Source organism: Quercus lobata, chromosome 10 (assembly GCF_001633185.2).
Source record: "Quercus lobata isolate SW786 chromosome 10, ValleyOak3.0 Primary Assembly, whole genome shotgun sequence".
In the NCBI taxonomy this organism is placed as follows: Eukaryota; Viridiplantae; Streptophyta; class Magnoliopsida; order Fagales; family Fagaceae; genus Quercus; species Quercus lobata.
Window position 1 is genome coordinate 44254850 of NC_044913.1, and position 144179 is coordinate 44399028.

Here is a 144179-nt window from a genome sequence, read left to right on the forward strand (position 1 = left end):
AGTTAAGGTACGGTCTTAAGAAGGTGCTAGGCTCCCAAAATCGCCCAACCTTAAGGTTGGCTTCCCATCATTGTGTCTTATGTCTTAACCCTATTAAAGGCATACTCAACATTGTCATCTAACTCACACACACACTAATCATACATCTAACAACCAACATGGCATCAAACATCCTTAACCAAGCATCTATCATGCTTACAGACAAAACCTACCATACATCTAATCGTGCTTATCACTTCATCACAGACCCTAGCATTAATTTAATCATGGCATCAAAGTATTAACATAAACCCTAGTTCCATACATCTAAACATGCTTCATCACATTACATCATAGCATACCCTTACATACATCTCATCACATCATCCTAGCATTCATCTAGCATGGCATCATATCATATTCAAGGCAGCAACACATATATCAAACCAAGGTAGAAACATGTAAGCATTAAAGATCAAAAGAAGAAACAAAGCAAAACATAGCATATCATCATTCAAGGCATCACTATCACCAACATAAGCATGAAACCTAAGTAAGAACATATCATAATGCATGAACATTCCCAATGCATGACTTACCTTTACTTACCTTGCAGCGACTGAGCACCTATGACATTATACATGAGCATGTGAATGCATGATCACAACATCAAAGCAATAAAACACAAGATAACCCCTAATTCTAACATATGATAGCAAACCAAGCAATTAAACATGTGAAACATAAACATTAAGAGCATAAAAACATGACAAAGGAAGCTAAACACACAAACATGTGAACGTAGAAATGAAAACAAATTAGAAAAAAAAAATTAGGGTTTCTGGGTAGCGGCTTGTGCATGCAAGAACAAGCCTGCGTATGCAGGCAAGATTATGCGTACACAGGTTCTTGCCCAAAAACTCTAAAAACACAAAAACAGGGCAGAACCTCAAAACATAAATTCTAACAATCTAACATGCATTTAAAACACACAAACATATAAACCTAAGCTAGATAAACATGTTAAAGTATATTATAACAAGAAAATAAAGCAAACAGAAGATTAAAGTGCAAAAAAAGAAAGAAAAGAAAAGGAAAGGTTTAAAACTAATACGTCAAATAAAAGCTCTTTAAGCTTGATTTTTGACCGTTCCCCTCAGTGAAATCTATTCACAATTCAATAAAAAGTGATTAGTAAATATTAAACCCAAAGATCAAGTCCAGAAAAGACCTTAATCAAAAGAAAATTTACTTAAGGGTGTTTTGTGAAAAACTCTCTTTTGATTCACTATTTCTAGTGAATCTCAGTGTTTTCCTGTGAGATTTCTATATGTTTTGAAAATATACCATATAAGACTTCTTATAGAGTGAAAAAAGGGTTTGGAATGATTCCTAAATAATATGAGATTCATTCCAAACCTCAACATAAATGCAAAAAAACTTGCTTTGTATAACTTTTTGGAAATCACTATGCGTGAGCAAGATCAAGCCTATGTACGAATGCAGAAAGCCGCATACGTAGGCTGATTCATGCGTACGCATAGCGAGGGTTTCCTTCGCCTTATTTTTCAAAAGTTGATTTATTTACTCATTAAAGTTATATTTCTAATTTTAATACTTCTTAAGTCAATTTAACTTCTGATTGGGCCCTAAACCAACCTTGAGTCTTAGAATTCAGCATCATTGGGGAATGAGGGCTCGAGTCGTAAGGGGTACAAAATGCAGTGTCTATAGGGAATCCCAAAATAGACCTTCCCTTTTTCCTATTGCCAAACCACACACCTTCTGAATACCTTGACCCATGACCCACTTCCCATGCATTGGCTGGGTACAAGTAGGTGGTACCTGGTCCTTTGTACAAGTTCCACTCCATCTGTATTTGTCTCCTTCTGCTCTTCATGCCATTTCTGTTGCACTTGCATTGTCTGGTTTTGCTGCGTGTACTGGTTTGTGCTTATCCTTTGTAGCGTGAAAGATGCGTGGGCTTTTGAGCTTGTATTTTCTTCCTTTTATCCCTTCTTGGGCTGGGCATTATCCAAGCAGGGGCCTTTGCCTCTATAGCCCACTGGACCAGCGTTATTTGTCTTTCTTCTTCATGGTCGTCGATCTTTTAGCCATTAATCCTGCCACATTACTTCATTGTGTTTGCTAGCTCTCTGTTTGGGCCTCCATGACTGCCCTGCCTTGCTTTTTCTTCTTATTACCTCCGTAGGCTTGTTGGTTGGTGTTCTTGCCATGTCAGCCCATTGGCCTATTACCTCTCTCATTTGTGCTTCATTAGCTCATTTACTTCTTATTTACCTCTTATTGCTCACATGAGTTTTGCCTTATTTCTTGGGTTTCCTCGGCCCATTTAGTACATCTTTACCTCTTTTTATCACTCTTATGGGCTCGTTGGCCATCATTCCTACCATGTTAGCCCACTGGGCCTGCTACCTCATTTTCTCTCATTTCCTTTATTGTTGAGCTTCTTCTGCCACTGGGCCTTCTGTGAAAAGTGGGCATCAATAACCATTAAATGACATTGCTGTTGAATTTTCATAGTTTGCACAAAATTCCATTTGTTCTTCTTAATTAATTGTTTGCTATGTCCATGTCTAATAAATGAGTCAACTCCAGAAGCGGCAACATATCTTTTTTTGTTGTTGTTGATAATCTAAAATTCATTGAAAGCTAAGAAAAGGAAAGGGGGATAATCAACCTTACAGATGGCTGAAAGGACCAGGGGAAGATTATCCTCATAAAAAAAAAAAACAAACTTGAATCTAAAGCAAATTTGGCAACATCATGTGCTACAAAGTTGCAAGCTCTCCTAATCCAATGTCTCATCTCTGCTTGCTACTCAAGCGCCAGAGGCGATTGCTTGTGTGAGTGAGCTAACCTAAGCCTGCTGACATACCTTTCATACCATAGAACTCATCATCTGGTATATGTATGGGTAACGTACATATTATTAAATAAATAACACCATATGCATTAAAACAAATATCCCAAAAGAGCACAATAAATGGTAACGAAAAACAACATAACATTAAATTTTACGTAGCCCTAAACTCCTAACGTGAGCTTGAAAGACATCCCTTCCTATAGGCTTTGTTAGAGGATCAACAATCATGCGACTTATAGAAATGTGTTTTAGAACCACTTCATTGTGAGCAACTGTGTCTCAAATGTAGTGATATCATATATCAATGTGTTTGGTTTTACCATGATATTTAGAATCTTTAGCATAGGCAAGTATTGTCATGCTATCACAATGTACCATAACAGGATCTGAGGCATCCTTGACAACCTCAAGATTTTGAAAGAACCTCCTCAACCAAACTACTTCCTGAGCAGCTACTGAACATGCTACAAACTTAACTTCCATAGTTGATAATGCTATACAGGGTTGTTTCTTACTACTCCAAGTGATGGCGCCATTATTTAGCAAAAAAACATATCTAGATGTAGATTTGCGTTCATCTAGGTCACTACCCCAAACAGCATCACTATAGCCAATCATACGCAAATTTGAACCCTGATAATAAAGGACATAATCCATTGTCCATTTAAGATATTTTAATATCCTCTTGACAGCTTTCCAATGAGCAAGTCTTAGATTAGATTGAAATCTGTTGACTAATCGAACAACATAACATATATCAGACCAAGTACACATCTTTGCATACATCAAGCTTCCAACTGCATTAGTATAAGGAACATGAGCCATTTTTTCTTTTTCATCTCAAGTCTTAGGACATATATCCAGGCTTAAGCTCTCATTTTTGGCAACTGGAGTATTTATGGGTTTGCAATTATGCATTTGGAAACACTCAATAACTTTCTTAATGTAGGTTTGTTGTGATAAACCTAAACGTTTCTTTGAGTGATCCTTGAGGATTTTAATTCTCAGAATATAATCTACCTCACCCATGTCCTTCATTTCAAAGTTAGAGGACAACCACCCTTTTGTGGCGATAATCATCTTTATGACATTACCGGCCAATAATATGTCATCGACATACAGTGACAAAATAATGAAACTTCCCTTGGAGCGTTTTACATAGACACAGTGATCTTCTTCGATCATCGTAAACCCATTCGATAGAACAGCTTGATGAAATCTCAGATACCACTATCTAGATGATTGCTTTAAACCATATATGGATCGCTTGAGTCTGCAAACTTTGTGCTCTTGACCTTTGGTCACAAAACCAATAGGTTGATCCACATAGATTTCCTTATCTAGTTCTCCATTGAGAAATGCTGTCTTAACATCCATTTGGTATAATTCTGAAAGTTCGGATTTGTGATAAAACACAAGAGCTATTTAGACCTCCAAATTAAAGATTATGGCTCAATTGATTTTACTCTAACTTATACTAAGTGTAGAATAGAGTAAATGCGAGCAGATAAACAATATAACTACTCCAAGCCATATTCAATAAAACACAGCAGTAAAATGAAAGCTAAAAGAGTAGGGAAGAAGAATGCAAACACAAGATAACACGCTGATGTGTTATTGAAGAGGAAATCGAAGTACTCGGCGTAAAACCTCTCCGCTGCCCTCTAAGTGGTAAATCGATTCACTAGACAATCATTTGGGATATACGAGTAGCAAGAGACCTTCCAAGCCTAATCTACCCAACGCACCTAAGCCCTTCAAGCTCCTACTCCAACGAGGCTTCTCAGAACCATGTCTTGTCTAGCTCTCCGGATCCTGTAATACGCCCGATTGCATCCACCAAAACTTGGCTTCTTCCAATGCTTCCCAACAGTACCAAAACCTCACTTGACACTCTGAAAGGGTGTGGTAAGTGTTTGGGCTATCAACCTCTCAAGGATATGAAAAAGGAGAGGTAGGAGTTGAGGAAAAACCACAATGGATTGTGTAGAGAAATGTGGGTATAACAATCTCTAACTCTTAAGGATAGTGGCTGGGGTTTTCTCTTAGAAGCAATCCTCAACATCTGTGGGTAATGTGGGTATATATAATGTGGGTAAAGAAAGTGTGTATCAAATATAACAATTCAGCAAAACAAAATGTTTCGCGGGTATCTTGCAGGAAGGCCTTATCCAGACACTCGCGAAAACCAACTGTCTACATCCTATCCTGACTCTTTGCATTCCAGACATGTGCTGGACACATGCTTCACTTCGCAGGAAGCCTACTCGCGAGCTACCCGCGAAAATTGCTTCAGTTTTCAATTGCCTTGAGTCTTCACACACTCTTTCTCTCTCACAACCTTTACAAGAAATCCCACATAAAATACAAGGTACAAAAGATTGAACAAAATTACAATCAAATTTGACACGAAATTAAAGCCAACATAAACTAGTTGTAAATTACAACTTTATAAATTCCAAATTCAAGTTTGTAACAATGGCCAGAATGAGCTGAATAAAGGCAAACCTCACAACTGGAGAAAATATTTCCTCATAGTCAACACCTTCCTTTTGAGTGTATCATTTTGCCACTAATCAAGCTTTATACCTCTCTATTGACTCATTTGCCTTACATTTATTTTCAAGAACCCATTTGTTCCTAATTACTTTTCTCCCTGACAGTGGTCTACCAGATCCCAGACGTGATTAGTCCTCATAGACTTCATTTCATCATTCATTACTTTCATCCACTCATCACTAACAGAAGGTGAGAAAGCCTCTTGCACAGTTCTTAGATAATCATCATCTTGTGAAGCAATCATAAAAGCTTCCCCCTCAATCTCAAAATGACGACGACAATTGCTTGTACGTGGTTGAAGTTGTTGTGGATCATCTTCTTGTGCTCCCACTAAGTTGTGAGTTACTCCTATTATCTCGAGGAGTTTTAGGAATTTCTTTCTTATCCTCTACTAGTTTACTTGGGGCGCCTCCCTCTTGATCCATCATTTCATAAAGAGTCAAATTCTTTTCAACCTTACCTTTGTTAAGGAATTCACTTTCAATGAAATCAACATCACGTGACTCCAATTCAGTCACACTTCCATCATATTATTCACCTATCAACACATAGCCTTTGGAATGCTCAGAATATCTTATAAAGATACACTTCTTTCCTTTATGCCTTAACTTCACATATTTATGAGAAGTATTGTGAACATAACCTATTGAACCCCCGCAAGTTATTCAAGTCAAGTTTCTTGCCAGTCCATAATTCATAAGATGTGGAAGATACTGATTTAAAGGACACTTAGTTAAGTATATAGGCTGCAGTCAAAAGTACATCTCCCCAATACGAAATTAGTAGGTTTGCTTGTGCCATCATTAACCTAACCATCTCTAGCAATGTTCGATTTCTCCTTTCTGCCACACCATTTTGTTGCGGTGTATAAGGCATCATTAACTGCCTTGCAATTCCCCTTTCATCACAGAGCTCCTTAAATTGCTCAGATAGATACTTACACCCACGATCAGTTCTAAGAGCCTTAATGCTCTTGTCTAATTGATTCTCAACCAATCTCTTGTATCGTCTAAAGCAATCTAAAGCATCAGACTTGTGAGAAATCAAGTAGACATGACCGTAACATGTATAGTCATCTATAAATGTGATGAAGTAGAAACCTTCATGCCTTGCCCTCACATTCATTAGGCCACATATATCAGAGTGGATTAGTTGCATTGGAAAAGATGCCCTTGTGGCTTTTCCAAATGGTTTTCTTTTTTATTTTCCCACTGGATAATGTTTACATGTGGACAAAGTGACCTTAACGAGACTGCACATAAGGCCTTCTCCAGCTAACCTAGTCATCCTCTCTTACCCTATATGGCCAAGCCTAGCATGCCATACAATTGAATTATAAGAAGCATTATCAGATAAAGTCAAAAAAACTGAACTATCATTATTACAATATTCAATACCCAAAATTAAAAAACCATTTGAAATAAAATCACAGCCATAATAAATTGTTCCTAAATGCAATAAAGCATAATTTTTTCTAAAAAATAAACCAAAAACCTAGTCTTAACAAAGTAACTACGGAAAGTAAGTTTTTCCGAATCTCTAGAGCATATAACATGTCGTGGAGTAACAAAGTGCGACCACCTCACAACTCTAGCTTGTAGGTACCAATTCCAAGTACCTCCACGCTAGCTCCGTTTCCTATCTTGATGTCTCTACTCCCAACAAGAATTCGGCAATACTCCACAAATCCTACTTTATCTCTCACTACATATCCTGTTGTTGCTAAGTCTACAGTCCACAATCCACATAGGAGCAAAATTAGCAATAAGGACATGACTAGTTACAAAAACATGGTGAAATGGAGGAATAGGTATTACCTTTTTTGGCTCAATGCAATTACAAGCAAAATGTCATTTCTTTCCGCAATTATAACAAGTAAACTTAGACTCGTCATTCTTTGCGTGCTTTCATCTAGTATTGCACTTGACAAACTTTGTCTTCTTAGGCAGTGGTCCAGTAGGTCTCTCTTGTCTAGGAGCACAATCAAGTTGCTTGCGTTTAGGTGTTGACACCCTATTTTGCAACACGTATTTAACCTCACATGGAGGGTAAAAAGGTATTTTCACATTGGAAATATACATCTTGATTCTGGTCATTAGATCCTTAATCTTATTTTACCAAAATGATCTTGATGTTGTAACGATCAAATCGACTGGTCATGAGCCCTAATCGGACCATTAGATTGAAAGTTATCATCAAATCAAGTTTTAATGGCTGAGATGCACTATCACAAATTGAGTCCGACTATATGTGATTATGAACAATTGATTTCAATTGGTTATAAGTATAATCAGTTTGAAATCGATGATGTGTCATGATTAGATTGATTAGGACTACATTTTATGGTAAAGTTGCACACACCTAATTAACTAGATAGTTAAATATTAATTATTTAATGAGTAATTTGTGCAATTATCTTTTAATTAGAGTAAATTTGGAATCAATTAAGTCTAAAATGGGAGTGATTGGAGCCATTTAATGTTAATTGGGAGCTAATTTGGGACCTATTAATGTTAATTGTGCTGAAACCATTTTCTAACAAATGACCTCTGCTCACCATTTCATCGATATCTCTCAGCATATTTTGAATCTGTGAATGAGGTTAATTTTCTCAGAAACTAGACATCCGGGGCTTCAATTTGAGTATAAGAATGAGACAATTCCGATCAGAATTAAGACAGATATGATTTTTCAAAGTTGGCTCTATAAGCTATTACAGCAGTTACGGGAAAACCGAACTTTGCTTGCTCTTCACTCTCATCAATCTCCACATTTAATGCACCAGATTTCCCCAAATGCTAAAATGAGGTCTAGGTTCATGATCATTTGTCAACCCTCATTAAATGGCCTTTCATTCATATTTCCTCCACCACTACTATATAAACCCCCACTCTCATTCATTCCAAAGGACACAAAAAACCCCCTCTCTCTTCTCTTCTCTTGAGTTCTAGTGAAGTTGAGTAGTCTTGTCATATCTTGGTCTTCCTGAGACTCAAGGTATTGAGTGAGACTTACTCTTCTTCTTCTAACTCTTCTTTTCCTTCACCCTTAGGACCTCCATCAAGAGTCTCCTACTCCACCATATGAATCTTGCATGAAAGTATAATCCCCTTCCCTAACTGTTTGTTTATGTTGCCATGATGAGAATTTAAGATTAAAGCATGATAATTCCCTTGAATATATTTGAATGTTTTTAATTGTTCTTATGTGTTCTTCACATGTTCTTAGTTATTCATCACATGTTCATGCATATCACTAGATTTAATCTTAAATCCACATCAAAAATATGAAAAACATGTTTGTTTAATAATTCTTTCAAATCCTTGAATCTAAGTTATCACCATCCACACACATTCACTAGAATTTATTTTTTTTAATCCAAATGCAATGTTTAATAAATTGAATTAGGGTTTATCACATGCACACACATCAAATTCAACATGCAAATTGATTGATAACATATTGGATGATGTGATATGAATGTTGGCCACCATAGTCTAGAAGACCGATTTCACTGGACAAGGTGGGTGCCTAATACCTTCCCACCTTGTAATATAGCCTCCGAACTTAGATCAAGGGTTGATAGACCAATACTTATCCATATAATTTTCGATTTTTAGATTGTAACTAGGAAACAAAATCATGTACTTTATCTTAGATTGTATCTAAAACCAAAACCATATAATTTTCCTATGATCAATGTAAATTCAATTATAAATTAATAAAATGAGGAATTTTTCAATTTTGGTTTTCTTATTTATTCTAATAATTAAATAAGTGGCGACTCCATTGTAAAACCCTTAATATAAAGGGAAAAATATAACTAATCGAACCTCCATTTTGAGAGGCAATAACACGACTCCATCCATTCACATGGGTTTGGCCTAACATTCCATAAAAACGGGCTGGGGGCGCGGTCTCTCACATTAGGCCTAGATGCTTTACGCATGCTAGTCTCAACCACGTGCATAGACCTAATCGGCTTGGCCGCTTCAAGGTGCTCAGCTTCAAGTTCCAAGTGACGAACAACATCATCAAATGTTTTGATGTTCTCATTATGTGTCAAGTTTTGACACATCGTTTCCCATGAACTTGGTAGTGAACAAATCACTGCTTGGATTTGTTGTTCATCAGTAAGATTGTTTCCAGCTAATTTAAGCTCTCGAATCATGGAGGATATCACCCTAAGATATCGCTTCATTTTATGTTTAGAGCGCATCTTATATGAATCAAATTTTATTGTTGAGCCACGCAGTCTAATGGCTGATGTCCCTCCATATCTTAGCTTAAGAGCTTTCCACATGACTTGCGCAGTTGTATACTACTCAAATTCACCAATCAGATCATTGTGCATGCTACTCAACATTGTAAAGCACGCACACAAATATTTCTTGCGCCAACTTTCATAGGTAGCCGTATCACTTTGAAACGCGTGGAAAAAAAAAAGTGGAAGAAGGACACGTTTACTGTAGCATGGGTCCCATGCCCAAAACGCAAACTCTGAACGCAGGAAAACGTCCAACCTAAACGGGCACTTTTTGTGTTTAACTGTAATACTATCAGTCTGTGTAAACTGTACTAGGTGAGTGGGACTCTATGTAGTGCTTTATGTAGAGGACAAACCTACGATGTGCTAGAGAGAGTGGGTTTTGCTGGAATTGGTTGTCTTCGACCTCCAACCTTCAAAATTCTCTAGCAAAAAATGAGTTTAAAAAAGAAACTTCAAGTGCTTATATCTTTTTCATTTCAAATATGTTTTTGACATACCAAATACCGATTTAAAACTTATAACATGTAGATTCATAATATGAAATCATAATTTGCAAATAGAAATCATATAAGAGCAGTTTTGTCCTTAAAGTTTTGGTGTTCTAAGTTTTATCAAATTATATCTCACGGCACACTTAGAGATTTGCTACGAAACTTATGGTAGATATTAATACATGTAGTAGAAACAACATATATTAATTTTAAGGCACGAAATGTTCAAAATCAAAATTTGCCATTAAAGGCCATATGAGGTGCATAAAATTTCATAGCATATTACAGAAGCATAAAACACATTTATAACTAATCATATATGCATATGACATCGAGAACAATGTAAGAAACACTCTGATATAAACACTCTGATACCAATATAAGAAACAAAGACTTTGTAGCGGAATATAAACAATCAGTTTTTTGGCATATTTCTCTTGGCCTAAACCAATGATCACACAGGAGTTTTGAGATTGTTCTACGTTGGCCAGAGCCAGCCTCAATGTAGACCAGCTATTCAAACACGTTCTGAATTCCAGTTTGTATAAACTACAAATCAAAAACGTTTCTCTGACGGTGTTGCACACTACTAGAGTGATGCAAACATAATCCACAACCTAAGAGCCTCACAACACTCTATAAACACTATGAGAGAAATACAGGATTCATTCTCCATACAATGGGTACCACTCTTAGTGTTTATATACACACTACTCCATTAATATTGAGTGTGATAGTGGGCATAGTGGGGTAGAGTAACAGTTCAAGCCATTACTCCATAATTCCTGAATGTTACTCATTGTGAGGTATGCAGAGGGACATACCCACTTTGGATGTCCTTCTATATTCCTCTTAGTTTCTAACACTTGGAAAGAGAAAGAATATTGGAGATAGTAGCACTTATGGGCCAGTTAGGGGCAATCCTTTTGTCCGTGAAGGGGTCAATGTAGCACTTTGCATCACCGTCGAAGATACATGACACTAGAGCTCTCTTTTTGCGATCTTCACAACCCAAAGCAGAGACTCAACCTTAGCTTGGAGGGGGGGGTGAGTCTCTTAGTTATTCCAACCCAAATTTTGATGACGACACCATTGTGGTCTCCCACAATGATAGCTAGAGAGGCTTTTGAGGATGACAGGGCTACATCTACATTCACTTTAATCCAGTTTGGAGGAGTCCAAAGAAGTTGGGTTGCACAAGAGACAAGAGGTGAGGGTTCAACAAGGACATGGGAGGCTTCATTGAGCTTGTGGTGAATGCGTAGGATGGAAAGGTGGAGATCAGAAGTGCTTTTGTTAAAAAGGGTCTCATTTCTAGTATGCCAAATTTCTTCTTAGGTGAAAGCCATGTTTAAGGAGATGAGTTGATAATAGCTTACTTTGCATATTTATATCATTATTAGAAAGCATTATTATACTTATTTTGAGTTAATTCATACATCTTATATTTGGTTTTGGAATAATGTTGAATAATTAATTTTGTGCTTAATTGAATTTTAATGCGTGAATTTGCCTTTTGTAGGAGAATGGAATTAAATGAGGGGATTTGTGCAAAGAAGAAGGCCAATGGACTTTATATTTACAAGAGCTATAATGAAGTCAAATTAGGCCAACCCAATGAAATTTAAGTCCAATTGGAGCAAATAATCAAAAGAAATTTGCACCAAATCCAAGTCCAATTCGGATTAGGATTCCATCTTGCGCACTAATTAGTATTTTGGGCATAACTTTCGGCTCAGATGTCCAATCAAGATGATTCAAGTTGGGCTTGAAAGGTAACTTGAAGGGCTACAATTTGAAATTTACCAAAAGTCCGAATTCCAAAATTAAATGGGCCAAAAAAGTCGGTTAATTGAAGCCTTGAAAACTTGGAATTTTCTCCAAATGGGAATTCAACTTGTAATAGGATTCCTTGACTTATTTAAAGGTTCTTTAGGGCAAAATTCAGAGAAGAGTTGCCGTAGAATGTAATTTAGGTTTTCTTAAAGTTTCTTTATAGTTTTTAGAGTTTTATTTGTATTATGGCTTCCTAGAAGCCTTACTAAGGTAAGGGGTGAAACCCAACTGTTGATTTAATCATCTTGAAAAGTGTTTAGTTCTATATAATTCTTTGATTTATCGTAGACTCCGGGCATGTTAAATGCTTAGTATTTCCTGCGAACAATTCACTAGTTTTGTTTTGCCTAAAATCAATCAATTTTATGAAACTGCCTTAGACAATTAATTCTTGAGTTGTTATTGTTAAATCATCTGACTAAGATCATCCTTTGTATGAATTTTAATTGAGTTATAAAATAAATTTTTTAAGACTACCAATAGATGTGTTGTGTATGGATCCCTAAACCTTAGCACCTTAGTACATTATTATTTTCTCTCAATTTAAATTACCTTTACTAAACCATCAAAATCTCTTCAATTAAACTTTATTATTTTAGTTTTATTCTCTTGTGTTTTACTAATCATTTCCCTTTTTCCTGTGAATTCGACCTTGGACTTATCGAGTTATTACTTCGCAACAATACTGCACTTAGGAGCATTATTTAAGTTGCAGCGTGAGCCAAAAATCTTTTGTGGGGCATAGGGATTTTGGAGTATTTAGAATCAAATTGATAATGCTCTCCAACGAAGAAATGGTAAATTCATTTGCTCTAAGACCCAGCAAGCTGCAAACCATATTGCTTTGGCAAAAAGGGCATAAGAAGAAGAGGTGTTGAAATGATTCTATGTCCTTGTTGCAAAGCACACAACAACGATCAATGATATTTAGGTAGCAGGAAAGATTTTCTCTGGTTGGCAGTGTTGTTGCCTAGATGCCACAAAAACATCTTGAATCTTTATGGAACTTTAAGCTTCCAGATCTTCTTCCAATTCACTTAGGAGTGAGGTGTGGTATTTTCTTGGGGGAGAGAAAGACGAAATGCCGACTTGACTATGAAGACTCCCTTTGAGTTTGGAACCCAAATAAGCCTGTTTGCTTTGTTTTCCACAGGAATGGGGATAGATAGAATGGGTTGAGCAAATTGGGGGCTGAAAAGATCATTTATAAACCCTGGTTTCCAGCTATGAACATTAGGGTCAATGAGATCAGCCACCTTGATTGGGAGTGTGGATCATGGGAAATATTGACATCTCCTCTTCAGTGGGAATCACCAACACAGATAGAGAGAATAAAATGTGACATAACAATGAATGAGGAGTCCCAGTATTTGTAGACTCCTTCATGCCTATTGGGAAGTGATATATCTGTTTACCAAAGAGTTGTATCTTATATAAGAAATGTGATTTTTTCAGTAAATAATTAGATTTAATGCTTAATTAATTCTCTACGGTAGATTGTTGAAGCAACACCATCCACCAAGTGGCAGGTCTTTGTATGAGTGATGGTATGATCATCTATCACTATATATATACTAATATCTCCCACTTGATCGCACCATAACTAATTATGTTAACTACAATCAATATATATTGTGGTGTCACCCTAGTATTGCCTAATGTTGATTCTCATCTATGCTCTTCATAGATTAGCATTAGTGTCTAACTATGGCAAAGCTGTGTACACATCTTGTCATACACCACTGATCGCACCCTTCGTTATATACCACTCTTGTAGTATACTTTGGATGTCTTATCACTCACTATTATTTCAAATGAATGGCATTGAACATGTGGGACATTTGTCACCATGCGCAAGAGGGGATTTTAGTCCACACCCGCATTGTCGGTCGATGTCCTTCAGCCACACACACCAAACATGTGTTGACCAACACTTAATTGCTTGATACTTCCTCTAAGCCAATACCCTAAAGGTTTTCTTGTATGACTTCAGTGATTTTTCATTGTACAAGTTGTGTTATGTATGATGCACATTAGTGGACTTTACATTTATCCGCTAACTTTTCATACAATACTATTTTGCTTAATACTAACCATTTGTGTCCCCAAAGCATAAGCTGCATAGCCATGTTCTCCGGGTGTCCCTAGTCCTTCCATTTGTGCAACTGCATGTAGTATCCCACCTAGGTTTTTGGATCTACGGGTCTCATTTTTCCTACATGCACTCTAGATCTATCTAGAGTCAATCCTTTGGTCATAAGATCTGCCACCATCTCACTCAAGGGGATATCCTGGACTTGTGCCTCAACTTTTCTCCACTATATCTTGAATATAGTTATACATTGATGTGTTTGCCTTTGAAGCCATTTACTCAACTTTTTATAAACGAGATAGCAAACCTTTTGTCACAATACACATCGATCAATCTGTTAGGTATACCTAATTTTAAATTGTCGATATAATTTTAAATCTAGACCGTATTACTTATTGTTATGCTGCATCATATGTATTTCGCCTCCATTGTATGCTTCACAGCATAAGAAACAATCGTTCCATTGAATAGGAATATATGTTAAAATATCCTATTATCTCTGGATTACTCATGCCAAAACATAGTTTCATTCCTTTAGTACCTTGGAGATCACGGAAAATTCGTTTAACTAACCGCCAATGTGCCCTATCAGGATTATATTGACATATACTCCCACTGGGATTATATTGACATACTTTCCCATCGCATAACAAATATTTGGTCTTGCACTTATCATAGCATGATGAGGTTGCCCTTAACTTGGGCATAGGAGATATTTAATTTCCTCCTCATCCTTAAGACACATTTCTTTCTTCGGATAATTCCTTTGCTCACCATACATAATCATAATGATCTAACAATGGAATCATTTCAAAATCAATCTACAAGATTGCTTGGTGGAACTACAAATACTATTACCTAAAGTATTAAATGAGTCCATACATGGATCTTTTTAACTTGTAGACTTTTACTCATGTCCTTTAACTTGGAAACCATCTTGATGTGACATATAGATGTCTTTCTTCAATTCACCATTGAGGAAAGTATACTTAGACATCTAATTGGTGCAATTCCAACTCTATCCGTGCCATAATTGACATGATTATTCTAACCGAAGCAAATTTTGCTACCAACAAATATGTAACAATAAAGTCTACACCAGGTTTTGAGTAAACCCCTTCGCAACCAAACTTTCATTATGCATGCCCAAGATATTGTCAATCTTGTACTCTTACTCCCATTTTTTTTTCAGGATCAGAGGCTTGTTGTTCTTGTACTAGTATACTAACTTTTCTAATGCTCCCGCTATTTTGAGCATCCACATATTGATCCTGATCTTGTGATTTGTCATTTTTTAGGTGAGTTTAATAAACTTCTTCACTGTCATAACAAAGTTGAAAATTTTAATTTTTGTCGTATTTTTCTCTCACACATATTTATATAGTTATATAATCCAAAAAAGAGAAAATGAAAGGTGGTTTATAATATCCAAATCATTACATTTTTAAACCATATTTCAAAGTTCAAACACTGATTTTTTTTATTTTTTATTGGAGGTTAGTTTAGGATCTAAAAAACTTGATTTTAAAACATTGAATACAAAAAAATAAGATCTCTCAATACACGCAGAACACATATGAAGCCACTAGTTAAGATTTATACCTTTCAAATGAAGACCAAAACTTATGTACAGTTCCTTATGATGAAAAGAAAGGGTGATGCTACGTTCATAGCATTTTTATAACAAATTTTAGGTATTAAGCTATTATTGGTTGGTAAATAAGTGATATCGGTGGTTGACATTGTCTTAAAAACCGGACTAGACAGTTGAACCAGTTCAACTAGACATGGAACCGGTATGGCAAAAACTAGGAAAAATAATCGGTTTAACTAGAAACCTGACCCATTTTTGGTTCTTTGATTGTTCCGATTTTTTAAAACCATGATAGTGAATTCAAATTAGAATCAATAACAACGATCTCTTAGGATTTGTTGTGAAACTATTATGAAAATATTGTGGATGTTGCATTAATTTAAAGAAACCCTCTATAAATATATGTATATGTGTGTGTGTGTTTTCTTAAGAACAAAACCTCTAAATATATAAACAAAATGTATGTGAAAATGGTAGATTATGTAAGGTATTGTCAAGTTGGTGTTACCTAGGTGGTCATTTAAGATATAACTAGTTTTAAGCGTTACAACATACATATAAAAGAAGAGAAAGTTAACGTATGCCCCAAGGGAATTGGTTTAGGAAATATTTTTAGAAACTTTTCATGAAAAAAAAAAAAAGAAGCGACTTATTTTTTTTACACCATTTTATATTTCCCATGAATTTGGCACATTTCGTGTGATCTTAAAGTGGAACAGATAAATTTGGCGAAAACCCTCCCTCCATAAAAACCCAATCCCAATCCACTTTAAAACCCAAATCCAGACTCCTTTCCCAAAATTTCGAAATATTCATTTACTTAGAGTTCGTTTGGTTGGAGGAATGGAAAAGTGGAAAGATAGAAAATGGTGAGAATATGGAAAAGTGAGAAGATAGAAAAGATTTTAATTTCCCTCATTTTTGTTTGGTTGGGAGTAGAAAAATGAAGGGACGAAAAAAGTGAGTTTGTATAAATTTATGCATATACCCTTATTAAAAAATGATGCCCAATTAAAACCAAAAAAGTGATAAACAAAAAAAAAAAAAAAAATCAATCACCTATATTTATTAGGAAAATAAAAATCATGTTGATAGAAGAAAAAAAAAATTCTAAACAAAACAAAAAAAAAAAAAAAGGAGGCAGGCAACGTTTAAAGAGGAAAATAAAGAAAAAAAAAGTGTGAAGAAAAGCAATGTGGATGAAGTAAGGGTGTTAACGTTCAACCCAACCCGCGAACACGACACGAACCCAACACGGGTTTTTTCGGGTTAGGGTTGGGCCTTAATGGGTTTGGGTCATAAACGGATCGACGTGATAGTGACACGATAAGAAACGTGTCATAAACGGGTCAACCTGCGTAACCCACAATAGACACGTTTGACACGCCAATTTATTTGTGTAAACCCGAAATGATCCACTTAACACAACCTGTTTAACTCGTATAACAAATAAATATTTATTTTATTTTAGATTTGTCAAATACCTTTTATATCCAACATATATTTTAAATTTAAAAAGAAAAGTAAGTAATTACAAAAATTTATAAGGGATATAATTGGAAATTGAAACTTTATAGACTCTAGAACTACTAATACTTTTTTTTTTTTTTTTTTGGGCATAGAACTTACACAAATGAAATTGGATGAGCTTGTGGAAGTTGTTATGAATTTGAACATCAATAAAGAATCTATGGATGATAATCATGGTCATAGTTAGAATTAGTCTACTGTTTGCTCAAATTCTTTCAATATTGATACTTAGCATTTGGCGAGTTTCAAGAATATTATATTTTTGTTGAACTATGTTATTTTTATTTTTGTTAAACTTTATTATTTTGTATTTGGGTTGAAGTGTATGCATTTCTTTTAGAGTGTAAATAACTTATTTTTAGATGAATGTTATATTTTTATTGAACTATATTATTTTGAATGTGGGTTGAAGACTTGAAGTGTATGCACTACTTTTTGGGATGTAAAAAAAATTATATCTAGATGGATGTTATATTTAATATTATGCAGGTTGAAATGAGTTGTGTTACATTTGTGTCAACCTAACACGATTCGTTTATTAAGCATGTCAAATGGGTTGGGTCAGGTCAACCCGCCTTATTAACAGGTCAGATTAGGGTTGAAGAATCCTGACACGATTATTAAATGGGTCGGGTTAGGGTTGAGCCATTTAGTTGAATACCCCTACTTCGACCCAACTCGAACCCGACACGCTAACCTGAATTAACCCCTAGGATGAAGCCCATATGCAATTGCACATGGGCATTTTTGTCCAAAAATGATGCCTAATTTCTCTCTTCAGTTTTTTCTCCATTTTAAGGAGAAAATTTTTTGGTGGGTAAGGAAAAAACACCTGGACTGTACTATTTATTTTCCTTTCTCTTCACTCAACCAAACACACTCAAAAAAATTTTCTTTTCTAACTGCTCTCCAAAGTTTTACCTCGACCCTATTTCACCTCTTAACAAATACACCCATCCTTACTTTCTTTCTTTTTTGAGATCAAATACACCCTTACTTTCACTTTCTCTCATTCCACACATTTCATGTGATCTTATTTTCCTTTCATCGTCTTCTTTTCACAACAAACCTCCTTTCCTCTTTGTATACACTTGCCACTATAAGCACCTTCGCCATTCCTTACAAAACCCCTCTTTTTTTTTCGCGCCTTAATCTCTTTTGGCGACGAAGAGTTTGACACGAAGGATTCTAAGGTGGACACGTTATTGTTAAATGTGAATAAGGAGAAGTAGAAGAAGAAAAGGAAAAGATTAGGGAGCAGTGAGCTTTTCAAATTGGGAGTCAATTCCACCGTCTTGCGAACCTTGATCGGTTGTAGTTGAGGGGTTGTAGAAGAATATGTCGGATTTGCCTACCACTAAGCGATGGATCAGGTCAATGAGTGTTTTGGTTTTACTTGTATTGTTTTTAAGATTCTTGAAGTGATTGTGAATTTAGATTTGAAGGTTTAGAGTAATTTGAACCAGTTGACTTCTGACAATGTTGAGCCAATAACATTTATTGGATTACAATGCAAGGCAAACTCTTAACAAGCTTTTCAAAGGTTTTTTTTTTTTTTTTGAAGACTTTGTATTATTGAATCAATACATTTACCTTGAATCGAAGTCTTAAATTTTTAAATGATTAAGTTAATTAATTATTTATTGTCTTAAAATTAAATATTTCATCATAATTGTAAAGAGCTTTTATTTTTTAAAAGTTTTTTCTTCATAAACACAAGTTTTCAAGTAATACCAAGGGTGTCAATACTGTACCGGAGGTACTGTACCAGAGGTTGTACCGGTTTGACCAGCGATACGATATATTTCGAATATCGGTCAATACCGGCAAACCGTTTCGGATTTACCGCAATTTTATATATATATATATATATATATACATATACATACATATATATATATATATTATAATAAATATAAAAGTTTATCATAAAATATTTTCTTAATTCATAACTAATTATTCATGGTTTTAGATTTTAGTATCAATTAAAAAAAAATAAAAAAAAACACAATATAAAAAATAGAAAACTTAAAAGTTATCATTGCAGACTAAGAAAACAAATAATACTAATAAATTAATGCAAATAAGTTACCATTCTGCCTAAACAAAAATTCAAAAATTACAAAACTTAAAAAAAAAAAAATATATATATATATATATATATATATCTCTATGTGCATGAGTAATAAATCTATGTGCAACCAATGCCTAGGTTCAAGTCAGTTATCTTTAGCTCATCCAAAACATGGGCCTAGACTTTGGATTTTCTCCATTTCTTAACTGAGCGAGCAATGACTTTAACAAACGTTAGTTTCAACTTTCATAGTCTAAGGTTTTATCTCAACTTGGTTTCTGTCTCCCTCCCATCAAAGGCTAGCCATGGTCGAGCTTCTCCTTGCACCAACAACACTGCTGCACTTGCATCACCCTGGCAATGATGCTCCGAAAACATCTCCACCCTGGCCATGCACCAACGGTATTTCAGCTGCCCACCTCTGTTTCTAAAGGCCAACCTAAAAAAAAAAAATAATAATAATAATAAATTATTAGATTTGGTGAGGAAATTTTGATATCAAATTTATGGTAAATTTTTTTTTTTTTTTCTATTCATGTTTTCTTTGAGAAGATCATCATTTTCTTTTATTTACAGCACTAAAGATTTTGCTTTTCTTTAATTGAATTTTTTTTCCTTCCTTGTTATAGACTTGTGGTAACTGTAGTTAGTGTATGGGTCTTATCTCTCATCTTTGTTGTCTTTTTTCTTTAATTTTTCTTTCTGTTTACTGAAACCCCTTAGGTCATTTTGTTTTAGTTTTGATTAGTTTGATGACTGGGTTTTATTGTTATGTATAAAGCTTGATGACTTTGCTTGGGTTTGAAATTTGGGGTTATTGGGTATGGCTTGTTATTGAACGGAAAGTGGCTTGTTATTGAACTGAAAGTGGCTTGTTTGTAGTTGGAGTGTATAGGTCTCTTGGCTTTGGTAATGATCAAGAGTAAGTTTCAAATTTTAGAACTTTGACAAAAAAAATTTATTGAAATTATATGCTAATCAAATTTTATATAAAAGTAGGTCAAACTTTTGAAGTTTTAAAATATTAAATCTATGTGAACTATCTTGGGGAAGCCATGACTGATTTGAATGCCTAATGCAAGTTAATTTGGTAGTCATCATGATCATAGTTGCAACTTGAAATGAGCTTTCATACTTAATTGCTTCTTACTAGGATATCCACTCCCCTTTGCTTATATAGACAATATGGATAGAGATAATTAACTACACGTTTAATGGTTTTGAGTTATCAATTCTTGAGCTAAAATCTTTATTTTTGTTGTCATTGTATGAGTAGTCTATTGGTTTTGGTAGTGTTCATATCCCTTCCTTTGTAGACTTTGTTAATAATTTTAATTTTACCTTGTAATTATTTTGAGGGAGTCTATGGGTCTTTTGGATACCCCTTATATTGCTGAAAACTAAAAATACCGTAGCAAAATAATTTTAAAACACGTGTTCCAATACAAACATGACATGACAAGACAAATCGTACCAAAAATAATTTTGAAGTATTACTTGATGACATAGAGCTATCACTGATAGTGAAGGTTGGGTGTTGAGCCAAAAATTTACTAGAATGAATGGTTGAAACTAACTGATTGTATGGCACCAACTATCTTGTTGGTAGTAGTTGTATGGCACCAACTAACTAATTTTTTTTTCAAAGAAATTTAATAAAATTTTATTCAGTTTAATGAAGGCACTTAGTGTAACCACAACTTTTAAGTCCAACTTTTATTATACAGTATAGTACATATGATATGATGTATATTGTATCGCTTGAAGTCAATTACATGTGGCAAAATAATTTTAAAACATAGGTCTTAGTACGGATATAACATGACAAGACAAATTATACCAAAAATAATTTTGAAGTATTACTTTATGACAAGGAGCTATCACTGATAGTGAATTGTTGGGTGTTGAGCCAAAAAGTTACTAGAATGAATGGCTGAAATTTACTTTGATTGAAAAATTATATTTGAATGAATGGTTGGTGTTTAGTGTATTTGTGTTGTGGACATATCTTCAAATCTAGCCAAATACCTGTGAAATTATTCTTAAGTGGATTTCTTGTGACTTCTTTACCGTATGTATAATTGTATATTTGTATAAGCATTCTTTTAACGTTTTCCCCATAATTTGTCATTTCTCCTTTTACAGGGTTTCTTAACTGGTTTACCATAGATGAATTAGTTTACCAGATAGACTACAGTTACTTGTATAGTGTTGCCCATGCATTAACTCGTGAGGCTCGATATTTTGAGGAGTTTTGGGCTTTGTTTCAAAGAAATGCCTGAGAATGGCCTTTAGTGATTCGTGATATGATCAATGTAATCTCATTTGTTGTCATTCAATGAAATTTCAGTCTTAATTCTTCCAAAAAAAAAACCTTTCATGATATAATGGGATGAATAGAACTCTTATTATTATAAAATTGTGATCAAAATGGACATTTTAGTAAAATTTTCTTCATTACTGCCCAGATTGATTTTCAAGGAAGCTTTTGTTAAGCCTTGGATTGATTTTAAATCAATCTCAGCCATTAACTAGACACTCTCCATTTCATACTGAAATGGAGAGGATCCAAATCCCTAGAATTTGTCACTTGGTTTTATGTACTAAGAACTTAATTTAGCCCCTTAAAATTATGAAATGGAGAGGATCCAAATCCCTAGAATTTTTCACTTGGTTTTATGTACTAAGAACTTAATTTAGCCCCTTAAAATTATATCTGCAATCATCAAAGTAGTGATCTGTGACAACAGGAAGTTGGTAGGTAAGGAAAAAAAAGAAAAAACCAAAAGTATAAAAGGGTAATAAAAAACGAGATTTATAATATCCATATCATTACATTTTTAAACCATATTTTGAAATTCAAACAAAAAATTTTTAGGGGGTAAGTTTAGGTTCTAAAAAACTTCATTTCAAAATACTTTAAAAAAAATGTACAACTCCTTGGGATTACTCTTAAGTGTCCGATTAGGAACTGTTTATTTTTGGTAATTTATTTACAAAGTATTAAAAATATAGTTTTTATAACTTTTATATTAAATGTGTTAAAAAAGTTAAAAGCTACTTATTTTTTAAATGAGACAGAAAAGGAAAAGCTAAACCCCTTTCAACAATTTCCAAATCTCTATATATATGTGTGTGTGAAAAAACACCTCTAAATATACAAACAGAATGCATGTGTGAAAATGGTAGCATATTTAGGTGTTGTCATGTTGGTGGAACTAGGCTAGGTGTTCATCTAAGATGTAATTGACTTCAAGCAATGCAATATACATCATATCATATGTATTATGCTGTATAATAAAAGTTAGGCTTAAAAGTTGTGGTTATGCTAAGTGTTTGCATCAAACTGCATAAAATTTTATTAAATTTCTCTGTAAAAAAAATAGTTAGTTGGTGCCATACAACTACTACTAACAAGAAACCTAATGAGTTTAAATCTAAGCACCTTATGTCCTAATGCCCTATAACTATTAACTTAAGGCTATGGTTTGTTGTTGTTGTTTTTTTTTTCCCCTTAGATAAACATGCATCCTATGCCATCTTATTGATATTTACAACATTTCATTTTCACCTGAACTTCTCATTTTTGCCTTTTTATTACATAGTATATGATATGATCTTTCTCTAAAATTTTGTCTCTATGAATCTCAGTCATCACATTTTGATTTTTTATTTTGTTGTTGTAGACCTTTAATTGATGGCTTATAAAGTTGTTGACAATCATGGTTTTCGTTTGGTGTTTTGTTATGTGCAGTCTAGCTTCTTTAAAAGCAAATTTTGTTGTCAACATGAAATTGGATACAAGAGAAAAAGAAGCGTCTAAAAAAGTTCTTACATAGGGACTAGCTTATACTATTGAGATAAATTAGATTTATTGGTCCAAATTCCTATGTAAGTCCCTCTTTGCTTAAATCCATTTTCATATGTTTTAAATGTTCATAAATTTGGATTGTTCTTAATTAATGAATTGAGATTTTTGGTTAATTTCGTTTTAAAAATGTTTTTTAATTATTAAATTAATTATTTTTTCATGTGTGTATATATTAATATACATGTTGTGATTTTTGCTTTTAGTTTTAATTATTTTTTAATACTTATAAATTTGGATAGTTTATAGATGTGGATCACGCGGTGATTGCTTGAGGCTTAAAGCATAATACAATTAGAGACATTAGTCAAGTTGTATAAATTAGGGTGTTATATATTGTGGGTTCCTTCTTTGGACAGAGCCCAAGCCCAATGGTCTAGGGGGATCCTGAGCCTCCAAAGGATGGTGTAGATGGTTGGTGGATTAGGCTTGACTCATCGTGGCTTTGTTGGGTCGTTTACGAGCCAATCTGTGCACAATAAATGGGCTCCACAACACAAATATGCACACACACACACACACACACACATATTTATTGGTTAAATGAATAACTAAGGAATAGCAAGCGAACTAAAAGAGTGCAAATAAAAAGAACGTCAGGGATCCTCAAAATATAGTGATATTATGTTTCATTATATTAAGTGTTTGAATACATTAGGTCCTACTCTACTAGGATATATCACAAGGTTCAATAAAGTTCAAAAATCACAGACTAATATAGCTTTCTTTAGGATTCCAAGACTTGTAAAGATTGAATCCCTTTGAATCAAAGTGTATCCTTAAGTATTTTTTTGAAAGATCCTTTACAGTACCTCACTCTTTACTCCATTTCAAGCTCATAGCTCTCTTTCTAATGTCTTTTATAGTATATTAAGTGCTTCTTGCTGAATGCCCTTCTTGGCTGGTACTTTACCCCTTTTATAGTGCTACTTGGATGCTCCTCACCATCAATCATCATTCTCTTTTGTGTGCTGGGTACTAGAACCCAAGTTATATCTGAAAGCTTTAGTGGTTGGCCCCTTATCCTTTTCATTCTTATTTCACTTTTATGGATTTTAACGATCTAAAGCTCCCTTGCTGACTTCCTCTTATAGGAGATCCCTTCTAAGTAAGTCCAAATGCTTCTCCAAGGTCAAGGTTTCTTATTCTTTCCCCCAAGGCCTTTAAAAATGTCATTTCAAAGCTCTGAGGCTCTAATGTTGACCTCTCATGCCTTGTTTCTTTTCTCAAAATGGGGTGGATCCCTTCTTGATGATAGTGTGGTCGGAAAGGCTCTTGACCACCTTCCTTCTTGGTTCTCCTTCTCTTCTTTACCCAATGTCCTAGGTTTCTTCATTAGGAGTTGGTCCCGAAGTTACCAATTGTCCCCGTCATCCTTTCCTTGGTTGTGGACACCTAATTTTGACAGGACACCCTTCAACTTTCATGCCTTCCTTTTATCACGAGCATACCATTTTGAGTTGTCCACGTCCGGGATCCCGTATACCAGTCTTTCCTCGAGGATCCCTCCTTAGGGCTACCAAATCCTATGTCATTCTAGCCTAGCTCCTACCTGCCTCCCTTTTGGGCTTCCTTAGATGCCACCTCTTGCTTAAGTCTCTAACCCATGCTTCCCTTAACACCTCCTTTCTTCTTAGGGCCTAGAACTTATTCTTTTCTCTCCATGGGCCTGGCTCCTCCCTTCTTTATTTCTAAGGACCAAGCCTTTCTTCTATTTTCCCTTACCTTCATGGGCTAGGCCTTTCCCATTTTTTAAGGGCCTGACTCCTTATTACATTTTGAACCTCAACATGTATATATATATATATATATATATATGCTTTTGATGAGAAAGTTAGAATGTTATTGATACTACTTTTACCACTAAAAAAAAGTTAATATCGATACTACATATGTCAGTTTTGTGACAAACTAAGTTGGTGATATAAGTATTTGAATAAAATGAACACTACAAGAGATGATTTAAATATCAAAGTAAAACTTACAAAATGAAATTTATTTTAGGTGTACAAATACAATTGATATTTTTTTTAAGTATTAAATTTATAGCTGGAGTCCAAAATCTCTCATTCTTGTAACCACTTTGGTACTTTGCTTATATAGCTTTTTAAGGTTCTTGTGGGAGGGGTAAGATCCGAGTATGGAGTAGAGCCCATGGCCCAAGTTCGAGGAAGGGGAAGGGCCCACCCATGCATTAGTCCTTACCCAACACGTGGATGAGAATCCGAGGAGGAACCACAAATAGGCCGATCTTTTGAGGAGCCCGAAGAGTGAGCGCTTCCTTGGGAATTGTTGGGCAGGCCACTTGTACTAGATAACAGAATACCGAAGAAGACGGTAGAGGCATGCAAGCAAAGAATAAGGGAAGTATCCAAACAAAGTAACCATTACCTTCGCATTCAATGCACTAAACCTTGATGGAACAAGCATACTCTACCACTTCTAGCAAAACCTCGATGGAACAAACATCTAAAGGAAGGTTAGTGACTATACAAGTGGAGGGCTTAGATGTAATTTAGCTAACTATATAAAGAAAGGAAGGTCCAACAGATAGGGGATGAAAAACTGAAAGGAAATAAAAACATTTTGTAGCAATATCCTGTGATTAAAACTTGAACAATCTATGAACAACTGCTCTTCGGCCAGGCTCGAGGAAGTGTTAATTCTAAAAATCTATTCTTCTTCCTTGAATTGTCTAACTTTTACCCATTCATCTAAGCTCAAATCATACTAGTACATTAAAGATGACCTCGGAAGCCTATTCTCTAACAAATTAATTGTATTGAGATGTTTAGCCTAAATTTACTATTTTAAGTGGGCTTAGCCTGTTAGATCCACTCACAGTTCCAATATACAAAAATTCGCATTTTATAGGCAAATAAAAAAAATCATTTAATTATTGTTTCTAAAAAAAAAAATATAGAGAAAATTTATGACCAAAACCTGCAACCCACTGAACTATCACTGTTATGCATATAAAAGAAACAAGTACCCATATATAGATTCCGTTCATCTATGATCTATCTTCTTTTTTTTAATTGTACCTTTACACACGGCGGGAAACCGATAAATTTGGCGAAATTCCTCCCTCCAAAAACACCCGATCCTTCCCAATCCCCACTTTAAAACCCTAACGCACACTCCTTTCCCAAAATTTCGAAAAACTTTCATTCACATTCACGTTTTCGCATTCTCTCTCTTTCCCACACTATTCGTGTGAGAGAAAACATAGAGAGAGAGAGAGAGCAAAATCCCAAACCCAAACCCTTATTTCCATTTTCGTCACTTTTGCTCTGTCTCTAACAATGGCACTTGCTCTGAAGAAGCCCCAACATCTCCACGACGACGACACCACCGTAGACGGCACTCCCGTTCGGTACCTCCCGCTCGACCACGTCTACTCCGCCACCTCGCCCTGCCGCGTCACCGCCAGCGGCTCCTCCGCCTTAATGTCCAAGAAAATCAAAGCTCGGAAGCTTCTCTCCACCAATTTAGACGACAATACTAACCTTTCCTCGTCTTCTCTTCCTAACAAGCCTCCTCTCCTCTACGTCTACACTCGCCGCCGTAAGCGCCTCCGTCATTCCCTTCCGAACCCTTCCTTTCTCCGCTCCTTAATCTCTCGCGACGACGAGGAGTTCGAAGCGCAGGAATCGAAGGTGGATGCACTGTCGTTAAATGCGAATCAGAAGAAGAAGAAAAAGCATAGGTTAGGGACTAGTGAGCTTGTCAAATTGGGCGTGGATTCCAGCGTCTTGCGTAGCCTTGATCGGCCGCGATTGAGGGATTGTAGAATTCATAATAGTAGTAATGCTAATGTTGATGCTAACAGTAGTAATTTGAAGAAAAGGAAGCGGAATTTGGAAAATTGCGAGAAAGTTTTGTCGGATTCACCTACCACTAAGCGATGGATCAGGTCAGTGCGTGTTTTTGGTTTTACTTCATACTGTTTTTCCAATTCTCGAAGCAATTTTGAATTTGAATTTGAATTTGAAGATTTGGAGTAATTGGATCAGGTTGAGTTTCGACAATGTTGAGCCAAAAACGTTTATTGGATTACAATGCAAGGCAAGCTCTTTGTAAGCTTTTTAAAGTTTTTTGTTTTCCTAATCCAAGAATTGGTGTTATTGAATTTGATAATGTTAGAAATGTTATGGAATAAAATTAGGTTTTTTTTTTTTTGAGTACAGGTTTATTGGCCATTGGATGCTGATTGGTATTCTGGTCGAGTTGTGGGTTACACCCCAGAGTCTAATCGACATCATGTATGGGTTCTCTTGCGTATTATTTTAATTGTTTGAATGTTTGAGTTGTTGAGAGTTTCTGATTATCTTGTGAATGAAATAAAAATGCAGGTAGAATATGAAGATAGTGATAAAGAAGAATTAATTCTCTCAAATGAGAAAGTTAAATTCTACATTTCCCACGAAGAGATGCAGCGTTTGAACTTGACTTGCAGTGTTACGAGTACAGATGGTGATGTGTATGATTACAATGAGATGCTCGTGTTGGCTGCGAGTTTGTATGACTGCCAAGAGCTCGACCCTGGGGATATCATATGGGCCAAGCTTACTGGTCTGTGCTTAATATTTGTTTGTTTGTTTGTTTGTTGTGTGTGTGTGTGTGTGTGTGTGTATTTGGCAAGCTTAGGGAAAATATGTAGACCAAAACGAGAAAGAAAAAAGAGAAGCCTAGAGAATTTTTTTGAGATAGACATTGGAAGATACCTCATATAGGATATTGGACTTAAGATTGATTCTTACACATCAATGCTACTTGCTCGTGGAAGTCAATTGCAGTGTTTTTGTGGATTTGGTCATGTTATTGCTATATTTATGTAAAAGTGCAGTGCTGAGCTGTTATATAAAGTCACCAATGAGATAGAACAAAAGCTTTTACAATGTGCTATATCACACACAAATGACATGCTTTTCAAAATGTGCTGCTTTTTTTAAAATTGAAATAATTAGTTGTATACATTTCTGGGACACTGGTCATTTCACATCACTATGTTTCTAATAATCCTTATGATGTGGTTCTTATTGTATCTTTGTCATTTCTTCGAGTGTTGCTTGACTCGGTGTTTTAATTTTTCTAGAAATTATTTTTCAGGTCATGATATGCTATGTAAATTTCACTACTATCGTCATGCATGCCTTTTCTAATTGACTAATTTCACACCAACTTATTTCAATCGTTTTAGTGCAGGTCATGCAATGTGGCCAGCAATTGTTGTGAAGGAATCCCTCATCCGTGATCGTAAGGGTTTAAGCAAACTTTCAGGTGGAGGGTCAGTTCCGGTGCAGTTTTTTGGCACACATGATTTTGCAAGGTTTGTGATCCTTTTCAAGTTTGAAGGAAATTTTTTGTTTATCATGTGCATTGTGCACTAACAAATTTATTAAGGCATATGTCAGACCTATTTCTTTTAAGCTGACATCATGGTTATTTTCTTGTTATTATCCAGGATCAAAGTGAAGCAGGTTATCTCATTTCTTAAGGGACTCCTTTCTTCTTTCCACCTGAAGTGCAAGAAACCTCGTTTCATTCGAGGCTTGGAAGAAGCAAAAACGTAAGTTTACTTATGTGAGTTCTTTTTTGGCTTAAGTGATGTGAGAAAATTTTTTGACTGAATTTCATGCAAGCCCCATCTTTCTTCTGTTACATAAGCTTAACATGCCTACTCTAGGATTTTCATGGGGTTAGACTTGTTTTTATATGTGATTTTTGTTGGTATAAATCATGCTTATTTCATCGCAGATTTTCTTTATCTCAAAAATTCCTTTTGAGATTATTGTATTGGTCAGTGCTTGTCCTCGTAAAATATGTTTTATGTAATTGCAGTTTGAATAAAGTGTGAAATATTGTTCATTGAACTAGGAATCATGTTTCCAGGAGCTATTTTTCCCTCCCAGTAATGGCTAAACTTACTGACTTGCCTTGTATCTTGTGGAAAATTATAAAAAAAAGGCTTTTCAGCTTCAAGATCTGAATAAACTACATATATTACTTATCAAAAAAAAAAAAAAAAAACTACATATATTGGATATATTTAGTTGTATAGTAACTTCATATGGCTCTTAAAGTATTCTGGTTGCATTGTATTTCTCTGAATGTTCCTTCATCCAGACCATTTGATCTTCGCCCTATCATTTTAAAAGTATGGGTTTAACCACAAGTACTTTGTTGGGTATTTTTAGTTTCTATTCTGTATTTCGTTCCAATCAATTCATTCACATCAGTTATTGCAATCCTGTGGCTTTAATAGGTATTTGAGCGAACAAAAGCTTCCAAGAAGAATGCTACAGCTGCAAAATGGTATTACCACTGATAATGTTAGCACAAGTGAAGATGATGGAGCAAGTACAGATACAGGTGAAGATTGCATTGAAGATGCAGGGATTCAGGGAGCAACGCAGGGCCTTGGAACTCCTCCCTATGTAATTGGGGATGTGCAAATTTTAAGCCTTGGTAATTCTCTATATTTTAAACTGCTGCTTACTGTGAGCTAAGCATTGTATAGCATGCTTGTCTCACGTGTTCTCTAAATTTTCACATCATGTTTGTGACTAAAGCATTATTTGTAAGACATGGCCCTATCATTTTTTTTAACTTTTAACTTTGACATGTTCAGTCAAGAAAGAAAATGCTTGTTTGGATCCTTTTTGTATATTATCCTTTTGGGATCCAATAGTTTTGCTATTAATCGTCAAACTGCATTTAGAGAAGAGTATTTGAATTATTTTATTAATGGTTTTTGGACACCACTATTCTGCTCATTGGCGTATGAAATGATCTTGCAGGAAAGATTGTCAAGGACTCTGAACATTTCCAGGATGAGAGATTCGTTTGGCCTGAAGGATATACTGCCATGAGGAAGTTTACTTCAATAGCTGGTGGAGCATATTTGAAAGCGTTTATATATTTTTTTCCCTATCACAGTCATATTGATGTGATTTATATTTTTAGTTTATTTGATCTCATCATCATTACGATTTCAGTTTCATAACATTTTTGCTTTTGTTTTGGGTGTTTCAGATCCCAGTACATGCGCCTTATATAAGATGGAAGTGTTAAGAGATGCTGAATCAAAGATTCGACCTCTATTTAGAGTGACATCGGATACTGGAGAGCAGGTGAGTGTGTAATTCAATGAAATGAACTGTATGTATGAATTAATGGTCACTCTGATTCTTTTGTTGCATTAGACATTGTTTATGCTTATTTCTTTGCACTTTTTCACGAGTTTATCTATCTTGTAGATCAGTGATGACAGTAGGTATGCTATTGCATCACTGAATCAGGTATCGTATTTTTTTTTGGTTTTCTTTATAACCTAGAACTAAACATTTCACTATGTGCATCTTTGAACACATTCTCACATGTTTCATAAGACAATAAATTTGCCATATGTTCTTGATTTGGGTTATATTATAGGGGAAAGTAAGTTATTAAAATGGGTGAAAATAACTGGGAAGTTCTATGAAATGTTTAATGAATCCACATTAGTTTGTTTTCACTTCAGATTTTGTTTTATCATCTATTTCAACAGAAAATTTCCACCATGCCCTTTCTTTCCTTGTATAAGGCCAAAGCATAAACTTTGTTTCTTTTTTGTTTTTTCAATATCATTGCACAAATATGGTTGCCCTTGCGTTACTGCGTAGTTTGATTTGTATAGATAGATTTGCTTGTTTTTTTTCGTAAGTGTATGTATGTAAGTTTTTCTCTTTCTATTTTCCTTTACAGTTTGAGGGATCCACTCCATCTGATTGCTGGAATAAAATATACAAAAGGATAAAGAAAATACAAACAAGTAGCTCTGATAGTTCTGGTGCTGACGGTGGAGGAGAAAAGATTGATAAAACTGGTTCTGATATGTTTGGTTTCTCCAATCCTGAAGTTGTGAAGCTTATACAGGTCAATTTTTTTTTGTCAAAAATGATTTTGCTGTTGAATTTTCATAGTTTGCAATTAACTCCATCCGTTCTTCTCAATTGGATGTTTGCTATGTCTGTGTCTAGTAAATTAGTCGACTTCAGAAGTGGCACTGTATCTTAGTTCACATATAGCTAATTATTTTGTTACCTTTGCTTTGCAATTATATGGAAATGAATAAATCTTTAAATTCATTTGATGTTTGGCATTATAGTTGCTTATTTATATTTTTAATATAAATGTGTTCTGAAAATGGAGAATATTTTGTTGCATTTTTTGTCAGAATGGGAACAACATCTGAAATCACATAAATAGCTGTAGTTTGGTATGTTTGGGTTTGTAGTATGGGTATGCGAACATGGTATTGTATAGAGCTTGTTGTGTGGTATGATATGGTATGCTGGCTTTCCGGTTTGGGCTTGTACATATTGTGATGCTAATTTTTGTTGGTAACTACAAGTGGTTACTTTGTTGATGACCACTAATATAATTGTAGTTATTCCATAAGCAAGCCATGTTCATCAGAGTTCATTGGTTGGGTTTATTGACATAGAGTAACATGAACATGTTCAAGATGGTTATGTGAAAATAATGTCATGCATATTTAGTTCATTTCTTTGGCTCCATCCCCACCTCTCCTCCAACACACATTCTTTCTTTTTCCCTGCTCCCCAACTTATGCCCTATAGTTGTATTAGCTCTATGGCTTTCAAACTTTGAGCAGACTATTTTTGTATGTTTAGGTAGCTTAGTAATTTTTCCCATTCATTATGGAGATCATGAGACAAATCGTTTTGGAAAAGAAGCACATAATGAATGGAAATCAGTACTCATGATTGAGTTTTATATATGAGTTTAGTGAAGCATTCAGTACTATGATTGATTGCGCGCTAGTTTTTAAATGCCTATGCTGCGTTAAGGACTTATGCAATTGGTAGCTACTTTCAGTATTATGATTAATAGTTCATCTTGTAAGCAGTTTAGGCATAATAAATAATAAGGGTCTGCAACCAATATCAAAATGTGATCTTAGGATTGTTGTTTCATGATTGTAAGTATTAATTGATTATTGTTACTCATCAGTATATGGATTTCTACTTGGTGGGTGACATTCTGAGATCCAAATAACCTGATACCAAGTATCAAGAAGCTATTTTGACATTTTCTCTATCATTGACATCCTTTATAAGTAACAGAAATTTGTTGCCAAAATGAGAGAATCTAGTACAGTGTGCAAGAGGCACACAAAAAATTACACTCTGTGATTCATATAATCAATAAAATCAAAAAAGAATTACGAGAGAAAGCACTATTAGAAGCACATTGTTTGATTGGTCTCATGCTTGGGGTTTTACTTTTTCGAAATCCATTCTGCTGTTTTTAGATTCACTTTTTTCTTGTACATAAGTTGTTTTGTTTTCCTTTGTTTCTTGTACATATTTTCTTCTTTTACTTCATCTCTTTGATTGAGTAGCTTCTTTTTAATACAAAATTTTCTTACCTATCCAAAATATATATATATATATATATATATATATATATATAACCCTCAAAAAATGATATTTAATGGACAAGACCATATTCTCCACCTCCTTATAAGCCTGACCATTGCGTCCATTCCAAATTGTTCACCTAAGGCACAATGGAACAACTATGCAAATATTAACATTATTATGTTGTTTGAACTTCCCTTTACAACATTCTAAGAACTCAAACTGTCTTAGGCATTATTTACTGCACTCTGAATGAAGACAGCATTGACAATGTTGAAGTAGATGACTAACTGTATCCTCAGAGCTCTTACACATACAACACCAGTCTACAACAACTATATGGCCCCTGATAAGATAATCTACTATCAATAGTTTGCCCCAAGCATTGGTCCACCCAAAGAATGCAACTTTTTTAGGAGCCTTAGCTCTCCAAATGTTTCTTCATGGAGAATAATTGTTATCAGAACCCTCAAAACATCATAGAAAGATCGGATCTCAAACTTGCTACTCTGTTACAGCTTCCAACACTTTCTATCTTCCCGTCTATCTGTTGGTAAGTATGAGTATGATAAATAAAAGATTAGGGGCTGCTTCCCGTCTACCCTTTTGGATTTTCTTTCATCTATTAGAATAGATTAGGGGCTGCTTGTCTTTTTGTTTCTTCTTTTCCTTGTTCACTACCGTGAACTCTTTGTGTTTCTCTTTCTTTTCTTTTATCAATAATATTCTCTTCTTACTTATAAAAAAAAAAAGAGTATGATATATAAAAGAAGTAACAGTTATCATTCTTGAAATGCTTTAACATGAGTAGGATTCTAAAAGCAAGCCCACTCTTCAATGCTTCTATCCAAATAGGAGGCTACTGAAGCATCCTTATCACATGCTAGCATATATAAATCAGGAAAGATGTTTTACAGCCAAAACTTCATACCACATGTCATGCTAGAAATGAAATCTTCTATGCCTACAGCAAGTTTCCCACCCTAAAAAGCATTGCCAACCACTCCTAATATTTTTCCACATATTTATGAACATAAATTCATCACTCACCATAATCACATTTTTTAATTTAATTTCAAATTGCTTAGGGAGCTCCACGTGAAGTTTGCAAATCTCTGCCAAACCTTTGCATGTATCCTAAGTCAAGTTGTCCAATTGTATTGATTCATGTTAAAAGGTGCCTGCCTTTGCATTCTGAGGATCATTTGACTCACTACTGTTGATTGAACATGACCTATAGTTTGAACACCTCCATGATTTCTACCTTTAGCTCCTAGAGTAATTTAGTGTTTTGCATGTGTGGTTTATTAGAAGGTGTGCACCAATTGATTTTGATGGAATAGTTCTATTATTTCTTATAGTTCTACCTATGTTTTGCATGAATTATCATGGCAGGCAACTTGTCAAAAAAAAAAAAAAAAGAATTATCATGGCAAGGAATAATTATATATAACAGTCATTTTTGATATGAAAAAACCTTTCCTGATGCTTAGTCAGTAGTTCTCTGTTAATAATTAGCTGGCAAATATGACTGTTCATTTTTATACTATCTTGATACTGTTTGAGATCCATTGAGAATATGTCATTGTTATCACTTAAACTTATGATCTTCATTGTTTTTTTATGCTCTAATATTTAGCCTAAAATCAGTGCCCATGGTGTTGACAGGGTTTGTCTAAATCTAGATTCTCTTCTAAATTATCCATGTCCAAGTTAGCCTCTAGACGACATCAAGACCTGCCTGTTGGTTACAGACCTGTTCGTGTTGAGTGGAAAGACCTTGACAAGTGCAGTGTTTGCCACATGGATGAGGTAAAAGCCAATTTTCTTTTGCATTATTCATCAGTGACACTTTTTTTTATAAAATTTGCCTGTCGACTTTTTTGCTTGCTGTCCTTGTTAATCTCTATTTTGTTAACTATAAAATTTAGAATTCTTTTCATCTCTTAGGAAGCCTGTTCATGTCTTTGGGAGCTGATATATTTGCCTTTTTCTGGGTGGGGATTTGGAATTCCTTTGCCCCCCCCCCCCCCCCCCCAGCTTCATTTTTTCCAAGTCTACTTGGATTTTTTTAAATGATTTTGATGCGTATATCGTTCGGCTAATTGAGGGTGTTTTGTTTACAGGAGTACGAAAACAATCTCTTCCTGCAATGTGATAAATGCAGAATGATGGTAAGGGCTTCTTTATTTGTTTATCTGATGCCATTTTCATTGCATATTAGGATCATATAAGTACAGTGTTTGGTCTAAGTACTAGATGTTTGCATCATATCTACTATGCTAAGATGGGTAAGTAGAAATATAAGAAAAGATAGGATACAAAATGAAGAAATTAGTTTAAAGGAAGGGGTGACTTCTATTGATGAAAAGATGGGGTAGAGTTGATTGAGATGGTTTGTTCATGTGCAAAAGAGAACAATTAATGCCCAATAAGGAAGGATGATTTGGTTCAAGTTGAGTGAATGAAAAAAGGTAGAGGAAGACCCAAAATAACACTAGTAGAAGTGGTAAAAAAGGACATGTTAATTAAAGAGAGAACAAAAATATGATTTTGGATAGGATAGAATGGCGGAGAAGAATGTGGCCAATTGCGATTAGTCTGTTGAGGATCTTTTGCTGCCCCAAAATTTTGGGACTAAGGTTTTGTTGTTTACATCATATCTACTGTTAGTGTCTATGGTCTTTAGACCAAATGGTATATCTGCCCTCCATAAATTTGGGGTGGAGGATGAAGCCGCGGTTTCAATCCCATACAAGAGTGTGGGCTCTTTTTACCTATCTAAAGATCATATCTATGGTTAGTAAAAACAAATTGCTCATTCTGTGCTGTAGTCTTTGATGATTCTTCCCCTGCTTGATTATTTAATTCATATCTTGAGAATCCCTTCTTCTGGTTGTTTTGATATTTAGCAAAAGCACTAGCGTACATGTTACTTATATTTTCATTTTCTGTTTGCTTAGGTCCATGCTAGATGTTATGGAGAATTAGAACCTGTTGATGGAGTGCTATGGTTGTGCAACTTATGTCGACCAGGGGCTCCCAACCCTCCGCCACCTTGCTGCCTTTGTCCAGTAATAGGTACTTAGATATCATTAGAACTTCTTTTACTTAAAGCCATGGACAAAGCAACATTGAATCAGTGAAATAATTTTCCTTTAGGGGGTGCAATGAAGCCTACAACTGATGGGCGCTGGGCTCATCTGGCGTGTGCAATATGGATACCTGGTTCGTCTGTGTATAGTTCACATTTTTGGTTATCTAGATCTTTTATTTTTTAGTTTTAACTCACCAAATATGCTGCAGAAACTTGCTTATCTGATGTCAAAAGAATGGAGCCCATTGATGGGCTAAGTAGAATCAATAAGGTATATATTATAGTCATATTCCTATGACCTTCCTTTGCTTATTTATTTACTATTATTTTTAAATTAATAAACTGACTTTTGTGATCTTTTCTTTGTGAAGATTAAGTAAATTTCTGTTGTGACATTTAAATTTTTCACTAAGGAACTTAAAAATTTTAACAATGGAATCTTCAACATTCAGCAAAGTTTGTTTCCTTTTCCACTAGTCCTTTATCTGTTCATTTATTTATTGCTTGTTTAAACAGGACCGCTGGAAGCTTTTATGTAGCATCTGTGGTGTGTCTTATGGAGCTTGCATTCAAGTAAGTTCATTGTGGGGCTTAATTTCAATTTTATATTTTTCACATTTAATGGTTTGCGTTATGGTAGCTCCACTTAAGTATGTCTACTTCTTTGCTTATCCTCTTACCTCTGTATGGAGTCTGTCAAATTGTTCTTTTTAACTTCCCACCTTTCGTCAAATTGTTCTTTGCTTATCCTCGTCATTTTTTCCATTAGTACCAACTTCAAACTTTTAGCATTCCCATACAAAATTTATCTATTTAGTTTGAAGAATGCACCAATTATGTAAACATTTAACTGAAGTTGTAAAAGAAAGTTATTGTGTGCAAGATTTTACTCCGCGCATGGGAGGTTTCTAGAGTTTAATATAGGAGAGAGTGAGACCAAGCCCCAACTCAAGGGATGAAGGTAATTAAAAAACCATGCCTGAACAGTATTTTCTAGGATCCAACTCTTCACATCTTTTTCAGCCTAGATCTTCTGTTTCAACAACTCTTGAGACAAAATCTGAACCCATTTATATTATTTGGCAGAGATGTTGCTCTTTAGATTATTGAAAATTTTTTTGGTAACAAAATCTGGTAGATTTCTTAGCAGCATGCTGGGGGAGAACAACTTAATGTACTGTTTTGTTCTCTATTTAGAAAGTTACTTAGTGTAATTGTGTGTATTCAACACATCTTTATTTTTTTAATTGCCAATCTGTCCTTATTAGAATAACAAATTTGTACAGACAAGAAAAATGTAATTCACTTTTGAAAGTATCCTATCAAATGTAATTCTTTAGGCTACTTGTGTTTAGTTTCATGACGTAGTCTCCTTTCAATAATATTATTTTTACCTATCAAAAAAAAAAAAAAAGGTATCCTTTCGTAGCTTAAAACGACTAGTGATCTTTACGTATAAAAAAGTTTCCTTTTGCAATTATTTAATTACGTGAATAGCAGAATATATTTCCTAAAAAATAGAATTCATTTTATTTCACCCTTGACTGATTGCAACCCTCAGAATGAAAAATACAGGAAAGCAAATAGAGTAGGCCGAACCAATGGTTATTTTCTATTGTACATAAAGCTTGGAACATGATTAGATAGTAAAATATAAATCTGGACTGCACTGACCTACTTCTAAGAGAAAAAATTCTGTATCTTTTTAAAAATTCGTTTTACATCTCTGGTGTTTCTTACTTATTTCTGATTATGAATTCTTTCTCAATGGAAATTGGTTACAGTGTTCAAACAATACTTGTTATGCAGCATATCATCCACTTTGTGCACGTGCTGCTGGTTTGTGCGTTGAGGTATATTTTCCTCTCCTTATTACATGGCTTCAGTGATGTTTCTCATATGGTTTATTCGCATATTGCTTATATATTTATCAATTTATTTTCTACGTAGCTTGAAGATGAGGATAGATTATATCTACTAGCTGTAGATGATGATGAAGAAGATCAATGCATTCGTCTGCTTTCCTTCTGCAAGAAGCATAGGCAGCCCTCCAATGAGCGTTCTGCTGCTGATGAACGTCTTGGTCGAGTTTCTCGTCAGTGTTCAGATTACATACCACCCTCTAATCCGTCTGGTTGTGCTCGCAGTGGTATGTTAGTAGACATTCAATATTTGTGTATAGGAATTTATAGAACTAGAGGTTGGGCTAGGTGTGATGGCAAGTGCCTTCCACCAAAAGTGACATTTTGCGTGTTCGAGTCCAGTAATTAGCTTCTCCCAAAAAAGGAGTTAAGGTTACCTACTAATCACCTTTCCTAGACTCCTCAAAAAGTGAAGTTTTGTGCACTGGTTACAACCTTTATATGTATTTATAGTACTGTTGCTAAGTACACCACACAAATTGTTAATCTCTTTTCTCTTGCGAGGTTCTCTCTCTCAAAATACAATTGTGATTATAATGCTGTTGTAATCAGTTTCTTCTCCTTATTGTTAATAGTGTCTGTCTATTATCTCTCTCAATTTTATTTTGGTGCCAGCTTCCAGGTAGCTTTGCCTGAAATAGTAATAGCTTTGGCTTTTACATAGTAATTGCTATACTTTCTACTTTAAGGGAAGTTTGCACTTTGAATCCTTAAACTATTAGCCTGATTGTTTTACTGACACTTGCCAAGTGATTAAACGGATGTTAGATTAATACTCTCCAATGGTCATAAGTTGAAAATAGATGGAATTGGGTCATGTTTCCTTATCAGCACTTCCATTCTCCCTCCAACTCTGGCTCCCACTGTTCATGTCTTTATTCCTTACCGACTTACAGCCAATTCAATTTTGAATTTTGCATTTTCCCATAAATTTCTTCTGTTAAATAGTTCCTTATACATTTAGCTGATGGATTGTGATTAGATGTTATGATTGTTGGTTTTGTTAGTTAAATTCTGTTTCTCTTGTTTTTTTTTGTTGTTGTTGTTGTGTCTTAATATTCTTTCCCATCCTTGGGCAGAGCCTTACAATTACTTTGGTAGAAGGGGACGAAAAGAACCCGAAGCCCTTGCTGCTGCCTCCTTGAAGCGCTTGTTTGTACAGAACCAGCCTTACTTAGTTGGTGGCTACAGCCAACATGCATTTTCAGGCAATTCACTGCCTTCCAGTGGCGTAATTGGCTCTAAGTTCTCGTCTACCCTTCAGAGACTGAAAACCTCTGAGCTTGATACTCCTAAAGACATACGTTCTATGGCTGAGAAATATACATACATGAAGGAGACATTCCGAAAGAGACTAGCTTTTGGTAAGAATTGATTTTCTTTTACTGAACTTCCAATAGAATTAATGTTATCTATCTTGTTTTCTTGCCATTTTAGTTTTGCATGTATCTAGCTGATCGTGTTAATATATTTCATAAATTTATTATGTCATTTCTATTTTCCTAATTTTTTATATTCACTGGTAAGTTATCTTCCATCCAGTGACACATTGAGGCAAGTGGTAGATGTTATGTTGATATTGATAACTTGTTAAAATTAATTCAACTTTTGGGGCTTTTGGCGATGGTGTTTTTTGTTTCCTTCTTCTGCATGGGCAGTCCTTCTGCCCCTTTACACAAATAAGAATTTTTATTCCAAATAATAAAAGATTCCTCATTGTTCTATGAGCACATTAAATTACTAAGTTAATTCTCTATTACTAGCGTTCCAAAATGTTTAAATTACTATTTTGATATTTCTAAAAGTTCAAAAAATATAAAATAAATATCATTATTTATTTTAAATTATTTAATCATCTATCCTAAATTTTATTTTTGACAAAAAATTTGGCCTTGCACGATAATATAAGGCTGCTATTTTATTCTTCAATTTTGATGGTATTTGTTATGCATATGATTTAATTAACTTCTGCATTGTATAGTAAATGGTACTTTTGCCACTGTTGTTTGGCTCTGGCATTGATATTGCAAATGTTTTTATTATTGATAATACTGCCATGGAATCAATATTCTTTTCTTTTAAAAAATATGATGCTCCATATTTGTTCAGTTCTACAGAATTTAGCAAGTGGTGCTTTGTCATAGTTGTGAGATGGCCTAATTCTCATAACCAATTATGCTCCAAAACAATTTCAAAAAAAATGGAAGACCAGTGTTTCAATTTTTTCTATTAGTTATACATCAATTATTTTTTTCATTGAGTTTCCTGCTTTTGTTAGTCTAATTCTTTGGCGCTCATTGTTTTACGAATCAAATGAAAATTGTACTAGTTTGTCGCGATCTGAGGAACAATAATTACATATGCTCAATGCTGTACTCCAAAAGGATTAGTCAAGTCATGAATAAGGCTTCTTGTAATTGCTTATATGACTTGGATTGAACTAGTACACGCAATCCACTACCAATTTTCCGGGTATGAAGAGTTTCATGTCAGCTTAGTTTTTCATATTTTTAGTTTGGTGTACATTCTCATCTGCCGAATGTATTCTTGAGTTCTTAGCATTGATTTATTGATTTCTACTTTTTGGGATCTTTCAAACACAGGCATTTGACTGTTTGTGTTGTGTATCTATCTGTATCTTGCGATAAATTGTTTGCTATCATTTTTATTGTGTTATATATGTGGGACCAGCACTAGGTAATGACTATACACACAGCTCAAGAGAGCATTTTATAATTTTGAGTATTTTTCTTATTTTGGATTTTGTTGCTTTTTTTTTTTTTTTTTTTTTTTTTTACTTAGGGAAATCAGGAATCCATGGATTTGGCATCTTTGCAAAGCATCCACATAGAGCAGGAGACATGGTAAAGTAATTTGCTTAGTATTATAATGATGATCCATTTTAAAAGCAAGAAGCATTTGAAGTGAAGGATACAATTTACTGTCTGTAGGTGATTGAATACTCTGGTGAACTTGTTAGACCTCCTATAGCTGATAGGAGAGAACGCTTTATATACAATTCCTTGGTGGTAAGTGTTTTTTTTGATATAATAATTGCTCTGATTATTGATATGTGTGCATTATTGTTTCCCTACTGAGTTAATTGAGTATGAGAGGATTAAGCACTTACTATTGTAATCCTAGAAGTCCCCTTACAATTTTACACCTTAGTTTTAGATACCATATTGTTTATCTTAGCTTGCTAGTATTATGAAGGTTTGCTGAATTGGAAACTGGATAATTGTTTAATTTTGATTATGCTACTATAGTTTAATTACTTCTACTAGTGGTATAGTATTGGTTTTGGGTAAGAGGCGGGGCTCCTGTTCGCTTTGTTTGGATCTCAATTTTCAGCAGGGGGAGAAGATGTGAAGGTAGTTGGAGAGGTTCTGCTGTAAAAATCATTTTTAATGTGTCTTTGTCAATTATTTTTGTCAATTAATTGACAAAAATCAAATTGAAGGAGCTTGAGGGGAAAGGATACCAAATTAATGTGTTTTTCTTTAACAACCTTTATACTGCTAATAATTTATTAGAATTTGAATAACTTTCCCACAAAAATTTATCACTAATTCCTTTTTATAGATAATTGACAAGATATCTTATCCTTTGTACTTTTCAACTAAGCATGGAAGTGACATGTTCTCTGCTCTCCTCCTACGTTTGATTAACTTTCTAACAAAAAAAGGATGACTCTCTCCTTTACTCTCTTCTCCCTGTAAATTCCACAACATGATGTTTGGTTGCTATCTATTGCTACGTAGAGTTGACCTTTTTAGTGCTCGCTCTCTCTCTTGTATTTCCTTTTAGTCCTGTTTGATATATACTTTCATCTAGATTTAGTCTTTCCTACGCGATAAGGAATATATGGACTTTTGAATGGCTTGAACTTGCATTGATATCAATCAAAGATTTATTCCTAAGAATTTTGTATACTTGGGTGTCTGCCTTAGATAAGGTTCATTCCACTTCTTTTGTATAATTTATTGATCTTGTAAACTTTAGATTGTAATTCTCCTCATTATTTGATTATATAAAAAATATTAAATATGTTGGCACATATTATATCATTACACTCAAGGATGTGGCGGAGTTATAATTGGTTTAGTTGCACCATACATCACATTGTGTGTTAATTTCCATTAGGTTTTTTGGTGCTCTTTTAAGTGAAAAGTGTTAATGATATATATATTTGAACACCACAATTAGGCTTACCTCTCCTGGTTAGTTTTGGGCTTTTGGCATTCTGACCCTGGGGTACCTGATAGGTGTGCTTGTGTTTCCACTTGAATTTTGTTTTGTTCATAAGATATACATAGAAAACTGTTTTTATGTATTTAGTTTTAGTAACTATTGCATGTCTAGCATATGAAATGGCAAAGTGCAACTCCAAAAATTTGTTGAGTACCTTTCCTCATGCAGGGTGCTGGGACTTACATGTTTCGGATAGATGATGAACGAGTCATTGATGCGACAAGGGCCGGAAGCATTGCTCATCTGATTAACCACTCTTGTGAAGTGCGTATTATCTGCTACTGCCTTTTATTTTATTTTATTTTTCTTTTTTAAATGTGATTTGTTTCTCATATGAAGTATTCTTCATTTAGAGTAGCCTTATATATGTGATAATCCTGTGTAAAGATTCACATGCTACTGATCATATTAATGAATTAGATGCTTAGTTATATGTTACATGTTACTAATACTAAAATGCTGAAGGTTAGGACAGTATCTAAATCTCTACTACCAGCACTACTGTTCTCTCTTGTAACGAACTCTTTGGGAGAGTTATGCTGGCAAGTATATTTTAATATCAGTAATAACATAACAATAGCTTTGGTACTTTTGTCTAGCCATTCACATTCTTCATATGCTCTAACATTGCATGTATACTGAGTTTATGGTAATGCCACATCAGCTTTGGGAGATTTTTTTTTTTTTTGTTTCTTTTGGTTCGAGGGTCTGGATTTTATATTGTTGTTGATTGCTTACCTATTTTACTTTTTCTTGTGTGCAGCCAAATTGCTATTCAAGAGTTATAAGTGTTAATGGTGATGAGCATATAATTATATTTGCAAAGAGAGACATTAAAAGATGGGAGGAACTCACATATGATTACAGGTTTTTTTCATGTCCAAATGTATGCATCTCTTTCAAATTTCCTTTAGGTGCTGACTTTCTATAATTATATTTCAGATTTTTTTCAATTGATGAACAACTAGCATGTTATTGTGGCTTTCCAAGTTGCCGGGGTGTAGTTAATGACATTGAATCGGAAGAGCGAGCAGCAAAGCTATATGCACCTCGCAGTGAATTAATAGATTGGAGAGGAGAATGAGAGAGGTAAGCAACTAATTAGAAGATCTTTTTGGCCTCTCATGTCTTGTTGTTTATAGAACTTCCTAACCCTTTGCTTGATTGAAGTTGGGTATTAATGTCATGAAATAGGTTGAGACCTTGTAGGTTTTGTCCTGCTTTGTCGGAATAATTCAATGCAGCATCTAGATATTGAACTGATTACTAGAACATTTGGATAGTAAATACTTAGAATTAATCAAGAGTTTTAAATACAATGACTAGTGGAAATAATTATAGCAATCTGGTTTTGCTAGACTCCAGATTTTGAGGATTGATTAGAAGATGATGAGAACTTTGCAAAGGTTGACAGTTAAAAATTATTGTAAAAGGAGTTTAGAGAAAGATTGGAAATAAGATTGACATGGGGAGTTGTGGGAAATAATCAATCAGTTTCACTAGCAAGCAGCTCGTCTTCAATTAGTATAAACTTCAACTTTGAAAAGAATTAGGCCTTACATCTTTGTATTACAAAGCTTGCTTGATAGAAGTAATAACCTATATGCTACCTGTAATTTAGTCACTTAGAGGCTGCTTGATGTTTCTTCACATTGAAGTCCTTCATTGCTAATGATTTTTAATATGCTAAACTGTGTAAACCAGCAAGTGGAGTTACAAATATCTTGTTAAAGACGGTTGTGCTTATTTTGTTCCCCTGTATGACTGGCCATTTGTGCCCTTAAGGAATCCATAGCTAGGCTTCCCTAGTTTACATCCAAACTTTATGTTTGCAATTGCTCTAAAATGGGAATAGTTTATCCAGCCATGTGACTGCTTTGTCAGTTTATCACCTTTCATCTCTTTTGCCTCTATGATCATCCAAACATGGCAAAGAACTATTACTTACTTTCTATTCTTCTCCCACCATTTTTCTATACATTCTTCTCCTTTCTCCTGATATTCTTCATTTTTGTACTTTCATTCTTGTTTAGTTTCTTTTTCTTTGTTGCCATTTAGCACATTGCCTGTGTGCCTTGCTTCTTTTTTTTTTTCTTCCTTGTATCGATTTTCGATGAAGTTTATTATTTATAAAAAAAAAAAGATAAATTTTATAATATCAAATTTGAAATCTTTTCATATAATTTTCATTGGAATCAGTTCATTTCATGTGGTATCATTTTTAGAGGTTAAAAACTGTTATGTTGTTCTTTAATCTTATAAGTTTGAGTTTCTACGCAAAATAGCAATCAAGCATTAGTCCCAAAATTTAGGGGTTAGCTATCCTCAACAAAAGGCATTCAATGTGCCAATTGGAGCATGGTAAAAAATGGAGAAAGTGGTCCTTCAAAACAACCAAATATAAATGTTCATCTCATGGTATAATCCAAAATCTTTAAACTCAGTAAGCGTTTGGAGAGTTAAAGAATGAATGCTGAGTTCCTCTAGTTTAGACATTTTTCTCTGTTTTGGAACACATGAATTTTTCAGATTGTGTTAAAATTTCCTAGAAGTGCATTAAAGCAACGTATATTAGAGTGCTATCTTAATTGATGCCTTTTTAGGTTACGGAGTGCTGATTATCGTGAGCTTGACGTAACCTATTTTATTGATAAAATTTATTACCTATAAAAAATTAATACCATTTTGGAGAAGCATGATTCTGTCTGTACCCAATTTTTATAGTCTAGTGGCATGAATTTGATGCTTTTACTGGATGTGAAAACTTTTGTATCGTGCAACATTGCCTTGTGCTAACATATGATTGCACATATAAACAGTGTTTCCATTTCTTCATATAAGCAGTTGAAAAATGTGGAATTGTTATAGGGTTGAACTTAAAAAAATGAAGAGTTCTTAGTTGAACAAATGCTGAGTTGAAGATTTTTTTTTTTTGGGGAACTACAGAAAATGTCAACAAGTCAAAATTATGTTAACTGGAGAGCCATTGAAATATAAAAGAATTATTGTCTTCAAGTTAAACTTCTCAAACAGATATATATTTTTTGGTGTGTCAGTGGTTAAATTTTCCTGGTGAACCTCTGCATGTTTCTTCATCTGTGCTACCACCAGAAACATTGCTCATCTTGTTCTGGCTTAACATATTAATTCATATCGTTTTTCTTTTGTGTATTTAGAGTTGGCTACCAGCCTACCACTTCTTCCCAATGCGTCTACTTGTGGTTCTTCTAACTCAATGTTTTCCTTCTTGGCCAATATCTCACAACTGCTTTGTTTTCTTTGTCAATATACTACTTGTGTTGAGAGCTCTCTTTGTTCCCTTTGTGCTGATTCTTCTCCCATTTTCCTTTTGCAGAATTCTCATTGTAAAAATATGCTCATCTAAGATCCTTCTGAAGACAGATTGCTTCCTTCCAACAATCTGCTCATCATCTGTTATTCTTATCAAGGCAGATAGGGTTGTAGAGCTCTGGTTTTCCTCCTGTCACCTATTTGTCATACCACAACCAAATGAAAGCTTTTTTCACTAAAGCTGATTCCTCTTTTTGGTCTGAACAAACTAACTTGAGAATGGTGTCAAACAGTTTTAACAAAACTTTAATTTCAAACATTGAAAAAAGGTACTTTGGTCTCTATCTTAACGTCTACCTATTTGTCTTGATTTTTTCACTTGCCATTACTTAGGCACACAAAAATGTTTATGTAATGGCATTAACCTTTTGTAAAAATACGATTAAAATGATGTATAGTATTTATCAATGATTGAAACTTTCAATGACCTATTCTCTTTCATTTTTTATTTCTTTTTCAGTTTTTGTTTTTGATCTTAATTCATTGCATACATGGGATGCCCCATACTGGGGCCTAGGAAAGTTGATTTCCTATCTCCCCCAAATCGACTTTCCTTGGCGCCAATGTAGATCAGTCAAAGCCTCATGCAATTAAATTATTAATTCCTTTAATTAAATTGTAGCATTTGCATTATGTACCCAAATTGATTTCCCTTGTCATAATTAAATAGAGTAACATTTTGAATCCAGAGATCAATTACGGTACGTATTTTAACAAAAATGATTGCGTTCATATTTGTGTAAATACTTGATTTGTACATTAATAAAAAAAAAAAAGATGATGTGAGTGAGTCATGATTACAATCCCTAAAGACCTATTATCAACTTTGCCTGTAATAGTGGGTAATCTCAATAGGTAAAATCCTTTACCCTCAAATAAGAGACTTGAATTTCCACTTAAAAAAAAAAATCAATTGGTGTCTTGGCTTGATGATAAAGAGTAATTTCCATGGGGTGGACACTAGACCCTGCTTCATTTATAGATGTTAACAGCAGTTTCTTCTACTCTTCTACGTTCCTCTGCATCTAATAGTCACTATTATCTTTTGGTAAATTTGGATGGGAAACATGTATTTTAGTTTGTGTTTTGTAACTTTATTGTGTTGGGATTTTGAATTTTGGTAGAATACATCCTTTTATGGATGTAGTGTTTTGTTTTATGCTTTAACAGACATAAAAAGGTAATTATACTTATAAAAAAAACATAAAAAGTATGATTGGAATTGAATTTTTCTGATCACATGAGAAGTACTTTTTTTTTTTCATTAAATTTTTTTTTTCCTTTTAATTATTTTCATCTCCCATAGTCACAGCTGCGAGCAAAACCACCATTGTTGAAAACTGCTACCTCAATTGGAAATTATCACTTTTGTGCTTCAAAACCCAAACAATTGATGTTCATGAAAATCCAAAATCCCATTGTCATCAATCCATCCAACCTCTACTCAATTCTTTCCAATCTGCTACGCCAAAGTAGCTTAATCACTACCATGCACAGCTAATCAAATTCAATCACTGTCATGACATTAATCCAAAATCATCAAAATCCCATCCAAATCGTAACTCTCAATACATCACCATGTACCTCCACTTTTCTGTTGTGAAAATCTGAAAGCAACCTCTCCTCCCACTACCAAATCTGTGACATCAACAGCTCCAAACCATCAATGGTAGCTCAACCCACAAGGGTTGCCAATTGCCATGAACCTATAGTTATCAATCCCCTTGTGCACCACCACCTCCCCCTCTACACAAAATCGCCACTTTGAAGCGATGATGCCTATAAAGAATTGTTAGGGGGGAGAGAAAAATTAGATCAAGAGGGAGGAGCAAAAGAAAAGAAATAGAGAAAAGTGGAAAGATCTCATTGATAAGACCTTTTGTCGTGTGCGTGTTAGGTTCTTCAATGAGAAATGTTAGAGGAGGTGGAAGTTGGAATGTCAGATTTTAGAGACTTTAATGATGGGAGTTGATGTCGGTGAACTCCTTCCTAAATCTCCTTCACTCAAATATCCCTAGGAGAAAGGGTTGTGATAGAATGAGTTGGAGCTTGAGAGGGAGTGGTGCCTCTGATGTTTGTTCTTCATAGTGCCTTATGGGGTAACATCTACAATTTCATTCCCATGGAAGAGTATTGGTGTGTTAAGGCTCATTGGAGTGTCTCCTTTTTTGTATGGACACCATCATTTGGGGGAAAGATCCTTACATGTGACAATCTCATTAAGAGAAACTACATGTTACTTGGATGGTGTTGTATGTGTTGGAGCAGTGGGGAGATGGTGGATCGTTTCTTGTTCCATTGCACTGTTGCTTGGGTTTTGGAGTTTTGTTCGTAGCTCTTTTTGGATTCATTGGGTGTCACTGAAAAAGGCCATTGGCCTTTTATTTGGTTGGAGGAATTGGGATTGGTAAACATTCCTTGGATATTTGGAAGTTAGTCACTTTATATTTGCTGTTGACATTGTGGAGGAAACAAAATCGTCACACTTTTGAGTATATTGAAAGTTTGGGGACTCAATTGCTAGTATTGTTTATTAGATCTTTGCTTAATTGATCTCATGCGTGGGGTTTGAGCAATAGTAATTCCATCCCTGAATTTATTGTCACTACACTTCTGTACATAATACATTTTCTTTGGAATTCTTTAGGGCATTTTGTGTTCATTATTTTTTTTTGATGACGTAGGAGAACTTCACTCAGATTAGGTTGTGTTTGTTTCAGTGTAAAATATTTTCCAAGTGTAAAATATTTTCAAGTGAAAATATTTTCGGAAAATGAAAATATTTTCAAGTGTTTGGTTGCATTTCAAAAAATGTTTTGAAAAATATTTTTTGGTGTTTGGTTGTATTCTTGAAAATACTATAGAAAACACATTTTCTACTTGTTGCTCACATTTTCTCAGCTTCCAAACAAATATATAATATCATTTCTCAATAGATAAACACAAAAGAAACAAAACCCAACAAAAAAAATTCATCAAATCCGGTCAAATTAAGAGAAGAAGGAAGAGAGAGAGAGAGGCGACTGGGTTCGATCTAGAGGCGGCGGAGGCAAGATCGCGCGGCGGAGGCGACTGGGTCACGGTGGGTCACTCATCTTGCAGTGGTTTGCTTGACATGAGTAGAGAGAAAAAGGGTAGATCGGTGACATGGGTGGCAGAGGGAGGAAGAGAAAAATAGGGTAGATCGACGGTGAGAGGCACGGCCCAGATGGCGGTGGGGTTGATCTCAAGTTCAGGTGATCAGCCTCTCTCTCTCTCTGACGGTGGGCGGCTCTCTCACACTCTCTGACGGTGACCAGCCTCTCTCTCTCTCTCTTGGTTCGGTTCTTTTTTATTTTTTTTTTGGGAAATGGTTTCAAGGTAAGCTTGGAGATGGGTTTTGGACTGTGGGGCAGCATGATCTGGGTTGGCCGGAGCTTGGCTGAGGTGAGCTTGGAGATGGGTTTTGGACCGTGTGAGGAGTGTGCTCGAGCTCTCTCTCTTTAGGTGTGGTTTCCGGAAATTGTTTGAAGGTAAAATCAAAACTTAAATGATTTTACGCTCAAAGTGGCTTATTTTCCAGTCAAAGTGTAAATGATTTTCCGTAGCTACCAAACACACACAAGGGTGTAAAATAATTTCCTAAAAGTGTTTTCAGGCAAAACAAACGCAGCCTTAGTTGCACGTCGCGGAGCATGCTGTACAACAATTCTTTAAGGCATTTTGTGTTCATTATTATCTACATGAGGTAGTATTTTTTCAATAAAATATTATTACTTACAAGTAAAAGTATAGAGTAGAGTTAGCAAACATGCCAACAAAAATGAAAAATGCATTCGGCTTGTTTTGACTTATAAAGGATTGCCATTGGTTATCTTGCTTGCAGCTGATTGCTTTCATGGGTGGGTTTATTAGGTTGTCAATATATGGTTTACATATATTTTGAATGGAGTTTAAATTCAAAAATATGTTTCTGTAGAACTGTGATATTATCTAAAAAGTGAGTATCCAGTAGAGTTTTATTACATATTATTTATAACCTCAGTGGTTTATCTATGTATTTCTACTAGAACTTGTCATGTGTTTGTATTTAGTGAAGGTTAGTTCTTAAAATGGTATATGTAATTTTATAGTGTCTTCAGCATATTGCGATTTGCATGCCATGAGGCTTGGACATATTGTAACCTTGAGAAAGCAATCAACCATTGTTGCAATCTAATCGATGAGAGTTTTTAAAATTTAGGAAATGGAAGCTTTAGATTAGAAAAAAGAAGAAATATCTTGATCTTCAAATATGAGTATTTTGTTCTCTTCAAAACACACCACATGTGAGCCAAGGGTATAACTTTCCAAGTCATCACATTTCTATCCCCCAAAATGACCTCTCTAACAAGCTGACGACTCCAGCAGCTATTAAGGCATGACTCACATAGTCCTGTAGAAAAACAAATTATCAAAGTTCTATTGCTATGAGCAGAGGAGATGGAATGATGAAGTTTAGATGAACTTGCAGTCTTGTTTGCTTCTCTTTTAACTTTGAATATTAAATATCAAATATGCCACAATTGTGTAAAAGGAAATCTTTTTGTGGGATACTTAGGGCCTTGATTTGAGGGAGAGCCATGGAGAAGAATTTTTTGGTGTAGGTTTAACCGTTTTGATTTCAGAAGGCAGATTGAATAATGGCTAAGGAGACTGTTGGGCAGTATTTTTTTAGTGATCCATCGTGGGTGGGGTTTTTTTGGAGTAGCGGATTTGTAAGATCTGTTTGTGGGTGTAACAAGTGTGGTAAACAAAGAGGATAATGCTTTTGATGGTTTCTTTAGTCTGTGTAGCTGAAAATGTGAAGATGGGTGTGATTGGGATTTTTTGAAGTCTCTTTGGTGTGAAGAATGTTTGTGTGCTTAGGGAAAGAGACTGGTTGGAATTAGAGGGGCTCATAATAGGCGGATGACAACTTACAGGAGAAATTTCAAAGATATTCATGATTTAGACGTATTTTAATCATTGCTTTGTTTTATTTGGCTGTGGCAGTATGTCTTGGGGAAAGGGATTGTCTCCCCTTTTAGCCTTTAAGATGACTTAAATATAGTTTGAACTCAATTAAGTTTTCATACTTATTAATTTGGGGTTGGCTATTATCCTTTTCAAAACCGCCTTTTGGTTTTCTCATTATTGCGTTCATATGCTTATAGTCTATTGACAATGTGTTTTGGGGAAGTGTTGCCACAATCTTATCATGGCTTTCTTTTCAGTCAATCAACAGTGGGAATCTGAGTATAAGTGGTGGGGGTGAAGATGTTTCTCGTAATTGACTTGCAAATCTACCTACAACCATCCATTGCACTGATTATAATTTGAAGATGGGTGGAATAAAGATCATATAGATCAAGGAAATGATGTTAGAGTTAAGGCTAGGGGAGGCCATTTTCAAAGAAGAATTTAGAGTGAGAAAAAGGAGAAAGAAGTAGATGTATCACGCGTTCAATTGTGTCAAGGCAGGGTGCAAGCTGGATGAGTGACAACCATTGATTCTTCAAGAGGAATGAGTGATATGATGAGTGACAAGATGGAATTGTCGGTTAGAAAATGATGAGAACCAAATAGAATCATGTTGGTCCAATGCATGCTGACTGGAAGAGAATGTACTTGTTGGTGTTAGAGTTGACTGCGTATTTTTTAGTATTAGAAGATGTGTGATTTGTGGTATGTATCAAATCAAGGAGTTGAAAGATAGTCTCATGTGCTTGTATGGCAGATGTTTATTTGTACGAATTGTATTGAATTGTGGTATCAGTGTGTGTTGTCTGATTCATAAACCAGTGGATTTATTTTGTGTATGCGTAGTTTTATGATATTGGAATCAAGTGGGTTTATTTTGGGTAATAGTAGTTTTATGATATTGGATAAAATCTTGTTGAGGCCAACAATAAAAAAAAAAAAAATCTTTTTAATTTGTTTCATGGAAGAATATGCTACTAAGGTGGAGTTTGGATTGCATTTCAGTGCATTTGCGTCTCTGTCATTGGGTCCCGTGCATTGTTCGCAGGACCCACAAGTTGTCTAATTCAGCAAAATTTTCATTAAAATTGGGTCTCATGACATTATTCACATATTTAAAAATTATTTTGCTACAGTGTTTTTAGTTTTCAATTTTCAGCAATAAGCGGTATCCAAACAGACTCTAAAGTTCTGTTTAGGAACAATTTATTTAGTTGAAACTAAAAACTTTTTGCTGAAAGTATTGTAAATAAAGGTAAAAGTTAGTTGAAATAGTACAGTGGGACTTATGAATAATATCAAAAAGTGTAGTGGGACCTATAAATAGTAGCAAAAATAAGCTAAGTAGTAAAATAAGCTGACTTTATAATCTTTTCTCAAACGCAACCTAATTATGGACATGGAGATGATAGGGCATAGTGATGAATGTGATGATAGATTTGGGACTAAGATTTAGTTATTGTAATATATTGTTTTGAGTTTAATGAATTTGAATGCATGTATCTAATATAATATGATATTTAAAATTGGATACTGAGAGAATGTACAGTTTAAGAAATCCATGAGTGCATTACGTTACACCAAGTGGCATAGCTAACTTCTTAAAAATCTAGTTGTTTAATTAAATCTCAACCAATAACAACAACAAAACCTTAATCCCAAATATTTTGGGGTGACCATGGATACTCAACAAGATTTATAGTTTGTTACATGTATTCTTTTCCTTAATTCTATTTTATTCATGATTGTTACTTCCTTAATTGAGATGTCTTTCAAACTACTAATAATGTTATTTTTGGTCTTCCTTAGCCTTTTTTCGTTCCCTTATCTTGAGTCGTTTCACTATTTTCTTATCGTTGAATTAGTTGCTCTCCTTTGTATGTGACCAAATAATCTCAAGTGACCTTCCTTTATCTTTGCATCAATAGGGGCACCCCTATCTTTAAGTGGATTTTTTCATTTCAAATCCTTTCTTTTTGTGTATTTTTACTTATTCATCTTAACATTCTTATTTTAACTATACTCATTTTATGAATATGTTGCTTTTTAATAGTTTAACATTTAGTACCATAAAGCATAGATGATCTTATAGTAATCTTTTAAAAATTTCTCTTTAACTTAAGAGGTATTTTATGATGACACAATATTTCTGATGTGCATCTCCACTTCATCCACTATGCTCTCCCTCTTTGATCACTCTATATTTATGGATTATTGATTCAAGGGGTCAAAAGCTATCTCTTTTGTATCTCTTGACCATAGAGTCTTACAGCCCAATCTCTATTTCTACTTTTGCTAAATTTACATTCCATCTACTTTGTTTCAGTTCTACTTAATTGAAAGTTTGTAGATTCTAGAGTAGGCTCGCCAAATTTTCAGTTTGCCCTTAACTCCACTTATAGTTTCATCCACTAAAACTATATCATCAACAAAAAGCATACCCCAGGAAACTTTCTCTTGAATGGATTTAGTGAGCTCATCCATCACTAGTGCAAAGAGAATGAATTTAATGCTAATCCTTGATGCCTACCTATAGTGATAGGAAAATTCACTTGAGATGCCTCCACTTGTTCTCACACTAGTCACAGTAGCATCATCATACATACCCTTAATCAACTTAATATACTATATAGGGACTCCTTTAAGGACCCTATCATATGTTTTCTTGAGATTGATAAAAACCGTATGAAGATCTTTACTGGACTCTATATTTTTCCATGAGATGTCTAATTAAGAAAATAGCTTCCATGGTAAATCGTCCTGGCATAAAACCAAATAGGTTCTCCAATATTGTTGTTTCATGTCTTAAGCTGTGTTCAATTATTCTCTCCCAAAGTTACATAATGACTATTAAGTTTAATCCAACAGTAATTTGTATAGTTTTGATTATCCGCTTTGTTCGGGGATATTTGTTGACTAACATTTTGAAGGAATAAAATATAGTAAGTTAATACGGGTTTGAAAGAAAAATGGAAACTAGCATCCCGAGTTTTAGAAACTCGAGTTCCATATCAATCTCTAGTCTCAAAGACTTGCTTTCTACTTTGTTGAGTTTGCTGAGTTGGACATGGTTATGCTTAATAGATCTCGAGTTTCTAACAGTTGAGTTAAAAAAAAATGAATCTCGAGTTTTTTACACTCGATTTCAAACAGTATAAACCCAGGAAAAGAAGAAAGAACCCGATTGTAGAAAGAAAGAACCCAGAAAAAAAAAAAAGAAAAAAGAAATCGAAGAAAGAAAGAGCCCAAGAAAAAAAAAAAAAGAACCCGAAGAAAGAAAGAACCCAGGAAAAGAAAAAGAAAAGAAAGAAACCGAAGTAAGAAAGAACCCAGAAGAAGAAAAAAAAAAAAAAAAGAAAGAACCCAAAGAAAGAAAGAACCCAGAAAAAAAAAAAAAAAAAAAAAACCCAGAAAACCCAACCTTAACAATGAAGTTGTGTGATCTCATCGAGTCTCCCAAATTGAGGTAAATGCTTTTCCATTACCATTTTCACTCTCTCCTCACATTTCAAATCTCAAATCTCTTTTGCTTTCTATATATATTTTCCTTCTAGATCTCGCACTCAAAAATGAACGCAAACACGATCAAACGACGGCGTTGAGTTGTCGGATTCCGAGTCGGACTTTTGCTTCTGGTGGCGCTGGTGCTTGGGATCATGCTGCCGTTTCTCTTCGTTAGAATTGCGTTTTTGGTTCTTGAATCCACCCTTGCTTGCTATTCTACTCTTGGTAAATTCCAATTTCCCTTTTCTTAAGAACATAATGAAGATGAAGCCTAGTAGAAGAAAAATAGAACGAAGATGAAGAAGAGGAAGAAACCCAGAACGAATAAATAAAGGTGAAGGGGATATGTTAATGAAGGAACTCGAGTCTTATAGACTCGAGTTCCACGTGGATAATTTTTGTTTGCCAGCTCTGGAACTCGAGCATTTAAGACTCGAGTTCTATAATGGAACTAGAGTTTTAAAAACTTGAGATGCTATTTTTCCACATTATTTTGCAAAATCACTACTAAGGAAATTGTTAAAAATTTAAGGCCAAATGGAAAAAAAATTCCACTTTGTTCTTGTAAATAGGTATTAAAGTAGTTCTCCAGGGACATGCTCCTAGCTTTATTTGTTGGAACCTTGTTTGATTGGTCAAAGGCGTGGGGTTTAGCGTCTAGGGAATCCATTCCGTTTTTTTTTTATTCCCTTTTTTCTTGTACATAATTTTCTATTTTCTTTTTGCTGCTTGTAAATATTTCCTTTGCCTACTTCATTTCTTTGATGGAGTAGTTTTTTCTTATACAGTTTCTATCCTCCATTGGGTTGTCCAAATTGCTCTAATATTTCACATCATTTTCATTAAAAAGTTTATCAAAATAACTTTTCCATTTCTCTTTAAATTTGTTTTTCTTTTACTAACACTTTTGGATCTTTATCTTTAATGCAGTAGACACCATTCAAGTCTCTTGTTCTCATTTCCCTTTTTCTTAGTAAGTGTATAAATATTATGTTTTTCCTCCTTTGTCAACAGCTATATAATTTATCATAAGCCTTACGTTTAGCCTCTTGGACAACCTTTTTTTATCCTCTCTTTGCTACTTTATAATTTTCGTAAGCAGCATTGTCTCTACATCTAGGTAGGTTTTATTGCTTTCTCTTTAGTCTATCTGGCTGGTGGGGTCCAAAGAGCCCTACCTTGGTGAGGTTCCACGACATTAGGAAAAAAAAAAAAAATCTCTTTAATCTATTTGTTGCTTGAACCTCCATATTCCACCACCAAGTCTCCTTAGCCAGCTACCTACATCCTTTAGATTCTCCAAGTACGTCTTCATCTGCATTCTACTTGCATTCTTTGATCATATTATTTTTAAATACATGTTTCTCTCCTTTCAAACCCCACTACCTAATCTTTGGGTTTTTTTGTCTAACACCTTTTTTTTTTTTTTTTTTTAAACTTCTAATACAAATATCTAATACCACCACCCTATTCTGAGTGCTTACACTCTTTTCTGGTATCACCATACAATCTTTACGACATATACTATATCTACCTTTTGAGTGAGGTTGAAATATATTTCACTTACTCTTGTCCCACTTTAAAGGTAATTAAGTGTGATTTTATCTTTTTGAACCAAGTATTCATTAATTTCAAATCATATGCTATTGCAAAGTCTAGGATAACATCTCTTGGATCTTGGTTTATTCCTTGCTCCATAATCCATATCCCGTGTCCATGAACTCTTTCAAAACCCCATATTTTCCAACACGACCATTTAGGTCTCCAACAAAAATCTTTTTCCCATTTAGTAACCCTAGGATCAATTCATCCATGTCCCCTCAAAATTTTTGGGTAATGGATTCTTCCTATCTTATTTTTGGAGCGTACGCACCAATTATGTTAATTGTTTCCTCTCCTAGGACAAGTTTTATTAAAATAATTTAATCCCCCATTCTCCTAACCTCAACAACTTCTTATTTAAGACTGTTATTTATGCTTGTCCCTATATCATTTCTATTTTTATTTTTTCTCATATACCATAGTTTTATCCTGTATGTTTATGCTTCTCACCTACCCATTTAGTCTCCTGAAGATATATTATGTTTATGCTTCTCCTAATTATTGTGTCTACTATTTCCACTAATTTCCCAGTTAAAGACTCTGTTTTAAGTGCCTATTCGAATCCTATTCTCTTGAACTAACTTCTTTACCTGTACCTATCCATCAAAGTGCGGGAATTCTTGCCCAATTATAACTATACCCGAGGGCTGATGTAGCGTGTTGCTTATAGGGAACACACTAACCCTTGTCCACTTTTCACTGTATTTGGGTCCTATGCAGCACATCACTGGTAGGGGACCACCTTAGCAATTATTTGTATTGGATCCATTCATAAAAGAGTGACTAAATTTTACACTGGCTGTCAACTTATTGTAACCCTTCTCCTTTCCTTGGGCTTGGGACCGCCTATGAGCAACCAAAAAAAAAAAAAAGGATAGAAAAGAAAAGAAAAAAATCAATCAAGATTATTTGAGACTATTATTCTGAGAAGGTATAGGGTGAGTTCTTATTGAAGAAGGTATATGGTGAGTCTTAAGATAAGTTAACTTTGTATTCTGTTAATAAACAAGTCTTAAGTCAAATCTTAGTCCTACCACTGAATTCTTCTTAAAAAAAATACTTCTCAACAAAGAAAAGTCCAAGTGCTGCCACAACTGCCAATAAGGTTGTTGGATGTGCCTTTATTCAAGTTGGACATGAGGGTGGTCTAGGGACCTTGATTTTGGATCAACCATTGGCGGCCAAACAGCAGGTTAGAAGCTACATTTTTGCGAGTTCGTTCGTGAATTGTATCTTGGATCAAGACAGTGAGATGTGGCCAGAATTTCTAGATATTTTAGATGGTTCTTTTAATTACTAATTTTTTTTGTAAAAGGTCCAAGTGCTGACTCAATTGCTTAATAATGTCGTTGGATGTGGCTTAAATCAAGTTGGACATGAGGGTGGCATAGTATTAAACTCTGACTGACTTGGCCGGTCAGGCTGATGAACAGGTGACCCAGCACTGGTCTGAGTCTTTAATTAGATTGTTTAAGAATATGTCCCAATCAAACCTGGTGCATTTTTTATATCTTGTTTGAACCTGGACAGGTTCTTAAGAACGTCTGTTTATTTTTATTTTTATTTTTTATTTTTTATTTTTTTATAATTCTTAATATAGTTTATTTATTGAAATTTTCAATTTTATTTTAATAAGTAGTTTTAACATTTAATCTTTTGAAGGTAAAATGCAACATCTTTGATGATTATTAAGAATTATTTCCAAAATGTATCACTTAATTAATATAAAGCTATTAAGAAGAAAATTATATACTTTCAAAATGACTTGAGTTATTTTCATTTCAATATTTTAGACTTATTTCATTTTTTTTTTCCCGAATGAATTATTTTTACTTATATTTGTGTTGAAAGTTTTAATATATATCTAATTTTTCTTTCATAATTGAAAATTTTTGGATTATATTTTTCCTTAATAAGTTAAACACACTGTTCTTTTATAACTTGTATTAATTCTGTATATTTATTTGCTACAACTTAAGGATTTCTTAATTATAGAAAACTTTATAAAAAAAAATTTAGCTATTATTTTTTTTAGCTATTTATTTTTACCTTAAACAATGAGTATTCAATAATTAATATATTGTATTAAGCATCATTATATGATTATTATATCTTTTATTGTGAATTATGTATATGTATATGTATATGTTATTGTTTTTTTATTTTTATTTTTTTAAAATTGATCTATTAAGAAGCAACATATGCATAAAATGAGTAGCAGAAATGAGAATGTTAAGATGGATAAGTGGGAATATGCAGAAAGATATGATTTGAAATGAGGAAATCCGCTTAAAGATGGGGGTAGCCCCTATTGATGAAAAGATGAGGGAAAATCGCTTGAGATGGTTTGGTCATGTTTAGAGGGAAGCGAGTAATGAATCGGTAAAAAAGAGTGGGTTGAAGCAAGTTAAGGGAACAAATAAAAGGTGGAGGAATGCCTAAAATAACATTAGTAGAAGTAAAAGAAAAGGACATGTCAATTAGGGAAGTATTGAAGAGCATGAATTTAGATAGAATACAATGGAAAAAAATAATTTTTGTGGTTGACCCAATCTACAATCTAATATGTTGAGCATCCAAGGCCAACCCCAAATTTTGGGACTAAGGCTTTAGTGGTGGTGGTGTTGTGTATTTTTGGTAAAATGTTTTTAATTTTTTTTTCAAAATTTAATTAAACCTGTTGTTTGATAGGTGATGGTTGACAGAGTGACCCGAAGCCTATAATGTGTCAAGTTTTGGTTTGGATTTAATTACTCTGGAGAGTGGTCTTGGCCTCTTGGGACTTTTTATTTAGGGTCAACTATTGGTGGCTGAACAAACAACACGTTGGAAGCTTCATCTTTGTGAGTTAATTCGTGAATGCTATCTTGGACTAGGATAGTGAGATGCAGGCAGATATTTTAGATGGATTTTTTTATTGCTAATTTTTTTTTTTTTTGATAAGTAATGAGACTTATATTCATCATGAAAAAAACACAAAAAAGCCATTACAGGTGTTCATGATGGTGAACACAAAAAACAGCGAAACAAAGCAACAAAAAAAGAAAAAGAAAAGAAACTTAAGGGGTACTTCTAAGGGTAGAAAAGAACTCCAAAGTAGAAGAACAGTTTGAAGATCCCCAGCACTTAGCCCATTCAAAGAGTATTTTGACAGAGCGCTTGTAACTGAACGAGCATTCTCTCCATAGCCTCAAAAGAGCGCTGGTTTCTTTCCAACCAAACAACCCACATTAAACACCCAGGAACCATATTCCATATGTCCGAAGCAGATTTCCCCAATCAATTACTCCAACAAGACACCAAACTCGCCACAAAACCTGGCATGACCCATTGAATCCCAAAAGCTTGTAACATCTGCACCCACAAAGAATAAGCTACAGAACAGTGAATGATTATCTAGATAACAGTGTGTTTTGAGTATTATTTAGTGTAAATTTTATGATTATCTAATATCTAATCTTATTTAATATATCATATATTATATAATAAAAGTTTGCTTTTTGAAGCTGTGGTTGTGTCAAGTTACTATCTTCTCTCTATGACAAATGGCTGTACTCATTTTTTTTTATTAAAATAGTTTAGTATATTAATTGTAAACACAGTTTACTTTAGGTAAAACATTATTGCCTAGTTTCAAGAAATATAAAATTATATTCCACTAAATTTCTATTTCCAAAATTTTTCTAGAAACTTAAAATAAAATTTAAAATGCATTTTAATTATTTTGATCATATACCATAATTTTGTATTAAATTTGTATTTTAATACAGTAAAATGTACACACTACATATCGTCCTTGCACCAAATGGCTCAATGTATTATATATTACAATAGTTGATTTATTAAAGTTTCAAGTGCTTTGCTAATTATTAAATAGTTTATATTTGTAAAATATATATACATGTATGTATGTATGTATTTTCTTTTATTTAGAACTTCTGATTAATTTGTTCTTTCGGGCAATGTTGTGCATTTGGGGTTTTACTTGTCATGGGTGGGTCCAAAAGGCCCTTCCTTGAAGACGTTTCTTGTTATACATAGCGAAATATGACCATCGCCACTGAAATCACCTCCAGATGCCTCAGATAATGACCACTAAAAAAATCTTTGTAGGTCGTTATGTAGGACAAAATATGCAATTTATTTTTTGTAATTTATTAATTTTGATAAATTTATGTAATTATGGAATTTTAGGTCTAGGGTTAGTATTTTCTGGATTTTAGGCTTGGTGTAATGGTCACTCTACAAATATAAATGCTTGTGGGATGTGGGGGCAAGGGTCGAGGTTTAGGTTTTTAGGAGGGAGCTTCACACACATACACATAAATTAGATTAGAATAGAATTCTCGCTCAATTAAAAAAAAAAGTATTTTCTTGATTTTAGGTGTTTTTAATGTTTTTTAGTCAAATTAGGTCTTGTTATGGTAGGGTATCAATTAGGATCTCTTTTAAAATATTTTTACTTGTCAATAAAGTTTTATGGAGCCTCTAAATTAATAAAATTTTAGAGTGTTTTCTCCATTATTTTTTCTGTTGGATTTTGGAGGTTCACCTTGTGTATCTAAGGGTTATTTTCTTGAGATAGATGTGTTCTGTTTCATGTGGCTTTCCTCTTGCAGTAGTCGTTCACCACAAAGAATTTATGGGTTTTCTAGGTCTACTTTGTTCTCCCTCTCTGTCACTCCAAAAGCCTTGTCTCTCCAAAAGCCGTTCAACAATTAGTGTAGCATTTCTCTTTCTTTTTCTTATCCCTTGTCAACAATCAGCCACCGATCTATAGAAACCACTGTTGATCTTGTTGGCATTTCAACCTCTATGGTGTGGTGGCAGTTCAATTTCTATGAACCCTAATTAGGTTGATGCAGCCAAAAGCCTCTCCCTAATTGACCACATTGATCCATGAACACCCCTAATTATATAATAAATTTTTTGTGTTCATGTACTATATGATATGAGCACACGAACACAATAGAATTTGCATTTTGATAGCTATGGTTGGATGGTGGATGAAGGAGAGCTCAAGTTTGGGTAAAATTAGGTACAATGGGATAAGCAGACATGGAGTGCATAAGGAAAAGCCATTGACTAAGGAGAATTGTTATGAGCAGTATATATATATGTTAGGGAGAATCTATAATTTGAATTGGTTATCATTATAAATGCAAAGTATGTTTTATTAGGGTAAATTTATGAACCTTACGCACACTTCTTGAAGTTAATATGGTATCCAAGTTGGTGGTTTAGCTCCAATCTAAGTTCTATTTAAAAGTTAAAATTTTTTCCATTGGTTGGGTCCATTTATTGAGGGGATTCTATGCCACGTGAGGAAGCTTTAGAATAGTGATTAAATGATTACATTAACCATTTTCTATTAGTTTAACATTATTGGAGTGATGTCATGTTGACTTTGTAATCTCATCAATGGTAAGCCTTCCACTGTTCTAGGAAGTCAAATTTCTTTTATTGTGTTGTCTCTTGATAAACTGTTGTTTCATTTAACTTCAAAGATTTTTGGGTTTGTTCTTATGTTCCCATTTAGGTCTAGGCATTATGAACTCGATCGCTTGAGTGTATTTTTTTAGGGTATTCTCGTGCTTAGAAGGGATGCAAGTGTTATTATCCTACGCTTCATCATCACTTTGTTAGTGTTTGATATCACTTTCCTTGACTCCACTTCATATTACACCTCTCCTCCAAATAGCGATAACTATCCTATATGTCTTCCTTGATTACCTCCTTCTCCTTTTTCCACTAGTGCTAAGAGCATCCATAGCAGTGGAGCTAAAAATTTAGCAGTGGAACTAAAAATTTAGCTTTTTAGCTCCACCAAAAGTTACTTTATCTATTTTACCTATACACATGCTGCAGCAGTGAATCTATTTTAGTTTTCAACACAATAAAATAATACAAACATTACAATAAAATAATATATTCCCTACAATAAAATAATATATCTCACTACCCAAAAAAATCCACAGCACCAACCACAACCACCTCTACTAGGAATGGCAACGGGTCGGGTTTTTTATACCCGGACCCGACCCGCGGGCCAAGACCCGCGGCCCGAACCCGGCCCGTTTACTAAATGGATTTTTTTCCCGGGACTCGAACCTGGCTCCACGGGCCCCGCGGGCCCGTCCCTCATGACCAGTCCAGCCCAAAATCAAAAACAAAAATTTTGATTTATGATTTTTCAGCCCCAAATCACATACACAAACATAAATCCAAACACAATCACAAACATAAACACAAAAATCACAAACATAGATTTCAGATCTACGATTTTCCCTTTCAAAATCACAAACCAAACACAAATTTCAGAATCTCAGATCTATGATTTTCATTTTTCCCTTTCAGAAATCACAAACACAAACACAAACTCACATGATTGAAGTGAAGAACCCAGAAAAAAAAAAGAAAAAAAGAAAAAAGAAAAAAAATGGAGAATGAGGTGGAGTGAGGCCGTGTCACACTTGTGGCCATGGGCGAGGAAGATGAGAAAGGTAGAGGACTGTGCCGTCTGTGCGACAGTGCGAGATCGGCGACGGCGAGGACGAAACGGAGTTGAGAGAGTAGAGAGCCTGTGCGGCGGCGGCGTGGGTAAAGCCTGTGCGACGACGTGAGGAAGATGAGAGGGGCAGAGCACCAGTCTGCTTGTGGCCGTGACGTCGTGTGTGTTGTGGGCTTCTTGTGGCTGTGTATGTGAGAGAGCTGAGAGATGAAGAGGGAGAGGCGGAGGTGTGAAAAGTTGAAAGTCTGAAATGAGGAGAGTGTAGAAAAGTTTAGGGTTTTTAACTATATATATGTGAGGGTAATTTAGTAATACTGTATATATATATAACCGGGTCTTATCCGGGTCGGGTTTCGGGTTTTTTTATAAAATCCGAACCCGACCCGGACCCGCTTCGGATTTTTTAAAAAAAACCCATACCCGACCCTATTCTTTATCGGACCGGGTAAAATCCGGCCCATTAGGGTCGGGCCGGACCGGGTATCCGCGGATCGGATCTAAATTGCCATCCCTAACCTCTACCATCAGCCACAACCACCACCAGTCCACAACCAAAAAAAAAAAATCACCAATCTTTGTTCTCAACCCAGACCAAACAAAATCACCTAAGTGAGCGGCCCTCTTGTGACTGATACGAAGCCTGATGATAGTGTTTCGGGTTCAGATGATCATGGTGCTGTTGTGGAGGCAATCTTGAGCGCCGATAGAGAATCGGCACACTTCCTAGTTGTCGATGATCAAATTGTGGACCAAGGGGTTGGGTTTTTGGTTGCCGATACTGCTGTTGGAGCTCATTCGACAACCATTGAAAATTCTGGGTGCCCACTTCAGGTTCAGAGCCAAGTGAGGGTGGGTTCGGACTTGAAGTTTCCTATTTCTGAGGTGGGTTGTGGTTTGATTGACTCTGAGGTTCCTAGACTGATTTGGGATGCTTCTTTGCTGTCGGGTAAGGATGAGGAGGCTGTTAATCTTGAGGTCATCACACCTTTGGCTCTGTGGGACTCAGATGGTTCTTTTGATCTCGTCTCTATGGAAGATGGTTCGGATGGGTTTTCAGTGGAAGAGGTTTTGGAGCCTTCAGAATGGGTGAGTAGGATGATTAAATATTTTAGTACTTATGTGGGTTTCCCAATTGATTGTTGTGAGAGACAGTGTATTGATTTTTTTCAAAAACTTGATAGGGTTTGGGAGCAGCAAGCCAATGCTGTTACTACTCGTCGGGTAAGCAACTCAAACCAAAAGGGGATGAGGGAGTTAAGAAATTTGTTTTCATCTATTAATTACAATGGGCATTCTGGTAGAAGTTCTAGAGGCAGTTTGAAATCCTCTAGTTTGGGTTCATTTGTTGGTAAATGAATTTAAAAATGCTGTCATGGAATGTGAGGGGTTTGAATAATCCTCATAAGAGAGATGTTGTGAAGAATCTTTTAAGGGAATGGAAGTGTGATATAGTATGCTTGCAAGAATCTAAACTAGACAGTACCAGTTCCAGCTTGGTTAAAAGTCTCTGGGGTAGCCCTTTTGTAGACTGGGGGGCCTTAGATGCCATACATACAATTGAGGGTGTCATTCTGATGTGGGATAAAAGGGTTGTTGAGAGGGTAGATTCAGTGGTTGGAAGTTTTTCAATTTCAATTGTATTGAAGGGTGTGTTAGATGGCTTTGAATGGATTTGTTCAGGGGTGTATGGACCAACTGACGGAAGTCTTAGGGATGCAATGTGGGCAGAATTAGACTTAGTGAGATCACGGTGGGCTGGGGCTTGGTGCTTGTTTGGAGATTTCAATGTTATCCGTTATCCGGCTAAGAGACTTCGCTGTAATTCTTTTAGTCCTGCTATGTTTAAATTCTCAGATTTCATTGCTAAACATTCACTGATTGATTTGCCTTTGGTAGGAGGTGAATATACTTGGTTTCGTGATTTTGATAGTCCTTCTATGTCTAAACTTGATAGAGTTTTGATGACAACAGATTGGGAAGAGCATTTCTTAAATGTGACTCGAACTCTCCCTAGGGTAGTGTCGGATCATTGTCCTTTGCTAGTGGAGGCAAGTGGTATGTCGAGGGGGAAGAGTCCTTTTAGATTTGAAAATATGTGGTTAAAGGTGGAGGGTTTTGTGGATAAGGTTCATCATTGGTGGAATGGTTATCATTTTGTGGGACCTCCAAGTTATGTTCTAGCTTGTAAGCTGAAAGCCCTTAAAAGTGATTTGAAGCACTGGAATAAGCATGTTTTTGGAGATGTAGCTTTTAGAAAAAAGAGTCTTTTGACCGAGCTCTTAGACATTGACATGAGAGAAGGGAGGTAGGTGTTGACTCAAGAGGATAGGGCTAGAAGGTTGGCGGTTAAATCAGATATAGATTTTCTGGCTTCTTTGGAAGAGATTTCTTGGAGGCAAAAGTCCAAGGCTCTGTTTATCAAAGAGGGTGATAACAACACACGGTTCTTTCATAGAATTGCCAATTCCCATAGGCGAACCAATCAAATTAGGGGTGTGGAGGTGGATGGCGTTCTCTTTGAGGAGGAGTCAGATATTACAGATCAGGTGGTGGATTTTTATAAGAGATTATATCAAGAACCAGAAGCTTGGAGACCTACTATTGATGGGTTAGAGTTCGCTTGTCTAGACGAAATTGAGAGGTCTATGTTAGAGAGAGAGTTTGAGAAGGAGGAGATTATTGAGACTCTTAAGGATGCGGAAGGTGATAAGGCCCTTGGGCCAGATGGGTTTACCATGGCGTTCTTTCAGAAATGCTGGAGTGTTTTAGAAGGGGATATATTGGCTTTCTTCAAAGATTTCCATAGCCAGTGTTTTTTTTGAGAAATCTCTTAATGCCACGTTTCTATGTTTGATTCTCAAGAAGACTAATGTAGTAAATATCAAAGACTTTCGTCCTATCAGTCTTGTGGGTAGCCTTTATAAATTGTTGGCTAAGGTGTTGGCTCATAGGCTTCGAGGAGTGTTGGATAAATTGATATTCGACTCTCAAAATTCTTTTGTGGGAGGGAGACAAATTCTTGATTTGGTTCTTATTGCTAATGAATGCTTAGACAGCAGGTTGAAGAGTGGTATTCCTGGTGTTATAATAAAGCTGGACATTGAGAAGGCTTATGATCATGTGAATTGGAATGCACTATTTTACCTTAGGATAGGATGGGCTTTGGGGCAAGGTGGAGTAGGTGGATTAAGGCGTGCATCTCTATAGTTAAATTCTCAGTTTTGATTAATGGATCTCCTAAAGGTTTTTTGGGAAGTTCTCGTGGTCTTCGCCAAGGAGATCCTTTGTCTCCACTTTTATTTCTAATGATTATGGAAGTGTTGAGTAGACTGTTGAAGAGGACAGAAAATGGTGGTTTTCTTTGTGGATTTAAAGCGGGGTCACATAGACGTGGGGGTATCCATATTTCTCACATTCTTTTTGTTGATGATACTATATTGTTTTGTGATGCTTCTAGGGAACAGTTATTATACGTGCGGATGGTGCTGATTTTCTTTGAAGCTATTATAGGCTTGAAAGTTAATGTAGGCAAGAGTGAGATTGTTCTTGTTGGCGATGTCGGGGATTTGAATGGTTTGGCTCGTATCCTTTGTTGTAAGGTGGGCACTCTGCCTATGAGATGTTTGGGCATGCCTAAGGATTCATCAATTTGGAATCCTATTATTGAAAAGATGGAGAAACGGCTGGCTGGATGGAAATGATTGTATTTATCGAAAGGAGGTAGGCTTATTTTGTTAAAAAGTACCCTATCGAGTCTTCCCACCTACTTTTTATCATTGTTTACTATCCCTTAGGCTGTGGCTTCAAGAATTGAAAGAATTCAGAGGAATTTCCTTTGGGGGACTTCAGAGGATGTTTTTAAATATCCTTTAGTTGCCTGGGATAAGGTATGCTTGCCAGTTGAGTGTGGTGGTTTAGGAATCCGAAGAGTTAGGCTGTTTAACAAGGCTTTATTTGGGAAGTGGTTGTGGCGGTTTAGGAAAGAAAATAATAGACTATGGCGTCAGGTTATAGCAAACAAATATAGAGAGGCAAGAGGTGGCTGGTGCACTAGAGGGGTAAGAGGTGCTCACGGGTGTGGGATGTGGAGGAGTATTAAAGAAGGAACAGAGAAGTTCTTTAGCCAAATTTTGTATAATGTGGGGGAGGGTAACCGTGTTCGTTTTTGGCATGATCTATGGTGTGGGCCTACTCCTTTGAAGGAACTTTTCCCTTCCATGTATGATTGCTCTGTTTCTAAAGAAGCATAGGTCTCTGACTTGGTTGTTTCAAATTCAGAAGGAGGTAGGAGCTGGAATTTATTGTTTCGTCATAGTGCTCAGGATTGGCAGGCAATCGCTGTCTACTCATTCTTTGAGTTTATTTATTCATCTATGCCGAGGGGTGAGGGGGATGATCAGTTGGTCTGGAGATTGACTACATCTGGTGTTTTTTATGTGTGCTCTTTTTATAAGCTATTAGCTAGTTCCACCACTGATGCCTTTCCTTGGGAGGGTATATGGCGTACTAAGGTGCCTAGACGGGTGTCTTTCTTCTTATGGACAGTAGCTAATGATGGGATACTCACCATTGATAACCTTATTAAGAAAGGTCAGTTGTTGGTTAATAGGTGTTGTTTGTGTTGTTGCGATGGGGAATCAGTGGATCACTTTCTTCTTCATCGTAAGTTCTCTCATGCCTTGTGGTGTGAAGTTTTTGCAGTGTTTGGGATTCAGTGGGTAATGCAAGGTCAGTGAAATCATTATTTTTTATATGGAGAAACTGGTTTGGAAAGCATCTTTCTATCATTTGGAACATGGTCCCGGCATGTTTAATGTGGTTAGTTTGGCAGGAACGTAATGCCCACATTTTTGAAAACAAGGCGAGAACTTTGGAACATTTAAAATGTTTACTTTTTCGTACTCTGTTTCTTTGGGCTCGTATTTGGGGGTGTACGAACTGTACTGCTGTAGTTGATTTTTTAGTTTCTATTTTCTTTAGCTCTTGATCTTCTTGTATTTGTTTCTTTGTTCAAAGTGTTCACCATCGCGAACATGATGTTCAATTTTTTTCAATAAAAGTCTTATAAAAAAAAAAACAAAATAAAAAATCACCAATCACAGAGCTGGGCTTCGGTGAGGAGGACAGTGTTGGCGTGGGTCTGATCGACGGAAGAGAAGTGGGTCTGAGGTGGATGGGTTTGATCGGCGGAAATCCAAAACAATGGTCTGATCGGCGTTGGGTGAGTGTTGAGATGGAGGACTGGGCGGAGGTGTTGGGTCGGCGACGTGGATCGGCGAAGCATGATTTGGGGTTGGGTGAGCGTTGAGATGGAGGACTAGGCGGAGGCGTGGGTTGGAGATGTCGATTGGCGGCTTGGGGCCGGTGACGTTGAGGCCGGCGGAGGCATGGGTTGGAGATGTTGAGACAGAAAGGTGAGAGTGACTGAGAGAGAGAGGCACGGAGTAACCGATAGAGAGAGAGACTTTATTATTTTAATCAACCGGCAAGAATAAAATAATATATATATTTTTTTAGCTCTCATGAATAGTGCATATCTATCTATAGATGTGCACTGTAGCAATGGAGCTAAAAAAAATAGATTTAGCTCCACTGCTAGAGCATAATTTTGGTGTTTGAGGAGCTAAAATATAGCAATATACCAATATAGCACCACTAATGTGAGTGTTCTAATAGTTCATTTCTAGTCACTCCTCCTGAGAAACCCTTATAGGTGTATCGTTGTTGATGACCACCTCTCATTAAACCTTCTATTCCATTTGGAGTTCCGCGTCCTAGTCCTGATTCTCTTCACATTGTTTTATGCAAAGGTAGTTCTTGCACTTTTCATCCTACCTATTTCTCATATCATACCATATGCATAATTATCTCCATCGTTTTGTGATTTTTCCTTGTCTTTGTCTTACTTGGTTATTTACTTATTTCTAAGTCTGTCCAAGAGTTGTTATCTATTCTAGGCTCGAAGTAAGCTATGGAAGAAGTGTGTTAGCGAATATTTTAAATACCTTTCCATTCCAGTCAAAATGTTTGGAATTTTTCATCCTAGTGTGTAGTTTGGTGCAAGTGATACCCTGCTCCATATCACCCTGAATTTCTGCCTGTAATGGAGTTCTGGTTGGAATTTCATCATTTCGGGTGAATGTTGGTTTTGAAGCAAAATGAAGAGTTGATTTTCTTGGATCTGATGGTGGGGGAATATTCAAAAAGGAGAGGGACTAAGTTAGTAAAGGAAGACTGAGAACCAAAAAATCAAAACCGAAAAGAAGAATTTGAGCTGAGAAGGTAGAGGGAATGGTAAAAAACTAAAAATAAAAGTAGAACGAAGATGACAAGGATGAGAAGAGACTTACAGAGGACACTAGAACGAAGAAGATAAGAAGAGAAGGAATGGTGAGACTTACTCTTGAGAAAGGACAAAATAAAAAGTAGTAAAGAGAGAATAGGTGGGAGGGGTAGTCTTTTGCAAATTTTAAGTTGAAGGAGAGATCACGTGTTGCTATAGATCTATGTCAATGTATTTTTTCCTGGCTATGTTTCTAGAATGCTATAGGTGCTTCATAAGCTACAGGCTTGGTGACTAATAGTTGGATTATATTGTTTTGTAATTATTTGAAGTTACCATGAATCAACTTTCTGCGTTTTTTTAATAAAAAAATATATAAAAAGGAAGCTTCTTGGAAGGTGCCTGCTTTTCAGATTTACCATTACAGTGCAATAATTGTCATTAGATTATCAATTTGAAAATTTTAGCTTAATAATAATAAGTATAACATTTATTATTATTATTATTATTATTATTATTATTTATGTGTGTGTAAACCCGAAATTGTACACTGGCATGTATCGATGCTGAAATATTTCGTTCCAGTAGCCAATTTAGAGTAGTCCCCAAAATGGAATTCAAAACTTTAATGTCAGCACTTCTTGAGAATGACACTCGGAACTTAGTTACTCCTTCATTTAGGAAGTTTATTGTTGGTTGTTGATGAGTTGGTGCTGTGAAGTACTAGCTAAAGGGGGTCTATTGAGTGTTTCAAAACTAGCATCACTAGGGGTAATACTCAAGACTTGTGGTTTAAGTTACTTTGAGACCTTTTCTCTTGTTGCTAAAATTTTAAGATTTTAATATCATTGGCTACTAATTTTGGTTGGGCACTATTTCAATTAGATGTTAAAAATGCCTTCCTATGTGGAGATTTATAGGAAGAGATATTCATAGAGCAATCTCCTGGGTTTTTTGCTCATGGGGAGCTTGGTAGGGTTGTAATCGAGCCGAGTTTTGTCGAGTAGTGAATGTTCAAGCTTGACTCAACAGCAAAAGTAGAACGTTCAAGCTTGACTTGGTTCATTTACAGCCCTAGAGCCTGGTAAGGGGTATTGATTACATAAGGCTATCTATGGCCTTAAGTGATGTAGAACAAGATATGGGGTTTAATTTTTATCGTTTGTTGATTTTAAAATTTTTAATGTAATTTTCGTTATTTTAGGTGAAGATTTTATTTCCTTGTTTTTAGGTGTTTTTAAGAGTTTTTTTATTCAAATAAGAGTCCTATTATTGTTGGTTATCAATTAGGATCAATTTAGAGATATTTTGACTTGGAAAATAAGTTTTCTGGAGCCTTTAAATAGGTTTGCTAGATGTATTATGAATTTAGATCAATATACATTCAATGAAATTGGGGTTTTAATTATTTTTGGTGGATTCTAGTGTTCTTCCTTGTGGATTCAAGGGCCTTCTTATACGGATTTAAAGGTTTCGCTATGCTCAAATGAGATCTAGCCCACTTTCATGTTTCCGTTCTGCATCATTTGGAATTAGAGCTTTTCAATGATCTAGTATGGCAAACAATCAAGGTGAGTGTAACAACAGTGTTGAAGAAATGTATGGGGTACATGCCCTTGGGGATGCACTCTAGGCTTATCAGCAATGTATAGAATATTGGTTCAATGAGATTCGTGACATGCTCAATGATTTGAGTTTGAAAACCAAACAAAATCATGAAGACCATGGAAGTAATCATGTCTGAGATTGTTCTCGTGGCCAATCTTTCAACAAAAATGTTTGTAATTTCAATGATATAAAATACTTTGATGGTGAATCATACAAAGAAGACTTCATAGATTGGATGCTGGAAGATAAACAATTTGAAGAAAGACTGTCTATTGAAGATAATATTTTAGAATTTCTTGAAGAGGCTCAAGAGGAAAATATGGAGTAAATTTGGGAGAAGGGCATAAATCATGTGAAGGAAAATTTTGTGAATACTGTAGAAGATCCAAATGAAGCCAAATACGACAATGAGCCCATAACCTGAAATTCCCAGAAATTGATTTTCTTACAACCGCTACAGAACAATCTATTGATTTTCTTGCAGTTGAAAAGTTTAATGTTTTCTTTAATCCTTCTTTGGTTAATATTGCAAATCAATGGGAAGGGTGAAGAGAAGAAATTTCGGATCGTACGAATTGTGGAAAATAATTCTAAGTTGGTTTTGAAGATGCCAAGTATTTGAAGTATTTGTTTATTTGGAGTGGAAAATTTCAATTTCCAATCAAAAATTCAAGGTCGAGTTTCATTCAAGTGGAGGGGTATGATGTTGGACAAGATATGGGGTCAAATTTTTATCATTCATTGATTTTTGAATTTTTGATGTGATTTTCGTTATTGTAGGTGATAGGATTTTATTTCCTTGTTTTTAGGAGTTTTTAAAGGTTTGTGTTACGACTTTGCTTCAATTGTGTAGATATTGTCCGCTTTAGGGTCCACACCTTTTACGGTTTTGTTTTCCCCCAAAGCACATAACAGTGGGTGAAAGACCTCTACACATTAAAGGGAGGTCACTCCTTATAATCACATTCTCATGTGCTTCCATGATGTGGGATTCCATAGATTGCAAGACCCTCCTACTTTTGGGTTTCTACAATCCACCCCCCTTACAGGCACACATGTCCTCGTGTGTGGGGCCTACACTTCCGGTTAGGGCATGGCTCTGATACCATTTATAGTGACCCTGTTCCAATTGTATAGATATTGTTTGCTTTGGGGCCCATACCCCTCATGGTTTTGCTCTTTCCCAATGCACAACAATGGGGGAAAATGCTTTTACACATTAAAGGGAGGTCACTCCTTATAAGCATATCTCCATGTGCTTCCCTAAACGGTGTAGGATTTCATGGATTGTAATACCCCACTTTTGGGTTTCAACACACATACCCCTCATGGTTTTGCTCTCCCCCAAAGCACACAACAATGGGGAAAAGACCTACACACTAAAGGGAGGTCACTTCTTATAAGCACATACCTATGTGCTTTCCTAGGTGATGTTGGATTCCATGGATTGCAAGACCTCACTTTTGGATCTCTACAGTTTGTTAGTCAAATATGAGTCCTATTTTGGTAGGTTATCAATTAGGATCGGTTTAGAGTGATTTTGACTTGGAAAATAAGGCCCTGTTTGGTACATTCACTCAAACAAATTTTTTCAGTTTTTAAACAACATTACACATATTTTCACACTTTTTCATCCATATGTATTTCCACACATGTTTTCAAACACATGTTTTCAGTTTTTAAGTGTATGTACCAAACACCCCTTAAGTTTTTTGGTGCCTTTAAATCGGGCTGCAAGATGTATTACGAATTTAGACTAGTCTAAAGTCAATAAAATTGAGGAAATTGAGGTTTTTATTACTTGGATTCCATTGTTCTTCCTTATGGATTCAAGGGCCCTCTTATATGGATTTAAGGGTTTCATTATGCTAGAACGAGATCTAGGCTCTAGCTCACTTTCACATTTCTGTTCCACATCATTATGTAATTTCCTAGAGCTTGGTTTGGTAAATTAAGTGATGCCATACCCAAGTTTGGGTTGCACTATTGTCAATTTGATCACTTAGATTTTATTGACTGTTTATATTTATGATATTAGCAGTGGTTGGTCTACTTTTTCACGCTACATATAGTTTGAGATTGGAGATGGGACTAGAGTGAAACTTCGGCATGATGTCTGGTGTGGGGATAATCCTTTGAGTTTGTGTTTTCTGGAATTATTCAAAATCAGTAATGTTAAGGAGGCTTATGTGGCTCTCATGCAGTTCCTTAATGGGGTTCTTTATTGGGACTTGGAATTCTTGCGAGCAATTCAAGATTGGGAGTTGGAATCTTTGTATATTTTTTGGGATGTTATATATGGAGTCTTGTTGAGGGTTATTGGTGAAGATAAGATGTGTTGGACGCCCTCTAAGAGTAGGGGCTTTGAGGTGAGCAATTTATTATTAGGCCTTGTTGGGTGTATGTACTCAATCCTTCCCTTGGAGAAGTATTTGAAGCAAAAAATTCTTTTTAGAGTCGCGTTTATTGTTTGGATTGCAGCTTTGGTAACTATTTTGACTATTGATAATTTATGTAAGAGGAAGGTGTTGATTTTAGACTGGTGTTATGTGTGCAAAAGTAATGGAGAATCAGTAGATCATATTTTCTTAGATTGTACTATTGTTTTTGAGTTGTGGTCTATGGTGTTCACCTTGTTTGGTATATACTGGGCAATGTCAATGACTAGTTGAGCTCCTTACATGTTGGCAAGGAAAATTTGGTCATCATTGTAGCGGTCTTATTTTGGATGGTTGTCCCTCATTGTTTAACGTGGTGCATTTGGCGCGAGAGAAACAATTGGTGTTTTGAAGATTTGGAAAGGATTGTAGCCGACGTAAAACTTTTCTTTTTTAAAACACTATCGGATTGGATTTCTATTGTTGGAAGTTATTTTATTTTTTTGGTTTATGATTTGATGGATGCTTGTAAGTTATGTATTTGATTGATTTGGTCCCCTACTGTATACTTCTTGTATACTTGGGTGACTCCATTTTATGACTTTGAATAAAATTTTCTTTACTTTCCAAAAAAAAAAAAAAAATTATCATTTGTGATGACAATAAGGGAATTGACGAGTTAAAGGCAACCTTCCAAATTTCATTGAACAAAGGATTTGGGAAAGTTATGTTGTTTCTTAGGTATTGAGGTACCACGATCTAAAGAGGAAATTTTTTGTCACAAAGGAAATATGTGTTAGATATTTTGGAAGAAATAGTCCTGTAAGGTTCACATTCCTAATATATCAATTAAATAATCATATTATATATTTTTCCTTTTCTTAATAACATGTAATATAGTTGAACTAATACTCGTAATGTTAATGGGTATATGTACTAGAGAAGTATCCCACATGGGCCAAATAGAAAACTTATAATTATTTTGGAATGAATCTGTAAACATTTGGCATGAACACAGAAAATCCAATTTCTCAAATCTAGGTTTCCAATCGGGTTATAATTTTCTTATAGATTAGAGTATACATGGAATGGAAGTTCTATATATACTCCTTATCATTCCTTCACGCATGGAAGTATCATTAGGCTATAAAGTCAGTAGCCTTGTTACTACATAAACTAGTAACGCAGAGGGGAAGTGTGGGAGATACCAGCTAGCAGCACTTGCAAGCAGCTCAACTTCAATCAATATAAACTTCAACTTCTAAAAGAAGTTTTCTTTTCATCTTTGTATTACAAAGCTTGCTTGAGGGAAGCAATGCTGTATATGCTACATTGCTACTTTGTGAGTGAGTTGTGGCTGCTTCAAAGCCACTTGATGTTTCTTTAAATTGAAATACTTCAAAGATAACTAAACTTGAGATTCAAAACCATTTAAACCAGGAAGTGAAGTTACGAAAATCCTGAAGCAGCATTCAAATAGCTTGTTAAAGTTGATTGCACTTCTGATTTTGTTCCTTTTTCTGACTGGCCAGTGGCCACAAGGAATCCATATCTGGGCTGCCCTAATATTCCAACCACTCTTTTTTCTTGCAATGGTTGTAAAAGTGGGAATAGTTTGTCCAGCCATGCGATTCCTTTATCAGTTCATCTTCTTTCACCTCGTATGCTTCCACGTTCATCCAAACAGGCCGAAGGACTATCATGTACCTTCCCTTGTCCTGTCATTTCTTTTCCTTTTTCTGCTAAACTTCTACAAGCATTCACTGCAACTTTTCTTGATAGAATTTGCTAAAAATTTTATATTATAATATCAAATTTGAGAACTCATTTGATCTTCATTTAAATCATTGTTGTTTCATGTGTTATCACATTTGGGTGTTAATTCATTTTTTGAAAGGAAAAAACTTGAATTGTTTCTTCGCAAAATGTGAACTAATATATTCAATGTGTCCATCATCCAGAGCATGGAACAAAGATGGAGCAAGTGATCTTTCAAGATAATCAAATACGAGAGTTCGACCCATGGTGTAATCTAAAATTTTTAAATACGGTAAGTATTTGGAGAGTATAAGAATGAAATGCTGAGTTCCTCTAGTTTAGATCTTTTGTTTATCTTGGAACACAGGAATCTATAGGACGCTGGAAATATTTGCTAAATTTGCAATAAAGCAGCATTAATTATTTTCTACTGTGTTTTTTCAAGTCTAGTCACATGAATTGGATGTCTAATGAATGCGAAAACTTTTCAATGGTGCTGCATTGCCTTATATCTACATGTTTGTACCTGTGAAGAGTTTTTGTTGGCCAAATGCTGAGTTTGTGAAAAATTTAGATAATGTTTTTTTCAACATTAGAAAATGTATACAGGTCAAATTCTGCAAACGTGAGAGGTATTTAAATTAGAAGAGAACTGATTTCTTCAACTTGAATATTTTGAAGCAATATTTGCATTTTTGGTATGCCAGTAGTTAATTGTGTGGTAAACCTCAGCAAGTTTTGTGACTGCCTCTGTGCTACCACCTGAAACATCAGTCATCTTTATCCAGCTTAACATATTTGTTTGTAATTTTTTATTTTGTCTATTTAGAGCTACCACTTCTTTCCAATGCATTAAGTTATGGTTCTTCTTACTAAATGTTTTTCCTTGCTCAATATCTCATGTCTACCGTGTCTTCTTTGTCGACACACTGCATGTGTGGACTGTTGAGAAGTCTCCATGTTCTCGTTATACTGATGCTTCTTCCACTTTCCTTTTGCAGAAGTTTGTTATTGCAAGAGTATGCTGGCCTGATTCGGCCAAAAAAAAAAAAAAAGTTTGCACATCTGAGATCCTTCTGAAGTAATTCCGCTTCCTCTCAACAATCTCTGCTCATTGTCTGTTATTTTTATCAAGGCAGATGGGTTATTGAGCTCTGCTTTCTCTGCTCTCATCTATTTCTCGTAGCATGACTTGGTGAAAGCATTTTTCACTTAAGCTGGTTCCTCTTTTTGATCTGAAAAAACTAACTTGAGAATGGTGTTGAAAGTAAAAATCTAACAGAAATTTAGTTTCGATTCTTCAAAAAGTTACTTTAGATTATCTCAACTTCTACCCATTTTCCTTGATTCTTACACTTGCCATCATTTGGGTGCATATATGTAAACTTTTGTAAATATACAATTACATGTTATAAAGTAGTCATTGATGATTGAAGCTTACAATGGCCTATTGTCCCTCAGTTTTATTATTTTTAAGGGTTGTTGTTGGTGTCTTTTTTTCTTTTTTTTCTCCACTGATTGCAATCCCACCCCCTGTTGTGAAAATTTAAAAATACTCGCAACTATACTGAAATGTAGTTTGGCAAGAATGAGGTCGAACCTACAAGGACTTGTATGAACATATGAAAATTAATCAAACCTTAACTAAATAACTCTTAATCCAGTTCAATAAAAATTGTTTATATTAAAATTAAATAAACTAAACAAGTAATTAATCTAAGCAAATAAATAATAAAGATAGTAAAGATATGTGAACAATCAATAAAAAAGAATTAAGGTTTTATAATACGCTTTGTTAATTCATATCAGTATATATTCAAGAAATAAGGTACTGCATAATAATCTAGAAATCAATCTTGTTATCATGGAAGATGTTATCATTAAAACTTCTATTTTAAAACCTAAAGTATGCTCTTCTTTGCTTCTTAAATATAAAATAAAATCAATAAATAATAAATAAAGCATGCAATCAATTAAAATAAATCCTAAAAAAAGAGAAAAACGAGCTCATATTGAGAATTCTATCTTAGTTAATTGATATGAAGTAAGTACGTCTAATTCATTAAAGAAAGAACAATCAAATGGGAAAAATTAAATTTCAGCCGTAATACGAGCCTGCCGTCTCTCCCTTTTATAATCTTATTCCTACACGCTGACTTCTACTTCAAGTCTGTCTCCCAAAGTGGCTCAAAAGTCTTTAACTACTTGATCTGCTAAAAGGTAAAAAGTGGAAGCCCACTAACAAATATGCATATAATTCTCTTCAACTTGGCTTTGGTCCCACCTTGTAGTTCAACATTGTCTAATAACTAGAAGAAAGAATAGCTTTTTCTTCTTCCACTAAAAAACAAAGGTTATTTATATTAGCATAAAATAGCATAGATATGAAAATATGAGATTGCCTTATCATGTAACCCGTGTGTGATGAATTGTAGTGGTGTTATTGATATTAGTTTGAGTTATTAAACATATAGGACATAGTTCGATCAGGACATTTGGAGGTACTAAAATAGTTTTTTCTTGCAATTTTCATGACATTGGTTAGCCAAATTTCTTATTACATTACTATTATGTATATAATATTGAAAATTACTACTAGTTACTACATATACAATATCAATTCACAATTATTGTCTGTGAAATTCTACTAAATACAACACAAAATAAAATAATAAATTGGTCAAATAGTTTCTCCTAAATTGAATAGAAATAGGTGCATGAGATCGTTCAGCTCAATTATATTTTGTTACATTTAATATCTTTGCAAACAAAATATCTAAATAGAAATAGTTTAAAAAATCCGCTTATTAGTTCAGAGAAAAAATAACAGCAAAAATCTAAATATTTTATTTGTATAGAGAGCTAACGAAAGCAAAATCCAATTTTGATTCTAATGGACCATACATAGTCATGGTATATTACATAAATGACTTATAAATTTGAATTATTTTTAGTTATACAAAAAAAAAAAATGGCGCTTAAATATAAAATCATTCAAACTCTCTCTTCCTCTAATTTTATATAGTGAGCTGTTAATGGGTGTTATAGTTAATGTGATAAAATTTAAAATAAACTATTCACTTTTTTTTAGGGATATAGAAAAAACTGGATATGTATTTGTAAGGACGCGAATCGTAACGACCCGTAATAGTGTTGGATTCGTACGTAAAAAGGCTCAAACAATATCATTTATAGAGCGTGGGTTTGAAAGGCTAGGCCTCAGTCACAAGACGGTGGATTTCTGTGGTGTTCGCACATAATTAAATCGTGATCGCCATAGGAGTCTTTCTCCTGAAGGCGGGCTGGGAGGCTTTGGTTTTTGGCCATTTTTCCCAGCCCCCTCTTCTGGATTGCTTACTTTTCCTTTTATACTAGCATGTGTTCCTTATCCTTCGTCCACGTGTAGGATCGACTTTTCCAAGACTGATACTTGTCCCATCAGCCCATATCCAGAGTGGTTGGGGGTGGTTGTAAAAGTTGGAGAGTATGGCTCTGTCAGGTGCAGAGTATTGAATGGTAGTAAAGGCAGCTTTCCCTGGTCATTATACTTTCCAGCGTATCCCTCTCTATTGACCTAGATATTTTAGATTTTTTTCCAAGCTGTTCCTATACTGTTTTTGCTCTTCCTTCCAGTGAAACCTCGGACATGCCAAGGACTAAATCGTCCTCGGCTGTGTCCCAAGACTATTTTGTACTTGTATTACCGATCCTGGGCTATAACCTTCCTCGGCTCGAGCCTTGGGCCCCCATGAATAAATGGGCCAGGGCCACAAATTATTGGGCCTCACAGTATTAAATGTGTGTCAGTTTAGATAGAGTATTGGAGAAACCAAAGTACACGTCTAACATAAACCACAGCTGAAAAGTAAAATTTTGCAAATTTCCTATGCATGTGAGATTTGAGATAGATCATAAATGAACCACAGCTGGTTCATTAACAGGTGTTGGTCGGCACTTGTTAACAAAGTCCTGTTATATATAGAGTTAAATATATGATTAGGTTTTTTATGGTTTATTTATATTGGACTCATTGTTTTCTACACTAAATTAACTCATTTGACACAAAATTTAAAAAAAACTTAGATTAGATGAGACATGTGGCACAAAAATAAACTCTAATTGAAATCCAATTTTCACACTGAATTAACTCATTTGACACAAAAATTTAAAAATTTAGATTTTCTTTTAACTTTGCCTATTAATATATAGATATATAGATTTCTAGCACATTATCCAATTATTTAGAAAAAAAAGCACATTATCGAATTTATTTTATGTATTGTATGTATGCATTCTCCCTATCAAAGCAATAGAAAATCTTCCAAATTAGATATGGATACTTTAGGGCCTCATTAAATCATATTATCATCCATTTAATAAAATTCTAGGGTTTGTTTGGTACTGTTGTTTAAACAACAGCCACAAGCCCACAACACGTATTTTCACAATATTTAAATAACATTACTAGAAATCTCTTACCGAATGGGTTTCTAGTTTTTGCATTTAGACCTAGATTGATGCCCCTTGTTGAAATTAAATGGGTAACCTTCTTGAAATGAGAAATCAATTAAAATGCTTATTTTAAGCAAAAATGCTTGCATTGTATTCGAAAAAAAAAAAAAAAGAAATGCTTATTCGAAAATCAATATTTACGTTGTATTCGATGGTTTCTCAAAAAAAAAAAAAAAAAAAAAAAAAAAAAAAAACGTTGTATTCAATGAGTTTTCTTGTATTCTGCTCCTAAAAAACATTGATTTTCAGTGCATTAGGTCTTTGTATTTGCAGACTTTTCTGAGTTCATAAACATTATTAGCAGTCATCCACTCTTCTATGCTCATCCTTTGCTTCTGATTTTTGTCACTTTTCTCTTAATTGGGTATCAAGGGAATCATGCATGCTAGTGAATTTGGATGGGAAACATGTATCTTAATCGATCTTATAATGAGTGGTAATCGCCTGTTGAGACTTGCTGGAATACCATTGGTTATCTTGCTCGCAGCTGAACGCTTTTCACGGGTGGGATCTGTAAGATTATCTTCTTCCTTCTTTTTTAATTTATTTTTATTTTTATGGAGAATCTGTAAGATTATTTATTTATGTTTAACATATTGTAATATTAAACGTCCAATATATGTTGACATAGATACTACAAAATTTGTAAAAAAAATTGTAAGCATCTATTTTGATAGGTCTTAGAAATTTTGCATATATAAAAGATATAATAAGAAAATATAGTCTAGACTTTAGTTTAACAATTAGTTTCCAATATAATGTTTGCAACCATCCACAGGAACCACAACACACCATCAACGCTTGGTGTGAGTGAGTGAGTGATAGTACAACGATGAGATGCTACGGTTTTTGGGAGACACGAATGCAAGGCACACACGTGAGATGCATGGTGTGAGCAATATCTTGATATGCCTTTCCATCAAGAAACTTTTCATGGTCAGTATTCACTATTCATCTCCCTATCAGCTCGACTCCATATAGTTTATTAGATATTGGAGTGTAATAAGCTTGGGCTTTTAGCAAGAAGTTAATCTAAACACATACTTAAACAAAAAAAGGTTGAAGGTTTTAAAACTTTCATTTGATTATATACTTTCCTTATTAAACCTTTTCAGCTATTAAATGTTTTGAAAGGTCTAACATTAGTAAAATACCTATATGTTTCTTACAGTAGATTTAGGGTTTGGCTTACTTCCAATATTTTTTTAACTGAAATCTCCTTTTATTTTAAAGAGAAACTGCCACATCACCCACTAACTAAATAAAAAGTGGAGATTAAAACTTACTATCACTTGCTATTATGTATTTAAAATAAAAGGAAATCTCCAATTAAAAAAGTACTGAAAGTAAGCCAAACTCATAAATTTAAATTTAGTCAAAGCAATAAAAGGAAACTTTATTACTAATGATTCATATGATTTTTAATTAGCAAGTACCCTTTACTATATATATGTATATATGTATGTATGTATGTATGTATATAGATTAATAGGTAATATTCTAGGTGTACCGAATTTTAGAGAGATAGAAGAGAAACTTCTATCCATATATTTACTTTGTTAGTTTTCTCATCTTTTATGAAAATAATATATCCTTGTATATACTATATTTCTGGGTAAAAGAAAAGTACTATTGAGAGCTTCCTATCCTACAAACGATGTAAACTTGAAGGATAATCAGCGAAGGTGGCTGGGTTGTTGTATCTCAAGGCAGTATGCACAATGTTTAGTCTACTACACTAGAAACCCCGTAGACGCGTGTATTGTCTCAAGACAGTGACATGGTCCATGTCTCAACCTCGTCATCTAAAAACATATATGAATTGACAGTAATTTGCTTCTAATGTTACGAGATTACTTTGAAGTATCATTGGGTAATATCTCTTGTTTATTCTCTAATTTTATGGTATATTCAAATTTATGTGATATGTGATTATTTAAATGATAATTTGAATATCATTTATTTATCAATTATTGTTTTTAGGAACAACAATTACTTAAACAAAAAAAGGTTACCACGGTGTGTGTGTGTGTGTGTTAGAATCTTGTTTTATCTTCCTTAAGTGTGTTTGTTTCTTTTTTTAAAAAAAGGTATACATATTATTTTGGTTCGCAAAGTTTACTCTATATTTAAAAAATAATTTAACTAATGTGGCAAGTGATCTACTGGCAGGCCTTGAGCCAACAAGACTTAAGTCTTGGATTTGAGTTCTCTTTATTCCCATTAGTAAGCGTATTGATACTCATCTCCTTTTGTATTGTTCTAGGTGCGTAAGGGTTGCCACCTTCCTCTCTTATGCATTTTTCTTTAACAAAATTAAAAGAGGTTAGAACCGTAATATAGTGCAAACTTCAAGTGCAAAAATGATAATTAAACTTATAAAAAGAATCGGTGAAAATAACATTTTGGTAATTTGGTCTAAAGACCGAATTGATAATTAATACCAAAAAAAAAAAAAAAAAAAACATTGGGCCTTGGCATCGATGGGCTTTTTTCACTTCGTAATAAATAGCCATTTTACACGAGCTAAAATATGGATTTACTTATTATATTTTAAAAATTTTCCGGAAAAGAATTTCTGAATTCCGTTTGAAGTCGAAACAAACGGAGCCTAAAATCAAATGTGGATTATTCATTCAATAGGGTAGGGACCTTTCACAGGGTGGGCCCAACTACCCTGAGAAGACTCTTAACAAACTCTTAACACCCCCTCACCCTCACAGCGCGAAGACTCGTATATGATATACCAACGCCATTCGCTTCAAAACCACCTATAAAAGAAAAGTCTCTTCTCTTATTATTTTTCTTCTATAGACTTGGCCTAAACCAAAAAAGTAATCAAAACCCAAAAAAAGAATATTGATTGAGATAAGAATGAAGAAGAGAAATTCGAGTTGACGATCACTATTACGACGACTACGACTACGACGACGACGACGATCGCCATGGCCATAACGATATTCAGAAGAAGCTTCGTGGTTTCAGCGGTGGTGCTGTTATCGTCTCTCTTGATTACTACCGTCTCTGCTCACAGCGCCGTTCTCAACGTCAAGTACAAGTACGCCGGTCAAGAGCGCTCCATCACGCAACTCAAAGCTCACGATAGCCGCCGTCAGCTTGGTATTCTCGCCGGCGTCGATCTCCCCCTGGGCGGCTCCGGTCGTCCCGATGCCGTCGGGTAAACTCTTCCTCAATTCTCTTTGCTTTCCAATCAATTATTATTATTTTTTGGTTTTGAATTTTGATTGGAAATGGTGTATTTTCAAAATTCAAGCACAATAGATTTTGTTGAGGTTATACAATTTGATTGATATTGAATTATTGTTGTTGTTGTAGGCTTTACTATGCAAAAATAGGGATTGGAACACCTACGAAGGACTTCTATGTGCAAGTGGATACAGGAAGTGATATTATGTGGGTCAACTGTATTCAGTGCACAGAGTGCCCCAAAAGAAGCTCCCTTGGTGTATGCTTCTCTACCCTTTCACTTCTTTGTTTTTTTTGCTCACTTTGTTTGTTTTGACATTAACGTATTCTTGAAAATGAATCATTTTCTCGTTTTCCGCGACCTTGTTGGAAAACTAACTTTTAATTTCCCTTATTTACCTTCATGTGAGATAGATTTATTTTCCTTATTAAGCTTCACGTGAGATATGTAGAGTTACTTTCTAGAAATTTTTAACGGAAAACAACTCTATTAAAAACGACATGTCAATTAAGGAAGTAATTGAAGAGTATAAATTCAGATAGAATAAAATGAACACATGTGGTCAACGTTGACTAATCTATTGAGGGTTCATAGCTGACCCCAAAAGATTTGAGACTAAGGGTTGGTTGTTGTTGTTGTTATTTGCCCAGCTTATTTATTTATATATTTTTATTGGATAATTGAGTAAGCTTTATTAACAACCCGCAGCAAAAGATATAGGATTAGTTTTGAAACACCAGAACTCACTAGCAGCAGCTTGGTAATCTACACTAGAGAACAGAGATAAGATAACTTTCCCTACTAATATCACACTACAAGCAACTAATACCATTGCCCAGCTTGAATGATGAAAATTAGATTGAGTAGCCCCTCGATTAATGCAACTAACACCATTGCCCAGCTTGAATGACACACGCAACATTAGTAGAACTGTAGAAGTAAAGCTAGTTGCATCATAAATTAATATTTAGCAACACTTAGGGAATGAAGCATCTAAGGGTGGCAATTATCATGCCAAAGAAAAATTGAGTCTGCACTGAGTACTTGATGAGAAGTCTAGCTACACCCTTGAGTTGTAAGATTTTCGCCCATCCTTATGAAAACTACCTTGATGAATTTTAACTACTAAAACTAAATGCTTCCTTGCCTATATTCTTATTCATCTAAGTTTACTAAGGCTCCAAAAAGAGTTTCTTTTTTGTGTGTGGAAAGTAACATGGGGCAATATTCTAACATGCGATAATCTCATGAAAAGAGAAATTACTCTAGTAGATTGGTGTTGCATGTGTAGGAGTAAAGTGACTGGTGAGATTTTGGAGCATTTGTTGTTGCATTGTGACATTGCATATGAATTTTGGATTTATGATTTTTTTTTTTTTTAATGTAGGACGAATTAGGGATTTGTCTACGTTTAGTTGTGGTGGGTTTAGGGTTGGAAAGAAGAAGAATTGGAGAGAAGTTAGGGCTGTTTAGGGGCTATGTGAACAGTATCATGAACAATATCGTGAACAAGAACCCTAGAAAGAAAGAAGAGAAAATAAAGAAAAGAAAGAAAGAGAAAGAAATAACAAGAGCCAACGTGCCTATTGTTCAAAACACTCAATTTTATTAATCAACTCATACTATTTTTTGAATACATAGAGCACCCTATATATATAAAGACTCTTACTTGTATACTAGTAGTATTAGGATTCCTAATAGTATAACTGTACGAGGACTACTATTTAACCCTAATAAATTAAACCAAAGCTCATACATAAAGATCCATAATTAATAAGACTCATTAATAAAACCTATGGCCTATAACTATGGCCCATACCTAACAATTGTAAAATTACTAAAATACCCTTGACTCAAGAATAACCAAATAAAATATAAACTTCCATGGACACTTATTCTTGGGCTTTGCCTTAGCCTTAGGCTTCCAAAGAGAATGTCCTTTCTTTAACCATGTTATGATTCTGCCATCATTTTCTATTTAGGGGGTAATGCCTAGGAGTGTTGTTGGTGTATTATGTGGATGGAGAAATTGGTTAGGTAAACATTTGTCCTTTGTCCGGAATTTCACCCCTTTGTGCCTCTTGTGGACATTGTGGAGAGAGGGGAATCATCATACATTTAAAGATTTGGAGGTCTCGGATTTCAGTTGAAGTTCTCTAATGAGATCATTGTTTGAATGGTCGTGTTTTGGGTCCTAGCTAGATTCATTTTGTGTTGATTTTATGATTCTCTTTCTTTCTGATTGTAATTCTCTTTCTTTTTAATTTTTTAGGACCATCTCATGTAGACACCCTGTGTCCATGAAGTAGTTCCTCTTCATCAATAAAACTTATGAAAGATGAATTTTAACTAATTAGAACTTTTACCTTTCAATATATAATGTTTTGTTGAAGCAACCCATATAGAACTAGCTTTGAGATAACAAATTCCATACAGCATTATTCCATTAATATTTAATTATTCTCAGCCCTTGTCCCCCCTCTGTTTTGGGCATAAACCTCCATCTTGAGTTACCTTGACTCATATTTTAGACACTTCATTACCATTCTACAGAAAGCTACTGAACATCTGTTCAATCTCATTAATCACCATCATAGGCAAGGTAAAAATGCTAGTTTTAATACACTTGGATCCCATAAATTGTTGAATACAAAAAATTGAAGTATCATTGCAAATAAAAGGCTTTCTTTTGTCCACTAACTAGTACCAGTAGTCATTTTATTTAATAAGCGTGATAAGCTACCACTATTTCTGAAAAATTAAGCCGTTAGGAAATGATGAATTTAATCTTTAGCCGTTATTCTAATGAAGTTCGAGTGTGGCACAAACTCACCCTTAATAAGGGAGGCCCAACACATGGGATTTGTAAATTTTTTATAGAGTAGAGAAAGGGTTCAAATCCAGGACCACCTGCTCTAATACCTTTATAAATTACTACTTTTTCCAAACTTAATCTGTTAGAAAGTGGTGAAATTTGATTATTTCACCATTATTGTAACAAAGGCTCAATCTTGGGCTATGAGATTACCAGAAATCAGAGGCAGTCCCAAGTATCTTACTAGCAATTTTCCCTCCTTGAAATGCAGAGTAGACATAATTTGATCTTTGATTTCTTCCAGCAAAAAATGTCTATAACTTGCAGAGTGGTCAGACATCTGATGAAACTCTTATAATGTTGCTTAAATTATTTTTGCTAGATTTCAAGTCAGTAGCAGTGAACATCATTACATCATCAGCAAAGTTCAAATGAGATAGTTGTAATCTTTCACATTTTAGAGGGAACTTAGTGTTTGCACAGTGTTAATTAAATGAGATAGTTGTAATCTTTCACAGGAATTGCTTATTTCTAGTAGCTTGTTTGCACAGTGTTAATTAAAAGATATAGTTTTTGATAACTTTTGTGTTAAACGTGTTACAAAAAGCTAAAAACTAGTTTATTTCAAAAAAGATAAAAGCTAGATTATTTGCAAAAAAAGCTAGGGAAAAAAATTAAGACAAAAAGCAAAAAGCATAACTTTTTTTCAACAATGGCCAAACGCACACTTAAAACCCTTTGCTTCTATAGCAGCTTTCTTCATCATTCTTGAGAACACTTTCATGGTTGTGACAAAAAAATTAGGATATGAAGGTTCTCCTATGTGAAACCATTCCTCTCCTTGAAATACCCCACAAAGCTTTCATTCACATGTATGGAACTTTAGGAGAAGTGATGCATTTTCTCACCCATTATATGAGTTGCTCTGGAATGTCAATGACAACAATAAAACTCAACAGAAATTCATTCCCATTATAGAAAATCATAGGCTTTTTATTATGTCTGACTTTAGCGTGCATCTAGCAGGTCCAAGGTCCCTGTGATAGTTTTGCACCATCTCCTGAAGAAATTACACATTTGATTGCTTTGCTGATTCAGTGTTTCTCTTCTAACAGATTAATCTGTCTCTATACAATATAAAGGACTCGGTCACTGGGAAAATGGTTCCTTGCAATCAAGAATTTTGTTTAGAGGTAAACGGGGGTCCTTTATCTGGCTGCACAGCTAATGATTCCTGTCCGTATCTTCAGATATATGAAGATGGCAGTTCCACTGCTGGAGTCTTCATAAAGGATCTTGTACTGTATGATCGGGTTTCTGGAGATCTTCAAACTACTTCAGCCAATGGAAGTATTAATTTTGGGTGAGCTTATGATCGATACTTCTTTTGTTAGTGAACCTGTAGATATGGATTGTGTGTGGAAGTATGATCATGATTTCTTAGTGTACTCTTAATGTAATGTGATGTTTGGTGTGCTTACCAAAATTTGTTTGTGTTACCTATTCATGATAGATTCAGTGATATAAAGGATATACTTCTTGATTAGGTTTTTATTTTTTATTATTATTTTTGCCGTACTTCAGGTGAGACTGAGGGTCATGTTTCATATAGTTTAGAGATAAACTTGGTAGAGTGGTATCAGCCACTAAAGATGATCTTTTTGGGTATAAGCGTGTATTCTAATTCAGAATATTCTGTAGCTTTTTCTGCATCCTGAGGCCTAGAATCTGAATGTTTTTAATGGTGATTCCTTGTTGGCGGTTCAGGTTTGTGTTGATCGTGTGAATTTGCTTTCTTCATAAAGAAACTCTTTGTAGGGCTTTGTGGAGTTTTGAGATTCTCATTGAATATCACAAAGTGGTGGAGATGTAAGTTGTTGTTTTCAGATACTGTATTTCCATTTTAATAGTTAGCTTCCTGTGTTAGCTTACCCATGGAAGTAGCTCAACAAGTGAATTATGCAATCACTAGTATAGTGGCTGTGTAATTTTGTCTTCCTTTACTTTGTAATTTATCTTGTAATTCTTGCACAAGATAGGTGTATTGTTTGGCCAAAGCATTTTCCATTTTAGAATTCAGCAATTGGACTTGGCCAAATCATATATATATCTTTTAAAAATTTAAATTTAGTAATTGTACTTTTGTCTCAAATTTTGATTAATTAGAGTGCTATCAAAGAGTTTGGGAGTCTAAGATGCGTGTCTAGTTATCCTTTTAGGGAAGTTTAACAACAATAGCAAGTGAATTTTTAGAGGGAAAACTGTGGTCAAACCATGTTAGATAATAGCAAATTTTGAGGGAAAAGTGTGATTGAACCAGGTTAAATTCTTAACCCTTGTATGTCTTTCAATTTATTATCTATTGGATCTCTGTGTGGTTCCACAGGCCCTGGTCTTAGAATCAATGATTTAAGGTAAAATAGTCATTACAATTTGGTATCTTCTTCTTCTTTTTTTAATAGTATTTTGGTATCCTTGAGATCTGGAGCGTATAAGAGGAGATTAGTACGACATTTTGAGTCTAGTGATCTCTTGACATGGGTTGCATGTACTAAAATTAGTAAAGGTGGAGCTACACACTTGTTGCCAAGAAGATGAAGGGTTTACGTGGTTGAATTTGACCATGGTAGATATATGGGAATCTGTATCAAATTCCTATTTGGACTTGCTAGAGAAGTTTTGCAGGAAGTTTTTTGCTTGGTTATGGTGTGAAAGGAAATTGTTTCTTTCTTATAATCCACATCTAGGGTTATGAGTAAAAGGGTTTGACAAGAGATGCAAGGGAGACGGGGTCATGGGGAACATTGATGAAATATGGGATCAAGGCTATGTTCTATGGCTTAGGTGTGATGAGTATAGTAGCTGTTGTCTATTGTTCTGGTGTAAAGTGTCAATTTGGATGCCTTGAAATCTTGTTCCTTTATAATTACCTATACTTACAATGGATTGTTTCTCTCATCCATGGATGCAGGTGAGTTCAGATGAACTGTATATTTGTAATTGAAGTTATAATTTATCTGATCTCGTTGTGACTGAACATCTGTTGAGCTGAACAAGTGGTATCAAAGCTGATAGTTTGTTGGTTATATCATTGGCAGTTTGGCATCCTTTAGCTTGAAGTATGAGGAGATAGGCTACAAGAGCTTTGAGTATGATTAGCTAGGATGATTATTAAAGGTTTTTGTTGAAATAAAATCTCCTAGATATAGAAGCTAGAAATTTTTATAACCAAGCCAAACCCAATCTTAGTCTAGGACTACTTTACCAATTTTTGAAGATTAGGATGAAATACATTGAAATGCTTTAAAATATTTCATTAACATTATTAGAACATAACTGGTCATGTACTTCTCCATATATTTGGTATCAATGTGCTTTTACATCTCTTTCTCTCTCTTCGTTGTAAGATTTAGCTGGAACCTTTCATAAACTAAAGTAGGTGAAACATTTTAAAATACATGCACTCCAACACTATCACTTTAGCATAACAAGGAGCTCTAGTATATTTGGGGTATGGTAGCTAATTGTTTTTTTTCCTATTAATTTGTCATATTTAATTTTTTCCAAGGATGTGTTTATGACAAATAACCATTATAAATCTCTTTCTGTTGTCTGATGTTGTTCTCTTTCCATGTGTGTTTCTCTCCCCAGTGAGGAAGTAGGTGAATTTGTATTCTAGATTTTTATTGGACAGCTAATACAGTTATGTGTTATTCTTTCTACAGGCTACTGTTACAGTCTAGTTACTGAAATAAACTGTGTTAACTCTTTAAAATTAATCAAACAATTCTTCTATAAACTAGCTTGCTCAGTTTATATACTCAGATTACCGTAATGTGTCTCATTTACTGTGTGCTTTAGCTACTGAAAACTGACATGTTTTTAATTGCCAATTTAAATATAGCAGGTTGAAAACTAAACTGCTTGTGAACTTATTCCAATGAATGGTGACAGTATCTAAACTTCTGTTTAAAATCAAATGTCTTCTGGTCATTTTATGTTATTCTGTGCTTTGCAGTCCTTTTTCTTCCCTCTCTTAAATTGATTTTGCACAGAGGTTTCTTGAATATCATGAAGTTCCCTCTGATGCTTTCTGTTTTGTTCTAGGATTTATCTATTATATAAACTTCTTGAAATCTATCTCAAAATCGTGTCTGTTGTATGATGTCAAAAGGCCTAATTATCATTATTTAGTTGTATGGTCAATCAACAGCAACCTGTCCCTCTTCTCAGGGGTAATTAAGTGGTGTTTTCAATGTTTTTGGTGTAGGTGTGGTGCTAGACAAGCTGGGGATCTAGGTTCATCTAATGAAGATGAGGCACTAGATGGGATTCTTGGATTTGGAAAATCAAATTTGTCCATAATTTCACAATTAGCTTCATCTGGAAAAGTGAAAAAGATGTTTGCTCATTGCTTAGATGGAGTAAATGGAGGTGGTATTTTTGCAATTGGGCATGTCGTGCAACCAAAAGTCAACATGACTCCCTTGGTACCAAACCAGTATGTGAGATCTTTTATGGGTGTTAGGGTTGTCTCTTGTTCTCCTTTGTCTTATTTACAGAATCTCAGCAGTCTTTTGCTGAAAGCTTATTTGCTTATTTACTAAAAGTTGGTTAAAAGTATAGCCGTACCTAGAAAATGTGAGTTTTTTAAAATCTATACATAAGCAAATAAGCTAAAAAGTTAGAAGAAAAAGATGTTGCCAAACTGACACTGTTTATTTTGGTTGTAATACTATATAACTAGTTTCTTTTAACAATAAATTATGGGCAAATTACAACTTACCTACCTGTGGTTTTGATTGAAATTTAAGTTGCCTATCCGTGGTTTAAAATTTGACACTTTACCTACCTGAGATTTGACCAAAATTTAAATTGCTTACTTGTGGTTTAAAATCTCATGATGTAAGTGTTCTGCTGGATTCTTTTTGATCTTGTATTTTTTTTTTTTTTTTTTTTTTGTGTTTTTGGAGGAGAGTGACATAAAAGTGGAATAAAATTACATATTTAGCCCTGTTTTTAATAGAGGTGGGTTATAGAAATCTAACTAAGCTAACCTTAGGTGGATAAAGTGTCAAATTTCAAACCAGAGGTAGGTAACTTAAATCTTGACCAAACCACAGATGGGTAAGTTGTAACCTAAGACTCATGGCTTTAGAAAAGTGTCATAGCTTCCTTTGAGTAATTCAATTTTAGCTTGCAGTCATTTTTTTCTGATAGGGATACATGTAACCTAAGACAAGTTGAGGTTTAAAGGAGGTTGATTAATTTAGCGGGAAAAGATCTAATGATGGATAATAAAGCGAAAGCTGACCCCTAAAAATTGGAAAATGCTTAATATACTTTTTATTGTGCTTGAAAATAATGCAACTATACTTGATTGTGCTTGAAAACAATGTGTAATTCTCTAATACTTAGTGAACCTATTTCATTACTTTATATAACAGTGCTATAGTGAGCTCTCAAGCCTGAAGTTTTATTAGCAGGATATAGTTGTCTTGCTTTTAATAGTTTGCTTCATTATTTATGTGCTTTAATAAGTGCTTGGGCAGTGAAACAATTATTTTTGAGTCCACTGATATAATAATTGAGCTAAGATTCAAGAAGCTGGAGTTGGTTGGAATTCTGTAGGTCTCTGAGGAGAGGAGGTTAAAAGAAGTTTGCAGTATTAGATTTCGTGATAAAAGGGAACCAATGCTGTAACTTCGTGAAAATAAGAAGACAGCAAAGTCACATGTAGTCAAATAGAATGGCTATGTTAATCATTATGTATTAAATATTCAGATATGTTGGGTATTTTATATATAATAAAAGATCGCTTGTTAGTGCTATGTTTATCATTATCTATTGAAATAAGTTGAGTGCTAACATCAAGACCAAATTTATAATAATTCAAAATTGAATAGAATTCCTTAAATATGATGTTTGATCTCTTGAGCATGTCAAGGATTGTTTCTTTGTTTGTGCATGCTTATGTCAAGGATCTCTTATGCAATGCTTTATATTAAAATGGCATTGACTTTCTTTGAGATTTTAACCGGTTTGAAAGTTAATTTGAGCAAGAGTGAAGTAGGGATGGGAGATGTGGGTTATATAGATGAGTTGGCAGAGATTTTTTTATCATAAGGTTGGGAGCTTGCCTATGAATTATTTGGGTGTGCCTTTGGATTCATTTATTAAGGCATACATTGTGTGGAATCCCTTTTTAGGGAAGAAGCGGAGATTGTTAAGATGGAAGAAGTTATACTCATCTAAAGGGGGAGGAATAATACTAATTAAAAGCATGTTATCGTGACTTCTTACATCTTATTATTTGTTAATTCACCTTTCCATCCCATGTGGTGAATAGATTAGAGAAGTTGACGAGGAACTTTCTCTCGAACGGGTTGAGGGATGAGCCCAAGTTTCATTTTGTGGACCAGAATATTGTGTGTTCTCTTGTCATGTGAGGGGATTTGGGTTCCAAGATGGGGATCTTTAATAGAGCTCTATTAGTGAAGTGACTAGCATTTCAGGGTAGAGGAGACTCATTTATGGGGAGGATAATAGTGTTAAAATATCGCATGGAAGGGGTGGCTAGGCAACGGAGCAGATGCATAGCACACATGGGTGTAGTTTATGGGAAAAGCTTGGGCTCCAACCACCAATAGGATGATGGCATGTATCTTGTCATACGTAATGAACATGACTCACTTAATTGGTTGGGTTAAGTGAGTCATATGCATTGCACGTGACAAGAGCTAATGTCATCTTCCTATTTTTGGTTCGAGCCCAAGGCTCCAAACATGTCCAAACTTTGTCCTAGTTTATGGAAGGAAATTAGAGCAAAGTGGGATGTCTTTGTCATGAATGTGCATTTTGAAGTGGGAGAAGGAGATGAGGTGCATTTCTTGCATGACAGGTGGTGTGGGGAGCACCTTTTGAAGGAGCAGACCTCGTCTTGTATGGTGGATGAGGAAGAGTTGGGATTTGCTTATTTGGTGGTTGGTATCAGTGGGGGTGAGGTGCATTGAAATGTTTGGTTCGTTCAACTTTTCAAAAATTGGTAATCAGAGCCGGTTGAGCCTTTGCTGATTGTTGTATTCTACGGTGCTAACTAGTGATTTCTGGATAGGATGCGATGTAGACTGCGTGGGAGTGGGGCGTTTTATGATGTGTTGCATGCCCATAGGGTGATTAGTTTCCCATGGAGAGGTATTCGGTGTGCCAAGGCCCCAAAGGGGGTTGCTTTCTTTGTGTGGACTGCGGCTTGGGGGAGGATCCTGACCAATAATAAGCTTTGAAAATGGGAAATTATATTGGTAGATTGGTGTTATTTGTGCAGAAAACGGGGGAAACAGTGGATCATTTGCTTTGTAGTTTTCTTATGCGATGTGGAGTTACGTGTTTGGGCTTTTCATGGTTCAGTGGGTGCCAAAAATATTGGACTTACTGGTTGGTTGGCGTAACTGATTTTGTAAATGCTCATCTGGGATGTTGAATTTAGCTTCCTTGTGCTTGATGTGGATATTGTGGAGGGAACAGCATAGTTGCACCTTTGACGAACATGAACTTTTGGAATTTCAGCTGATGACCTCCTTTATTAGAAAATTTAGAGATTGGTCCAGTGGAAGGGACTGAATTATATACTTACTGTAATAGAATTTATTTATTCACTTACATTTGCATGTAATCTTTGATATATATATATATACTTCTGCAATAGAAATACATAACATATATATATATATATATAAAAATGTAATATGTTACTAATTTTTCCTTGTGCATTTATGAGTTTTATTTTTATTATTTTAAGAAATTTCTTCTTAGTTAAATCTTGGCCTATGTAATTACGTTGACTAAACTGTTTCTTCTTGCAAAATTTGTAGGCCTCATTACAATGTCAATATGACAGCTGTTCAAGTTGGTCAAGTTTTTTTAAATATTTCAATAGAGGTGTTTGAGTCAGGAGACAGAAAAGGGACAATAATTGACAGTGGTACAACTTTGGCCTATCTCCCAGAAATGGTTTATGAGCCATTAGTAAGTAAGGTATGTCCATATGAATCATTTGTAGTGTACACAATATATTAGAGTTCAAGTTGGTTGACTTCCGTATTTCAAGTTGCCCACTTACACATTTTGATATCTTTGTTAGATCATCTCTCAACAGCCAGATATAAATGTTCAAACTGTTCACGATGAGTATACATGCTTCCAGTACTCCGAGAGGTATGTTGCATGTATATTGTTGTCATATGAGACTTTTGAATTTAGAGATGGTAGTGCTAGATTTGGTATTGGTGGCTACAAGGAAAGACGAAATACATAAAGAGATGGGATCTCAACCCAGTGGTGGTTTTGCTTCCCTACCTATTTATATAATATATTTTCAAAATTTTGTAGAAATACTAATGCCCTTGCCTATAAAGCTCTTATAATATAATGCCTAGAATGTTTTACAGATTAAAAAATGACCGTTATGGACGGCCTTGTAGATATATCTCCCAAGTGATCACAAGACGTGACATATGAGGAAACAATTTACATACCATATCTTGGATGCAACATGATGTAGAACAATGAGCTTGATAACAAAATTAGTGCACCGCAAAATTCTCCAATGATTTTTTTTTTTTGGAAAAACAAACAGAAAAATAAGATAAACCTGAGAATCAACACCTAGGAATTGGTTGGAATCAACACCAAGCCATTGGAAAATTCCAACTAAATTTTTATTTACTATAAACTTGTCTCCATAGTATTAAAATAACTTGTGTTATAGACTACTAGGACTAAATCCTATTCCTAATCGACTGACTTGGGTCCAAGCCCAGTTATTTAGTTCTGAAAATAACATCGATGCTAGGAAATTAAATAAAATACTAACAACCTAATTATAACTAATAACCCCAAAATAAAGTTCAATTCTTCTTTGACATTGTCAATTGCTCATACTTCTTCGTTAATTTGTCTGCCCAACCCCTGCTCCCAACACGAGCATTTTCAGATTTTTGGTTTCTTACCTTAACCACCTACATGGCCAAGTCTCCCCCACTTATCTCTTTGTAGATTTTAATATTTTTAAGTTTTATCTTTTTTTTCTTAGGTATATCAGGTATCAACTATTGAAAACTTATTGGGTTGGCATATTGGGTTGGGCATTAACTTATAAATTTAAAGGCTTTTAACAAATTTTATGAGCTTTGACCAATACCAATTAGTTTAATGAATGCATATATATATTTATATATATTTAGCGGTAACCTGAAAAGGTAAACCATTATTGACTACTACCAAAATATTTCATTCTCTTGGCCAAATCAAAACGCCCTCTGGTCTGGTATTTAGTATTTACAACTTTGGCCAATAGTGTCAGAGAACAACAACAGTGAGGGATTGGAGTTTGTTCTGATACCAAAATTGATGCAAAATGTGTTTGATATCAAAACTAATGCAGCAAAAAATTCTGCAAAGAAATTTGTAGGAAAAACAAAATAGAAAAATAAGATAAACCTAGGAATTAGCACCAATCCATTGGAAAATTTTTAATTTTTATTTATCATAAACATGTCTCCTTAGGAGTACATTGTACAATAATATGCTTATATTGACAACTAGGACTTAACCGTAATCCTAATTGACTTGGGTCCAAACCCAATTATTGAATTACAAAAATAACCTTGACTGTAGAAATTTAAATAACCTGTGTCTTGTATTTTGTTATATTTGAACATGCTGGGTCACCTTCATTCATGGTTGATCCTAAAGATATATTCTTTTATCTCTCAAGCCTGCCAATTCCTTCTGGCTTGATATAACTTCATGTATCATTGTTGATGCTATAATGTTCTGACAATTGAGACTTATCAAAACCAAAAAAAAAAAAAAAAAAAAAAAAAATGGTTCTTACAGTTGAGAATAATGTGTAAACATTGTGCTATAGTTTATTTAACTTTAATTTGTGAGTTTTGCTTTCAATTGCAGCATTGATGATGGATTTCCACCTGTTGTATTTCATTTTGAGAACTCACTCTCATTGAAGGTTTATCCGCATGAGTATCTATTCCTCTTAGTAAGTATATCAAGCAAGTTGATAAAGCTGCTCTTCAGATATGTTTGTTTCTACATTTTACTTGATTTCTTCTTGGTCTTCTCTTTCTATGTTGCTGGTCATTCTTATCTTTTTTGCTGGGTTGCCTGCCCCTTCTGCTCATTTTTAACCTTCTTGCCTCAATCTGTGACAAGTAATACTTCTTAATGCCTCAAAATTTGACTTTTGGAAATTAGGAAAAAAAAAAAAGTTTAGATAAAATACACTTGTTTTCTCTGTGCTTTTAAGCTCCCTTAAATTGAAAATTAAAAACACCTCTTTGCTTGTTTTTAGTTTCCTTTGTAAATTGAGATGTGGAAACTGTTTCTGTTTTCTAACTGTTTTCAGTTGCCAAACAAGTTTTCAAGTCTATAAAATAGAAAAGATCTTTTGAAAATAGAAAACTTGGAGAAAAAAACAGTTACCAAACATACCCTTACCTTTTGGAAAGTGTTGATGCTTCAAAGCTCTTATTTAACTTTTAGATTGCTGATAGTACTCTATCTTAAGAAACTGCTCATGCTGCTTTCTGATGAGGAATTACATTTTGTTGAGAAACCGACATGTTTTAGTCTACATTGTACTAAAACAATGTCTTTTGATGTTCCCTCATAGAATGCTGCAAGAGCGGTAGATCTCTTCCACTCTCTCATATCTGATCGTAGGTTAATGTCTGAATGTTTTAAATTGACAGATTCAGGACACGCGCTGAATAAGATTAGAATCAAACCCTAATTATGAAAACATTGTGGGTCCTCATCATTGAGGGCTACCAAAACTGATCCCTGGGATGTAAACCCTACACAAACTGTATTTGGACAATTGTGATGCTAGGAGTTCATCACAAGGGGGCCAAAAGTAAATCAATGAATATGTTAATAAAATCTAGTATTCTTTATAGATGTGAATAAGGATGTTGTTCTAATTTTATAAAAAAGGTGATAAGAATAGAGTTTATTGTTCGAATCTTTAAAAAAAAAAAAATGATAATTGATTCTCTCTTATTGAATCTATTTACTGACTTAAAAAAAATGTAAATAATGTTAAATAACATGGGGAGTAATTATTTACTATACAGTGGAGGATTCTTTTTTTCCTCTGTAAAGAAAAAAAAAATAATAATAAAGATATACAAATCTGTAGAGGTTTTTTTTTTTTGGGTGGGGTTGGGGTTTTTTTTGGGGGGGGGGGGGGGGGGAAGGGGGTGGTGGGGGTTGCGCTGGCCCCTTTTGGTGTATGTGTTGGTAGAAAGCACTTAATGGTTCAGTGTTTGCCAACCATCACTCCCATCTGGTTCACTCTAGATTTCTCAAGCATTTAAAATTTTGGTTTTCACAAATATTATGTAAATGAAATGCAACCTACCTTGGGATATTTCCTGCTTTTTTATCATTACTCTAGCCAATCTTGTATATGCTTGTAATTCTTGTCTTGTAGCATTTTTTATTTTCAGATTTCCCATTTTCTTAATTTCCGTTGTCTTTTAATCTATGTCAATCAGTTAGTTTACTATTGTGGATCTTTACAGGAAGGTTTATGGTGTATTGGTTGGCAAAACAGTGGGAGGCAATCCAGAGATAGGATGAACTTGACCCTTTTGGGAGGTATAGCCCAAATATTTGTTTATTTCAGTGGTAACTCTTGGCTAAGTACTTTTGCTGCGTGATTGCCATAGAGCATTGGAATCTTTATTTTGCCATCTCTCACGTCTGGGGGTTTGACACTTAGATAAAGTTTCATTATTAAAAGAGTGAAAACATTCCCCCTTTTCATGAAATTCAATTCCAATTGAACACTGGCAGGAACACAAGTATTGACTTTATGAAGCTCCACTGGCATGATCAATGGAAATATAATTTCTTGTTTTGTTTTTTTTTTTTTTGTAGATCTAGTCCTTTCAAATAAGCTAGTGTTGTATGATCTTGAGCATCAAGTCATTGGATGGACTGAATATAACTGTAAGTTTCATGTTTTTTTCCCTTCATTCTATTCCAATTTTTGTGTTGTATTTTATTTTAATTCAAATTGTAGGTTAGTATGTGTTAGGCCTAGCAGCATATAGTCAGGCCCCTTATTGCTTGTTTTTGTGGAGACCCTTGAAGTCTTCTTAGTTCTTACACTAGTGAAATTTGCATGTAATGTATGACAATTTGTGATGTGAATTTTCATAACCTGTGATCCACTTCTTTCACCAAAGCAAAGGGTAGGGGTGGTATTGTGTCAGGGAAGGTCTTAGCTTTTGAACTTGCATAGACGTTGGTTAACTTAGAACAGTTATTATTCATGAAGAAGTAGCTCTAATCATGAAGTAGTGGCCATGGATTTTCCACAAGGAAGCATGGGTGCACCGTTTTGGCCGGCGCACCCGCTTCGGATTTGTGTGGACACAGCTGAATGCACGTCCCCTGCTGTTTTTTTTTTTTTTTTTTTTTTTTTTTTTTTTTTATTCGGCCTGATGCAGTCTGAAATAGGACCTGATACAGACCGTTATGGGCTGAAATACTTATTAAAAAAAAAATGTAAAAGATATGATCAAAACACACTGTTTTGTCGGCAAACTTTAAAGGAAACAAAACCCTACATTCATCTCAATTATCTCTCTCTAATCCATGGCCTCTAGCTCTCCCTCTGTCTTTCCTTTGCCTCGCTGACCCACGTCTCACTCTCCCAGCTCTCCATAAAATCTCAAACCTCAAACCTCTATAAAATCTCAAACTTTCGATCTTGTATTCTAAATTCTGAACATCATGTAATGGTTATGTATTCAGTATTCACTTTATTATCTACTGACTACTATTGCTTTTAAATTGATATATGTTTACCATTATATGTATAAAAAATAATGCTTAGCAATATATAGAAAATAAAAATAAAAATATATTTAATAATTAATTAATAAACGTATCCCGCCGTATCTGTGTCCTATTCAAAAATTGCTGTGTCGCGGCACTGCACTTGCACCCAAATTCGCACCCGTGCTTCCTAGATTTTCCGTCACAGCTGTATTTTTTTTTTTTATAAGTATAGAACTTCATTGAAAATAAGGAAAACCAAAAATAAGGAACCAAAGCACACAGATAGTGAGATATGGAACCAGCAATACATCAAAACTATGGAGTATGACAAGTATAACTATCAAGCGAATCAGTCAAAGAAACAACAGCAAAGACACCTGAAGCATTTGTCCACTTTAGCAATATCAGGAGGAAAGAAAGATTCAAGTCATTGGTCGATCTCTCATTTTCTTCAAAAGTATAAGATTTAAAGTTTTTTGTTTTTCCATCCCTATGGCATTCTAGGAAGGGTTTTGTTGCTCTTCTGATGGGTGAAATTTGTGTTTTTAAAAGTCATTTATACTCAATAGTGTAATGTGATTAAAAAAAGAAATTGCAATATTGATTAGTATATATTACAAAATGTACAATTTTGAGTTGTCATGTCTGATTCAGCCCTGGGTAATGTTACTGACATTAAAGCTCTCAAGCCCTGACTAGTGTAAAACTTTCTTATGTATTTAATCATTCTTGTAGCAATTTGTCACACACCTGTCTTTCTGAACATGCATTGAAATTGACCTGCATAAAGAACTCTGAGAAAATTAATCCCCAAGTTAGCTTTGGGATTTAGTAACTAGACCTAAAGTTATTTCAACTTGACATGTTAATGCTTAGTTGTGAAAGGAAAAAAAATGTAAAATTTTGTTTTATCTCAATGTTGCCTTTGCCTCAGTGCAACAGTAAGATTTTTTAAAAATTTTAATCGAAGTGGACAGGTTTGATTCTGAAGAGTGGCTACTTTATGCAAAATTGATGTTAGGACAGGTTTTGGTGGAAGCAAAATTAGTTAGTGGTGTTTACTTTGTTGTTGCCTTTGTGGAATCCTAAGAAGTTCTGGCTTTTGTTGATTAATGACGGGATACAAATATTCATCCAATGATTTCTCTTGATGCAATATCAAGTGAAGCAAGCAATTGTTTCATGAATTTGGTGGATTCAGGATCTATAGTCATCTGGTTTGCACAATTGTTTGTTTACATGACAATCAAATCATGGTTAATAATTTCCTTGAACTAAAACAAATTATTATTAGAATAATAGTTAAGGAATTAAATTCACCCCATCCTACCAGTGTGACGAGTGGTAATTTATCGTGATATCAAAGTAGGTGATCTTGAATTTGAACCATGTTTCCATGTGTTGGGCCTCATGTATTGAAGGGTATTGAAGAGTTTGGATCCGTTCATGAAGGTCAAATGAGAATAATGGTAAAAGTGATTTAATTTACCATTTCTTGCAAGTTTAAGTTTTTGAGACTGATAATTTGTCAATTACATTGCATGAATTTCTAAACTCTAATCTTAGGTGGAGCTCTAGAGTTCTATCATGCCAGATGAACTGGTTTTGGTTTTACACTTCATAATCTTATGTGAAGAATGGTACCTCTGTTTTGTCTTGTGACCCTAAGTTTGAAGTTGGAAAGTTTAACAAAGTTCACTGTAAATTTGTCATAGTAATTATCAAGGAATTATAAAAAAAAAACTGTCGCTGTCAAATTGCAAATGTTAAAATGTTATTTTTTCTTTTTTGGTTTGTTGTTTGATTTTAGATTGATTTATTTCAGGCTCTTCAGACATTAAGGTGCTGGATGATCAAACTGGAACAATACATTTAGTAGGTTCCCACTATCTTGGTTCTGCTTGCAGTTTGAATATTCGATGGGCTATAGTTTTGTTGTTTCTAAGTATGTTGTTGCACTATATTTTCACTGGAATTCTACTATAGGTTTCAGCCAATAGAAAGTATCAGTAGTTGATATATGAAAAACAAAATTTGAATATAAATAGAAAATAATTAGATTTATTGATAAGATTGTGCCCCCACATACTTTTCTCAGTTGTGTATCTATTTTCATGCCTGATGTGGAAACAAACTAGGAATATTCATTGTACCAATGCTTCACAGTAGACTGATTCACAGTGGGTTACATTTTTCTACCCATAGTGAATATGTGGAAATATAAGAAAGCTTAGAACCGGCTTTGAGTTTTGTAAGTATACATGGTTTAAACTTTTTAATTTCTGGTAGAAGTTTAATTAGTCGATTGTAGTTATATAAATTTTAATAAGGATTGAAATTCAGCTCAAGAGCTTTGGCGACTTGTTACTCAAATCTAATGTTCAACAATTCACGAAAAAAATACTTAAAAGGGCTTAGTGATATGCTTTCAAAAAGGCTTCCCTCGTTACGTTATAAAGCTTCAAAATGTAATGAATTTGAGCAATGGAACTCAAAATCGTAGATCTTATCTGGTGAAGGATCAAGGTGTCAGTGATTCGGAGACAGATGGCGGAGATTTGCTTTTGGTTGTCTTGGATTTGGGTTTACCCATAGGTTTTAAGGGTCTTGACGGTCATGATGGGGATTTACAATGGGGGATTACAGATAGTGTTTTCTTAATTCTTTTAGAAGCACACTATTTGTCACAATTTGTTGGCGGTTGGTTGTGAATGCCAAACAATGACTTTCACGTGGATTTACTATTTTTTCATTATTAATGACAATCATTTACATCAAAGTTGTTGTAAAAGTTGTGTTCCTAGATTTTTTTTGTAGTTTTTTGTTGTTGCTGTGCTACCGAGGAGATTGGCTGCCATGGTAAAATGGTGGTGCAGGAAAAGATGAGGAAAAAAAAAACATGAAAACAATGTAGTTTTAACATATTAACATTACGATGTTGTTTTGAGCTTACATCATAGTCGTAAAAATAGACAAAATCCCATGTTAGTGTCAAAGGTTAGGGACTAAATTTAATTTTTTTTTAAAACCATCAAGGACCAAAATAAAAATTGATCCAAATATAGTTGTAATTTGGAATATATATTTTTTGGGAAAAAAAAGCAAAAGGGAATCCTAAAATGATTAGTATGAGAGTTTCAAACCTAAAAAGCTTTAAATTAGTTGGTGAAAAGATCCAAGTTATATACAAACTCAAACCGAAGTCTTAAAGCAATTGATATGAGATTTCCACATCTACCATACCTTCAAGTTTGCATATAGTCCATCCTCAATTAGACCTAGCAAAATTAGTCCTCAGTTAGACTCGTGCCAGTTAATTTGCTAGAATATGTTTTAAAAATAGAAAATGGTTGGGAAGTAGGAATTTTAGCTGCTTTTTAGTCAACTTTGCAGATCAAATCTGGAACTTGACCCAACATGTTTATCAAGCCAAATCTATTATAAAATTTAAATCATAATTTTTTTTTTTTAATTTTTAAAATGGGGCAAAAAGTTGGAGCCTTGAAGTTTCAGTTGAAATACAATGAGATGTCATTTGACATAGAAGTCATGGGCCACGGGCGTAATACGTGACGTGTTTGAAAAAAATTAAATTGGACCTTAATACCACGTTAGAACATCCAATTCAGAAGCTTGGCACGGTGGCGAAACTCAACAACATACATTTATATCATGTCCTATCCTAATTGATGTAGAATTTCTTTGCAATGAGTACAAGCTATAAGAAAAGACATAACTGTGAGAGAGGTAACTGGGGAGATTGTTTTAGATAGGACGAAATGAGACAAGGATTATAGCTGATCCCAATTATCTTGGATTAAAGTTGAGTGGAATTGTATATTTGAAATCATACCTCTGGTGTCTTTCCCTTGTAATTTGAAGCCACTTTTTGGCACTGATAATTGCACTACTCTACTATAATCTCTCTCTCACACATACATCAATTGATTCTCTTTTTAACGTTTCAATTCTGCATAATGTCACTTTATTATGCTTTTTGTTTGATCTTTAACTGAGGGTTCAAATGAACACCTACGATGCATTTGTCACAAGAAAATTCTGCCTTTTACCACTTAAGACAAGCACACAACCATTGTCTTTCTTGTTGACAAATTGTACAACTCGGTCATTCATACCAAATAATCGAAACAAAAGAGAGGGCAAAGACTAGAAAGGCAAATAGAAGAGGAAGTGGAAAAATGAAAATATGTTAAAGACATAGTAACTGGCAGGCAGAGCAGCCTGTCACTCGCACTGGAAATACCAGGTTGTAGGGTGCATTAGAAGCTTTTGATGAGTGTAGTTGAAGGAAAATTTTTGCAAGGGTGCCAAGGGTAACCCACTGTTGACGACACAATCATCATAGCCTAGCACTTTGAGCAGCCTGGGATTGACAAGAGTTTGAGGAAAGTTTCCAAAGTTCAAATGTATATTGATAATTGGGCACATAGGGCAGTTGTTGTGCACTTCCACCATGAATTTTGGAGGCTCACCGAACCCCACCTGAGTCTGTTGCACTGTGGGAGCATTGGCTGCACACTTTGCTCCTAACCCTGCAATATTAGTTTATAGTCCCATTAGCTTTTAACATAATAATAATAATAATAAAAAACAATAATTGTGTATGCTTGTGAATGTGTTTGTGTCCGAGAGAGAGAGAGAGAGAGAGAGAGAGACCATGGTATAAAAGACAGGAGAAAGTAAGGAAAGCGAAGAGAAGCTTGGAAGCAGCTGATTGGCTTTGCATTTTCAGTATTGCAGAGTATGGAGGAGGGGAAGAGCTTAGGAGGCTGCATTGGCTTGTTATATAGGGCTAATTAGAGAGAATTTAGAACCAGTTTTTTTGTGGTTGTGGGAAGAGGTGTCATCAAGAGAGTCACATGCAAGGAGAAGAGAAAAAAGTGTTACTTGAGTGTGAAGTGAGAGGGAACCAGAAAGTGCAAGACGTACGCACTCGCTTCCCTACCAAACAACCTCAGGCACATGGGTTAGTCAGAACCCAAAACATGCCAAGAATTTTTCTTGCATTTCTGCCATAGCAGATTTTTGAGTGTTATATTCACATACATCTCTCTCTCTCTCTCTCATACATGGTCAGAATCAGAGGCCAGCCACATGCTAGCCTATAGCTCAGCCATACCAAAATTGGGGAGAGGGGGTCGAGTGAGACGTACCTAGACAAGCCATGTGTTACAGTGTGACAATTTTCTTTCCCTACCTTTTAGACTTTTTTGTGTTAATGCCTCTGATGACACAGAAATTATTCAATAGACTTGAAGGACCGCGTTAAATAGTGTCCACTATTTCTTCCACCCAAATGAAAAAAATGTCATGTGTGTTTTAATTTAATGAATCAGATCATAATCACACAACCAACAAATGTTGAAAAAGACCAAAATATCCAACCCAGATCGGGGCACATGTTGAACTTGGCGTCTTTTTGAAATTGTTTAAAGGTGCAGATCCTTGAGGTTGCGAAGAACAAGAGGATGCATAGCTAAATGTTGTAGGGGAAATTGTTGAAGGAAATGGAACCACCCATTTCGTAGGTACCACCGCTCACTTGTGGTTGTGGAGGTGGTTGCCATTAGTGGTTTGTTGTCGGATCTAGGGATGGTATTTTGGTCTTTTTAACTTCCACCAGTTGTGTGATTATGATTTTAATCATTAAATTAAAACACTTGGCATGTTTTCATCGGGTGGGGGACCATTGTTGACTGACGTAGTCCTCTTCTTAGTGCACTTAATATATATATAAGTAACAAGTAAATACATCAAGAAAAAATAGATTTGACCAAGCAAAGAGAAAAAGAAAAAATAGATTTGCATTAAAAGATGCAAAACTACCCTATTACCAATTAGTTCCTCAAATCAACTCTTAGACATGGTGAAATTGGACTTGAACAAAAAAGGGTATACTCATAAGAAAAGTAGCTTGTTTTAGTCCTTTTTATTTATTTATTTATTTTTACCAATACCTAATTTTGACTAGGGTTGATCAGCAGACACAAACTTAGATTTGACCAACCTGACCCGTTGGCCAAGCATCTATTATTAATTATTAATTTTCATTTTTTTTATTAACCTATTTCAATATATGTTTTTGTACAAAATTTAATTATATGTTCTATATTATAGATGAAAATGCTTAGGACATTCATCCACTTGGATGTAATTCTCAAATATAAATATTTTTAGTGTTGGATCTACTATTAACGTTGAGTATTTTTTCCGTAAGTTTATTACAAATCTTATCCCGAATTATTTGCTTTTACTGCTTTACATAGTATGTTATTTTATTCCTAATATATATATTATTCTAGTTATTTTTATAGAATTTTTTTTTTCTAGGATATTTGTGCACAATTTGACTTTATTTTTTAATATATATATAAATAAATAAATATATATAAAGTTTTATTTAATGGATTATTAAATACACCTTAATCCTTTACATGTGAATTTAGAGGATTCATTAACAAAGATGTCCACGGTACTCACATGAGTATTGTGAAAATATTATGAGATTTTGTTTTATACATAAATTTTATTGTTTAAATTGCTTTCTAGTCTCCTTATTATAATGGAAAAATAGTGTTACATGCATAATAATTTCACACACAAGAAAAAAAAAAAAAAAAAAATCTAAGTTTTCATTTTGGCCCACTACTAATATCAATTTTTTATTTATTTACTATTGATATTTTGGCACCTAGGCTCAGGTTTATTATGGTGAAAATATTAGACCCATAGCTTTATTGTATAATTGAATGAGTTTTGTTACATGTAATCTCCCCATTCTCATTCCCAAATTAGGCAACATGTAATCTAAGCTTTACCAAAGTGACCGTTGGACGTTGTTGAAGCAATATTGTTGAGCACTGGGAGCACAGTTAGGGAGCCACATGGAGGCCAGGGAAGCATGACATGGCCACTTAACACCATTAAACATTTTAAATGAAAAATGAAACATTTTAAAATAATTAACTCTTTTTAATATTCTTTTAAAGTTCAAAATATTAGTAAGTCCTTCAATATTTTATTATTTTATTATTATTAATTATATTTCTTTATTTTATTTTTTAATATCAAATTATGCCAAATTTAATTGAGAGTTGAGATAGATCATTAAATCTTGAGTTTATGGCTTATATTAAGCCACAGGTTTACTTCCTGAGGTCGCTTTGTGTCACATTTTCTTTTTCTTTTTTTTGGGGCTAAGCAAGAAATTTAGTGAAGGAACAGACAATGAAATAGGCTTATACGATTTTAAATCATTCAATAAAACAACAAAATCCGATTTAGTTCAAGGACTAATTTGATCAAAAATAGTTTTTTTAAAATTGTAATCATCTGAATTTGAAGAAGTTGTCGGGTTTCAACTTTGAAGAACTAAACCCGAATTAACTGATTCTCAAAAAAAAAAAAAAAAAAAAAAACCCGAATTAACTAAACTGAAGTCGACGTATCCTTAACTTATTTGAAAACATGGCAGGGCTCCATCCTTCTCTTTTTGCTAACAAGCGTCCTCCCTACTTATCACTTCAAACTATAGATTATTTATAGAGTTCTTAAGGTAAGTCCATTTTCTAAAATCTGATCTATCCATTTCAAAATGAATGAAATGAAATGGATAAAATCACGTCAATAAAATTTTAAGAAATATTTATGATACTTATTAGGGCAAATTACAACTAACTCTTATGTGGTTTGAACGAAATTTAAGTTGCCTATTTGTGGTCTGAAATTTGACACTTTACCTACTTGAGATTAGTTCAGTTAGATTTCCTTAACTCATCTCTGTTAAAAACATGGCTAAATATGTGATTTTGCTTAACTTTTATGTTTCTCTTCTCCAAAAACACAAAAATAAAAGATCAAATAAGATAAAAAAGAATCCAGTAGAACACTTGCATTATAGGATTTCAAATCATAAGTATTCAAATCATAGGTAAGTAATTTAAACCTCAAGTGGGTAAATTGTCAAATTTAAAATCACGAATAGGCAACTTAAATATTTTTTTTTCCTCAAAAAAAAAAAAAAAAAATTCAACCAAAACACAGGTTGAATTTATAATTTGCCCTATTTATCAAAAGTATGAGCAAAACTTAGGTACAATACATAGGTGTTGTTCCTTAGAAAAGTATGGATAAAACTTAGGTCCAATACATAAGTGCTATTCCTTAGGTTCTCCTCTTAAAATTCAGTCATATAGTAGTATTTAACTAAAAATACACTTCCATCTCATGAGAAAAAAATCACATAATTAAATTTTAATAAGAGAACTTAAAGAATAATACCTAAATACTATTCATTAATTTTGTCCTAAAATGTATTGATGACCGGTGAAGTTCAATCCATTCATTTTAAAATTGATGGATAGTGTTCTGCCGTTCTCCTAAAAAAAAAAAAAAAAAAAAAAAAAAAAAAACTTGATGGATAGTGTTGGGGTTCCAAGATCCTGAACCCAACACTAGCAATAAATGAGCCTTCAAGCCCAACGCATGTAACAACTAACAACCCATTAGCCAACCTAGCAATCCGACTTGAATGCATTTACCATTGCAAAGTCTACTACAACAATTAACCTAACTACTTTGTGTGACTAGGCATGACAAAGGAAGCCTTGTCAATCATAAGGGCCCCTGCCAATCTGGATGGTATTGCCAAGCAGATATTTTGAAAGGTTTTTTTTGGCATCGTCTAGTAGGAATAACCCTAAAAGTCACTGATTGTAAAATAGGATGATGTGAACCTTACATAATCGAGAATGCAGGGATATGTATTATTGTTTTAACGTTGTATTTAATGCATCCTAACTACAATAAAATCACATTGCTACTTGATCTGATAGTTATTTTAGTCTTACATCCTCTTAATTTTAGGGAATGAAAAGTTATCCAGTTCCCATTTTCCTCAAGAATACCCAAAGACAGTGGGTGTAAGTGTGTAGGCACGTCTACAAACCTAAAGAGAAGCAGTAAGACAAAAATGCCTTAGGCATTCCATGTAAGTTAACGGAGATGGCCATATCAAAGGAATGAAACATACAAAAAACTTGTTCCTATTATGTTAAAATTTTCACTATATTGTTCTAAGTTCTAACTTTTCTGCCAAGGCATCCTCAGTCTACTCACCTAGGAAGATTTTTAGGTATTCTCGGAGTACAGAAAAAAAGTGCTCTCCCTCTTATATTCATGGTAGACTTTACTATAAATTTAATAAGTGGATCCTACCATGAATGTGAGATGAGAGAGAACAATTTTCCGTACTACAGGAGTATCTAAGAATTATTTCATCAACCTAGGCTCATATCATGGTGGTCCCACACAATAATAATAGACTCATAGCTTGTTCAACATCAAAGAACACATGTTTGTCAAGATTATTAGCACTGTTAAGATCATCTTCAAATGTCGTTTTTGGTAGCGTTGCTCATTGCTATGACAACTCAAGTGTCTTGGTATGAGATCTCATCTGTATGCATGAGTTCCAAGATACATATACACATGATTTTGAAGTTAATAGTTTTGATAGCTTGAAGCTTTTTCAAAAAGACAATTTTAGTCAAGAGATCATGTTTACTTGTGCTAACTTGTGTAATTTCACAATTTATTAAAGAGAAAAATTAACGAATGCCTAAAGACTAGGAGTGTGCAAACCAATTCTGGAGCGGACAAGACCGACTGGCACCGATGTAGCCACACCATTGGTGAGACCGACCGACTGAGCCGACGCAGGCAAATGGAGGGCTAAGGGAAGTCTGACGCCGGTGTGATGGAGTGATTGGATTTTCAAATCCAAAATTGAAATCTACTAAAACCGAACCGATGTGTGTGTGTATATATATATTAATATTATTGAATTATTGTAGCAACGACTCTTTTTTAAAAACAAACGCATCAAACGACGTCGTTTCTCTTGGTTTTGAAAAAAAAAAGAGCACCAAACGTGGTCGTTTTGTGCTAGGTCTAGGATACTATATATTCCTTTTTTCCTCTCACCTTAACACACTCTCTCCTCTCAAGTCACACCAGACGGCCTCTCCTCTCAAGTCTCACCAGACGGTGGTAGACACCAGGTAACTATATATTACTTTTGTTAAAACTTGATCTGGGAATTCATAGGTATGGTTTGATTGTAGAGAAATCCAAAGAAAAAAGTAAGTTTGATTGCTTTAAACATTTTGACTGTGTTAGTGTGTTTGGTCGCTGAGGATATAAAGCAAAAAAGGGGATGATTTTGGGATTTGCTTCTATCTTTGTATTGAAGAAGAAAACAATGCAACATTATGTTTCACAGTTTTCACAGGTGCCGTTGAAAAGTTTTTTATTTTATTTTTTATTTTTTTAACATATTTAAATGTTTTACAGGTTCTCTCAAAAAAAAAAAAAAAAAAAGTTTAACAAGTTTGTATGAACAGGTAGATAAGTTGATGTGTGAACAGGTTTGTGTGAAAGGTTTGTTAAATAGACATTTTGCTTGAAATCTTGAACATGCTGTGTATTGATATTGGGCTTGAAAGCCCAAATTTTTTATTTTAAAAAAAAAAATTTAATGTTTTAAACCAACCCAAACAGATTAAACTAACCGAAAAAACCGCACCACTATAGGTTGAAAAACCGACCCTAGGCGGTGTACATCGGTTCCAATTTTGAGAAAACCTATCCCTATCAGTTTGGTGATAAATTTGAGAAAAAACTGTCCCAACCAAACTGCGCACACCCCTACTAAATACCTTTGTTAGTAAAACATTTTAAGAAATTTTTTAATGAGAAATGAAAAAAAAAAAAACAAATAATATTTTAACAGTTTTTTAAATTTCTCATAAAAAGTAGTATAAAAACTTTTCTAAAATGGCTCATAAATAATTACTTTAAGGACACCTGTTAACGTAACTTTTTGAAAAATTCTTCATATAATCTATTTCCCTTGTATCAAGGCACATGCGCTTAGATCCACATGAGAGAGAGAGAAAGAGAGAGAGAGAGAGAGAGAGTCTCAAAAGCAAAGAACAAGATCAAACATAATAGTTTTACATATTACAGCAAAGCAGAAGGCCCTAGAATTACAAACAAAAAGTCGACCTCCAAACACAAAAGCAGAAACTGCCACCAAGAAATTTCCAAAATCACACTAACCTGAATGACAAATAACTAATTACAAAGCTCCCCAAAACTTGGATTTACAGAAACTCCTAAATCACCAATGCCTGATAGAGGGATAGGGGAAAATAACCACTGCCACAAAAATAAGGCTGCGTCAACCTCCCTCTTGAAAATAAACTTAATAAAACCCCTAAAAAGAATGGAAACAATATTGACAATAATTTATATTTCAGAAAAGAATCATAAAAAAATTATCTTCCCCTTTATTTTTGAGACCTTGTTTTCCAAATCTGCTCAATCAAATCAACATGGCTTCTGAAGAGAGAAGTGCACCAAGGATACCGCTCAAAGGTAGGTGGCTGCTGCTGCAGTTGCAACACGGGCCTACAAACTCCCTTCTCTCCAACTTAAAACATATAATCAAGAGGCAATCTAGAGGGTACCAGGATGGTCCATAGCAGAGTAATGGTTTGAACTTGAGTTGAGGAATAGGCAAACTACAGCACAGTCATCGACCTTAGCATATGGGAATTTGAACTTCCAAGCTCTGTTAGCTGACTCAACCAGTTTTCGAGCCGCAGAAGATGGTGGGGTAGAAGCCACTATTTCAACAACTTCTTTGTTTGATAGGACATCCCAGACCTGTCACAAAGGAAGAAAACACCACATAAAAAGATCTTCCAATGCAAGTCAATCAGGCTCATTATCCATCTTTCATGCATAGAGGTCAGCAAAAACTTCATAGGTATGGCATTAGTTCTGTTATAAATATACGCTAATGGGGGGAGAGATACCACTTGGCTATGAGGTTTGATGGTGAAATCATCTCCATTTTAGGTTTGTCTTACGGCTCATGGTATATACAGTAATTAGGAATAATATATGCTAATGGTTTCCAACTCTCATTATCACCCTTTTAAACGTTGAAAAGAAGAATTGTGGGATTCAATAAAAGAGATATTACAAATTCTCCAGACACGAGAAACTATGCTCTCAACCCAGAGCAGAATATAGAATTCAACACAGTAATTGTAAGGATTTCTTGTTGAACAATGGAATGAAGACAACAACAAAAGACTATGGGTCCATTTGGATACAACTTATTTTGCTGAAAGCCAAAAACACTGTAACAAAATAAATTTTAAATGTGTGAATCGTGAGACCCATTTTTAATATATATATATTTTTTTTCTAAATAAAGTGGTTGTGGGTCCCATGAATAGTGCGTGAGCAATTTGTCTCCTGCACAGTGAATCCATGTGCATGAACAGTGCGGTTACGGTTCATATGCACTAAAAAAAAAAAAGAAAAAAAAGAAGGAAACGTGAAACTCAAAACACAAACACGCAATAAGCCCAATCCAAACGGGCACTATGATTAGCGAGGCAATAGTCTAACATAATGCAAGATGGAGAGAACCTTAACCCTATATATATAACATCAAAAAGGTTAATGTGTAATCAATTTGAACATAACACTATGGGCCCGTTTGGATACAACTTATTTTTGCTGAAATTAAAAACTGAAAACACTATAGCAAAATAATTTTACAATGTGTGAATAGTACCGTGAGACCCATTTTTAATATTTTTCTGAATAAAGTGGTTGTGGGTCCCGTAAACAGTGCTGTGAACATTGATGAACAGTGTTTTTTCTCAAAAAGCAGAAAACGCGTGGAAAAAAAAAAAAAAAAAACGCAAACGTGTGAATTATAAATTGTATCCAAACACTCATTATAACCAGCCAATGATTTGACAACCATGGGAGATACACTGATTTGACAATTCATAAGTTCTTCAAGTAAACAAAGCAACTAATTAAATTATAACCAGCCAATGAGGAAAACCATACAATTTCTAATACATGCATATAATTTTCCTTAGTTGGATAAACAGTAAAAGGTAGGTCACATCATACACACACACAAACACATACACGCAACATATACATACATGTATGTAGAGGGAGAGAGAGAAAGTTGATCTCCTATCCCATCTGAAACTAAAAACTGAAAACACTATAACAAAATAATTTTTAAATGTGTGAATAGTACCGTGGAACCCAATTTTAATATTTTTTTTCCTGAATAAAGTGGCTGTGGGTCCTGTGAACAGTGATGAACAGTGTTTTTTCTCAAAAAGCAGAAAACGCGTGAAAAAAAGAAAAGAAAACGCAAACGTGTGAATTATAAGTTGTATCCAAACACTCATTATAACCAGCCAATGATTTGACAACCATGGGAGATACATTGATTTGACAATTCATAAGTTCTTCAAGTAAACAAAGCAACTAATTAAATTATAACCAGCCAATGAGGAAAAACCATACAATTTCTAATACATGCATATAATTTTCCTTAGTTGGATAAACAATAAAAGGTAGGTCACATTATACACACACACAAATACATACACACAACATATACATACATGTATGTAGAGAGAGAGAGAGAGAGAGTAAGTTGATCTCCTACCCCATCTGTAGCCAACACTACAAATTCATCCTTCTCGGTGAGTTGATGATAAGAAATTTCAGGGACAGAGATCAAGCCAAAATCTTTGAGGCAAAAATCTCCAAAAGCCCGAGCCATAGCCAGCCCAGGGGAGTTAGCGTTGGGCAGCCAAACTCGAGCAACCTCAGGCTCATTCTGAAGGGCAAAGACCCGCCCTTTACATTTCCTAATCCTCTCTGCTTCCTCTGTATGGTAAAAGAAAAATAATTAAATATTGGGGAAAAAAAAAAAGTCACACCCATATCATTAATCTATTTATCCTCATATTTACTGATAATTAAAAAACCCTTTCTGTCAAAAAACATCAGGGAGCCATAACTAGAACTTACAAAGACATTGTAGAGTCAGTCTAGCAACCACAATTAGGCTATTTAGATATAAGTGCATATCAAATTATGAGATCGTGTTCATGTCAATTTAACATAAAACCATTCATATATTTGTTTCACATGCACATACAGAAACATAAGAAGAATATTTCACAATTAGATTACCATATATGCAAAAGCATGAACATATTTAGCTAGGATATAAATGATCAATTATTATGCAAAATGCTAGGAAAAAATTCATATATATTTATGAATAATAAGTTTCAATAAAATAGGGTAATAAGAAAACTTTCACCCAAATATAGTCAAGGTCTACAGATAGTAACATATTAGTCTTTACTGCTAAAATTATCTCTTCAATTGTAGACTTTCTTTTCCTTGCTGAACACCATCTAACAGGATCAATAAAGAATTTTGTTTTACATCCTTACCACTCTATTGCAGTCATTGATGTATCCATGTGTTGGAACATGAAAATTTTATAGTGCACACACTAGGAGAACCAGTTTTCCAAAATTGATGTGAAATTGTCCATGCTCACTTTTTAACTCAAATTGGTGAAGGCTACTAGGTTATATTTATCCCTTGAATCTAGACTTTCAGATTTTACATTCCAAAACCCATCCTCATATTCTTCTTTGCTAGAAGAAAAATAAAAAGTCATTGATTTCATAGAAAACAGACATTTAAAGTATCCAGAGCCACCATTAACTGTTTGTTTCGAAACTACAAAATAAAAACCACATGCAGAATTACAAAAAGTTTTTATTTTATTTTATTTATTTACAAGAGCAATAGATGCTAACCGCAACAGTTGATTAAAACATTGCATAAGCTGTTAAATCAAGTTCCAGAAAACATCAATGTATGCATTGTCCCTGGTTTCTAAAAATCACCATGATTCTTTATATGATTATTTTGGCAATTGCCAGATGAAATCCCCAAAGATTATTCTCTCGTTTAAACTCAATTGTGAAAATAAGACTAAGCACTATTCTATTTGGATTTATAATATATCTAATAATTTTAAATTTTTTGAAGGAGAAGCAATAATTATTGTTTTGAATTTCGTACATCTTGATCTCATAGGCTCATAGTATCGTAACATCCAATATTCTGATAAAAATAAGGCATCAGACCGAAGTTACAATTGTCATATTTCTCTACTTCATTTTTAAGAGAGAGAGAGAGAGAGATACTTGAAATATTTGGTTTGAGGTCTACAGTTAACTGAACTGCAATGAGAAAATCATCTTCATCTCTAGTACCCAATACAGCTCTAGAGTCCCCAACATTTCCGATAACAAGATCTCGTCCCTATAATTAAAAGAAAATGATTAGACAAACCTAAAATTATTTACCACTGGTCAAGAAGACCAAGTTGTAATGTTCATCAATTACCTGCTTGACCAGGGTAACTGCTGTTGTCCCACTGCAATAGCAATCAATTGAAGGATGCAGTTTGAGTTCCTTATCCATAACCTTAAATGCTTTCAGAAATGATTCTCTCATTGTCTTTATATCAGTGTGATTTTGATTATGAATCCCAGCTTCCCCATCAGTTGATGTCAATGCACTTTCTTCAGAGGTCAGACTTCCCAAGCCACTACTGATGATATCATGATGCCCATCCTTGTGGAAACTATTTAGTTGCAACTGAGCACACAACTTTAAAGGAAGAGAATCCCTCACTTTCTTTGCAACCATATGGCCAAAGGGACCATGGCCATCAAAAACACCACACAATATTGTGTCTTCCTTTGAACCAAAATTCTGCGGGCGAAAAAAGAGATGAAATGAACCTATTTCAGATTAAAGAATTCTCTCAAATGAAAGATGTGAACAATAACGAAATCACGTGGTCAAAGGAAAAAACAGTAAATTATGAAGCAGAAATGAATATATATATATATATATATATACACACATCCCAGCTGTTGGACAACTTGGCTAGCATTTTAATGAAATAAAATAAACAGACTTTTTGAAGAGTACTTGCTTAAAGATTCAACAATAAATGACAGATTTTAATTAACGGCAACAAAGAGATCAATATGATCATCAATAACCGTATGAAAAACGAGAAGTGCAATGACAGAACACTCCAGATCATCTATAAGTACCCATTTGGTAATTCGGTTTTAAACCAAACTTTTTAAAGCACAACTTTTATAAAACTTGACTTTTTTCTACATGCAACTGTTATAAACAACTTCATATTTTCAAAATGCTAATAAATAAGACACACCAAATGAGCACCAAGGGAAGATTTGGACTAGTGATTTCTGCTTCATAAAGCACAGTCCCCGGCGAACTGCGCTATCCCTTGGGGTTCACTCTAGATCACATATCCTATTCAACCACTCAGAAAGAGCTTTGTAGCTCAACTGGCACTTGGCGATTTCGACAAAGACGTCTGAGGTTCAAATCTCCCTCTCCAATTATTGAATTATAAAAAACCAAAAAAAAAAAAAAAAAAAAGTTTGACTTAGTTCACAAACTAAGTTAGAACAACCTATCTAGTCAAAATATTCTACTATGCTTAATCCTGAAATTCAAACTGGGTCCAAAAATTAGAGAACAAATTACATACAACTTAAAATACCAATGATCAATATATATATAGATTATTATATAAGCACAAAAGGAAAAACTAACCTCCCAAACAATCATAGCATCCTGATTGATCCCCTTCTTCCCCTGCTTACTAAACAAAGAAGCAACTTCGCTCGAACCATTCACAAACAACCTCTTGGGAATTCTATGCAGCCACAGCTCCATCTTGGCATCAAATGAGCAGTTCCTCTTCATTATCTTGGCGGCCGACTTCCTTCGCTTGTTAGCCCCCACCTCCGGCTCGGCCACAGCGGCTGCTGCCAAAGCATAAGGGAGGGCGGTGGCCGCGCCGCCGTGGGGGCCAGCGCCGTCCCCGGAAAGACACGATCCCATTCCCAGAGCCCTGACTATACTCAGCAAGCAATCCAGCCCCACCGAACAGTCTGACTCCGAGGCGGAGCCCCTTTTCTCCAACACTACCTGAGGATCCGTCGGATTCAGATTCGGTGATACTATCACCGCTTTCTTTCTCAACCTCAAATTCTCGATAGCCTTTATTTTAAAATATAAATAGATACGATTATTTTTATGAATAATCGAATCAACATAACAAACCAGATCAAAATGTTTTTAACAATCAGAAAAATCACCTACCAGATTGACGGTGAAATTGGTGGTCTCTCCCTTATATTAATTTGTTGAGAGCGGGAGGAATGGTTGTTGAGAAATCAAATCACAAAGCTAATATCGAAAAGGAAAAGTGGAAGAGTAGCTAAGGATTTTTTTTTTTTGGCTTACAATGTCCAAGTTGGGAGCTTCTTCTTGTTTTTGCTTATGGCTGAGGTTTTTGACTCGATCCTAATCCCCTTTTTCACGCCTATATACACATCAGCTTTTCTCTCTCTTTTACCCTTTTCGATAAACGGTCTCTTTCTTTTCGCAAGTTGAATTTTGTAACAACTTGGAACATTACTACCGTCACAGCAGGCTACGCCACCCTATTATACAGAGATTTGAGTACGCTGTTTGAATCAGTTTATTTTACTGAAATAGAAATTTTATTATTGAAAATATTATAAATAAAGATAAAAATTAATTAAAATAATATAGTAAGACTCATAGATAGTATTAAAAAGTAAAGTGAGACTCATAAATAAAAATAAAAATAAATTAAATAGTAAAATAAGTTGATAAAATTAAGCCATGCTAAATGCACACTTAGTCTAATTTAAGGAGATGTTTGGTAGACTATAATAGATACTGTAATGTAATAGATATTTCTATAGCATAACTATTTGGTTATTTGGTTATGTTTTTATTACAATGAATAATTATTAGCTATTCTTCAAAATGAGGAATAATTATTCTTTATCAAAAGTACTGAATATTTATTTCTTCACTTTATGTAATAACTTTTTTTTTAAAAATTCTTGAAAAGCTATTAGTTGCCACATCTTCAAAAGGAAAGAAAATAAATTCTCATTCTTGTTAATTATTAGCTCTATTTTGAACACCCTAAAATACTTATTTTAGGAAATTTGACTAAAAAAATGATTTAATTACACATTTTTTTTATATTCTACTAAATTGTGGATGCATATTTAGTATTCTATTCCTAAATGGTTACCAAACTAATGAATAGTAATACTTATTACATTCCAACTTAATGTATTTTTTGTAATACTTATTCCTATTCCTATGTAACAATCATTACAGTGTACCAAACGTGCCCTAAGTGTATATGTGTGCGAAGTTTTTTCTTGGAGACTTGAACTCCGACTCTTGCCTCTCATATCCTACAAACTCTTATATTTGTAAAATGATCATCATGCTAAATGTGTGCAGTAAATATGATTTTGGATCTTAATTTGGAAGGATTCTAATTTGCACATGTAGTTCATTTAAGGATTTTTATAATTTTTTTTAATTAAAAAAAAAATCTCTTTTAACTTATTATAACATTAGAACATTCACAACAAATAAGTATAGAGTTTTATTAACCAAATACATGATCTATCAAGTTACCACATTTGCATTTGTTCGTGCATAAATTCTTATCTATTTTAGCATAATAACTTACTTTATCTATTTTGTAGGGCCCGATAATTTGTGGCCTTGGCCCATTTATTCATTGGGGCCCAAGGCCCGAGCCGAGGAAGGTTATAGTCAAGATTAGGTAATACAAGTACAAAATAGTCCTGGGACACAGCCGAGGACGATTCAGTCCTCGGCATGTCCGAAGTCTCCCTGGAAGGAAGGACAAAAACGGTGTAGGAGCAGCTTGGAAAAGAAATCTAAAATATCTAGGTCAATAGAGAAAGATATGTTGGAAAGTATAACGATCAGGGAAAGCTGCCCTTACTGCCATTCAATACTCTGTACCTGACAGAGCCATACTCTCCAACTTTTACAACCACCCCCAACCACTCTGGGTATGGACTGATGGGACAAGTATCAGTCTTGGAAAAATTGAACCCCACACGTGGACGTTGGATAAGGAAGACAGGCTAGTATAAAAGGAAAAATAAGCAATCTGGGGAAGGGGGTTGGGAAAAATGGCCAAAAACCAGAGCCTCCCAGCCTGCCTCCAAGAGAAAGACTCCCAGGGCGAACACGATTTAAATCATGTATGAACACCACGAAAAACCCGCCGTCTGGTGACTAAGGCCTAGCCTTTCAAACCCACGCTCTGTAAATGATATTGTTTGGGCCTTTTCACGTGCGAACCCAACCCTGTTACGGTTCGTTATAAACTGTGTCCTTACAATTGGCGCCGTCTGTGGGGAAGGCTTGTGTGTTGGCATATACGGTAGGTCGAGACAGTTTCCTTGTCATTTCTAACAGCCGGTTGTAGGGTTTTAGCATAAAGTTCCACTAAGGGCTATGTTTCTTTACTAGGAGCTGCGCTTCGTAGCGTCGGCAGCACGGATGGCTCTAGGGGCTCGGTCGAGGAGCTAATTCCCCTAAAACCAAAGTCTCATGCCATAACCGAGGGGTTAATTCCCCCAGCAACTTGTAGAAAAACTGAGTTTTGGATAGAACCAAGGTATTGCATGGTCCTCGGACTCAAACCTATGGGGAAACCAACTACTTAGAAGAGAAAACTAAGTTTTGGACAGAACCAAGGTATTGCATGGTCCTCAAACTCAAACCTATGAGGAAACCAACTACTTAGAAGAGAAAACTAAGTTTTGGACAGAACCAAGGTATTGCATGGTCCTCGGACTCAAACCTATGGGGAAACCAACTACTTAGAAGAGAAAACTGAGTTTTGGACAGAATCAAGGTATTGCATGGTCCTCGGACTCAAACCTATGGGGAAACCAACTACTTATCAAAATTAAGTTTTGGACAGAATCAAGGTATTGCATGGTCCTCAGACTCAAACCTATGGGGAAACCAACTACTTATTAAAATCAAGTTTTGGACAGAACCAAGGTATTGCATGGTCCTCGGACTCAAACCTATGGGGAAACCAACTACTTATCAAAATCAAGTTTTGGACAGAACCAAGGTATTGCATGGTCCTCGGACTCAAACCTATGGGGAAACCAACTACTTATCAAAATCAAGTTTTGGACAGAACCAAGGTATTGCATGGTCTTCGGACTCAAACTTATGGGGAAACCAATTACTTATCAAAATCAAGTTTTGGACAGAACCAAGGTATTGCATGGTCCTCGGACTCAAACCTATGGGGAAACCAACTACTCAAGGAGAATTTTAAGTTATTCAGTCCTCGGACCAAACACCAGAAAAAGGTTAAAGCTACGAAAGTTATTAGGAAGATGGCAAAACGCCTTATTATTCAGCAACCTGCAGGTGCTGTTCATTTTGGGTATCCTCGGGTGATTATTTCCTACACGGCATCGGGCATTCCGCCATCACCTCGTTTAAGTTTGGGGCATGCAACCCATTTTCAGGTCGGTCTTTTTGTATACAATACCTCCAATACGTTTATAATAGTATCTTCTATCTTTAGTAAGGATTTTCGGCCCTGAGTATCGTTTTCTTGGGTCGGCATTATTACGCCAGATAACTCTAATAAACCCATCATAATATACTTTTCTTTTTCCTAGTAAGGATTTCTGCCTTAAGTGTCATTTGTTCAAATCGGCATTCTTACGCCGACTAATTTCGATAAGCACGGAGCAAGCTTTTTTTATTAGTGGGGGTTTCAGTCCTAGGCATCGGTCAAAGTGTAAAAATAAAAAGAATTCACAAGATAGTATGTCAATTCACGGCGTAACCATTTCAGAAATAAAGAGATAGAACATGTGAAATAAAGCAATAACGACTTTTATTAATATAAAGAGATATTACAACGTACAAAGAAGGGCTTAAACAAGCCTATACAGAAGGTGGATTACAAAAATAATAAAAAAAAAAAACGACAACAATAAGACAAATAAACAGTCAGATGTCTTTTTAAACTCGTCTCCGTAGTCCTTCCAAACTCTGCCTCAGTAGTGCCCATATTGAGAGGAGGACCTTCTTTAGAGAAAGAAGGAGGAGAAGAAGAGAAAGAAGGAGGAGAAGAAGAGGAAGAAGGAAAAGTACCAGGATGGATCTGGTGGTGGAAAGAAGAAGAAAGAGAGGCAAAATGAGGCACCAGTGAACGAAGAGAGGAAGAAGCAGGGGCACTTAGTCCCTGCGTCAGTCCTGACTTCTAACATGCTGGTGCCATGTTAGTTATGCTCATGAGAGAGCGGCTGGTACTTATAATGGGTGACCCCAGCTCAGTCGCGCCGAAAGTTTGACGCGGCGAGCCCCTGCTTCAGATTTTGGCTGAAAGGAGGGTGAGAAATATCTTGAGTCTCTGCCATCCCTGCCCTGACCGAGCCATTTTTAGCTTTATAAGAACATGGTATTTCTGAGAAGGGTATGGTTCCTTCATTACTCACTCCTATCTTGAACATATCACAATTTAAGGTGTAATTAGCAGATAAAGTAAACTCTGGAGGTGGCTAAGGGTTTCTGGTTTCAGAAGGATTAAAAGGCTCTCTATATGAAAGAAATAACCTCATGCCTTTCTTCTTATATGTGAAGGGCAAAACGAGAGGTATTTAATCTGTCCAGATTTCCAAGAAAACTTGTAAACTAGAATATGCCCGTTCCACTTCCCCACATCGCCAAATACCGTTGAATTTAAATGGTCTCGTAAAGGGAAATCATTAAAGGCGCGTTTTGGATAACGAAATGGCAGGAATGCATTGTGAATGAATTCAGAAGGAATGTCTCGTAGCCCGGTATGATTCCTGGGTAAATGAAGAGATACCAATATTAATGAAGGGTAGAGTTAAATGAGCCGCAATAAAGGCTTGACATTACCAAAACCCTTTTCTCCGACCAAGAGGTCGGACAGCAGGATTTTGAGGGGCTATTGTAGGGCCCGATAATTTGTGGCCCTAGCCCACTTATTCATTGGGGCCCAAGGCCCGAGCCGAGGAAGGTTATAGCCAAGATTAGGTAATACAAGTACAAAATAGTCCTGGGACACAGCCGAGGACGATTCAGTCCTCGGCATGTCCGAGGTCCCCCTGGAAGGAAGGACAAAAACGGTGTAGGAGCAACTTGGAAAAAAATCTAAAATATCTAGGTCAATAGAGAAAGATATGCTGGAAAGTATAACGACCAGGGAAAGCTGCCCTTACTGCCATTCAATACTCTGCACTTGACAGAGCCATACTCTCCAGCTTTTACAACCACCCCCAACCACTCTAGGTATGGGCTGATGGGACAAGTATCAGTCTTGGAAAAATTGAAACCCACACGTGGACGTTGGATAAGGAAGACAGGCTAGTATAAAAGGAAAAATAAGCAATCTGGGGAAGGGGGCTGGGAAAAATGGCCAAAAACCAGAGCCTCCCAGCCTGCCTCCAGGAGAAAGACTCTCAGGGCGAATATGATTTAAACCATGTATGAACACCACGAAAAACCCGCCGTCTGGTGACTAAGGCCTAGCCTTTCAAACCCACGCTTTGTAAATGATATTGTTTTGGCCTTTTCACGTGCGAACCCAACCCTGTTACGGTTCGTTACAAACTGTGTCCTTTCATATTTTATATAGTATGTTTTATTAAAATATTATTTCTTTATCAATTTTTTTTATTCTCTCTATACGAATAAAGAAATATTAAAAAATAAACTTTCATGTGAATATAATTGTGTAGATATTCACGGTTACTATAATGAAAATGTAAATATATGTATTTAAAAATTAATATGGGTAATTTTGAGACTTAAATGTGTAAATTTGACACATTTTTCTATTATACACACTAATACCAAAGTACATGCTCTACCAAGTTATCATATATGTTATAACTATCCTCTCTCTCTCTCTCTCTCTCTCTATATATATATATATATATATATATATATATATCACCTTGTGAAAAAAGAGAATTATTTTTTTGGATAAATATGATCAGATTGATTTAAATATATGATATCCAATGACTCCACTGTCCACTCATAATTAAAAAACAAATTAATGAATAGTGAGCTACTAAATTAGAAGTACAAAACTTAGATATAATACCTTAATAGGTATTGTTTTTTAGGTTTCTCTATTAAAATTCAGTCATGTGATTTTTTTTTTTAATAAATGAAAGTGTATTTTAAGTTAAGTAACCACATGACTGAATTTAAAAAAAAAAAAACTTAAAAAATATTGTAACTAAATTTTACTCTAGAGTATAAAATTAGTAAATTTTAACTGTTATTTGGTCTAAATTTTTGGACATAATGGCAAATAAAATTTGATATAATCACACGAAATAAAGTGTAAATGCCTTTTTGTTTTCTATAAATGTCTTAGAACTAGTCAGATCTTTTTGTTTTATAGAAAGGTCACAGCTGCCATGAATTGCTGTTATCCTAGCTAGCTTTATAATTATAATATAATTAGGAATTAGTTAAGTCAGTCTGACCTGTTAATTTATCCGATATTGAGATACAGAGCATCATTATTCTGTTCCTATCCTAAATGGATTAGGACCAGGGAAAACTCACATACCATATCTAGGCACGAGACGAAATTCTAGACTATGGACTACTAGGGTTGTTTTAGTCATTTGCGCAAGACAAAAAGATAGCTGATTTTGGGGGGCGGTGCAAAAGTGGAAAACACGTGTGTGTCATGTTATCCCGCAACAATTTCTGTTGTTATCCATCTGTTAAACTGTTAGGCAGGTTTTAAATTTGTTTGGAAAAATTTTTAGGCGAAAATACATTATTGGTTCCTAAAGTTTATCTAATAAGTGTTTTTAGTTCTTAAAGTTTCACATGAGTATTATTAATCCCTGAAATTTAAAAAATGACCTCAATTGGTCCTTCCATCAACTTATGTTAAATTTTATTGCTTATGTGTTTATTAAAATAGTGATGTGTTATTTATTTTTATGATGTGGCAATAATTTTTATTATTAACTTATTACATGATGTGGTAAACCCACCAACCATCCCAAGTTCTCTCTTTCGATCCCAGTGGCCAGTGCCTCATGTCCACCATTCACCAGTGCAACAAATTCAACCTCCATGAAACAAACCGAAATTCCGTAAAGAGCAACAAATCCATATTAGACGAAGATCAACCCAAGATCTAAGCTTGAATTACGCAACCCATTACAAAACATCTCTTATGAAAACCAATAACCCCAGCTACGACAAATTAAATCTGGCTATAAATCTTAAAGTGGGTCTCTTTGGAAACAAGCTCATCCATAATAAAAAAATTTTGGTCTATTAGAGAATAGGTTTAAGCTCACAAAACCTCAAAAACACAAGGGGCGATTTAAAATATGGACTAAATTAGAATCTAGGGTATTCATTTGATTGCTTTTCATGGCCGTTGAGTTTGTTTGAGGTCGTCGCTGATGTTGGTGATGAGGAGGAGGGGTTGGGAGCAGAACTAAGAGGAGGGAGTGAAGTACTGATCGGAGCCATCTGTGGTGTTTGAGACAAACGCAGACTTGAGGCCTAAAAAGAAAAACTTGGGATGATAGAGAGCATGGGAGATTGCTAACATGTAATTTGTTAATAATAAAAATTGTTGCGACATCATTAAAAAAATTGACACATCACAACTCTGTTAACAGAAGTTGAAGGAGGAACTAACGATGCTTATTTTATAAACTCTATGAACCAACAATACTCATTTGAAACTTTAAGAATCAAAAAAGTTCAGCAGGTAAACTTTAGGGACTAACATTATATTTTTGCCAAATTTTTATTTCCTTCTAACCTTTTTCTCTAAATAAATAAATTATTTCTATTAAAAAAAATATATATATATAAATATATATATATATTTATATATAAGGCTAAAGTTCAGATTAGGCCCTTTAAATTTATATCAATTGCAATTTTCATCCTTAAATGTGATTTTTTTTTTTTTTTTTGGGGTCAATTTCTTAAGAAAAGTTTACATTTGTTGTCAAGGTAGTTCTTATATTTACTACGGTTTTGTCTATTCGATTGGAAAGAATTGGAGACAAGATTTCAAAACTTGCAAGAACTTCAACTAAAATTTAGGTGATTAGAAGACTAATCGGTGTAATGGCAAGTTTTTTAAATAAATTTGGGAACTTTTTTGAGTAATTAATATAACATATAGAGACATACTTTAACTCAAAAGGCTTAAACCCAATGGATATGTACTCAATTATGTTTTATTAACTACTCATTTTTCTCATTACTATTCAATGTGGAATTTTACTTACATGTGTAACCCAACAATAATGAATATAGTTTAATCATTTGACTTTGTTTATAGAAGGAATAAGATTTGGTAATACCTTAATTAGAGGACTTTTTAAGATTGATGTGATTAGCAAAGATAATGCTAGTTGTAATGATCGATGAAAGGAAGAAGGTTACATCCTGACTAAAGTTATAAGTTATCAAGTACGAAATGACCTTCATTGACTCAAATTTGCTATGGGAGTCAAGCATAGACCTCGACATCAATACTAAGAAAACTGATAACTACAAGTTCACTTCTCCATTATATCATCTTTTATTCTTAGTAATAAAATGTTACCATTCCTATCGTAATTTCCATTTTATTTACCAAACATGTATACTGTGGAATTTATTTGTAGAATATAACCTATATTTACCACTCTCCATTGAATATATGGAAACATATTAGCAAGGCTTGTAATAAGTGCAATATATTGAAGCGTTGTATAGTCCAGTAGATTCGGATCCAAACTTTGTTATGCACCCTGCATTGCAATCTCCCTTCAAGCAATCCGATCCAGAATTGATTACGAACTAGCCCACTTGTCACAATTTAGCATCCACCACCATGGGTTTTCTGCCTATAATCATGATTGAATATAATTTAATTAAAATATAATTCTTATAATCAAACAATCTTATCATAGTTGGTTTGTTATCGCATAATCTTAACAACTTTAGATAAATGTCAAGAGGTTTGTAACTCGTTGATATTACATGGTGTTCCTTATAAGGAGAACTAGATTTTGAATCCTCATCTTCCACTTATAACAAATACACACACACACATATATACTATTGTGAATAAGAATGGTTAGGCCTTCTCTTTGTGAATAAAAATGGTTGGGCATTCTCTTTGAGAGAGAGAGAGAGAGAGAGAGAGAGAGAGATGCAAATTTTTATTGTTCTTGTTAAGTATTTTAATTTTTATCAACTCCTATTAAAGTTTTTAGGAGTGTTCTTGTTAAGTATTTTAATTTTTATCAACTCCTAATAAAGTTTTTAGGGGTTTTCTTTTTTGTGGTTGTACTTTTCAATATACAATATTTCTAGTCCCATAAAGGCTGCATATCCATAAATTGGAAATTAGATCTCTTTTTAAGTACAAAGAGGAATAATATTAAACTTATGATACTCTTTGTAAAAAATTTAAAAAGTGTTTCAAAGATTTTTTTTTAAAAATTTTTTTTTAAAAAGTTTTTTGAGAGAGTTTCAACCTATGATGTCTGCTCATATTGGTAACTTTTTATCACCGTACTAAGACACCAATCAGTTTTTGGTGTAGGCAGAGATTGAACCCTAGATCTTTTATACAACTATCAGAGATTTTACCAGTTAAGTTAATTGGAACCCACTGTTTCAAAGATTTTGGATTGATTGTGATGTGCACATATTGAACGTAATGTTATGAGAAAAGAAAGGGTTATCCTTATTTAGTTCATTCTTTAAAATCAGCCGCTTTAAAAAGCCATAGACCAAAAGGCAAAAAAAAAAAAAAAAAAACCCTTTCTAGTTACTATATTTTATTTAACCCTATTTTAAAATTGGTTTTCAAGATTTTATAGGTTTCATTTAGATGTTTATATTTTTAATTTTGCTATCATTTTGGTTTTTTAATTTTGTTATTATTTTGGTCCCCATTGCCATTCCACTTACAAAAAATGCCTAAATGGCTAATCATCTGCATTGTTAGTTTAAAAATAGACTTCTTCGTAAGTGATATGATGGTTGGGATAAGAAAAATCATAGCAAATTTAAAAAAAATAAGAAAAAAAAATGAAAGTTTTTTTTTTTTTGAGAAACAAACACACACACACAAGGGAGAGGGAAAGAGATTCTAATACAAAGGCATACCACAACATATATTAGTAGCAAATAGGTGTTTTGCCTTGATTAAAATTATACTCTCTAATATTTATAAGATGATATAATTTTCTTATAGCCACAATTATATATAGGAACAAAAGGTGAGAAATTGTAAGGACATATGATGGTCCTATAAAATTAAAAAGGTTAAGAGATATGACGGTCGATTCTTAAATAATAGAAAATATCTAAATTATATGTAAACTAAAAAAATGTAGAAGAGCAACAAGTTTTGAATGAAAAGCGTACCAATAGTAATGAAAAGAATAAGCAAATAAAGGATATATGTAGAAAAATGGAGTCAATTTTGTATCGGAGACTACTTTAGTTTGGCCAGGGAAACAAAATATTTGGGTATCGGTTGATACCGGTGTACCGCTTCAGGATTACTACTATTTATATATTTCTATACATAAATATATATTTGTATTATTTATGTAAGTATAAATTTATTAATTTTTATGTTTATCAACATAAAATTTAAAATCCACATATTTTATAAGCCTACATATTAGCTTAATTACATTAACCAATATATTAGATTAAATAAAATATTTTTTAATAATTTTTTTCAATTTTATATTTTTTATTGTATCGGCCGAAATGCCTATACCAGCTAATACAGGCCAGTACAACCCAATATTTTTTTACGGTACATTTTGAAGGAGCACCGATACTAGTTTTATAGCCAGTATGGTATATTTTCCTGGTTCAACCGGTATTAGTATGGTATTGACTTCTTTGAGAAAAAGTTATCACGATTTAGGTCTGTTATTGAATCTTGCCAATGAAAGAGAAGTGAGACAAGAGGCAGTTTTTTTTTTTTTTTTTGAGAAAGTGACAAGAGGCAGTTGGGTAGTAAATGACAATACATTTAAATATATAGAGACATTACATGAATATATGACAAGAATAAATTTTGTTTGATTGGATTTTTTCAACCGGTGAAATGTGCCATAAAGTATCATGAGATTAGATTCTTTCATTTATGTTTTGTCCAAATATTATATTCACTAATTATGACATTTAATATAGTAACTATGTGGGGCAAAAATACAGGTTCCAAAAAGGAATTGGGCTTGGATCAAGGTCCAATATATTTTAATTTATAAAGTTGTGATTTTGGATCAACGGTTGAACTTTTTACGACTATTCTTTACTGGAGACCTCAAAAAAAAAAAAAAAAAAGGTCTACTAGGGAAATGCCTGATTGTGAATTAGGGTTTTTATGCCTGATTGTGAATTAGGGTTTTTTTAGTTTACAAAAGAACTTGTATTTTGATCTTCTTCACACACATCATATCCCTATTCCTAGATCACATACTATGCATCTCATGAACTATAAAATAATGTCCAAATATTCATGTCACAATAGTGTCAAAAATAAAAATGAAAATTATTATTCAATAGATAATGTCAAACAATAGGATTTTAGGGCATAAATCCTAACATTGGTTTAGTTTTTCCATTACATCATCTTTTATTCTCAGTAATAAAATTACCATTTCTATCATAATTTCTATTTATTTGACCAAACATGTTCATTTTTTGAATTTATTAGTAAAATATAACCTATATTTAGCACTCTCCGCTAAATATATAGAAACAGATTAGCAAGGCTTGTAACAAGTGCAAAATATTGAAGTGTTGCATAGTCCAGTAGATTCAAATCCGAACTTTGTTATACACTCTGCGTTGTAGTCTCTTGGAAAGTAATTTGATCCAGGACTAAATACGAATTGGCCCACTTGGCACATTTTAGCATCCACTAGGGGTGTCCAACCAGACTCGGAACCCGACAAACCTACCCAACCCGGTCCAGCTCGACTAGAAAACTGGCCGACTTGGCAATGGTTGGCAGCGAGTCTCCACCCCTAAAACTCGAGACCAACGGGTCGGTTGACGAGTTTGAGCATGAAAAACCGATTTTCAACCGACCCGACTAGAAAACACATCAGAATTTCTGTTCTCCATCGATTGGAGTGGTTAGCTGATCTGATTTTGTCCAATCTGTCGAGATTCAGCTTGATCTCATTGAGATCTGCTACGATCTCTTCAAGATTCGGCCTAATCTCATTGAGATCTGCTAAGATCTCTTTGAGATTGAGTCAGATCTAGCAAAAACCAGAGACTTCAGCAAAATTCGGTGACGATTTATACAAAATTCGATGATGATTCACATAGTCTGAAATCGACCAATACCTGACCGAAAACTGATGACATTCAACCACCTGAACCACTGCCTTCGGCGGGTCCGCGGCGATTCTAGGTTTAGGAGACCCAAAGTGATTGGATCAGTTTTGGGTTGGGCACAAACCCAACTTGGACTGACCCGTGGACATGCCTAGCATCCACCACCATGGGTTTGCTACCTATAATCATGATTGAATATAATTTAATTAGAATATAATTCTTATAATCAAACAAAAATTATAGCAAATTAAAAGATATATATGAAAAAAAAGAAAGTTATGAAAACTTGAAGACCAAATAAAAAATAGAGAATATGTTAATAGCAAATAGGTGTTTTGCCTTGATTAAAATAATACTCTCAAATATTTATAAGATGCTGTAGTTTTCTTATAGCCACAACTATTAGAGGAACAAAAGATGAGTAATCATAAGGAGATACGATGGTCCTATAAATTTGCTGCCACCCAGGTTTTTTTTTTTAGTTGCCATTGACCAAAAATTGCTTCTCTTTGGCTTGTTTTCTTAAAAAATGGTGAAGTTAAATTGCTATGATATAGCATATTTGATGCAATATCTAGTGGTAGAATGCAACAGTCAATCCAATTAGCGTAGCAATAGAATGTCGTAGTCAATCCAAGTAGCTCCAGCCAGCCAATAGCTCAGCAGCTTAGTCCTTACTACCTAATTTGCTCAGTCATAATTCACAAGCTGATGTTCTAGGCTCTCAAGCTGATGTCTTAGTTAAAGGGTTGTATGATACTACTAGCAGATAGCATTGTGCACGTCTTAATTAAATTAAGCATGTTCTTGGTTGTTGTAACTATTGAGAAAGATATAATAGTTATTAGGGTAAGTTAGAACAATTATTTTGTAATCAGAAGCTATAATTGATCAAGCATGTTTTGTTTTGCATATAAAGGGGCTAACCACTTGTAATCATGATTTTTTCAAGCAATGAGAATTAAGGTTTGTTTGTATTGGGCATCTGCATTTGCGCGTCCGCGTTTGAGGGCTTTTTTTTTTTTTTTAAACTAGCGTGTTATGCACCGTTCATTAGCCATTTGCATCTGTTCGTGCTTCTTATCTATTTTAGCATAATAACTTACTTTATCTATTTTATATAGTATGTTTTATTAAACTATTATTTCTTTATCAATTTTTTTTATTCTCTCTATATGAATAAAGAAATATTAAAAAATAAATTTTCATGTGAATATAATTGTGCAAATATTCACGGTTACTATAATGAAAATGTAAACATACGTATTTAAAAATTAATGTGGGTAATTTTGAGACTTAAATGTGTAAATCTGACACATTTTTCTATTATACACACTAATACCAAAGTACATGCTCTACCAAGTTATCATATATGTTATAACTATCCCCTCTCTCTCTCTCTCTCTCTCTCTATATATATATATATATATATATCACCTTGTGAAAAAAGAGAATTATTTTTTGGATAAATACAATCAAATTGATTTAAATATATGATGTCCAATGACTCCACTGTCCACTCTATAATTAAAAAACAAATTAATGAAAAGTGAGCTACTAAATTAGAAGTACAAAACTTAGATATAATAGGCATTGTTTTTTAGGTTCCTTTATTAAAATTCAGTCATGTGATTTTTTTTTTTTAATAAATGAAAGTGTATTTTAAGTTAAGTAATTACATGACTGAATTTAAAAAAAAAAAATATTGTAACTAAATTTTACTCTAGAGTATAAAATTAGTAAATTTTAACTGTTATTTGGTCAAAATTTTTGGACATACTGGCAAATAAAATTTGATATAATCACACGAAATAAAGTGTAAATGCCTTTTTGTTTTCTATAAATGTCTTAGAACTAGTCAGATCTTTTTGTTTTATAGAAAGGTCACAGCTGCCATGAATTGCTGTTATCCTAGCTAGCTTTATAATTATAATATAATTAGGAATTAGTTAAGTCAGTCTGACCTGTTAATTTATCCGATATTGAGATACAGAGCATCATTATTCTGTTCCTATCCTAAATGGATTAGGACCAAGGAAAACTCACATACTACTAGGCACGAGACGAAATTCTAGACTATGGACTACTAGGGTTGTTTTAGTCATTTGCGCAAGACAAAAAGATTGCTGATTTTGGGGGGCGGTGCAAAAGTGGAAAACACGTGTGTGTCATGTTATCCATCTGTTAAACTCTGTTAGGCAGGTTTTAAATTTGTTTGGAAAGATTTTTATTTCCTTCTAACCTTTTTCTCTAAATAAATAAATTATTTCTATTAAAAAAAAATATATATATATATAAGGCTAAAGTTCAGATTAGGCCCTTTAAATTTATATCAATTGCAATTTTCATCCTAAAATTTTTATTGATTTTTTTTTTTTGGGTCAATATCTTAAGAAAAGTTTACATTTGTTGTCAAGGTAGTTCTTATATTTACTACGGTTTTGTCTATTCGGTTGGCAAGAATTGGAGACAAGATTTCAAAATTTACAAGAACTTCTACTAAAATTTAGGTGATTAGATAACTAATCGGTGTAATGGCAAGTTTTTTAAATAAATTTGGGAGCTTTTTTAAATAATTAATATAACATATAGAGACATACTTTAACTCAAAAGGATTAAACCTAATGAATATATGTTCAATTATGTTATATTAACTACTTATTTTTTTCATCACTATTCAGTGTGTAATTTCACTTATATGTGTAATCCAATAATAATGAATATAGTTTAATCATTTGACTTTGTTTATAGAAGGAATAAGATTTGGTAATACCTTAATTAGAGGACTTTTTAAGATTGATGTGATTAGCGAAGATAATGCTAGTTGTAATTATCGATGAAAGGAAGAAGGTTACATCCTGACTAAAGTTATATAAGTTATCAAGTTCGAAATGACCTTCATTGACTCAAATTTGTCATGGGGAGTCAAGCATAGACCTCGACATCAATACTAAGAAAACTGATAACTACAAGTGCACTTCTCCATTATATCATCTTTTATTCTCAATAATAAAATATTACCATTCCTATCGTAATTTCCATTTTCCAAACATGTATACTGTGGAGTTTATTTGTAGAATATAACCTATATCTACCACTCTCCATTGAATATATAGAAACAAATTAGCAAGGCTTGTAATAAGTGCAATATATTGAAGCGTTGTATAGTCCAGTAGATTCGGATCCAAACTTTGTTATGTACCCTGCATTGCAATCTCCCGGCAAGCAATCCAATCCAGGATTGATTACGAACTAGCCCACTTGTCACAATTTAGCATCCACCACCATGGGTTTTCTGCCTATAACCATGATTGAATATAAATATAATTCTTAAAATCAAACAATTTTATCATAGTTGGTTTGTTATCACATAATCTTAACAACTTTAGATAAATGTCAAGAGGTTTGTAACCCGTTGATATTACATGGTGTTCCTTATAAGGAGAACTAGATTTTGAATCCTCATCTTCCACTTATAACAAATACACACATGCACACGTTCCTTATAAGGAGAACTAGATTTTGAATCCTCATCTTCCACTTATAACAAATACACACACGCACACACATATATACTATTGTGAATAAAAATGGTTAGGCATTCTCTTTAGAGAGAGAGAGAGAGAGAGAGAGATGCAAATTTTTATTGTTCTTGTTAAGTATTTTAATTTTTATCAACTCCTGATAAAGTTTTTAGGGGTTTTCTTTTTTGTGGTTGTACTTTTCAATATACCATATTTCTAGTCCCATAAAGGCTGCATATCCATAAATTGGAAATTAGATCTCTTTTTAAGTACAAAGAGGAATAATATTAAACTTACAATACTCTTTGTAAAAAAATTAAAAAAAGTGTTTCAAAGATTTTTTTTTTTAAAAGTTTTTTGAGAGAGTTTCAACTTATGGTGTCCGCTCCTGATAGTAACTGTAGGGACAAAGTTTGGAGCCTAGGCCCACACTATATGGAATCCTGGTAAAAAAAAAAAGCCCAATACAATGAATTTTGTAGAGTATGGGTCAAAGAACTAGGTTTAGATGAGTCAAGCAGTGGTTTGCATGGGATTAAGGAACATCCAGACAGGAACAAAAGTTATTATGATGAAATGACCTCCGGTCTGAGGAGACTTAGAATTTTATTTATGAATACATATCACTACATTAGGGTTCTTTTGCATGCTACAGTATTCTCCCCTCTTTTTTATCATTAGACCAAGACACCAATCAGTTTTTGGTATAGGCGGAGATTGAATCTTAGATATTTTATACAACCATCAGAGATTTTACCAGTTAAGTTAATTAGAACCCACTGTTTCAAAGATTTTGGATTGATTGTGATGTGCACATATTGAACGTAATGTTATGAGAAAAGAAAGGGTTATCCTTATTTAGTTCATTCTTTAAAATAAGCCACTTTAAAAAGCCATAGACTAAAATGCAAAAAAAAAAAAAAAAAAAAAAAAAACACCTTTCTAGTTACTATATTTTATTTAACCCTATTTTAAAATTGGTTTTCAAGATTTTACAGTTTTCATTTAGATGTTTATATTTTTAATTTTGCTATCATTTTGGTTTTTCAATTTTGTTATTATTTTGGTCTCCACTGCCATTCCACTTACAAAAAAATATGCCTAAATGGCTAATCAACTACATTGTTAGTTTAAAAATAGACTTTTTGTAAGTGATATGATGGTTGGGATAAGAAAAATGATATCAAATTAAAAAAAATAAGAAAAAAAAAAATGAAAGTTATGAAAACTTGAAGACCAAATAAAAAATAGAGACAATATATTAGTAGCAAATAGGTGTTTTGCCTTGATTAAAATTATACTCTCTAATATTTATAAGATGATATAATTTTCTTATAGCCACAATTATACATAGGAACAAAAGGTGAGAAATTGTAAGGAGATATGATGGTCCTATAAAATTAAAAAGGTAAAGAGATATGATGTTCGATTTTTAAATAATAGAAAATATCTAACTTATATGTAAACTAACAAAGTAGAAGAGCAAGAAGTTCTGAATGAAAAGCGTACCAATAGTAATGAAGAGAATAAGCAAATAAAGGATATATATATATAGAAAAAGGGAGTCAATTTTGTATCGGAGGTTGTTTTAGTTTGGCCAGGGAAACAAAATATTTCGGCATCAGTTGATATTGGTGTACCGCTTCAAGATTATTACTATTTATATATTTCTATACATAAATATATATATATATATATATATATATTTGTATTATTTATGTAAGTATAAATTTATTAATTTTAATGTTTATCAACATAAAATTTAAAATCCACATATTTTATAAGCCTACATATTAGCTTAATTACATTAACCAATATATTAGATTAAATAAAATAATTTTTTTCAATTTTTTGTTTTTTATTGTATCGGCCGAAACGCCTATACTGGCTAATATAGGCCAGTACAACTCGGTATTTTTTCCGGTACATTTTGAAGGAGTACCGATATCAGTTTAATAGCCAGTACGGTATGTTTTCCCAGTTCGACCGGTATTGGTATGGTATTGACTTCTTTGAGAAAAAGTTCTCACGATTTAGGTCTCTTGTTGAATCTTGCCAATGAAAGAGAAGTGAGACAAGAGGCAGTTGAGTAGTGAATGACAATACATTTAAATATATAGAGACATTACATGAATATATGACAAGAATAAATTTTGGTTGATTGGATTTTTTCAACCGGTGAAATGTGCCATAAAGTATTATAAGATTAGATTTTTTTTTTTTTTTTTGAGAAATAATTACAACATGCTGCTAACCCCGTAGCTCGAACCCTTTCCCCACTAAACCCCCAAGCACTTTGTACATGGGGAGGTGCCAATTCAGCTACAAGGCCCTTGGCATATGATTAGATTCTTTCATTTATGTTTTGTCCAAATATTATATTCAATAATTATAACATTTAATATAGTAACTATATGGGGCAAAAATACAGGTTCCCAAAAGGAATTGGCCTTGGATCAAGGTCCAATATATTTTAATTTATAAAGATGGGATTTTGGATCAATGGTTGAACTTTTTACGACTATTCTTTACTAGGGACCTCAAAAAAAAGAAAAAGAAAAAAAAAAGAGTCTACTACAGAAATGCTCGATTGTGAATTAGGGTTTTTTTAGTTTACAAAAGAACTTGTATTTTGATCTTCTTCACACACATCATATCCCTATTCCTAAATCACATACTATGCATCTCATGAACTATAAAATAATGTCCAAATATTCAAGTCAGAGTAGTGTCAAAAATGAAAATGAAAATTATCATTCAATAGATAATGTCAAACAATAGGATTTTAGGGCACAAATCCTAACATTGATTTTAGGGCACAAATCCTAGCATCCACCACCATGGGTTTGCTACCTATAATCATGATTGAATATAATTTAATTAGAATATAATTCTTATAATCAAACAAAAATGATAGCAAATTAAAAAATATATATGAAAAAAATGATAGCAAAATGATGGTTGGGATAAAAAAAGATAGCAAATTAAAAAAAATATATATGAAAAAAAGAAAGTTATGAAAACTTGAAGACCAAATAAAAAATAGAGAATATGTTAATAGCAAATAGGTGTTTTGCCTTGATTAAAATAATACTCTCAAATATTTATAAGATGCTGTAGTTTTCTTATAGCCACAACTATGAGAGGAACAAAAGATGAGTAATCATAAGGAGATACGATGGTCCTATAAAATTAATAAAGGTAAAGAGATATGATAGTGGATCTTTAAATAACAGAAAATATCTGACTTATATGTAAACTAACAAAGACGAAAAGCATGAAGTTTTGTATGAAGTGCGTACCAACAGTAAGGCAGAGAACAAGCAAACAAAGGATATAGGTAGAGAGAGTTCTCATGACTTAGGTTTCTTGTTGAATCTTGCCAATGATAGAGAAGTGAGACAAGGTGCAGTTCGGTAGTGAATAACAATACAGTTAAATATATAGAGACATTACGTGAATATATGGCAAGAATAAATTTTGTTTGATAAGATTTTTTTCAACTAACGAAATGTGCCATAAAGTATTGTAAGATCGGATTCTTTCCTTTATGTTTTGTCCAAATATTAAATTTAATAATTATGACATTTATTAATATAATAACATTTCTTATAGTTGTGGTTGTATATAAAATTATCTATTCTATCTTTTAAAGAAAATATAATATGAGAATATTTTGATGGAGGTTTAAATATAGAATAAAATTTAAACATGTAATTAATTATAAATTTATATTAGAATAATAATGTGCAAAATTGTAAGACATGAAATTTTGTTGTTGTACAATATTATGAAATCAACTGAAATTAAAGTAACGATTATCTCACTTTTTATTTTATTTTTTTCTAAAAATGAAATTAGAACATTATAGTAGTTGTTAATTTGCATTTATTATGATTTTATTTGTATCATTAAATATTCTACAATTTTGTAAAATTATTAAATTTAATTTCAATTTATGATAGTCATTAATAGAATGATTTGTATTTATTATAATTGAATTTGTATATGTGGCAATCTATTCCACCATTTCAAGAAAATATGGCATGACAAGATTTTAATAGAGGATTTCTATCTCACACACACACACACAAGCCTCATCACACACGCATTGCGTGTGCGATGAGGCTTTATTTATTTTATTTGGTTTAGTGTCATAATTTTCCTTTTTTTAAAAAAATTGGATTATTTTTTTGAAGATATGAATTAGTAAGAGAGTGTCCTATTTTATATCATTTTAAGTGGAGTTGAAAATATATTTTTACCGAGTTATCCTCAATTTTTTCCCTGTTAAACGTAAGGTTTAGGGATATTTCTAAATCATATAAAAGTCTAATCCAAAGAGGGGAATCCTTTTATATATAGTGTGTGTGTGTGTCTTTCTTTTTCAACTAATGAAATACTTTGACGCTGTAATCTTCTCGGACCTAAAATGTTTTGTTTTTGGTGCAATAATCAGGAACACAACGGGCGACGTAATGACTGGAATGTCAGCAGAGGGACCCTATGTAAACAGCAGTGAGGAAGCTGAAGCTCTAGCACATCAAAAAGCTATTGAATTTTCCGTGGAAGCTGGCTTTTCTAAGCTAGTCATTGAAGGGGATAGTCTAAACGTGATGAGAGCGATTTCAACTTCAACAGCTAAGAACTCTCTGCTAGGCCATATCTACGAGGATATCTGGTGCTCTATTAGTGATTTGTAGATGTTCTCTATCAGCTAGGTGAAAAAAGGAGGAAATATGGTGGCTCATTCTTTAGCTAAATATGCTAGGGATATTGTTGAGGATATGTATTGGATAGAAGATGCACCACCACCAATGGTGGATGCCTTGTACCAAGATTTTCTTCATATCAGTGAATGATTGTGATGGGGATCAATCTAAGGTCAACTCGTCCATATTAGTTGTCCATAACTAGACCACATCCAAAAAGTTTTGTGGAGAAAAAGGAACTCAGGATGAGCATCAAGTGGAAATAGAAATCGTTCATAGGTAATAAATTCAATTTCAAGAAGGTCGTCCATGACCCAAGTGCATGGATGACCAAAGGACACTTAGTGAATTCTACAAGAAAACTCCTCCAAAGACTTCATATAACCAAACCATGATGCACTACTCCTAAAACGTGGAGAGGATTCCCCGTAATCTGCTCCATATTTCCCATTTTCTCCATTAATCACACACATCAGCCACGATGGTGGTGGATCTAAACAAGTAGACCCACTTCTAACTCTCTATAAAAGGGGCAAGTCCCATTCACTCAAGGTAAGTCCCACCATTCACCATTTTCTATTCCTTGTGTTCTAGAGAGAAAACTAACTTAATTGTCAGAGGGTCCTTGGCTATGTTACATTGGTCACCTTTGACAATTCTTTTTCTTTTCAGGACCAAAAAGCCATCACCATAGCATGAAGCATTCCAGCCTATTGATTTTCGTGCATCATTAGATTGAATTTTTTGTTTTCAAAAAAAGAAAAAGAAAAAAAGAAATATTCAATAAAGTATTGTAAGATTGAATTCTCTGCTTTATGTTTTGTCCTAATATTAAATTTAATAATTATGACATTTATTAATATAATGACATTTCTTATAGTTGTGTTTGTATATAAAATTATCTATTCTATCTTTTAAAGAAAATATAATATGAGAATATTTTAATGGAGGTTTAAATATAGAATAAAATTTAAACATGTACTTAATTATAAAATTTATATTAGAATAATAATGTGCAAAATTGTTTGTTGTACAATATTATGAAATCAACAAAATTAAAGTAATGATTATCTCACTACTATATCACCTATATGTGCTTAAACATCACAAATAAATTATTAGGCCTCTCTAAATATTGTTTTACCCTATTATCATGATAACCCACAATTATTCTCCATGCCTCCACTAAATTGGGCCACAAATATAAAATATTATAAAACCTAATATTTTGTGAGACCTATAGTTCAAACCCATAGTCAAATTATTTTACTAAGAGGGTTCAAATCCCATGATCAAAGACTATTCAAGTCCATGACAAATTATCTATTAAAAGCCCAATTTTTATTGGAAATATTGAAAAACCCAATTTTCATTGGCAATATTGAAAAGTCCAATTTTCATTGGCAATATTGAAAAAATCCAATTCTCATTGACAATATTAAAAGTTCAATTTATATTGGCACTATTTAGTAAAAACCCCAGATTGTTGAGAAGGTAAAACCCTAGATTGTTGATACCTGGAAAATACCACATGTTAATGATAAAATTACCTCTCATAACCGCAATCACTTTAGAGCTTGTTACATACTCATGAGAACCCATGACTACTTATCTATTTACAAAACTCATGGGAAATTATGATTATTTTCCCTAAACACATGAAATTCTTTGGTCACTACTCATTTCACTTTCATAATGCTATGGTAGTCATTCATCTTACAAGCTCATCATTAAAATCATGACATGATTATTAGGTCTTGTTCGGAACCGTAAATATTACCTATGTTATTCTCAAAAAATCATGGAATTCATTATTTAAAAATAGTAAATATTATTTACAAGGCATTTTGAAATAATTAAGTTTATGCTATTATTTTAAAATCTTACAAATCATTATTCAAGAACCCATTACAAATATCTATTAAAGCCCAAAATACATTGAATATCTATTAACCATAAAAGTCCAGGAGGGTCAAAGCCCCATGGCAATTTGTGTCATTGTTGTCCATTTTGTAGGACCCAAGATGTGATAAAAGGAGAACAAGCCCAAGAGAAGAGGGGCACAAAAAGAGCCCATTCGAAGAGTCCAACCCATGTAGACAAGCTCAATTTGAAGTTCCAACCAAGGCAAACAAAGGCAAAGGACTGAACCAGCTGGATAGCTTCACTCTTGTCCATCCATGACCAAGGTTCACCTAGAGAATTCCTCAAGAAACAACTGAATCTCTAAGACTAAACTAAGGATTGTCCCATCAACTCTCTGCCACTGCCTCCCTTGACAAGGACAGTGCCCAGAGGTTGGGCTGGCAACTAAAGTCTGATAGGTAATAGAACTCCATCATCTTCCTCAAAGCTCTAGTTCTAGCAGAAGGAAGCCATAACAAAATTACTCAAATCTCAACAAATCAGCTTTTAAATGCCAAAAATGTTCAAGAATTGGTTCATGCACCAAGCCCATAAATCCTAAAGAGGAAAATTGGGGAAAATGTGGTTTAGAGGGCACGAAGGGATCTCTTGCAAAACCCTTTGAAGTAGACCTAAAATTTGACACCTGGCTTGGGGTGTTGAATCCTATTCTTTGGAGTCCAAATCTTATTTGTAGTACCAAGATTCTATTCTAATATCTGCCTTAATCCTATTGGTTGAAGCCAATCCTAAGAATCTTAGCATTTAATGCAAGATTAGCCAAATATTCACCTCCATACGATGTTACCCAAAGAAGCAAGACAACCCAAAAGAAAATCCACCACTTTTAGCCAAATCCTAGGATGAGCAGTCCGACACTCTTCTTACTAATCAGTCCTATGAATTTGGAGTCTTGCTAATCACACCCCAAAGCTTCACTATAAAAGTGAAATCCCATCAACTCTACCAACACACACCAACCCTCCTAAAACTTCTGTCATTCTTGTTACTTTGACCCATAGGTCATAAAGAGAAGCCATCGTTTAGCTTGTCGATTAGTTTCCCTAGCTCATAAATGATCTCTCTCAGTCCATAAAAGCCAATACTCACTTGACCTCAAACATTCCTTTCCCTTTTCTACAAATCCTAACTCCATAAATGTTCCCTAATTAGTTATAAGCAACCTTCTCCCCCACTAAAGACTTAATATAACTGAGCATTATCATTATTTCCCTCCATTTCACTACAAACTTACTCACCCATTCACTTAAAAATAGCCCTTACTACCCCACATATATCCCACATATATATTCCATAAGAATCTTGGTTCAACTACACTGAGCTAAAATCTCTCTCTCCTTTCATATCATGCCAAATAACCCCTTTTTTTCACCATGGAACCTTTTTTTTTTTCTTTTTTTTTTTTTTTTTTTTTTTTTTTTTTTTTTTTTTTTTTTTCATTGAAAAAAAAAAAAGTGTTTGTAACAATGGAGTTTTTTTTTCCTCTTATTGACGTAGTAGTAGCAGAAAGTTCCCTAGACCATTTCAACCGAGACACAAGGATTTTTTGAAGTTAACACTTAACTTTTTTTTTTGGATAGCAGAAGTGAACACTTACTTAAACTTATTCAATAATTGACTGTTGGATCATCAGTTTAATTTTACCTTACTGTTGGAGAATTTTATTTTCTTGCATTGTTGTAATATAGCTACCTATTTATAAATTAATCCTCAAGAAGTGTTTTCCTAGGCCTTAATGTTGTTCTTGCTAAGGTGCAGCCTTTATTCTTGCTTGGATAGGCTTATCACTATACCGAAAGCCTTTGGGCATCATCTCAAAGCTCAATGTTGAGTTTCGGCTTGGCCTCCTCATATTTTATTCAAGAACATTAATTTTCCCCCGCTACATATGGATAATTCAATAGTTTGAGGAGAGGAGATTTGATTCTTAATGTCTTCGTCATATATACTAAAAAGTGCTAATTGAGTTACAAGATGTCTTATTTATTGACTGAATTTATTGCAAAATTACGCATTTTGAGAAGTATATATATCCCTATGGTATGCTAAAAGGTATGTAGTCGTTATTCCTTATGTAACTTAATAGCTCAAAAACTATAAATAAAAATTCTACAAAAGCATCATTGGTTACAACTCTCTCTCTCTCTCTCTCATATTTTTAATAATATAACATTATTCTTTTTCTAATGGAAAACTAACATTCATAATTATTGGTTTAATAATTTAATTAAAAATTGGGTAATGTTAATGCCTGCCCTTAGAATAATTGTTAATAAGAGCATCCATAGCAGGTGTGGCAAATGTGCCAAATGCCAAATATTTGGCACATTTGCCACACCAAACACCAAAAATCCCTTTTATCAGATGTGCCAAATCTCATAAAATTTGACACATGTGAACACTACCGTTGCAAATTTGCAACGGTACGGACGAGAATGCTAAAAAAAAAAAGAAAGTTTTTTATTCATTCTCTCTCATCCTTTTTTACTTTCTCTCTTCTCTCTCTTTCTTTTTCTTTTTTCTTTCTCCGCCACTCCATCTCTGTCACTCTCTTTTCCTCTTTTCTTCTTCTTTCTCTTTTCTTCTCTTGCCTTGTTCCACGAGTCAAGGAGTAATTGTTCCCAGAAGATTATTTTTTTAGATATTAATTATTTTTTTAATTTTTCTGGGTTCTGTGGAGTAGAAGAATCTGGAAGGGTGATTTCAGATTTGTCTTTTAGAGCTTATCGAATTTGGGTTTTGTTGCTTGGACTAAACCAAGAAAAAGGGTATGTTCTTCTACTTCTGAATCTCAGCTCTATTGGGATTTGATATTTTGTTGCTTTTGCTTTTGCCGATCTCGTCGCCGATGGTTGGTTGAGTTTTTTCATTGATTGATCTGTTGGGTTGGAGTTTTGTTGAAGATTTTGAGTTCCTTTTTTTTTAATTATTTTGTTGAGGTTTTTGGATTTGGAATTTGTTGGAGGATCCGGTGATTGTGGATGTAGTTTGTGGTGGTGGTTGTAGCGGTGGTTGTTGTTGTGGCGGTGGTTGTAGCGGTGGCTGTTGGTTCTTGGGTGGTGGCGACTGCCATTGGCTGTGCATTTGTATATTTGCCGGGTTTTGGGTAAATATATTATTTTAATGTGTAGTAAATATTATTTTAATGTATAGAATTGAATGATAAAACATCTGATAAATGGGATGTTGTAAAATGATGTGGTAAAATAATAAAGTAGGCCTTTGGTGTGGTAAAATGACATAATTTTTGCAACAGCTGCTACGGATGTTCTAAATCATTTAAGGAGCGTTTTGATATCATTTTTATGGGAAATATAAAAAGCCGTAAATTTTTTTTGTTTTTTCCTTTTTCCACAAAAAGTTACTAAACCAATGCTCTCAGGGTTTTATTGACAAATATAAGCCTACTTCATTTATATTACGATGTGAAATTTAATTAAAAAATAAATGAAACATTTTAAAACTAAAACTACAACTTAGTCCAATATACGTATTTAGACAAATTCCATATTGTAAGCATATTCAAGAATGAACTAAAGCATGCAAATAGCAATATGAAAATTCAGAAATAAATCAAACCGAAGTTAAACACATGAAAGTGTTTATAAAGAGGAAAACTCAAGCAACCAGGCACAAAAACCCATTCCCCAACCACACTCTTCGGAAAATCTCCACAAGATGAATAGTTGCAGTACAAGTAAGACTATGAACTCTCGAAACCCATATCCGTCTATATACTTGAGCCCTCCAAGCTCTTGCTAGTAACCAAATTCTCGGAGTCCTTTCTTTAACTAGCTTGCCTAAGTTACCAACGTTGAGCCGCCAACGGAAATCCACCAAATGGATATGGATTTTGTAATGGCTTCTATGATTTCCTAACCTTCTACTTAGTCTCACAACACTCAAGGGATTGTGTAGATGGTGAAGGTGACAAAAATATTTCTCTCAAAGATATATTAATGGTGAGAGAAATGGAGAAGAGGGTTGGGAGTTTTCTAGCTCTAAGGCCAAGGCTCTCTCTTTCGATGGGATGTATGTCTATAATGAAATGAGATCTCTCATAATGTATATACTCATATCAAATTCCCTAGACACGTCCAACATGCACAGACAAGTTGGAATATTGCTATGCATTGGCTCTTTTAGAATCTTAGAAAGCCATGGACATGCCAAGCCTCATGCATAGCCACTTTCTAGAACTGTTGGAACACACTATTTTGGCCCTCCAAACCACAAATTCCCAAAATTTTTTCCCTAAAAACTCATGGTTTGAACCATGAATCAAAGCTTGAAGTCATGCATCACCTTTGTTTGTTGTGGGTGAAGAGGTTTCTTCATAAATTTGCTGCCACCCAGGTTTTTTTTTAGTTGCCATTGACCAAAAATTGCTTCTCTTTGGCTTGTTTTCTTAAAAAAAGGTGAAGTTAAATTGCTATGATATGGCATATTTGATGCAATATCCAGTAGTAAAATGCAACAGTCAATCCAATTAGCTTAGCAATAGAATATCGTAGTCAATCCAAGCAGCTCCAGCCAGCCAATAGCTCAGCAGCTTAGTCCTTACTACCTAATTTGCTCAGTCATAATTCACAAGCTGATGTTCTAGGCTCTCAAGCTGATGTCTTAGTATAAAGGGTTGTATGATACTACTAGCAGATAGCATTGTGCACGTCTTAATTAAATTAAGCATGTACTTGGTTGTTGTAACTATCGAGAAAGATATAATAGTTAGTAGGGTAAGTTAGAACAATTATTTTGTAATCAGATGCTATAATTGATCAAGCATGTTTTGTTTTGCATATAAAGGGGCTAACCACTTGTAATCATGATTTTTTCAAGCAATGAGAATTAGACTAAAGTTTCCCTCCTAAATCCTAATCTTTCTACTCATTCTCTCTCTCCATTTTGGAGGCTCTGTTCCCTCTAAAGAACCATTTCAATTTTCCATCACTTGAACTCTCAACCATCAAGATCAAAAGGAAATTATTAACATTTGGTATCAGAGCAAGATCATTTTTGGTATCATGATAGCAACCAGATATCCAATCCAAAACAACAACAAAATTGCTGCTCTTACGTACTAAGATCGTTGATCACCATGATTAAGTCCCGCAAGAAATTCACCAGCAGCTAAGCCATTCTGACTTCAAAAATACATTAATTTCAAGAATCACAACAGGGAGCTTTAATCCTTGCTACACTTGATCATGTTTCAGGTGAAGAGAACCAATGGCCGGGTTGAAACACTGCCAAACCCACTGAAGCTTGAAATTCCAATTTTTGTAGACGAAGAACTAGCTTGCTGGGTATACAAAGCAAATAAGTTCTTTTTTACAACTCACCTCTCAATAATCAAAGGACTTTAATGGCTTCTTATTACATGGAAATGGAGGATCTGGTTTGGTTTTAGGATGCAAAAGAAACATGGGTGTTCACTAGTTGGGACTCTTGCTAGAGCTTTACGTATCAAATACTCAGCTTATGATGATGCTATGGAAGCCTTAACCAGGCTTAGGTAGACAATTGATGTGGTTGCATACTAGGGTCAATTCGAGGCCATTTCTAACAGAATTACAGGCTTATATGCTAGGCACAGACTGAGTTGCTCTCTTAGTGGCCTCAAAGATAAGATTAGGCCTCCTCTGAGAAGGCTAAAAACCCAAGAAGAATACCTGTTGAACAAGAAGTCATATAAGTTTTTACCTGAAGCTCCAAAGCCTTTAATTCTAAGTTTACCTTCCATGATTGAAATCAAACTGGATTCCAAGCATAAGGTGCCAATACAAAGAATTACACTAGCTCAAACGGAGGACAGAAAGGAAAAGGGAATTGTGTTATCTGTGATGAACGATGGCAACCAGGGCAACCAGGTCATAAATGCAAGATTCCAAGATTGTATCTTCTTTAGAGTTTGCAATAATCCAAAACATAATTTAAGAGTGCATATAGAGAAACTTATGGAGGATGAAGCTAGAATTGAGTTGGTGGAACAAGATAGTAAGAATGCAAAACTTGAGATAACGGCCTTTATGCTTTGATTGGTATTCTTCGTCGGGTAGAAATTGAATTGTTTGATAATGTGTTGTGCGAGCATGTGTTAAATCTCATATCAATGTATACTACTAAGATATTAGATGAAAAAGTGATTATAAGGAGTCCTAATTGAATTTTGACTAATTCTTTTGGAGTATAAGTGCAGATGTCGATTCTTAACGTGTTGATACTTGATAGCAGACTAGCAGGTGGTAGGTTGGGAAAAATAAGATTTTTAAATTTGTTGTACACACCTTTCTTTCCATCCTCAAACATACTTCTTTTTTCTGTATTGTGTTTTGAATTCATTAAGTTGGTTCCTTTGGTTAGTCTTCTACGTGAGAATCAAAAGAAACTTCTCTCTTCTTCATCTTTTTGTCTCTTTTAGGGAGTAGGGTTTTGTGCTTTAGTGGGTGGGCCTCCTTTTTGTTCAAATGGGTTCAATGCTTTGGTGCGCATGGACTTAAAAAATGCAATTTTCTCAATGATTTATTTAACTAGTCTATTTGTGTAAGCACTCGGGAAATTATTGGGGAAGCCCATTCCATGCATGAGGTATAAGATAAATAATGTGGGTCGAAAGCCTTGAAGCATTGAATAAAATGAATGGTAAGGTGTGACAAATATGAAATTTATGAAGTCACAGGATTTGGGCCCAATCAATGAATTCAAGCAATACTATCAGACCTAGAGCCCATTACATAATATAGAAAATGTGGTCCGTGAGCCTGTCCCGTGAATTGAAAAACTTTGTTGTCCATGATTCATTTCTAATCCATGCAATTAAATAGATGGACAAAATTTAGTTACAGTATCTTAGGTGTTGTTTCTTAGATTCCTCTTTTAAGTTTCAATCATGTGACTACTTAACTAAAAAATACACTTCCTTCTCATAATAAAAAATTCACATAGCAGAATCTTAAAAGGGGAACCTAAGGAAGAACAACTAAGTATTGTACCTAAGTCTTGCTTTAAATAAAACATGAGCCTTCTCGGGCATTAAAATAAATTTAATCCAAGACCTATTATTTCTTGCTTGCATGTAATAAAATAATAATGTCAATGTGACACTGGTTGCTCAATTAAATTGTGCCAAGTGTCATGAAGAAAGAATTTGACCCTAAACACCACAATTAAATTCTAACTGAGTTCTAAGTTATCAAGTACTAATCACTAACCTATGTTATGCACGAGAACCTATGATAACGCCTTAAAATGTATACTTGTTATATATTTATATGGACGTTATCTCCTTATTATTATGCTTAATTTGTATAATTAAGCCATGATTTGCATTAGTCCCTATTATTTATCTTTACATAATTTCTTGAATAAAATGCTATTCATTGTGTGTAATTTTCTACTTTCAGGAAATTGTGTGAGAAAGATGAGTTTACAGGAATT

The 144179-nt window shown here is 34.3% G+C and overlaps 7 protein-coding genes across 18 annotated transcripts; 4 read left to right on the forward strand and 3 right to left on the reverse strand.

Moving 5' to 3' along the window:
- Positions 1–3160: 3160 nt before the first annotated feature.
- LOC115964806 (secreted RxLR effector protein 161-like) lies at positions 3161–3691 on the reverse strand. Its single transcript, XM_031084054.1, has one exon. It carries the CDS (start codon positions 3689–3691, stop codon positions 3161–3163), a length of 531 nt encoding a protein of 176 aa, XP_030939914.1.
- A 22496-nt stretch (positions 3692–26187) lies between these two features.
- Positions 26188–75359, forward strand: LOC115965372 (histone-lysine N-methyltransferase ATX2). 10 transcript variants are annotated; one of them, XR_004086042.1, is made up of 28 exons: positions 26188–27096; positions 27197–27248; positions 27371–27445; positions 27536–27755; positions 28389–28512; positions 28648–28752; positions 29449–29651; positions 29984–30076; positions 30219–30316; positions 30443–30484; positions 30930–31100; positions 34280–34423; positions 34738–34785; positions 35575–35692; positions 35774–35839; positions 35918–35979; positions 36225–36281; positions 37493–37561; positions 37659–37857; positions 38710–38994; positions 40433–40494; positions 40582–40659; positions 42053–42148; positions 42648–42751; positions 42827–42973; positions 45240–45504; positions 74063–74151; positions 74861–74876. XR_004086042.1 is itself a non-coding variant. In XM_031084573.1 (26 exons), the coding sequence occupies exons 1-25, from the start codon at positions 26486–26488 to the stop codon at positions 42966–42968; spliced, it is 3324 nt and encodes a 1107-aa protein (XP_030940433.1). In that variant the 5' UTR covers positions 26188–26485; the 3' UTR covers positions 42969–42973; positions 74861–75359. The 10 variants fall into 10 exon arrangements, 6 of the variants coding, with proteins under 6 accessions (XP_030940433.1, XP_030940431.1, XP_030940430.1 ...); XR_004086045.1 differs by lacking the exon at positions 45240–45504 and adding an exon at positions 58013–58164; XR_004086044.1 differs by lacking the exon at positions 45240–45504.
- Positions 61803–65436, forward strand: LOC115964807. The gene is made up of 2 exons (XM_031084055.1): positions 61803–61824; positions 62443–65436. Exons 1-2 carry the CDS (start codon positions 61803–61805, stop codon positions 63186–63188), a joined length of 768 nt encoding a protein of 255 aa, XP_030939915.1. The 3' UTR covers positions 63189–65436.
- Positions 63197–65533, forward strand: LOC115964808. Its single transcript, XM_031084056.1, has 4 exons — positions 63197–64137; positions 64228–64641; positions 64736–65023; positions 65290–65533. Exons 1-4 carry the CDS (start codon positions 63197–63199, stop codon positions 65531–65533), a joined length of 1887 nt encoding a protein of 628 aa, XP_030939916.1.
- A 5697-nt stretch (positions 75360–81056) lies between the features above and the next one.
- On the forward strand, positions 81057–99519 carry LOC115963734 (aspartic proteinase-like protein 2). Of its 2 annotated transcripts, XM_031082870.1 has the most exons (10): positions 81058–81549; positions 81708–81837; positions 85510–85757; positions 88665–88895; positions 92266–92428; positions 92535–92608; positions 94364–94451; positions 95998–96073; positions 96356–96427; positions 99090–99519. In XM_031082870.1, the coding sequence occupies exons 1-10, from the start codon at positions 81317–81319 to the stop codon at positions 99248–99250; spliced, it is 1476 nt and encodes a 491-aa protein (XP_030938730.1). In that variant the 5' UTR covers positions 81058–81316; the 3' UTR covers positions 99251–99519. The 2 variants fall into 2 exon arrangements, with proteins under 2 accessions (XP_030938731.1, XP_030938730.1); XM_031082871.1 differs by lacking the exon at positions 88665–88895 and having other exon boundaries at positions 81057–81549.
- A 1617-nt stretch (positions 99520–101136) lies between these two features.
- LOC115963735 (uncharacterized protein At1g05835) lies at positions 101137–102125 on the reverse strand. Its single transcript, XM_031082872.1, has 2 exons — positions 101942–102125; positions 101137–101817 (listed from the first exon to the last, which is right to left on the reverse strand). Exons 1-2 carry the CDS (start codon positions 102009–102011, stop codon positions 101510–101512), a joined length of 378 nt encoding a protein of 125 aa, XP_030938732.1. The 5' UTR covers positions 102012–102125; the 3' UTR covers positions 101137–101509.
- Positions 102126–108261: 6136 nt separating this feature from the next.
- LOC115963472 (probable protein phosphatase 2C 33) lies at positions 108262–114709 on the reverse strand. Of its 2 annotated transcripts, XR_004085838.1 has the most exons (7): positions 114428–114709; positions 113876–114325; positions 112619–112990; positions 112417–112534; positions 110847–111070; positions 108650–109015; positions 108262–108505 (listed from the first exon to the last, which is right to left on the reverse strand). XR_004085838.1 is itself a non-coding variant. In XM_031082475.1 (6 exons), exons 2-6 carry the CDS (start codon positions 114164–114166, stop codon positions 108806–108808), a joined length of 1215 nt encoding a protein of 404 aa, XP_030938335.1. In that variant the 5' UTR covers positions 114167–114325; positions 114428–114709; the 3' UTR covers positions 108262–108805. The 2 variants fall into 2 exon arrangements, 1 of the variants encoding a protein (XP_030938335.1); XM_031082475.1 differs by having other exon boundaries at positions 108262–109015.
- Positions 114710–144179: the final 29470 nt, after the last annotated feature.

Bases quoted from the DNA above. Each gene is read 5' to 3' on its own strand.
- LOC115964806 (XM_031084054.1), bottom strand. From the start codon at position 3,691: ATGGCTCATGTTCCTTATACTAATGCAGTTGGAAGCTTGATGTATGCA.
- LOC115965372 (XM_031084573.1), top strand. From the start codon at position 26,486: ATGGCACTTGCTCTGAAGAAGCCCCAACATCTCCACGACGACGACACC. The intron at 27,446-27,535 runs GTATGGGTTCTC...ATAAAAATGCAG, and splicing joins CAGAGTCTAATCGACATCAT to GTAGAATATGAAGATAGTGA. The intron at 30,077-30,218 runs GTGGAGCATATT...TGGGTGTTTCAG, and splicing joins GAAGTTTACTTCAATAGCTG to ATCCCAGTACATGCGCCTTA.
- LOC115964807 (XM_031084055.1), top strand. From the start codon at position 61,803: ATGGGCGAGGAAGATGAGAAAG. The intron at 61,825-62,442 runs GTAGAGGACTGT...AAATCACCTAAG, and splicing joins GGGCGAGGAAGATGAGAAAG to TGAGCGGCCCTCTTGTGACT.
- LOC115964808 (XM_031084056.1), top strand. From the start codon at position 63,197: ATGCTGTCATGGAATGTGAGGGGTTTGAATAATCCTCATAAGAGAGAT. The intron at 64,138-64,227 runs GTAGGTGTTGAC...GATTTCTTGGAG, and splicing joins ATTGACATGAGAGAAGGGAG to GCAAAAGTCCAAGGCTCTGT. The intron at 65,024-65,289 runs GCGTGCATCTCT...TGATGCTTCTAG, and splicing joins GGTGGAGTAGGTGGATTAAG to GGAACAGTTATTATACGTGC.
- LOC115963734 (XM_031082870.1), top strand. From the start codon at position 81,317: ATGGCCATAACGATATTCAGAAGAAGCTTCGTGGTTTCAGCGGTGGTG. The intron at 81,550-81,707 runs GTAAACTCTTCC...TTGTTGTTGTAG, and splicing joins GGTCGTCCCGATGCCGTCGG to GCTTTACTATGCAAAAATAG. The intron at 81,838-85,509 runs GTATGCTTCTCT...CTCTTCTAACAG, and splicing joins CCAAAAGAAGCTCCCTTGGT to ATTAATCTGTCTCTATACAA.
- LOC115963735 (XM_031082872.1), bottom strand. From the start codon at position 102,011: ATGCAAAGCCAATCAGCTGCTTCCAAGCTTCTCTTCGCTTTCCTTACT. The intron at 101,818-101,941 runs GTCTCTCTCTCT...CTAATATTGCAG, and splicing joins CTCCTGTCTTTTATACCATG to GGTTAGGAGCAAAGTGTGCA.
- LOC115963472 (XM_031082475.1), bottom strand. From the start codon at position 114,166: ATGGGATCGTGTCTTTCCGGGGACGGCGCTGGCCCCCACGGCGGCGCG. The intron at 112,991-113,875 runs GTTAGTTTTTCC...TTTCGCCCGCAG, and splicing joins ATGCTATGATTGTTTGGGAG to AATTTTGGTTCAAAGGAAGA. The intron at 109,016-110,846 runs GTAGGAGATCAA...CCTTTGTGACAG, and splicing joins TAGTGTTGGCTACAGATGGG to GTCTGGGATGTCCTATCAAA.